Genomic DNA, 116,498 nt, shown 5'->3' with positions numbered 1-116,498 from the left:
GTGTCATTGGCTGCTGAAGACTTGGGTCTAACCATTTGTGTGAGCTTAGAGGGGTGTACCTTTCATAGACTAGGCTACCACCAGTTTACATTCTATAGATCAGCTTATTCAGGTTTTTTGTATAACCTATATGAATAATATATTTAAATAGCAGTTTTATGACAATTAATTTTTTTTATGACAATTAATTTTATGACAATTTAGATAAAAATAAAATTAACTTGTTTTTCTCCACTCATGCCTTTTTGTAAATAAACACATTAGTGGACATTCTAGCTTTAACATCAAAGCATTAACGTGTGTGGGGAAATCAGTTACAGTGGAGGTAACCAATGCAGGTTTATGATCACTGCAGGTTTAAGATACAGACCACTGTAATCAATATCTGTCTTTGGAAAACAACGTGAGCTTTTGTTGTGCTTACATTTACAGCTATAGCAAGCAGGGGGCGCTTTTTCAAACCTTTTTGTTCTGAAATTGGGCACTCAGACAAACTGTAATTAGGTATACAGGTGATATTATCAATTTAAAGGAATTTAATGACTTAAAGTATTTAAATATGTTATTTAAGGCTTTCAGGATTAGAATGGGAGCTTGTGCTCAGGTCAGGACAGGTATAAGAACTTGATTTGGCTTTCCTGACAGCAGAAGTATTTTACTGCTACCAAAATTAAATATCCTCCTATTTCTTTTTTTCTTTTTCGTCGTTTTCTTGTGTAGCCCAAAGAAAATAGATAGATTGCATTTTTATGAACAAATATTTTTACCAAGATTGCCCCCTTTTGCATATTAGTACATTTACATATTATTATTATTATTATAACAGGGACAATGGACAGTGAAGAACTGTCCCAGAATTAGCTACAGAGCTAAATTTCATCTGCAGTCCCTGGCATTTGGCAGATGCTTTTATCCTAAGTGCCTTACATTGCATTTCAATGTACACATTTACGTTCTTATCAGTTCTTGCTTTCCCTGGGAATCGAACCCTTGCATGAATTTTGCAAGCGCTAACATTCTACGGTTTGAGCTACAGGAAAAGTAGGAATTTATCTGTAAAACAAATCAACCCAACTCAAGATTTCTAATATTAAAAGTTAACATTTGATTGTGGAAAAGTTTACAGCTGTGGTTCTTGATCAATGCAATTGTAATGAATATCTGTTAAAACAACATAACCTTGCTTGCAGGGACCAAATTACAGAAACGTCCTATCTTAAAGGTATTGTTCACTCAATTTAAAATTCTGTCTTCATTAACTCACCCTCATGTTGTTTCAAACATGCATGAGCCTCTTTGAATGTTTGGTTACTAATATTTGAAGATTATTGTTAACCAAACATTGCTGGTCCCCATTGACTTCCATAATATTTTTTTCCATAGTATGGAAGTTCCACACAAGAAAGAAACTTTGGAACAACATAAGGGTGTAAATGGGTGAACTATACCTTTAAGCCCCAAGTTATAATCTGACAAGTTCAGTGTTTTAAATTGGTTCCAAAATGAAATCACAGTGGTTACTTAAGACAAGATATTACTCTGACTGAAGTTGTTTCTGCAATACAGCCTCAGGAAACCATTCCAGGTCATAATTTCAAGTCCTCCCTCAGTGTCATATATTATTAACTAATATTCAGGGCAATTTGTACTTACCTCAGACTTGTCAGCAGCTTAATATCCTTTTATCTTAGCTCCATATCCTTTATATCTTTAAACATACAATGCTTTAATAGTACAATAATACAAATGCAATAAATTAAACTGTGCAATACTCAAATCTATATTTTCTACTGTTTAGTTTCATAAGTAGAGTATATGTACAAGTAATCTTAATTTTTAAGATTTCACATACGCTTTTATTTCTTTTCTTAAATGTGAGCAATGGTGACATGACCAAATTTAATCCTGGGATCAATAAATTATATCTATTATGCAATTTATTTTCCACATTCACAGTGTCATTACATGGACATTTATCAACTTTATCATAGAAGGCTTTAATAAAATAAAGCTAACAGACATAGGCGTCGATTTCGGGGATGCGGTGATTTCGTACCACCAGATTTCGTCATGAGTCATTTTGCACCCACCACTTTTAACTCCCGTCCATATTAATTTGACTTTTGGTTCGATTTTTTGGACCGTTTTCAGTGGTTATGAGGAGCAATATGAGAGAGAAATTTGGCAATCATTGTCTGACCCAGCAAAAAAAACAACACTATAATACATTTTTTATTGATTTTTCTGTTCGCATTTATGAGGGAAAAAACAACGTGTCAGTTCTCGTTTACGGACGTGAGCGTTCTGAAAGCGGCACTAAAAGACTTCTTTAAAACTTTCACAGAGACCTCAAACAGAACAGCTGCCTTTCTTTACATTTATTTTCGTTTTATATTAATTATATCTTAATTTTAATCAATGTTTCATGAACCAATTGTCTGGATTTATTTAATAAATAAGAAGTAAATATAGCAGAATCACGACATGGAGGCGCCGGCGAGTGAATTGGAGTTCGTCTCATAAATTAACCGAAACTCGGCGTATAATGCACATTCACATTCACAGCGTATTAGACGCATTTATTATCATTACTTTTACCGGTTCTTTGTGGCAAGCTTTATGCGTGCGGTCGTGCGCTTGAGCACAAATTATGAGCTTTTGGCAATTTTTTTTTTATAATTATTGACAAAATTAGAATATAGTAAAAGGATTTTTTTGTGTGTGTGAAAGTTTTGGGTGGGCCTGTTGAAAAGTGGGGCCGTGCCTGAGCTACAGGACATCGTCTTTGAAAACATAACCTGCCCGAAAGAGAGAAAAAAAATTAATACGTCATTGTACCCAGCACTTCTGAAAATGCACTGAAAATGCACTTCCGAATGCGTCTCTGTCCCCAGCACATTTCAAACCAAACTGACGCCCATGATAACAAAGATAGATTTACAGGTGACACTGCAATGACTACCCTTTTAAATTGCTAATTTAACCCTTTACACTTTTTTTTTTTTTTACATCAGCAGGGTTCACTTGGAATGCTCCGAATGCAATGGGCAAACACGGTCCTCAAGGGTCAATGCCCTCTGCCCTGCAGAGTTCAGCTTCATTTCATTTTTTCTAAATGTAATAAATTTTCAGTGAAATCAATTCTGATTTAAAATAGTAATATGTTAACAAACTAACCCACAGTACCTTTTATCATGCAGATGATTTGTATGAATTTATGATCACAAGCTTGGATGTGTTCTGTCAGCTTGAGGAAGGTAAAGTAAGTGGGGAACTGAAAAAAAAAAAAACGAGTTGGCTTTATAGCAGTCTCATTTCAGTAAACTGCTGGTTAGGTATGAAATATGCCACATGGTGTCCGTAAGAGACTTGGTGAAAATATGTTGGAAATTTGAGAGTAACCTGTTTATTTGTCACCCCAACAACTCAGTTATTAACAAGGATTGAATGGTTGTACTTAGTTGTGGGTGTATTAGTGTGTGGTTTTCTATAGAAACAGAAAATGCAGAGTAAATATTCTAACATTAAATATTAGAGACAACACACTGACAACATACATTATTATACTTCATCTCATTAAACAACAAATTAAACCCCATGTAGCCTACTATTTAAATCGATTGCTGGACGTCGTAATGTTATTGTAGCATAAATCTGATTTAGCATTTTATTAGCAACCCCCACCCCACCTGTTCCACCCACTTTTTAAAACAAAGTTACGTCACTGATTTTTATGTTTATATGTTTACTTAAATGTTATATGGTGTTTTACCAAAGTGTCTAATCATTTTTACAGATAAATTGCTTTAATACCAATTACCAAGGTGACCTGTAAAATACTTCTGCTGTCAGGAAAGCCAAATCAAGTTCTTATACCTGTCCTGACCTGAGCACAAGCTCTCATTCTAATCCTGAAAGCCTTAAATAACATATTTAAATACTTTAAGTCATTAAATTCCTTTAAATTGATAATATCACCTGTATACCTAATTACAGTTTGTCTGAGTGCCCAATTTCAGAACAAAAAGGTTTGAAAAAGCGCCCCCTGCTTGCTATAGCTGTAAATGTAAGCACAACAAAAGCTCACGTTGTTTTCCAAAGACAGATATTGATTACAGTGGTCTGTATCTTAAACCTGCAGTGATCATAAACCTGCATTGGTTACCTCCACTGTAACTGATTTCCCCACACACGTTAATGCTTTGATGTTAAAGCTAGAATGTCCACTAATGTGTTTATTTACAAAAAGGCATGAGTGGAGAAAAACAAGTTAATTTTATTTTTATCTAAATTGTCATAAAATTAATTGTCATAAAAAAAATTAATTGTCATAAAACTGCTATTTAAATATATTATTCATATAGGTTATACAAAAAACCTGAATAAGCTGATCTATAGAATGTAAACTGGTGGTAGCCTAGTCTATGAAAGGTACACCCCTCTAAGCTCACACAAATGGTTAGACCCAAGTCTTCAGCAGCCAATGACACGGACCCGTTCATACTGATTTTTAACGCGTATTTCACGCGTATTTTACGTGTAAAATACACGTGAAATACGCGTATTTTACACGTGAAATACGCGTTGATTATGTCACGCGTATGTCACGCGTATTTTACGTGTATTTTACACGTGAAATACGCGTGAAATACGCGTGACATAATCAACGCGTATTTCACGCGTAAAATACACGTATTTTACGCGTGAAATACGCGTGAAATACGCGTTAAAATTCGCGTGTTTTTGGCCCTAACGGCTTTCCATAGTGGAGACTCGCGCTCGTGCGGACGCGTCGAGTATACACAAGGCTTTAAGGGGGTCGCACACCGGACGAGAAGCGCAGTGCAGCGCCGCGCCACGTCTAGGACAACTCCAGGTATCGCACACCGGACGCGCACATTCTAATCGCGCGAGCACAATTTTGAATCAACTCCTGCTAGAAGAGCAGCACGATGTGTGTTTTATCTTGATTTTTTTTTTTTTTTTTATGTTCATTGAATAATAGCTGATGTTTGAACGTTAATCAAGTAAAAGTGTCTATCACGTTGAGTCTGTTATTTTGTTGTAACGTTATCCGTTGTCTAGGCAACTATATGTCACATAATACAATAGTATTTATTTAGCTAGCGTTTAGCTAACCCGAGTGAAAACAGCACGGGGTGAAGCCATGTACATTAACGACGATTTGAGACAAATAAATGCAAATTTCATATAAAACTATGCAAATGGCGCTCTGTGGCGCGGCAGGGTTTTGAACAAGGTCCTGAGCCGCAGCTGTGCGCCGCGGACAGACGCCGAATGGCGCCGCCGGTGTGTGTACACTCAGAGAATAATGTGTTCGAATTTTAAAGACCTGGCGCGGCGCTGCGCTTCTCGTCCGGTGTGCGACCCCCTTTAGACAACAAATACGTTCTCTTGCGGCTACAAACAAATATTTTGGAAGGAAAAGTCTAAATTTAATGGAATCATAAAATGTATAATAAAGATGAACGAGAAACAGTGAGTGCTCTTTGCCATCGCGGCTATTTAACTGCAGCAAACGGGCAAATACTGGTCTATCTGGGTTCTCGAAACCATTCAGGCACGGAGTCAGTACGGTGAATACCATGGAGATATATCATAAAATATAGGACAGTTTCTGACTGCTAAAACTCGTTCAACTTGCCTCGGTCAGACCATAGACTGGGTCAAACTCAGCACTGAAGAGTGACGCGCTCCACTGACTTCACTCCTATTGGTTATCGCGCTGCATTTGCATAAAGTTAAACAGAACTTTGTCGCGTCGCTGGACACGCCCCACCGGTCGCTGTCGCCCGCTCCCCATTGAGGCATTTCTAGAAATAGTCACAGTAATGATTAGAGAATATAATGATTGTAGGATTTCACTTAGGCTATATGAGAAATGTTATATCACCTCTGTTTGGTGACCAAAGCTGGCGAGCTTGTGATCGTGAGACCCGCGTTAAACAAGCGGCGTGAGGACATCTGAGCGACATAGCTTCCTCATATGAACGGCATAAAAAAAGTCAGATATTGTATAAAACACATTTTATTAATTCCGTTGAGATTAAAGTGCTAAAAACATTAAAGTCCTCTCGGTCAGAAGTCCTGGGACTGGCCTTGTTTGCTGGTGTCCGGGTCTCGGATCTCGGGTCTCAGAAGTCCTGGGACTGGCTCTGTTTGCTGGTGTCCGGGTCTCGGGTCTCAGAAGTCCTGGGACTGGCTCTGTTTGCTGGTGTCCGGTTCTCGGGCTGTTTTGGTCTTCTTGGGCAGTAGTTGGGCCTGGATGTTGGGCAGAACTCCTCCCTCAGAGATCGTGACTCCGCCCAGCAGCGCGTTCAGCTCCTCGTCGTTGCGCACCGCTAGCTGGATGTGACGCGGCGCGATGCGGAGCTTCTTGTTGTCGCGGCACGCGTTGCCCGCGAGCTCCAGCACCTCTGCGCACAGGTACTCGATGACCGCGGTCAGATACACCGACGCGCCGGAGCCGATGCGCGACGCGTAGTTCCCCTTCCGCAGGAGACGCGCGACGCGGCCCACCGGGAACTGGAGCCCCGCGCGGGAGGAGCGCGACACGGGCGTCTTGGGTTTCGCTGCGCTTGCGAGCTTCTTACCACGGCCAGACATGATGAGCAGATCTAGAAGAGACAAACCATCGGTTAATCTGAACTCAACTACTCTTGTCGAGTACCGGAGGATTTACAAGTATGCAAAGGAGTAAAGTCGATTACAAGTTGAATGACAATAAGCAAAGTACCAGTGAAGTGATCAGTTCATCTGAATAACGCTGATCTATAACACTAATCGAGTATCTGAAGGTTTACAAGTAGTCAAATGCAAAGTAGTAAAGTAGGCTAACTTACGTTTATGACAGAAAGAGTCATGATTAGAATTTGACAATAAGCAAGTGACTGATTCATCTGAACAATGCGGATCTAAAACAAAGTTGAGTACCTGAAGAATCACACAGATTTTCTCTAGTCATGTTGCAAATAAATGAAGTTTTCTTAACAAATACAATCTGATTTAACAACAAACACTAGAACAACATAAGCTTACCTGTTCAACACAGACGAGGAACACACAATAAAGCTGTTTAACTCTACATCTGAGAGTTTGTCTTTTATACTGGAACTCAATTGGGATTCATTGATATTCACCTGTGCCAATTAAACACTGCTGGCCAATCAGCTGTTTGAATTCATTATATAGTAAATGATCAATTAGAGGGAGTTTTTCACATTTCAAAACTTTGTAAACTTTAAGTTAAATAAATTGTAGAATGCAGTCATTTTAAAAAGCTATTTTGCTTATTATAAGCTTGTTTGTATTACTAACATTTCAATTGCTTATAACAATATTGATTGACTAAAGTATCTTGAATTTGGTGTATTATAAAGTATGGTAGTAAAAAATCTATTTGTTTTCAAGTCAAGCCAAATTTATTTGTATAGCATTTTTCATGATGTCCTATAATGCCTTTATATTATTTAACATTGTGTAGTTTTAGTGAAGTTTTAAAATATTAATAGGAGGCGAAAGGTTTCATCAGGTCGCAGCAAGAGAGTCATAATGCTTTAATGAGCTTTAATAGTTCAAGTGCGTTCATTAGTGTCTGTTGCAAAGTTCATCAATTATGATACAAAATCAGTTCAGTTCAATAGTGTCAATGTTACAGTTTTATTAATTATGAAACATTCAATTCAGTTTATTAGTGTCAGTGTTGCAGTTTTATCAATTATGAAACATTCCATTCAGTTTATTAGTGTCAATGTTGCAGTTTTATCAATTATGAAACAAATTCAATTCAGTTTATTAGTGTCAATGTTGCAGTTTTATCAATTATGAAACATTCAATTCAGTTTATTAGTGTCAATGTTGCAGTTTTATCAATTATGAAACAAATTCAATTCAGTTTATTTGTGTCAATGTTACAAGTTCATCAATTATAAAAGGAAATCAATTTTGTTCAATAGTGTCAATGATGTATAGTTCATTTATTAAACAAATTTGATTCAGTTCAATAGCGTCAATGTTGCAGTTTTATCAATAGTGTCAATGATGTATAGTTCATTTATTAAACAAATTTGATTCAGTTCAATAGCGTCAATGTTGCAGTTTTATCAATTATGAAACAAATTCAATTCAGTTTATAAGTATAAATGTTGCAAAGTAACAATAATGAAACAAATTCAGCTCATTAGTGTCAATGTTGCAAAGTTCTTCAATTATGAAAGCCATTCAATTCAGTTGAATCGTGTCACTGTCAATGTTTCAAAGTTCATCGATTTTGAAACCAATTCACTTCAATGTTGCAAACTTCAAATATGAGACTCAAACAAAGCAGCTCTCCAGAATACAATAGTGTCATTCTGTGTTGTTTCAATTCAAAGAACTGTTAATGTTGCAAGGCTCAATTAAACAACTTCTGCTGAGCTGCTTTATTTCTTAAACTAAATCTGGTTCATAATTGAACATTGACATTGAGCCTGTTCACAGCAGAATGGAATACAATAGTGCCAGTATTCAGTTAATCATTGAACCAATTTAGCTTATTAGTGCTCAATTATGAACCAAATTCAATTTCATCCATAAGCAGCTCTACAGAAGTGTCGTTCAGCTCAGCTCAGTTCTATCCTCCATTGGGCCGATTTAGACGGGCTTACACTGCACCAGTGACAATCTGTTATGCCTAAAAGTACTTTTCTGACATTGTAGATATCAATGCTTTTAATCTGTATGTTTATAGGTTAGGCATACAGTTGGACAAATTGGAGTTTCTGAATGTATAGTTTCTGAATTCAGTAAAGATTTTATGGATGAGAGTCTGTTGGGTCTCAACAGTATCACCAATATATATATATGTGCTGGTTTGATTTCTTATTATTATCAATGTTGAAAACAGTTGTTCTATATATATATATATATATATAGCACAACTGTTTTCAACATATATTTATATATAGCACAACTGTTTTCAACACTGGTAATAAGAAATCAAATCAGCATATCAAAATAATTTCTGAAGGATCATTAGACTGGAATAAGGATGAAAATTTGGATTTGTAAAGAAATACTCTGTATATAATTTGTAACATTATAATTGTATATTTAATAGTTATTTATATCATTTTTATATTTAATATACTGTACATAATTTTATAAATTGTAATAATTTGTGCTACAGATATTGAAAAATATTCAAAAAATATATATATTTTTTAAATATTCTTTATATTTCTAAGTATGGGTAATGTGCTTTTAATTCCAGAAATATATCTTTGAAAAATGTTCTACAGGTCCCCCCCCCCACCCACCCCTCAAAAAAAAAAAAAAATTGAGAAATATTAGGAAATATTTTAAACATTTCCAGAAATATTCTGCATATTCGTAAATGTGGTTAATTTGTTCTACCATTTTCTAGTCCAAAAAAATATAATCTTTGAAAATATTAAACAGATATTTCAAAAAGGTTCTACATATTTCTAAATGTGATTCATTTGTTGCACAGATTTGTATCAAAAAATATATAATATTTGGTTAATTAGATGCTTCTCTAGAGTCATTAAACAACTGTTAATCCACTTCTGTTACAGTAGCACAGCAAACCCAAAACATGACCCTGTTAATACTTAAACCGCAATAGGTCAACACTAGTGTAATTTAATGTTTGTTGATGTTAATTGAAGTTGATATACAATATTATACAGTGTTTTCATAGAAGGTGGTCCCTAGGATGATAGTCTGGTGGGTCTCAACATTATCACCAATAAAGGTACACATACTCACCCTCAAAAGGCTGCATATTAATGTGCAGCATATCCTTCCAATATCACATCCTAGATCCACTGCCTGCTAAATGGCAAGATGGAGAGATCAAGGAGGAAAAGAGGAGGGGAGGGGGAGTGTGTGATGCGAACAGAGGGACGAGAACTGATTGTTGCAGATGAGGAGATCGCTCTCCCTCTCTCCAGCGCTCCTCTCTCATGCTCATTTTCCCACATAGACACGAACACCGTGATTCTCGCAGACGATGCTGGATCCCTGCTGGTGACTCTGAGAAGCATCAGGTGAGTGCAACTCCGCACTGAGGACTTGTTTTTGTGGGAAAGAGGGAATCGTGTTCCATCTGTTACCAGTGACATCATGATTGAGCTCTTGACTGTATATTTTCATTGCTTTATTCCAGGGTTGTTGATATGACTAATGGTGCAGGGTTGAATATGCATTATTGTAATGTTTCGTATACTTGTGATAATTTAATGCTATTGTAATTTGTCACTTTTGTGAGCCTGGCTTGTGGATATAATGTATTTCAAGCATTAAGGTCAAGACGAGGCCACGATTATGCATTTTTCGTACCCCGAGGTAACGCTGAGAAGAGTTTGTTTTGGTTTCTTGACATGACAGGCACTTTTATTCATAAATAAAGACTATCTTTCAGAAAAGACACTTGCTCCAGGCACTTCCTGCTCTTGTTCGACAGGATGTGGAATTGAGTTGCAGAGTTTTCCTTCAGTTTGAGGAATGCTTCAGGAATGGATGAGTGCATGATCTCATTTTATTTAAACTTCTTTTTCTTGTGACAATAGTCATCTCTTATGAACGTAATAAATGTTCTTGCACAGTATAGGTCTAAATACTTAAATGTGTTTTCTTGTCGCAAAACCATAATAATAACAGGTAATACTGGTTATGTCAGGGCACATGTGGTTTCTAAAACTATAATACTTTTTATGAAAACAGTAGCTGAAACACATTTAGCTGCTGTGTGATTTATCCATACTATATTGCTTATAGTACATATATACATATAGTGCTGATATTATAATTTTGTACTTTATTGTCATGGGTCAACATTGGATATTTAAATGTACGTTCTCATTTTCTCTATTTTTACATTTAGATTACCTTTGCCATTATCTACAATAGCACTCACATTAAAAACATTTTTAACATAATACCACAAATAATTTAATAAAATTAAGTGTAATCTTTAGCAAATCTAAAAATTAATATACATTTTTCCTACTGTACAATGCTTTGATACATACACTACCGTTCAAAAGTTTGGGGTCAGTACGATTTTAAATACTTTAAAAAGAATTCTCTTCTGCTAACCATGGCTGCGCTTATTTGATTAAAAATACAACAAAAATCAGTTATAGTATTAAATATTATTCCAGTGTAAATCAGCTGTTTTCTGTGTGAATATATAGTAAAGTGTAATTTATACCTGTGATCAAAGCTGGATTTTCAGCATCACCAGTGTCAGTGTCTTCAGTGTCAAATGATCCTTCACAAATCAGTATAATATGAGGATTTGATGCTCAAGAAACATTTATTATTATTATCAATGTTGAAACAGTTGTTGGTCTGTCAGTTGTACAGTTATTTTTTTTTAAGATTCTTTGATGAATAGGAAGTTCAAAGAACAGCATTTGTTTGAAATAGAATCTTTTGTAACATTATAAATGTCTTTACTGTCCTTGATAAATAAAAGTATTGATTTCTTTCCTACAAAAAATAAAAATAAAATTCTCACTGACCCCAAACTTTTGAACGGTAGTGTACATTCACATGTAGCATTTAAATTGATCAATACTGTTTTGTTTATCATTTATTTGGAAAAAATAATATCGAATTTTAATATTTATCAGACTTAACATGAAAATAATTATTGTCTTGTCGGTGCATCCTTTCTGTACTTCTCTCTTAATAGATTATTGAGTTGAAGTCTACAATATTTCCACAAAATATCAGCTATTACTACAGATGTTACTACAGTAAAAACATGATAATTTGCATAAGGGATAACCAGATATGGGTCTATATCCCTTATGAAACTGATAAGACAATAATTATTTCCATGTTATGGCCTATAATGATAAATTCCTTATATTAAAATTCTATAATATTTTGTCCAGATAAATGATAAAACACTCACTTGTAACTAGGTTTTTTTATTTTTCACTATATGTTGTTTTCTGGGATAACTCACAAATATCTACATTGGATGTTTAGCTTAAAATGTTAATGATTTCATTTAATTTTTTTAGTTTTTTGGATTTATGTACACTTTATCTTGATTTATGTTGGATTTACTTATGTAAAGTTTGGGGACAGTATAATTTTTATTTTTTAAAGAAATTAATACCTTCATTCAGCAAGGACACATTAAATTGATCAAAAGTTACTGTAAATACATTTATAATGTTACAGATGATTTCTGTTTCAAATAAATGTTATTTTGAACTTTCTATTCATCGTATAATCCTGAAAGAAAATGCATCACAGTATCCAAAAAAAATATTAAGCAGCACCACTGTTTTCAACATTGATAATTATAATAAGAATAAATGTTTCTTGATCATCAAATCAGCATAATAGAATGATTTCTGAAGGATCATGTGCAGGGCTTGACATTAACACCCGCCAACCCGCCAAATGCGGGTGGATTTTGCTCGTGGCGGGTAACACAGTCACTTCAACTAGCCACTTTGGCGGGTTGAATAATTGTAGTCTTTTCAAAAGGCATCTGAAGCGCACTGGCTGCGTGGCGTGCGCGTCTCCGCTGCGTGGTGTGTCCGTTTTTATTTCGGCTCCCATGTTAACAGGTTAGAACTTGCACACTGCCTGCGTGACGCGCGTCTCGAGCCGCGCCGAAAACGCGTGCATGCTAGAAAAAAAACCGACGCCTATTTCTCACGCGACACGCAAGCCTGTTGGAAGCGTTTCCAGGCTAAATAGAATAGGAAAATATGTCATGTTGACACGAACACATATTAATAAATGGCATTTTTATGTTTGAAAGTCCATAGGTTTTGGCAAATGCAGATATAATTTAAAAAAATTCAAATATTGCACCTGTCAATACAGAACGAAATATTCTTATAGCCTATTTTGCCGTCTATGCTGCAACGCCCGAATCCCGAGATAGCCCTCCATGTACGTTACCAGCAGACACGTTTCTGGTGTGCAAAGACACAGAAAACGCAACTTGTAACAAAGAATTTCCCATCGGGGCTCAATAAAGTAATTCTGATTCTGATATTTAAACAGACAGTGTTTCTAATGCTAAAGGTTTTTTGTTTAGTTTTTTATATTTTTTATTAATCTTCTACATCCATGCACCACTTTTATTATGCAATAAGAAGCTATGTCTTCATCTTAATACATGGTTTTATAGGAGCTTTAAAGGAGCTTTACACACAACCTTATCAGAGCTAATGATAATGACCTGTATTGTTATACCTAGTCTTGATTTGCGTGTGTACAGTGGTTTTACATTTAAAAGGGTTGTAAATCTAGTTCAAGTAAATTTTAGCACGCCATAGTCAACTTTAATCAGGTAATTTCACAACAACAAAAATGTGGCTAGTAAAAATGCTGTGTGGCTAGTAACTTTGGAAAACCACTAGCCACATTGGCTAGTGAGCAAAAAAGTTAATGTCAAGCCCTGATCATGTGACACTGAGTGTAATGATGCTGAAAATTCAGCTTTGATATATTATATTAAAGGTGACATATTATGCCCATTTTCACAAGATGTAATATAAATCTTTGGTGTCCCCAGAACGTGTTTGTGATATTTCAGCTCAAAATACCCCCCAGATCATTTATTATAACTTGTCAAAGTTGCCCCTTTTAGGGTTTGAGGAAAAACGTCCCGTTTTTGTCTGTCCCTTTAAATGCAAATGAGCTGCTGCTGCCCGCCTCCAGAAGACGGCCGATCCTTTACACGAGCTTCGGTCAGATACAAACAATAACAAAACAAGCGAATTCAGTCATATTTCAGAAATAAGTAGCGGTGCAGCCTTATGGAGAGACTCAGGAAGAGGTTGCAACTTTTTAGACTGCACCTGGACGTTTCTGAATGGTTAGTGGATACATGTAGTTGTTGTGAAGTTACACTGATTCATCTCATCGACTTCCATGTACCATCATGTTTAACTTTTCGCAAGTTGACACAGTTCCCCGAAGTCTTTATAAGACAGCTATGACATTGCGTGACCTCGTGCAGCCAACCAACGACAGAACAGTTTGCATGCTTTGCTCGAACTTTTGCCATTGCTTTAGGTAAGTTGTCTCTTGCGAAAACCAAATGGCGGCGCTGTGGGTGACACGTGCATATTAAGGAGCCTAATATTAAAATAAGATCCCCCTTCCTACATCAGAAGAGGAGCGAAATCTGATCAGCTTATTTTTTGACATGCTTGCAAAGGTTTACCCAAACAAATTACTGGGTTGTCACTTTTCACATTTTCTGGGTTGGTAGATGCACCGATTATATAACACTAAAACACGGAAATGGTCAGATATTCATGATATGTCCCCTTTAAAAGATAAAAAAAAGTTATTTTAAATTGTAATAACATTTAACAATATTACTGTTTTTAGTGTGTCTTCGATCAAGTCAATGCAGCCTTGTTGAGGATGAAAGACAGTTGCATACTTTAATACTGTTGGGACCCAGTCATGCTTGTACAGTACACAGCATTACATCAAATCAGTGCCAGTCTCTGAGGTCCAGTCTAGCTTTGACTTCAGTATTGACTGGCATGATGTTGCATAGCTATTTGATTATTTGTTGTTGGCAGGTGTGACACATAACCAATTCTTGTTGTTCTGTAATGACTGGTACCAAGCACAGAATCACAAAAACTGTGATATACATGTGAAATGAGAAATAATTCTAGACTATATTACACAAAATATTTGACCTTGAAGGTATATGCTTGAGTTGAGTAACGTATGCAGGGTTCGAAATGAGGGGGGTCTGGGGGGGTCCCGGACCCTCCATAAGTCATTAGGGACCCCCCATAAGAATTTATTTTTGGATTTTGGGGGGTCCCCGACAAATATATTTTAACATTAAAAATGATTGTGAAAATTATAGGTCTTTAGTGACATTTTATATTTATAACAGTAATTAATTTATTTCCTAGCGCGAGGCAGCAATCAGGGCAGCTATTAGCCGAGTGAGTTGTTCTTGTGGTGCTCCCTCTAATGTACGGACTGTAACAAAGTTGCGCTGTTGAGGCTCGAGCAGTTATTTATAACATATTTTATAGTTAAGAAACAATAGGCTACACATGACCAGAGTGCTGTTTTCCTGAATGCCATCACGATTGAAACCGAGATATTGATTTCATAACAGTTCAATAAACAAATAGTTAAAATAGTTAAAATTAAGTTACTTACATTTTTAGACGCAATGACTGTTTTTGTTCTGTTTCAGCAGCGAAAATAGTTCCAAACAACAGAACCACAGCGCATCTCAGAGCAACACTCACCCATGATTTATTACTGAATAATTCAGCGTTTTGAACTAATCGCTCGAGTCAAAGATTCAATTATCCATTATTAACGATTATTAAACCGCCTCATTCTGAATAAATCAGCCGTTTGAACGAATCGTTTAAATGAATGACTCAATGACTCGCTCATTAAGACGGCCGCCTGCTGCCTCCTACTGGCGGTTTAGTTTCAAAGTATCATTTTTTTCAACATTCCTTATTTGTATTAAAAAAATATTTAAAACAATCTCATAATCTCATTTAATACAGTTTTACAATTTTTCAATGTAAATTATTTAATTTGATTGTTAACAGCCACTAGGCTAGGCTGTCTTATTATTTTAAAGGTGCTCTAAGCGATGTCACGCGTTTTTTAGGCCAAAACATTTTTTGTCACATACAGCAAACATCTTCTCACTATCCGCTGGCTGCCTGTCCCCTGAACACACTGTAAAGAAACGCGATCTCTGTAGACAGCCCAGGCTCCACAAACAGCAACAAAAACAAACTGCGGCGACCCGCTCCACGAAACATAACAAACTGTTCCAGCCATACATACAAGAAGGGTTTGGGGGGTTAGTGTGCGGATGAGGAGGAGGGAGGGTCTAGCTAGCCTCCGTTTTGTTGACAATAGTTCGAACGTCAACAAGAAGTGATGTCACCCAGGATCGCTTAGAGAACCTTTAATTGAATGTAGCCTATTAATAAAATGTAAGAATTTGAAATGAAATTTAGAGCATACATTAAATAAAATTAGGGGAAAAGTGCCCTTTATAAAGGTACAAAAAATTATTCAGATAAGAGTGTTTTCAAAAATGAAACATTGACAATTTAAAGGAGAACTCCGGCACAAAATAAACCTTTGGTAATTACACATTGTTACCTAGTCAACCGTTATCTGAGATTTGTTTTCATGATTATCGAATGTAAATAGTTTTATCTCTAAAAACAGTTTAGCCTATAAAGCTAGTATAACGCTAGTATATTGGGCATAGTGTAATGACAAATAAAAATCGCTTGTTAATACCACTAACAAGGCTCAAAATAGCCCCACACTAACACGGTAGCATAATGAGGGTCCCTACCTTCAAACCGAAGCTTTGAGAACTTTGTCAGTGTCCAGACAGTTTAATAAGAAGATATTTTAAACATACAGTCAACTTCGCGTATATAGGCAGAAGCCATCTTTGAAATACAGTCTTTACCAGTCGATCTACGAACGCCGATCCAAGTGCGCTGGTGAGAATGTGAACGAGCTATAAGTTGTGATAAGGTGAGCGCGAACAGCAGGCTTGGATTGGACACATAACACCTGGACACATGTGTCACCTGGACACATAACACATAGCCCCCTAGTGTTATGATTTTCCACCTCTGCCTCATTTTGAGCCAGGAAAAACCCTGACATTGGTCCATATAATTTTGCCTACAGTAGGCTACATAGTGTAGCAAGGTAGTCTTCAGAATTTTTGATCATTTTATAATTACATACATTTTAGGGGACCCCCCAAGAGTCATAAGTCATTTCGAACCCTGAACATATGACATACTGCATAACTGCAATGATCAGTTTTGTAAAATTCACAAGGATGACTGACAGTTTTCTCATTCTCTCCTCAGAGGCTGAGCTGGTGGATCTTATTCTGGAATGTAAACCGAGGCAGAGGAACACTGGGCAGCATGTCTAATGAAGAAACGTTCGTCACTTTGAGCCCGAACGAATTCTCTCTTCTTCAAGACTATGCACACTGTAAGGCCTTTGTTTTGTTATTTTTCAGTTGTTTAGTTTAGACCAAATTTGTCCAATATTTGTTTATCAATGCGTCATTTATAGTTCAATTCAGTTATGTTTACTTAAACTTAAACATTTGTTAAATTTACATTTTTGAGATGGGCGAGTTTTTAAATTATTTAAAAAGTTTTTTAAATGTTTTCATACATTTAAAAAAAAGTTCTTTAAAGCTGCAGTCCGTAACTTTTTTGGGTTAAAAATTATCCAAAATAAATTTGAGCAAGTACATAACCAGCCAGTTTTCAAAACTATCTGCTTGCCTTAACTCGATTCAAAACGGTAAGCTTGTAATAGTGTTTTTAATTCCAGTGGTACCGCGGGAGATTCGAGCATGTCTTTGCGTCATTATGTCACATCTGTACACACACATCTGTACACATAAAGAAGAGTCTCGGCTAGTATAAGCTATATTGCGTGTGAGGATGCTGGAGGTGGAGTTTTATAGCCTTTTCTCACAGCACTTGATATAATTAAACTTTTCAATTTGATGGCGGATCCAGAAAAGTTCAAACGACAATCTGACAACTGGAGATTCACCTGTTGTAAAATGCAAAAGACTCTTTTGAGAGTTTGGAAAAAGAGACTGCAACCGGGCCCATGCGAAAACGAGGATAAATATCGGAAGGGCATTAAATGTAGTCACGCAATGCTGATGTTGTTAACCTTTTTTCAGTTAATTGGTCAGAAGAACAAAAGTGGATGTTACTTGTTCAGAGGACATTTTCCGGTGAAAATTCTTATGTTGGTCATACTTCCAAAAAGTATAATCTGTGATTCTGAATGACAGTATCCACACCAGTGCGGTGACTGACAGCTGCACACTCTCCTCAAACATTGGATTCATCCGCGCTGTGCCGTGCCGAGGCACAATCCACGTAAAGTTGATAATTCCTCAAATAACTGCAATTGCAGATTTCGAACAGAGATGGCGACAAAGAGGAAAAACTACGCACTGCAGCTTTAATCAAGATACATTTACTTGAGAAGACATTTACTCAAGGTATTTATACTTCAAACAATAAATAATTATCAGCCAATAGGGTCTGGAAAATAATTTAGCTTTCTCTTAAAAATTGTTTGTTTTTCTGACTCTAATGGCAGATATTTTTTCTTGTTTTAAGCATAAACTCACTTAATTTTGATTTTTTCTTTTCCTGAAAATAAGACTTAATATCTTAAGTAATTTTTCTTCTCAAGAAAATGTATATTGTTTAAGAATGTTTAGATATTTGTACTGAAAAACAAGACACAAATATTTTTTACAGTGTAGTTTAAATTCAATTCATCATTCACAGTTTATTCTTCAGTATCTCCAAAAAGCCTCTAAATCATCTAAATATCCTTGCAGAGAAACTGACAGGTTGCCAGTTCACAGGAATAAAAATCGAACCATTTAACACCATTTGTGCATGTGTCACTTAAGGAAATGTCATTTCCTGTCTGGAGCTTAAGGTTAAGTCTTCAGACTAATCCAATCGGTACCAGACTATGATGGGAGAGAAAATTCTGACAGACAGTTATTAATTCCACTAAATAAATAATCCATCTATGATGAACATTGATTCCTTTGAGCGCTAATGCTGTGGTGGGAGTCAGTCTGTCTGCCCGAAGTGTCATCTATAATCTCTTTTTGGAGGAAACGGTTAGTAAATGTTTGCTAGTAAAAAACAGTTAGTAAGTGTTTGCTGTCCAAGTTTTTTTCCACCCATTATGTATTATATTTACCATTAAGATAAAGAGACACAACTATTATTAGACCGTTTTAGTAGCAAAAATCTGCTTGACATAACAATAATAAAGGATCTATTGCACACCACATAAACCACCACATAAAGATCAAGATACAGATGTGCGCCATTTAATTACCCCAAAACCTGCATTCATACATAACAAATTCACTGTCAAAGAGAAGATCTTTCATTACGTATGCAGAGAACAGAGATCTTCTGCATTTAATTGAGTAATCTAAATAATTGATGCCCCCAGAGCCCGCTGTTTCCTGTGCCAGGCCTGGGCTTCTCTCATTGTGATTGGCTAGCGTTCAGTACGACAATATGGGCCATTATTGAAGAGGAAGGAGGGATACATCTCTCTGCAGCTGAATGAATGTCTGCTAGGTTTGATAGTTGTGAGCTCTACCATCATCAGACTCAAGGATAGAGATGATCTGATCTCCTCAAAGTTATGCTTTTTTACATTTTCAAATTTCTTTATTGTGTAATGTTGCTGTTTGAACATAAAAAGGGTCTGAAAAGTTACAAAAGGTCCACTACATTTTTCTTTATATCAGTAAACACTGTTTCTGAACTCCCTGAAATGCCTTCTAGGAGCCATAAAGGATTAGTTCACCTCAAAATGAAAATTTCCTGATAAATTTACTCACCCTAATGCCATCCAAGATGTAGGATAAGGCGAGAGTAATGCAGGTAAGGAGACCAGAGGCCATTTATTTTAATGGATGTCAATGGAGGAGAGGCTTCACTAATCTGAATACATTTTTTGGGGAAAACGGCTTATTTATTGAATCGACAGCGCATCGGCTAAACTACGCATGTTTGGCAATACAAATTAGTTTTGGATTGTATTTATTTTCATAGTTTACACTGAAAAAATGCTGTTTTATAAGAGAAGTCACAGACATTTTTGCGACACGTAGGATTCAGTATACTGTTCTTCAAATCAGTATATTAGAATGATTTCTGAAGGATCGTGTGACACTGAAGACTGGAGTAATGATGCTGGAAATACAGCTTTACCATCACAGGAATGAGTTACATTTTAAAATATAAAACAATTATTAATACATTAATATATTTTATATAATAGTTTTACTGTATTTTTTCATCAAATAAATGCAAGGGAAGCATAAAATAAAAACATTAAGAATCTTATTGATCCCAAACTTTTGAATGGTAGTGTAACCTTGCCATATCCAAAAAATGCCGAAAGATCTTCTTCCTTCAAACATCAGACATGTTTATCATAAAAAAGTTTTTTTGGGGCATAATTTAGCAGTACATCAACACATCATTGACCCTTAAATGTCTTGAGCTAAATTTCCTTACGCTGTCTTAACTGTTATCTTCCTCTTATTTTACTCCTTTGTCTTAGACACAACGAAGAAACTAAGAGATGCTCTCCAGGAGTTTCACGGAGATGGGATTCTGGCCAAGTATAATCCTGAAGAGGTATTGCAACTCTTCATGCTCTTGTGAAGCACATTATATCGCAGTGTTCATGCTGAGCTAAGAATGCTGTACTCGACCGAATGTTATGATGATAATCTAATTTCAACAGATTTTAGAACCATTAAACTATATGATGTTTGTATTGGGTAATGAAACCATTGTCTTTCCATAATTGCTTGGCATCCATTTACTGAAGATGCCTCTTGCTTGTCATTTTGTTCTGCGTAGAAGCCAGAAATCTTCAATCAGGACATTTGTCTTTTTATAGTTTTACAGCCTGATAATGCAGTTATTATGTTAGTATGAAGTATTAACCGAGTAACGGGGGAAATCACCTTCAGCAGGAAATTGACTTTTTAAATATCAACTTGGATATTTAAGTAATTTCAACTTAATTACATTAAACCGACTTAAAAAAATTAAAAGAATCTTGTATAACTTATTTTAAAAAATGCTTAACTTATTTTGATAAGTTAAAGCAAATGAAAAAAAGTAGAAAATTGCTTATTTTGATGAGTTAAAGCAGTGTAAAAAATGCATTAAATTGATCAGAAGTGACAGTGAAGACATTTGTACCGTTACAAAAGATTTCTATGTCAAATAAGTGCTGTTCTTTTGAACTTTTCTATTAAGCAGCACAGCTGTTTTCATCATTGATGATAATTGTTTGAGCTGCAAATCATCATATTAGAGTGATTTCTGAAGGATCATGTGACACTGAAGGCTGAAGTAATGCTGAAAATTCAGCTTTGATCACAGGAATAAATTACATAATATTAATTTCCATTTTAATATATTATATAATTTAATGTTATTAGTTTATTCCTTGTGTTCAGTTTTAATTGTACAACTTTGCAATAGAGCTGCAACAATATTCCAGGACAACAGTTAGACCAAAAATGGAGATTCCAGTGATTTCTAGTTTCTGTTCTTGCCAAAACATAGCAAATACACAGTGCGCTTTAAACATACTCAAATTGTGCTTTACAAAGTCTAAAGCTGATAAAGGGAAACTGCACTCCGCCAAAGGTGACAACCAAAGGCGAACCTCTCGGCACAATCCAGCTGAAGGATATGATTTGCTACCTCTCTCTCCTGGAGCCAGGGCGGACGACCAGAAGACAAACTAGAATGTAGGATCACCTACTATAACTATTCCATTCCATGTTTATTTAAACACTCGCAAGTTCTTTGTGATGTGGAACACACTCTTTATATTGTGTTGGGTTTCCATTTGGTTCTGTAATTGGTTGCCAACTGGTTTCCAAAATGGAGAAAACATGAGGCTGTGCTGCCATCTACTGGAAGCTTTTGTAATTGTAATTCTAGGCTGCTAGTTCAGAAACCTATGGAAGTAAAATAATTTCAAATGTTTTTGAAATAAAAAGCCTGTTCAATTGCACTACTTGGAAAAAAAATAGGCATTGCATTAACCATGCTTGCATTTTTATGCATTGTATTTTTAGGGCTTGCATTTTTATGGGCTGAAATTCAACATGGTTGAATATTTAAGCTGTGAATATTTCAATTAAAAACATTTCAAACACATTTTCATTATTAAAAATTCAATAATCCATATTCACCATTCATATTTCATTTCCAAAATATTCAAACTGTTTAAAAATACAACCAATAATATTCAACAGGCAATTTTCGGTCCATTTTATTTCGCTTTGCAAATTCGCTTCCACAAATTCAGTGGTTCAAATTCGACAGTAAATTCAACATTGACGTCCAGGAACTGCAGGAAAAGCAGAAGATTGCCGAGCATAATCTCCATCTGCTGTTAGTCGACCTCACCAGCAGGGGGTGCAAAAGCGCTTGTTGTTGACGAAGACCAGCAAAATTAGAGCAAGTCATTCATTCATAAAACTCATTTACAGCAATGTAAGTTTATTTGTGTGATTATTATGACGGCTGTTTTTGTTAAATTCGGTGCCTTCACGGTTACTTTTCCTGTGTAGCCTACATGCATATTTCTCTACCGTGAACCAGATAATAATTTTATTCCCCGATGCGGATATACAGATCCAATGTTACATTTTTGAGGTTGACATATATTTCTCTTGGTTGTTTAGTTGCCTTAACTTTATATTGTGGCGATGTGCTGCATGCAGGCTATTAGGGTTTCGCTCAATAGTTCAGGATTCCCCTGCTGGACATATACGCTTAACGTAGCTTAATGGACTAGTGATGTAAAAGTCCAAACTCACAGGCAAGCAGAAGGACTCAGAATAACGCGCACAGCTAAGCGTTTCCCAGTGATAGACTGGCATTAAGTTGGCTTGATGTTGGACATTCGCACATTTAGGGACCGTCTCTAAAGTGTATACGACTTTGGTGTACACGTTTCTAACTTCAATAGCATTTGAATAGAACGACTTACAGTCATAAAACCAACTGTAAGTGTTCATGTAGTGTCAGGCATAATGCGCACCCTTTGGTTTTTTGATATTTATTCAAATAAATTTAAGTTTGCGATTGTTAGAAACGTACTTGCCAATGTTGTATGCAACTTTAGAGACGGTCCCTAAATGTGCGAATGTCCAATGTCAAGCCAATTTTACATTTAGTCATTTAGCAGACGCTTTTATCCAAAGCGATTACAGTTAAACTAACAATAGGAGGACAACAATATGCAAGTGCTATGATCCCAGTTTAAGCTAATGCAATACACGTAGGCATTTTAGGACTTTATATATATATATACACTCACCGGCCACTTTATTAGGCACCCCATGCTAGTAACGGGTTGGACCCCCTTTTGCCTTCAGAACTGCCTCAATTCTTCGTGGCATAGATTCAACAAGGTGCTGGAAGCATTCCTCAGGGAGTTTGGTCCATATTGACATGATGGCATCACACAGTTGCCGCAGATTTGTCGGCTGCACATCCATGATGCGAATCTCCCGTTCCACCACATCCCAAAGATGCTCTATTGGGTTGAGATCTGGTGACTGTGGAGGCCATTTTAGTACAGTGAACTCATTGTCATGTTCAAGAAACCAATTTGAAATGATTAGAGCTTTGTGACATGGTGGAAGTAGCCATCAGAGGATGGGTACATGGTGGCCATAAAGGGATGGACATGGTCAGAAACAATGCTCAGGTAGGCCGTGGCATTTAAACGATGCCCAATTGGCACTAAGGGGCCTAAAGTGTGCCAGGAAAACATCCCCCACACCATTACACCACCACCACCAGCCTGCACAGTGGTAACAAGGCATGATGGATCCATGTTCTCATTCTGTTTACGCCAAATTCTGACTCTAACATCTGAATGTCTCAACAGAAATCGAGACTCATCAGACCAGGCAACATTTTTCCAGTCTTCAACTGTTCAATTTTGGTGAGCTCTTGCAAATTGTAGCCTCTTTTTCCTATTTGTAGTGGAGATGAGTGGTACCCGGTGGAGTCTTCTGCTGTTGTAGCCCATCCGCCTCAAGGTTGTGCGTGTTGTGGCTTCACAAATGCTTTGCTGCATACCTCGGTTGTAACGAGTGGTTATTTCAGTCACTGTTGCCCTTCTATCAGCTCGAACCAGTCTGGCCATTCTCCTCTGACCTCTGGCATCAACAAGGCATTTCCGCCCACAGAACTGCCGCTCACTGGATGTTTTTTCTTTTTCGGACCATTCTCTGTAAACCCTAGAGATGGTTGTGCGTGAAAATCCCAGTAGATTAGCAGTTTCTGAAATACTCAGACCAGCCCTTCTGGCACCAACAATCATGCCACGTTCAAAGTCACTCAAATCAACTTTCTTCCCCATACTGATGCTCGGTTTGAACTGCATGAGATTGTCTTGACCATGTCTACATGCCTAAATGCACTGAGTTGCCGCCATGTGATTGGCTGCTTAGAAATTAAGTGTTAACGAGCAGTTGGACAGGTGTACCTAATAAAGTGGCCGGTGAGTGTATATATATATATATATATATATATATATATATATATAGAGAGAGAGAGAGAGAGAGAGAGAGAGAGAGAGAGAGAGAAAGAGAGAGAGAGAGAGAATAGAATAGAAAGTGTTAGTATTAATTGATCAAGTGTTGATTTTATGCCAGTATATCACGAAACGCTCAGCATGAAACTTTGCGCGTAAAGTTTATTATCTGAGTCCATCTTCTTGCCTGTAGCCTATATAGTAGCCTACAGCCTACATCCCCAATAAGGTGCAAGATTGGTCTTTCATATCACTGTATGTGTGTTAAGCGTTTTTTCCCAACGGAAAGGGAATCCTTGAGTATGAGGTATTGAGGGAAACCGATTATAATCCTGTTCATGGTAGAGAAAGCTGATGACTTGTAGAATACACAGGGAAAGTAACAATGAAGTTATTGAATGAAACATAAACACAGCTTTTGTGTGTTTATCATCTTTTCCGCATATACTGTCACAGATAATCATTTCCATTTTATGAATGAATGTCTTCGTCAACAACAAGCGCTTTTGCACCCCCTGCTGGTGATGTCGACTAACAGCAGATGGAGATTATGCTCGGCAATCTTCTGCTTTTCCTGCAGTTCCTGGACGTCATTGTTGAATTTACTGTCGAATTTGAACCACTGAATTTGTGGAAGCGAATTTGCATAGCATAATAAAATGGACCGAAAATTGCCAGTTGAATATTATTGGTTGTATTTCTAAACAGTTTGAATATTTTGGAAATGAAATATGAATGGTGAATATGGATTATTGAATTTTTAATAATGAAAATGTGTTTGAAATATTCACAGCTTAAATATTCAACCATGCTAAATTTCAGCCCATATAAATGCAAGCCCTAAAAATACAATGCATAAAAATGCAAGCATGGTTAATGCAATGCCTATTTTTTTCAAGTAGTGCAATTCAACAGGCTTTTTATTTCAAAAACATTTGACATTATTTTACTTCCATAGAAACCTGTTGCTATGGGCAGACAGACAAGGTTAAACTGCTGAAATGCTCAGATTCTAATAACCTCTGGCTGATAGCACCTCTGAGTCATTATTATGAAAGAAAGAACAATCGGTTTGCATAAAGGATGTCTGTGACGTGCTAGTCTAGTTTAAATTGTGCTAAACCTGATTAAATTGACTTCTTGAGAGATTTTGCTATTGGCTGAGCTGCTGGTTTCCATGGTAACACTCACTTTATGATGCCTCATATAAAAGCTTAGATTGCACTCTGTATTGTGAGGTTCATTTCATAGATATCCTTTTTTTATCCTATTTTGAAGGATATAGAATTAGCTATTTAAACAGTGCTCCTATCAGATGCATAAATTATCCTTGTAAAACTGCAGTGTTTTCTCTTTCAACCTCTCTCAGTCTCTCTTTGTTTCTGTCACAGTTATGTTTCGGCTTTATGACACTGATGGGAACGGGTTTTTAGACAGTAAGCAGTCCCTCCAGTTTATTGCCGTTAAGTCAAGTCAAGCCCTCTTAATACAGCACTTTATACAATACAGATTGTTTCAAAGCAGCTTCACAGTAATAAACAGGAAAATAACAATCAGTGATGCAAACTTCTTTAAATATGAGCTAAATTATAATTCTATAGAAGACAATAGTGTCAGTGTTCAGCTCGAGTCAGTTCAGTGTTGATTCAATTCAGTTACAGTTTGATGTTGCAAAAATTGTCTATTATGAAGCAGTCGATTCAGCTACTCAATTCAGTTCAAGTTTTATTCTCATCCAACAGTATCAGTGCAGTCAGATCAAGAATGCAGTATTATTGAATATTACGTGTCTTTTAAACCCCTGAATACGCCATCTAGTGGTTTAACGCTGAATTGTTTTCATACACTAAATGATGGATGCTCAGTTTTGCTCCTTACCCTAGGCTCTGTAATTTTTGAATGAACTCAAAGACATTGATTACCTGTGTCAGATGTGTTTGATTAAGTTGGAGGTAAAACATTTTTTTTGTAAAAAGGTAGATCTCGTGGTGCAGGATTAAGCGTCCCTACACTGAGGCTGCATCCAAAATCACATACTTTCATGCTATATACTATATTCTATGGAGTCTTTCCACCCTGTTACATGACTTTTTTACGAAGCAGTGTGTAACAAGGTGGACCTTAACAGGTTGGATGGTTTAAGCTAATAAAGCCCATTGCACTATAAAAAGAGTAGCTGCCTTAAAGCTCCAGTCCGTAACTTTTTTAAGTTAAAAATAATCCAAAATAATTATATTAAAAAAAACTTATTCTGCCAGTGGTCAAAACTATCTGCTTGCCATAGCTAGATTCAAAACGGTTAGCTTGTAATAATGATTTTAATTCCAGTGGTACTGGTGGGTTTCCGCGGGAAATTCGAGCATGTCTCTGTGTCATACCGTCACACCCGTACACATAAAGAAGGAGTTTCGGCTAGCCGGCTATACTGCGCGTGACGAGATGTTTAGATGTATAGGCTTTTCTCGCAGCACTTTACATAATTAAACTTATGGCATCCAGAAAGATCTAAACAACAATCATCAGTGTCAACTGGAGATTCAGCAGTTATAAAACCCAAAAGACTTCGTACTTCGGATTTAAGGTGGCTAGAGAAAGAGAAAGAAACCGTCTCATGCGAACACAAGGATTTAAACATCGGCGGGGCTTTTGAAAAGTGCGTGAACTCCGTGTTTTGAAGGGGTTCAAAACGGAAGAAGAGACGGCTTTTTTCTGCTGAACAAGTAAGTTAAGACATTTCAATAGTTCAATCGTGTAACAGTACGTTTTCTTAATTCACACAGTTATGGAGTTTCCTTTGTTGTGCCTTTCTCGTTTTGCTTTTATGGAGAATATGAATTCTGAACTGCAAAGGTAACCATAAAACACATTAAATTTAACATTAGTCACGCAATGCTGATGTGATGTTGTTAACATGAACAATTTGAGAACAAAGTAGGCTATACTTTGCACGGTTGCTGTAAATCGCGTTGATTAAATCTAACGAAGCTTATGTCGAATGCTTTTTCCCCCTTAGTTGGTCAGAACAAAAATGGATTTTACTTACTTGTTCAGAAGACATTTTCTTATGAAAATTCTTATGTTGGTCAAACTTTCAAAAAGTGAATCTGTGATTCTGTATGACAGTATCCACACAGCGCGGTGAGTGACAGCAGCACTCGCCTCAAAGCACTGTGTTCATCAGCGCTGTTTCATGCCGATTTACAACCCACGTAAAGATGATAATTCCGCGAATCACTGCAGTTACAGATTTCGAACAGAGAGATGGCGACAAAGAGGAAAAGATACGGACTGCAGCTTTAAATATTTAAGTACTATCAACTTGGATGGTTGTCATTTCAACCTAAATTACATTAAACTGACTTGAATTTTTTTTTTTAATCATATGCTGTTATAACTTATTGATCATATAATTGTTTTACAGTGTACTAGCTAGGACAGAACAACATGCTAGTAGAAGATTTACTTTTTAACAAATATATAAGATATATTTTTAAAAAGAAACAAACATTTTACTCAACTGAGATGAGTAAATGCTTGTTCACATTTAATCTAGAACTACAATAACCATCATGTTTAGACAGTGCACACAATGCCTCTGCACTTACTCTTGATTTCTCAGTCAATAAATGGGAAAACAAAGTAACTTACGTTACTTATTTGTCGAAGTAACTCAGATATTTGATACTTCAAAAAAGTAATCTGATTACGTAGCTTGCGTTACTTGTAATGCGTTACCTCAACCCCAATTTTTTTATCAGGCACAAAGAAATCATTTAAGTTAATGGGATTTCGAATGCCGGCCTTGATCTTTGTGTAGAGTTGCAGTGATGTAATGCAGAAAGTTTGCTCCTCTTGAACAGGAACTAGAGCACATTATCTCTCAGATGATGCATGTTGCAGAGTATCTGGAGTGACGTAACAGAACTGAAGCCAGTAAGATTAAATAGAATTTGATCTTGTTCAGAATTTGACCATGTTTTCTGATTATTACCTTTCTTTTGGTGTTTGTGGGGTGTAGATTCTGAAGGAATTGATGCAGGAGATTGACACTGGGATGGTTTCTCTTGAAGAGTGGGTCCAGGGGGGCTTGACCACCATTCCTCTGCTAGTGCTGCTGGGACTCGAAAATGTGATTACCAGTTCAGTTTTAAAAATGTATATGTGTTTGTCCAACTACCCACCATCCATCCAGTCCACCTGTCTCTCCATCTATCCATTCATCTAAGCCAGAAGAACAGATTCATCAGTTGGTAAATTGACGTTACACTCTCCTTACCCACTAGATGGAGTCCTCCACTCATTTGAAATGCCTTGACAGCTGCATTAGTGGTCTGGTGTCTGATATATTTGGCATGACCTCCAAATTGTTAACGATGCATATTTGACACTTTTCAAGACCTATCCCAGTAGGATTCCAGAATCGCCTTCATGTGAATGTTGTAATGTTTTTTATTACAGTTGTATTGTCATTGTCAAGTCCTCATTGATGTCTTATTCTCATTCTCTCACTGTCATCTTTGTCTTTCTCATTCTCTCTCTCTCTAGCAGAATGTAAAGGATGACGGGCAGCATGTGTGGAGACTGAAGCACTTCAGTAAACCTGCATATTGTAACCTGTGTCTGAATATGTTGATTGGATTGGGGAAGGAAGGCCTGTGCTGTTCCTGTTAGTTCACAACATTTATTACATTGATCACTAGATGATTCTGTTATTTTTTTATTTTTTGCCTTATTCGATGAGTACAAATTGACAAATACAAGTAAAAAATCATGTGATTACTTTCATTTGGAATATAAATAACTTGGTGTATTAAATATCTCATCTTTAAACAAATGCAATCAAATATTTTAAGATGGTTGTGAGATAATATTTAATTTACTATATATATATATATACTTTAATTTCTATACTTTTAAAAAATAAATATTTTCGTACTTCGGTGAAGTAGATATTATTTAAATAAATAACTATAAAAATATATTTGATATTAAATAAGCAATTATTATTTAATATAAATATTAAAATATAATTAAAATACACATTAAAATATTTCAAATTATAGAAATTGATAGACTAGGAACCAGTAACAAATCATCCAAACATTTCTACATTACTTTGTGAATTAATTTTCTGTCTGTCTGGTTCATAGTCTGTAAGTGCACCGTTCACGAGAGATGTGTGGCTCGAGCCCCCCCGTCCTGCATCAAAACAAACGTCAAATCCAAGAAAAACACAGAGGTGCGTCGAATTGTAGTGTTTAAAAACCAGCACGCTTGGATCACCAATGTTCCACGGAGCTTAGACCAAGGGCTTCTTTTCAGCTAATGAAATTAGAAAGAAATTCTCTCTCTAAGCATTGCTAATTACATGATTAACCTGGTTTAAAAAGAGACCCAAATACACCAATGATGAGTCTTAATCAAAACGCATACTCCTTTGTCTGTATTTTCTTTCTTCCTTTCTTTATGCTGTGTGTATATATATATATATATATATATATATATATATATATAAAACAGAATGTGTTTTTGAATAGATTATGCATCATTTCTGGCTTGAGGGAAACTGTCCAAGCAAGTGTGATAAGTGTCACAAAACCATCAAGTGTTACCAGGGTCTTACGGGTCTTCATTATGTCTGGTGCCAGATTACTGTGAGTTTATCACTTTCTTTCTCATTACAAATAATTATTACAGTTTTTATGTTTGGGGCATGTTTAAAGGCATGTTATCCAATTATTAAAGTTATTTTTGTGAAACTTGCACACAATTTAATAGTAGTAGTAGACATACTTATTTGATAAATTCAACATTTAGGCCTGTTCAGTAACATAAGTCTGTACATAAAATAATATTGTTGAATTGTCTGATGTGTTTTAAAGTTATGTTCTACAGCTACACAACAAGTGTGCTTCACACGTCAAACCCGAATGTGACTGCGGACCACTGAGAGATCACATCCTTCCTCCAAACACTATATGTCCTGTAGTACTGGTAATATCTCATATTTCTTTTCCTGTGTTATTTTTGAAATCGATGGTTATAGAAAGCTCAGCCCTTTTAGACCTTTACATGTGACCTTTAACTGCAGGAGAGACAGTCTACTGTGAGAAAAGACTCCAGCCAATCAAGAGGCCGGGGGGAAATACAAAGGACCAATTCTGTGTCAGTGGATGGACAGGGGCTACAGGTGAATGACACACTTTCACACACACTGTAGAGTTCGATGTTACTAAAAGCAGGATGTCCATTTCCTGCAGATTATATCAAACAAGACTGAAGTTAAACTGTGGTTGTCTGGGAAGTTGACATGTCCTGAGGTAACATCCATCTAAAACATTTTATTTAGCTATTTATTTTATAATTATTATGCATGCATCTTATAAGATCTCATATTAATTAGGGACATTATTGAATATTAAAGTGAAGACAAAAAGGCAATTAAAATTACGTTAACTAAGGATGCGCTTACATTTAAATATTTTATGTATTTTTTTTATGTATTATTAATTATTTTTAATTATTTGATATGGCTGCTATCCTACTGGATAAATTGCTGATATTCAGATAGTTTGCTGTTTTCTCTAAATAAATAAACAGTAAAACAGGTAACAACTAAAAGCATTCGTTTCCAATGAATTTATGCATCAAAACATTATAATACACAATATAAGGTGTTTTCCCATAATGGATATTCATTTTGAGATTGGCTAAGGATTACATGTATTACATATCAAGTACATTTAAAAAAAATAATTTAATAACTGATATGCCACAGATATATGACATATTGTGCATTATTCATCCCTAATGAAACTAAGATATATGTATACAAATAAAAAAGGTCCATTAAAGTAATGTGGACCCAGTTTATATTGGATGTCTTTAAGTATGTACTAACATTTAAATCACTCAGTGCACTTATGTATGTTTTTCATTGTACTTTTATAAAAATAAAATACCTGCAAGAAATCACCTTTACCTGCTTAGCATTTACCTTAGCATTTACTTGCTGTAATTAATTTCTGCAGTTCATCTATAATTACACGGTTGGCTTGTTCCTTACCCTTAAACCTACCCATGCCACCAAACCTGTGCCTAACTATACCCATATCCCACCTCAATAGCAGCAAAAGTGTTTTGCAATACAATATGAACACAATAAGTACATTGTACCTAACAATAATTGTTTTTTTAACATAAATACTCAGTACTGTAGTTGAAGACACTTAAAGGTGCTCTAAGCGATGTCACGCGTTTTTTAGGCCAAAACATTTTTTGTCACATACAGCAAACATCTTCTCACTATCCGCTGGCTGCCTGTCCCCTGAACACACTGTAAAGAAACGCGATCTCTGTAGACAGCCCTGGCTCCACACACAGCAACAAAAACAAACTGCAGCGACCCGCTCCACGAAACATAACAAACTGTTCTAGCCAATCACCGACAAGAAGGGTTTGGGGGTGTGGTTTGGGGGGTTAGTGTGCGGATGAGGAGGAGGGAGGGTCTAGCTAGCCTCCGTTTTGTTTGACAATAGTTCGAACGTCAACAAGAAGTGACGTCACCCAGGATCGCTTAGAGAACCTTTAATATAAAGGGTGACCCATAATGTTAATGATGAACTTCCTAGTGAAGAATCATCAACTATTATAAGTTTCGGCCAAAATGACAATTTATCTCAAAATCCCACTTTGTGCAAGCTAGTTTGCATTCTTAGATCTTAACTTGGTTGAGGCAACAGTTAGGCTGCAGTGACCCACTGTGACTGGGCGTTGTCTGAGCATAGTAATGACAGGACGAAAAAAGACGAATCATGTCCTGGGCCATCCATCTTGGCTGGCGGCGGCTAACCAGTGTAATAATCAGGATTATTATTTATAATTAGAGGAAGTAATGGATCACTCGTCGCCGGACGGGCGGCTCATTAATTCACCTGGGCCTGCTGGGATTGTTTCGATGGGTTCTGTTTTAAGCGCTTCATCTGAGTCACTGTCCACCGGAAGACGACTCACACTCTCTGGATTAGTTTGTGCGTGCATCGTCCGCTCCAAAACCCCACAATCATCATGCAATCCATGCAGAAAAGTGACTCATGGTCAAAGACTGTCATTAATGACTAAATATGGAGCTGATTACTGAGGTTTGCTAGATGCGTCTTATGACGTGGGTTTTCACGGCTGGGACATTTTAAGACTTTTTGTAAAAAAAAGAGTTATTCTGAGCTCAACAACATTTATGTTATACTTTATGTAGTAGGTCTCTTTTTATAATTATGAAAAAAGAGAGAGAGAATTATCAAATTGCTCACTAAAAATTGCAGGTTTAATGCTGAATGAGAGAAATTAGGCAAGATTTGTTAAGCAAACGTTTTGTAGAAAAGACATGTTTATAATTAATGTTGATAATGGTGCACATGGTATTGACAACAGCTGATTTAAAAGCTAAATCCACTTAAAATCTAAATTAGGATATGTAATAATTATTTTCATCACTTTATTCTGTAGATTACGTCATCACAAGGAACTCATCCACTGTTGGTTTTCGTCAACCCTAAAAGTGGAGGCAAACAAGGTGAAAGGTAAGAACTGTGAAAGATTGTGTCACATTTAAGAAATTGACGCCTCAGTATTGTCATATAGCATTTCAACTGTCTAATTCTAATTTACTGTTCTAATTTAGACAATAGAGTCAATCTGTATAATTAATCGGTCACTAGCAGTTAGTTTGACTCCAAATTGGGAGCCTCTGTCAAAATGAGCATGATGGATTTTCTGATTTTGAAAATTCACTGTAAAAATATCCTGTTAAATTTACAGTAAAAAAGTGCCAGCGGTGGTTGCCAGAAATTCACAGTAAAAAATACAGTGAAAATGTTTTTGATATTATAGAATAGCATATTGGTGGATGTATATTTTACAACTTAAAACAGTGCATTTTCAATAAGTTATATAATGTTAATACGGTACCAGTCTAATTAAACTTACCAACATCTGCTTTTTATCTGCACCGTACTGATAACCACCGTACCGTACTAATACAGGTGGTATAATAAAAGCAACATAACGGTTCATGAACTAAATAACTGTACGTGTACTGTATCAAAAACACCCTAATGTACTTTAGTGATAACAAAAATAAGTAGAAACTAAACTATTTTAATAAAATAGTCATATTTGATGTCACAGGGTCTTGTCCTGGGAATGTTTAATTGTTTTTTTTTTGCCGTAAATTATACAGTAATTCATAGTTTTAATTCCAAATACCATAAATTTGTCAAATTAGTTACATATAATGTAATGTTAAACGATTTTTTTTTGCCATAAACTGTACTTCAAGGCAACTTGCAGTTAACCAATTAACAGGTTTTACTGTAGCAATATTACAGTTTTTCTGTAAAAATTACAAGCATTTTTTATAGTGTGGGACCAGTTTATAGAAGATCAACTTCACCAAAATGTTAAAGTCGGGACAAAATGTAAGTTGCGATAGTCTTTTCTTCCCTATTGTGATGTAAATCTGAGTGAAACAGCTTCTCAAACAAGAAAAAATGTAGGGCGGGACATAATTTTGTCCATCGGGAATTGATTGGATGGTTGGATGGTTGTGGTTTGCTATTGGTCTAGTAAACACGTCATCAGAGAAGAGAAGAGATGTCATTTCAAGAGGGAGGGGAGTTATTTTTGATTTAAGATTATGAGGGCACATTAATTAAAAATAATAATAATGATGTGCACAGATAAAACATTTATAATAAATACGGCAATAAAAATAAATAAATAAGAATTGTCCATTTTGATTGCATGGTGACTTTAAAACAAAAGTAATTTTATTGACATTTAATGTAATTTTTCCTAGTCATTGATTTGTTCATGACTTCTGTCCTATCTAGGATCTTCCGAATGTTCCAGTACCTCCTGAACCCCCGTCAAGTCTACAACCTGGCCAAGAACGGCCCCATGCCCGGGTGAGTGGCAATACCTTAGCATTCTAACAGAAGCGTAATGCTCACTCCTGTCTAGCTGTTTTTGCGGCACATTCTCAGTTTATGATCCTACATAAGAGTTACGACAACCAGACGTTAACAGTATATTGTATATGCAGACACTGCTTGATGGTAATGTGCACTAATTCATGCATGACAATCTCTGTCTGTGTCTTAGTTGCAAATGTAGACATTATTAAAGGGTTAGATCCGCCATCACAAACACTGCAGAGAACAAAGCCAGGCTGTGGAAGTGTCCAGTGCTGCCAGTCAGCTGGTCATAATAGATTCATGTTAGTGTTAGTGTGTTGCCGCTCTCAGGGCCTTGTGTGATCACGCATACCATCGGTGGTGTCAATCAAATGCACGCAACCATGAGACTCTGTGATCACTGACTGAATTTGTTATTAGTATGCCAGCGATGTGGTCACTTTTGAGTTAAGTGCACAGCCGTGAGGGCTGTGACAATATTCATTGATACTATATTTTGAAAATGAAATTTTAAAGAGCAATAAAGAAAGTGGAAATGTTATTGTGGGATGTTGCCATGTAAATTAACTAGGGGTGAATATTTCGGTAGACAGAAAATCGATTTCATTCACTGTTCATACTGTAGGTTTTGCGATTAAATTTGTGTGAATTCAGAACAATTCATTATGAGTTACAAATTTTTTTTTTTTTGATTTAATTAGTGATTTGATTCTGTACAGGATTCTTAAAATAATTTTTGGCAGGGAAAAATCATACTACTTATTTGATATTTCTATATTTTATATACTTATTTTATATTTTTATATTGATATTTCTCATATGCAAATAAATAAAGGAAATGGGTCACACTTCAGTTTAGGGTCCAATTCTCACTATTAACTAGATGCTTATTAGAATGCATATTACTAGGATATTGGCTGTTTATTAGTGCTTATAAAGCACATGTTAATGCCTTAATCTGCATAACCATATTCTACATCCCTTAATCGTACCCACTACCTAAACTTAACAACTACCTTACTAACTATTAATAAGCCGTAATTAGGAGTTTGAGGCAGAAGTCTTAGTTAATAGTTAGTTAATAGTGAGAATGGGATTAATCTAAAGTGTGACAAGCAAATTAATATGTTTTGTACAAGAATGCATTAAATTGATTAGTACTGAGAGTAAAGACATTTATAATTTTACAAAAGATTTCTATTTCAAATAAATGCTGTTTCGGTTCATTCAAGAATCCTGCTTTTTTTTAAAAAGCATTGATAATAATAAGAAATTTTTCTTGAGCAGCAAATCATCATATTATAATGATTTCTGAAGGATCATGTGACACTGAAGACTGGAGTAATGATGCTGAAAATACAGCTTTACCATCACAGGAATAAATTACATTTTGAAATATTATAAAATAGAAAAAAAGTCATTTTAAATTGTAATAATTTTTCACAATATTACTGATTTTATTGTATTTTTACTGTAAATGCAGCCCTGGTGAGCATACATTTATTAATACTGTAACAAATGTATTGCTCATTGTTAGTTCATGTTAGTTAATACATTAACTAATGTTAACAAATATTACCTCATTGTAAAATGTTACAGAAACTTCTTTTAAAAACATTAAAAATGTTTGTTAATGTACCAAATCTCAATAAATTTCATCTTATATTAGTGGTACAAATCAAATGATTCACGATTTAAAAAAAAAGGATTTGTTTAAAGGCTGATTTCTGTCCAATTTCTTAGCCTCTGATTCATTTTACCCAGGTTTTTCTGATTTTATAAATGCACCCCACTGAGCAATCCTCTCCAGAAACCATTTAGTGACCTTGTCAGACAATTTGCTTTTGAACTTATTGATTATGGTGTTTGAAGTCCTATTGACTAGGTCAAGTGTAGCCTATGTATTGACGTTTCTCTACTGGTGGAGAAGATAGATTTTGACTTTATGCATTGACAGTCACATCTGTTGAAATAACACATGAACTTGGTGTAGTCATGTGATGAGAATGTGACATTGCTTTGTCAAGGTGACTGTCAGGTGTAACTCCGGGCTGTCCTGTCAATTACAGGCATGGCTAACACAATTAGAGCAAACTGAGTATTTGTTTCTTCATACTCAAACATCCTCAAAGTTGCTTTTTCCATGCGATTGGTCGTCTGTTTTTGCTGTCTAATATGATTTGCCAAGCCTGCATGTCCTAATAAGTAAAGTAATTGAGAGTCTTATATTGCACGCCACTCTACCATGTAAGGTCCCTTCATGCGGTTACAGCTTTATTATTGTGAAGGAACGGAAGACGTTGTAATGAACATTGTCTTGGTAGATCTGATTAGCTTCTGAACAGGCTTTGCTTTCGAAAAGATGGATTTGCATTGCATTTGTTAATAAAGGTCTAATATGGTGGAAAAATTCAATTAGTATATGTATAATATATACTTTAATTTTTTACTTTTTTTATGTTTTACAATAACACAACAGTGTTACCGGTATCTCATAACAGCTCGTACAGCCAAATATTATCTTACAATCTTTGGATATACATGTTCATACATATGCATATGAAATGAAACAAAAATAGAAATAATAGTTAATACAACAGGGCATATCGGAGTAAATATAAAACAGACATTTTATAGACCAAAAAAAAGTTTCTCTAGAGGTAGAAGAGTAGCGGCTTGACTCGTCCACATATTGACTGAGGGTATCTGAGGAGTTGACCATGGTAATAATATACATTTTCTCGCTAAATATAAACACAAATTCATTACATTTTCTTTGTCACCATCAAGACACAGACCAGCTTTACAGTTCAGAAGATATACATTTGGAGACAATCAAACATCTGTCCAGTAATCTTTTGAATAATTTTGTGGATCTCCTTCCAGTAACCTTTAATTTGATCACAGTGCATGACCGTACCAGTGTCTGCCCTGCATTTGAAACATAATTGAGAAGAATTGGGGAACATTTTATAAAGGCAAACTGGAGTTAGAGAAGTCCTGTGAATAAATGTATAATTTTGTTCGTGGGCCGAAATTGAAACACCTTTAGGGAAAACACATGTACAAACAGATAACCACTGCTCGTCACTAAAATTTGAACCTAAGAACAAACATTAGACAGCCATGTATATAACTCCGAGATCATCTTCTTAAGTGTAAATGAAGAGAAAAGCTGCTTTTCCATTTCAGTAAAATCAAATCGTATGTTGCCTTCTTTTAAGTGTGACTCTAAAAAGTGCCGTAATTGAAGAAATTTATAAAAATCATTACTGGGAAGGTTAAATTCCTGCCTTAACGACTGAAATGACCTCAATTGACCATTATCAAGTAAATGACCAAACTCCAACACTCCTCTCAACCTCCGATCCGAAGACCAATGTTCTGTATGGGTGGGGGAAGAGAGCTTATTGAGAGCTTATTTGGAATAGCTAGATATTTCTTAACATCCTTCCACACCAAAAGAGTATTAGTCACAGTGAAAATATTAGTCAGAGATTCCATTTTTATATATACTTTTATTAAATATAAAATGTAATATATATTTTTAGTTTTACTTTTCATTATTGTTAGAAAAAATGTCTATTGACTCATTAACCTTGTTATCTTTCACTAAATTAATTCATATAGAATACTTAACAGTTGTACAAGTATAAAGTTGTGGTTAAATATGTTTTCTTTAAATACTTTAACTCTTTTCAGTTCAGCTTAAATTTCTTTAGAGATGTTCCAGACTTCAGAGTCTTGGCCTGTGGTGGAGATGGTACCGTTGGATGGATTCTTGATGAAATAGGTGAGTTCAGATGATGTGAAAATTGAAACCCAAAACACACTGGCCCTTGGTCATTAGAGCAATTAAACGCTGGATTCATGTGGATCTGGGCTTCCATACTGTTGCCATATTGTAAATTAAATCCAGAAAGTTTTCATTATAGATATAATAAAAACAGCAAGCTAAAGTTAAACTTCTTAACGTAATGACATCTGCTGCAAAAAAAAGGCTTTTCTTGTTGTTTCAGAGGTTCTTTTATACAGAAGTGATTTTGTTATATTTGTCGAAATAGTCAAATACGTATTTTTCACAGAACTAAAGCTATTACATTCGTATCTGTATTTTCGGGGCCAAATAGGATGATTATCTTTCTTCAAGAAATGGCATATTATTTATATCATCTGAAGAATAGTCTCCGCAGGTGATTATAATTTTTTTTTAGATGACCGTTTCCTCATTTAGTCCTTTATTTGTCAAAAATTGCCTCCATTTTTTTATCAATCAAAACAAAGACCGAGTAATACACTGGATGCTTTCAGAGGAGTGTATCAGAAAAGAACCACTGTATTTTGACATTGCCATTTATTCCATTATTCATACATACACATATTTGCATACATATATACTCTAGTTAGTACATATAGTGTACTGTGTGTGTATATATATATATATATATATATATATTAGGGGTGGAACGGTACATGTATTCGTATTGAACCGGAACGGTACGGGCGTCACGGTTCGGTGCACGAATTTGCACGCAGAATACACGGTACAAATAAAAAAAAAAACCTCTTAAATAGCGATAAATTTCGCTCTATTCGCTTTTGGTGTGACTGTTAACGCAGCAATGAACAGGCTGCGATCAAGATTGCAATGCAGGAGTGTGTGTGTCTGTGTGCGCGCGAGAGAGAGAGAGAGAGAGAGAGAGAGAGAGAGAGAGAGAGAGGCGCGATGAACAGTGTGTGTGTGTGTGCGAGAGAGAGAGAGGCGCGATCGAACAGTGTGTGTGTGTGTGCGCGCGCGTGCGAGAGAGAGAGAGGCGCGGGCGCGAATCGCGCGATGAACAGTGTGTGTGTGTGTGTGTGTGTGTGTGTGTGTGTGCGCGCGCGCGAGAGAGAGAGGCGCGGGCGCGAATCGCGCGATGAACAGTGTGTGTGTGTGTGTGTGTGCGCGCGCGTGCGAGAGAGAGAGAGGCGCGGGCGCGAATCGCGCGATGAACAGTGTGTGTGTGTGTGTGTGTGTGTGAGAGAGAGAGGCACGGGCGATCGAACAGTGGAAACGTAAAAACATACTCCGTCATTTTTTTCATACAGGACATCATTAAAACTGCAAATTGTTTACTTATATTTGTGTACACTGGCAATAAAACACAACATTGTGCTTTTGTCACACTCTAAACTCTTGTCAAACTGTAACCTACAACTGTTAACAAAAGTTTTTATGGTAGTATTATTTTATACGGAAATCAATTATTTATAATTCAGATGCGAATAAAGTTAGTTAATTAAAATGAAGGAAAACAAATATCTTGATCTGAAATAGCAAATTAATTTTAAATTCATTCAGGTACAATTACCAAACATATCTCAAGGTCTTTTCGTCTTTTTAATAATTTAATTAATAAACTAATTATATAAAACTACTGTCAGTGCACTACAAATAAACTGGTTCTATGCCTTTATTAATAAAACTTATTTTAAAAAATACAAGGTTTAAGACATTTATAAAAATGCCTTCTGCATTTTTGCTTTGCTTTTCACTCCATTGTACCGAAATCGTACCGAACCGTGATGTCTGAACCGAGGAATGAACCGAACCGTGACTTCTGTGTACCGTTCCACCCCTAATATATATATATATATATATATATATATATATGTTTGTGTGTGTGTATACAGTATATAGTTACTAGCCACTCAGCATTTTAACTGGCCACAATTTTGTTGTTGGAAAGTTACATTTTTTTAGGGGTATGACGATACACAAGACGAGATGATACACGATATTGGGTTCATGAGAACAAGATATGTTAACACGTTTTTTAAAAGAAAACTTCAATGATGAAATATATGACTTGAAATTATTTTTTAAAATGATTTGACTGAAAGTCACAAAATGCAAAACAATGCAGGTGCATTTTGAAATGTTTTAACTAATCTAGGGCTGTCACTAATGTTTATTTTGTAATCGAGAAATCAGTCAATTATTTCGATGATTAATTGAGTAATCGGATAATATTTTTTTGTGGCAATGTAAATAAACCTAAGTGAACAACAATAGCTGTTAAAATTACTTAACATACCAATAATTGGTTCAAATAAAGTATCAAAAGCAAGTTATCATTTGATTTTATTAAACAACACTGTTAAATACATAATGTTATATTTATAATATAAACAATCAACTTAATGCGTACATTACGCATTACAACAATTGCCTGCCGAGGGCACCGACATGGTGATTGTTGTTGTAAAACTTTACAGCATGATCAAATCAATGTTTAATATTGGCCAAACAACATTTTATTCAAATGTCCACTTAATCTTTAATATTTGGCCACTTCTTTACTATATAAATGCTACAGCCACTGTAATTTCTTGTACAAGAACTTGTGGACATCAAAACATGCTAAATCAAAGCGAGGGTATAAACTTATATTTTGAAACCGGTATGAACAATAATTAGCATAAACGTATTCTCCTGTGTTGACGTAGGTTTATGTAAATGTTTTACTTTACAAATCTGGTAAAATTTGTAACCATCGTATTCATTTTTAAATATTGCTGGTTATATATAACTTATATAAAACCAGCAATATTTTAAAATTTATACATACGTGTGTGTATGTATGTGTGTGTATATATATATATATATATGCTGTTCTTTTCCATAGATAAATGCAACTATGAACAGAATCCTCCTGTGTGTGTACTTCCTCTCGGCACAGGAAATGACCTCGCAAGGTGCCTGCTCTGGGGTGGAGGTAATCTAAGTCTGTTCAATATTTTAATTTGCTGCACGAATGAAACTTTGTGGGAATCCTTAAACCTAAATTCTCTCTGTGGATTGATGAGCTCTTGGGAAACCTCTATTATCACTGTAGTATTTTCACAGATGTTTTACTCATTCATGACTAATTAGATCAAAATATTACTATTTTGTCAGTTCCTTGTCTTTAAATAGCTGGTGCTCAATAGAGCCAAACCCTAAATTGTAATGTGACCTTTGGGTTTCAGGCTACGATGGAGAAAGTCTTCTGCAGATTCTCAAGGACATTGAGAACAGCACTGAAGTGATGTTGGACAGGTGGAAGATTGACATCACTCCCCTAGACAAAGACGAAGGAGGAGATCCAGCCCCGTACAGCATCGTGAACAATTACTTCTCTATTGGCATGGTGAGTTAACGAATTAAAGTTGTATTTGAGGATGTGAAGACCCCATGTGACCCCTTAACAATCAGCATACTTGTACTCTTTCCCTCCCAATAAACAGAGAGGGACTCGCTTTATACGCGTCTGACCGGTGTGCTGGTCTAGTCTATTAACCATGATACAGTATGTGATGACTGTGAGTGGAGTTTATGAATGAAGAAGTGAATAAGGCCCCTAAGTAATAAGACTAAATGAGCTAATCAAGAGGGCTGAGTGCTTTTTGAAATGCCAAGAGCATCTATTACATTAACAAAGCCATCTCTCATCACTGCAGTGAGGAGCAAAGCTTGCCAATTGGGAATGAAATATGCCATAGACGCTACACGGTTCTCGTCTTACCGAACGGCGATCAAACACGTCGTGTGTTGATGCATCTCGGGCCGTCTGAAATCTAATGATGCTTATTACGGCGACCGCATGTCAGCCATTATCCAGAAATGTCAAGGGAAATACGGTAATTGACATTTACAGGTTTGACGGCTCTGTTTTAGTTTAGATTTGTACACATCTCAAAAAAAAGAAGAAATTGTAATGAGGGAGACATGCTTGGACAAATGTTAGTCGATGTCATTGATGTCATTGAATGTCATTTCATAAATCAGTATTGATTTATAAAACATTCTGTCCAGTGTTCACATTTACATACAACAAGTCTGTGATAGATAGATAGAGAGACAGACAGACAGACAGACAGATAGATAGATAGATAGATAGATAGATAGATAGATAGATAGATAGATAGACAGACAGACAGACAGACAGACAGACAGACAGACAGACAGACAGATAGATAGATAGATAGATAGATAGATAGATAGATAGATAGATAGATAGATAGATAGAGAGACAGACAGACAGACAGACAGACAGACAGATAGATAGATAGATAGACAGACAGACAGACAGACAGACAGATAGATAGATAGATAGATAGATAGATAGATATAGACAGACAGACATAGAGATGGATAGATAGATAGATAGATAGATAGATAGATATAGACAGACAGACATAGAGATGGATAGATGGATAGATAGATAGATAGATAGATAGATAGATAGATAGATATAGACAGACAGACATAGAGATGGATAGATGGATAGATGGATAGATAGATAGATAGATAGATAGATAGATAGATAGATAGATAGATAGATAGATAGATAGATAGATAGATAGATAGATCAATATAGACAGACAGACATAGAGATAGATAGATAGATATAGACAGACAGACAGACATAGAGATGGATAGATAGATAGATAGATAGATAGATAGATAGATAGATAGATAGATAGATAGATAGATAGATATAGACAGACAGACATAGAGATGGATAGATGGATAGATAGAAAGATAGATAGATAGATATAGACAGACAGACATAGAGATGGATAGATGGATAGATAGATAGATAGATAGATAGATAGATAGATAGATATAGACAGACAGACATAGAGATGGATAGATAGATAGATAGATAGATAGATAGATAGATAGATAGATAGATAGATATAGACAGACAGACATAGAGATGGATAGATGGATAGATAGATATAGACAGACAGACAGATAGATAGATAGATAGATAGATAGATAGATAGATCAATATAAACAGACAGACATAGAGATAGATAGATAGATAGATAGATAGATAGATATAGACAGACATACATAGAGATGGATAGATAGATAGATAGATAGATAGATAGATAGATAGATAGATAGATAGATCAATATAGACAGACAGACATAGAGATAGATAGATGGATATAGACAGACAGACAGACATAGAGATGGATAGATAGATAGATAGATAGATAGATAGATAGATAGATAGATAGATAGATAGATAGATAGATAGATAGATAGATAGATAGATATAGACAGACAGACATAGAGATGGATAGATGGATAGATGGATAGATGGATAGATAGATAGATAGATAGATAGATAGATAGATAGATAGATATAGAGATGGATAGATAGATAGATAGATAGATAGATAGATAGATAGATAGATAGATAGATAGATAGATATAGACAGACAGACATAGAGATGGATAGATGGATAGATAGATATAGACAGACAGACAGATAGATAGATAGATAGATAGATAGATAGATAGATAGATAGATAGATAGATAGATAGATCAATATAAACAGACAGACATAGAGATAGATAGATAGATAGATAGATAGATATAGACAGACATACATAGAGATGGATAGATAGATAGATAGATAGATAGATATAGACAGACAGACATAGAGATGGATAGATGGATAGATAGATAGATAGATAGATAGATAGATAGATAGATAGATAGATATAGACAGACAGACATAGATATGGATAGATAGATAGATAGATAGATAGATAGATAGATATAGACAGACAGACATAGAGATGGATAGATAGATAGATAGATAGATAGATAGATAGATAGATAGATAGATAGATAGATAGATAGATAGATAGATAGATAGATATAGACAGACAGACAGACATAGAGATGGATAGATGGATAGATAGATAGATAGATAGATAGATAGATAGACAGACATAGAGATGGATAGATAGATAGATAGATAGATATAGACAGACAGACATAGAGATGGATAGATAGATAGATAGATAGATAGATATAGACAGACAGACATAGAGATGGATAGATAGATATATAGATAGATAGATAGATATATACAGACAGACATAGAGATAGATAGATAGATAGAGATAGATAGAGAGATAGATAGATAGATAGATAGATAGATAGATAGATAGATAGATAGATAGATAGATAGATAGATAGATAGATAGATCTCTAGGTCTCGGTCTCAGTAATCATTCGGCTACAATATATTCTGCACTGTGATTTATGAATTTAAAATTTCAATGCGTTGACAAATTTAGTTGTTTGTTTGGATTAAAGAGAAGTGCAAATCTCAGTGGGATCAAGTGATATTTTTCCTATCACATTTTACATGAAAACACAAATTCCTTTTGAAAACAACTGTAAACCAATAGAGATTACAGAGCAAGTCGTGCTCATAATTACTTAGCAGATTATGCAAATGAAAAACAATGTCTTCCGTAATTATGTATATGAACTGTAGGAACTAAACAACCAACAAATGCAGCTGTTGCCAGACAAGATAGAGCAAGAACATTTGAGCAGAAAGGGGCAATTCAAGACATTTGCAACAAAACACAAAAGGGTATCACAGCATCTGCACAAGTTCTTTAACTTTTAAGTTGTTTAAGTTTCCAAATTCCGGTAACAATTTAGGGTTCAATTCTCACTATTTACTAGTTGCTTATTAAAATGCATTTTACTAGGATATTTGCTGTTTATTAGTACTTATAAAGCACATGTTAAAGCCTTATTCTGCAAGACCGTATTCTACATCCCTTAATCCTACCCAATACCCAAACTTAACAACTACCTTACTAACTATTAATAAACCGTAATTAGGAGTTTATTGAGGCAAAAGTCTTAGTTAATAGTTAGTTAATAGTGAGACCCTAAATTGGACCCTAAACAAAATGGAAATTGGACATGGACATGTTTTATGCAAGTACATTAAGTTAAAACAAAATAAGCAAGTGTTGATGAATAAAAGAAGTACAAAAAAATACAAACTCTTTTATAAAAAATGTCAAATCCAAAGACTAACAAGGTTGGTATAAGAAATGTCTGTCATCTGCAACGCATCAACAAAAACTCTCTCAAATCAAAGCTGTTCTTCATATTAACGCTCGTCTCGTTGACTGATCACCCTGTCAAGTGATATTTTGGGTAATTAGGTACCATTTAAATACCAAAGTTGAAATATCCCTCTCTGTTAGACAGGGGGTGTTATCATTTCGGTCAGAGCCAGAAGCTAGAGACAGTCCCTAATCACACAGGATCGCCTAAGATAATGTAGTCTGTTTCCTAATGACCCTGCGCTCATGTCAGTCATTACTCTCCCGGTGAAGGCACATCATCTGCCTGGACAAGCCGTAATTGGACTAAATGGTGAACTATGAGAGAACATTACACATGTCCCTTTATTAATTTGGTCACGAGAGTTTTGCAGTGGTAATTATCGGGGAGGGGTGGACAACGGCAGATGAAAGATAGCGAGTGACTGACTGCTGCAAGCCTGCAACTTTAACTTTAGAGTCAATGAAAGGAAATCTGGTGTCTCCTTCATGGACGCCGGATGCGATGACGTCTCTGAAAGCTCCTTGGTTTCAGCGCCGGGCATCAAACCAGAGCCAGGCCGAGGGGAGACCGTGCCTTTGCTCTCATGTTTTCATATATTGTGCAGTTTGTAAGAAAAGAGCAATACAATCTTTTAGATACACCTGTCATTTTACCTTTCTTCTTCTTCTGCGTTGAAGAAAACGGAGCCTGGTGGGACCCCGGGCCTCGCTTTGCTCTGCAACTAACAGCGGGTTTAAAAGATGTCAACAGTAAAGGAATTGATTTTTTTGGCTTCCACTAAAACATTTTTCAGCAGTGAGCTAGCAGGGGGTCTTCTGTGTGGAGGTGGTTTCATTGGAGGGGCTGGATTCACATATGGTCCTATGAGTGTGTTTGGGTCTTGGGGGGGAAAGAGAGGGAGGTATAGGAGAAAGTTTCTGCAAGTTTTTTTTTATCTCTGAGCACACCCAAGTTCACTAATGCTTTTGTATTTTGTACACTGATCTCCCTCCATACATTTTAGCATCATTAGCCACGTTTGCATGGACACTTTTCGGAAATGAATCCGAACACTGATGAAAGTGATCGGGTTGATGTGCACATTTGTCATAAGCTTCACATTGGAATTGATCTTTGGACAAGAGTTTACAGAGTTTCCCGCCGTTGACGTTGGGTGCGTCTCAATCAACTCCCTAGCTTTCTAGGTCGTGAACCAGTATGTCGTGTATACTAATTCAGGCACTGGTAAAGACAGTAAGGACCCTGACTCACTACACATTGGGACACTGATATCTTTCTGACATTATTTTTTTTAATGTTGTTTAAATAAATTATGATAAATACTTTGCTTGTTACATATAGATGCAAAATTTCAGTTGTAAATAAATGATAAATGTTAGCTAGATTATGTTCATTATCTGTTTAATGATGTATGTTTATGCTTAAATATAATTAAATAATGGTTTTTATTTTGAAAAACTATATATTGCGTGTCATTATGTATAGTGAGTTGGCTCACATGATTTATTTTGTGCTTCAGAACTTCCATTAAAGGAACACAGTGAGCATCGATGCTCCCTGGTTTTTACAGTGCATTGTGGGACTTTTGAGGGAGCGAACGTTTCAGTACACTGGAAGGATTTTGCGATTGAGACAGCCCTTAAAATGGCCGACTCCCTGATCAGTGCAGTGACTACTGAACTAGGGAGCTGATTGAGAGGACCCGTATACTAACCATCATCCTGCCATCGCTTCTTTTCTTTGTTTTAAAAAGCAGGCTTACTATTGATCTATTTCGGGTCTGAAGCAAGGACTGTCCTGCACCACTTCACAGACAATGAGTAGAAAGAAATTTTTAGAATGACACTACAGTCATTTATTAAACTATATTCTGGAAATTTAACTCAAATCTTCTAAACAGTGAACCCTTTTATTGAAAACATTTTTTATTCAATAAAAGAAATATCAAATTTTTTAACTATATTCAACAACAATAGCTTGTTATGTGCGTCATACGTCATTACACTATTTCTACGTCATTGCACATGCGCAGAACTTTCCAGTTTCAGTTTTCAATCCAATGGGCTATATGCACGCATAACTTCCGCGTTTGACGCAAGGATGCTCGTGCGTTTCCGGTTGGGGAGATTTAAAGCGGAGGAAAACCGAGGAAAACGGGATTATGGCAGAGTCTTCAAAATTTACTGTCCTCTCGTCTTTGAAACGAAACTTTAATACGTTTAGATGTAATTTTATATATAGTTATGTTTATTTAATATAATAAACACAGAAGCATAAACAAAATGAGGAGTGTGTCTGTTTTGTCTGTTTTTGTGACTAACGTTTCTTTAGTATAGCAATAGAGTATAAAAACCAATATAAATTCTCGGTATAGCATTGGACTCTACGATCGGCAGAAGTAATCCAGCATCCTTAGACCTTCACCGGAAATACCGCCGTGCATAGAGCCCATTAACTGTTTAATTTTGACATATCTTTTTTTTGCTCATTCAGAAAATCATCAGAAAATGTCCCACTGTATTCATCATAGGTCAAACAGTTTTGTGCCGTATTGCTGTTTTCTGTGAATATTCAACATCTCAATAATATGCCAACAAAAATGTAACTTTAAAGGTGCCCTAGAATGTTTTTTTTTATTATTTTATAATGTTTCCTGGGTTACCCTCATAATGTTAGTATGTTTTTTAGATAAAAAATAATCATAATTTAGAAATAAATGGCATTTTTCCTAGCCTGCTTTTAGCCTCTGATTTGAACACTCTGTTTGAAGGGGCGTGTCTGCTGTGGGATTCAGTGTAACCGCGGCCACTGCTGTGATTGGCTGACATGCTTGCATATGAAATAGCAACGCATTACATGTGAAACTCTCTCCCGAATACTTTTACTACTGCTATTATACGTTTTTACTATAACAGCTATCGAGATTAACGAATCGTGAGATGTTTTTAAAGTATTTAGATCTATTCCCATCACATAAAATGTTGCCGTGATGAGCATTGAGCAGATGACAGTGTGTTGATCGCGAGAATGAAGATCTAATCATTGCAAAGCAGTTTCTGCACTCTCTCTGCTTTCACCAATGCAAACACGATGATGTAAATACAGTAAGAGCTTCGTTGTGCAGTAACGTGCGTCATTGATTTCATAACGAGTTTGGCAAGTGTCCAGATAAACTCGCGCTGTGTGGAAAGATTGTTCTTTGATCGCTTTCTGTATATAATTTGTTCACAATTTAAATACGATTATTTTCATCCTACTAAAAGAAACGATGTGAAGCTGATATTTTAGTCACTGGCTTGACTTACTGATGCATAAACAGTATTGAACGATTTTGAGAGAAAGATTACCTGTCTGAACTTGAACAATTACACATCAGAAAGTGTTGCTTGGTAGCTCGATCCGAGGCCAGCTCTGTATTGGCCCAAGTTGAGGAAACAGTCGGTGAAATGTTTGGAAATTTCCAGAGAAAATAAAATTAACCCATTGTTTCTTCAGAGGCTCAGATGAAGGAACTAAAAAATACTTTTGTGTTCATGTGCATCCACACTGAGCAACTGCCATGCTTCGGCTGCGCAGTTCCGCCTGGCATTGAGGGCTGGCATTATGCAAATATTTGGAGGCGTACATATTAATGATCCCGACTATTGCGTCACAGTCGGTATTGTGTGGAGAACCGACCGTTTTTCAGGGGTGTTTTTCATAAACGTGAATTAAATGAGAACGCGAAAACAGTCCAGTTTGAGATTCACTCTATGTCATGTCCATGCACTGAACTCTTGTTATTTGACTATACCAAGGTAAATTCAATTTTGAATTATAGGTCACCTTTAAACAAATTATAAAAATACAGTTTCATGGCCATTCAGAAATATAGTACATTTTCTCAATTCACTTGTCATGTGTGTAGAAGAAAAAAAGTTTATTTACACCCTGTCTATAACGATTAATTATATTCTTAACCCCTTCAGCACCTGCTAAATGAAATCTGCATATCTTCTATAAGGTGTATAAAATGTCAAGTTTGTCTTGCTTCTCCCTTTTGTCCTTACAAATGATCAGGCCTTCGGAATCTACATTTCTCAATCAGGACATATAGTCCGTTTACATTCCAACCACCGTCTCTATACATCACCATAGCAACAAAACATTTACAGTACACAAAGTACATGCAAGGCGCATGGCAAGTGCATCCGAACCTCTAACCCGCAGATGTCAGATTGGAAGAGTATCTGCGACGGGTGCCAGCAGAGCTGCAGCATCCTGTACATGTGTGCGATTAATTAGCCCAACCACGTGTTCAGTCCTCTTGTCAATACTCATCATCGTTGGCTAGAACCCCAGCAAAGAATCGCAAACACCTTATCTGTTAACACGCATACATATGCACAGAGCCCAAACTTGTTTCCAGTCACGTGCAAGGGAGATCAGGCCCGTAATTGGTGCTCTGATGTTGTGTGGGGAAAGGAATTTAGTTTTTTTGTCGGGTTTTAAAATACATTCATCTGGTTTTAAAATAAACACGTCTCTTGTCTGCGACGTCTCTGACGCGGGGCTTTTGTTTATAGCTAATGGCCCATGATAAAACCATCATGAAACCATTCAATGCAATCCTCAATCTGTTGTCTTTTCATCTTCACACAGCTGTTTTGTCAAATTCAAGATTTTGAGACCCAGATGCACATCGGATGATGAGAGAATCTGACACACGAGTTTAATATGTCAAAGGCCCCTAACGAAGCATTGTCAGAAGCTCACGAAACATTGATGGCGGTATAACGGTGTGCATAAAAAAACTGATCTGATTTGCTTTTTTCTCCTTTTGTAGGATGCATCCATCGCTCAACGATTCCACATTATGAGAGAGAAACATCCAGAAAAGTTTAACAGCAGGTACCGCTCTTTATCTATTACTGTGTTAACAGCAAACACTTCACCAACACTGTTTTGTCTGTCATCTCGATCTGTAAGCTCGCCAGCGTGTCTACTGGGTGTATTGCCCTGATAACTCTCCTCCCCCCTCAGGTGTGTCTTTGAGACTCCTGCCATGCTTTTGCTTCCCTAAAATTAGATGAAGATGTGGGATTGTATTGTTATGGATCCTAAAATCTGATCTTGAGCAGAATATCCTTCTTAGAGCCATATTTACTAAACAGGGCAAATTAGCGTGAGAGCGCAATCCCATAAAAGTGCCAATGGGAGTGGAAAGTTCTGCGCATGATCTGCTGATGACGCACACATTAAAGAACAGACGCAGCTGGATCATTTCCATAATAACCAACACAATCTACCAAGAGCAGCGCAATTTAGCGTCTGGAATAAGACATGCTATTTTTGGACGTTAAATTATGGCGCAAATAGCAGTAAATTGACTAGCGTAAGCCTTAGTAAATCACCTTGCATGATTCATTTAAATACACCCATAAATTTTGCGTCTCAAAGGGAAACTCCTACAAAATGCATATACTGTAAGATAAGGTCAGCCACAAAAATAACTGTCCAAGCCTCTTCAGCGCTTACTTCTCACTGGGTGTCTTTAGTAAATCCTGACAGTAGCTTCTTAATGCCAAAAGAGGATTTGCGCTGGCGCAAGTTGTTAGTAAATCTGGCCCTTAGTCTGAAAGAAGAATGTTTTTAATGTGATACTAGAAGTTAATATGTGCTTAAGAGATCGAGAAATATTGTTTAAGGCCACAACTTTCAAGATTATAAGGACTAAATGCACCAGTACTGGATAGGATGTAGTCTGATAAAAAAACCTATTAATTAATTATAGTGATAATATACACTTATTATATATATATATATATATATATATATATATACAGTGCTGGGTACATTACATATGAAATTTAAGTCCATTACTGATTTCAAATTACTTGGCAAAATTTTTTGTTAGTAAAGTAATCTATTACATTACACATTTTAAGGTGCAAACTACTTTTTGAATTCTTTTAGATTACTTTTGACCTAATCACATTGAATTGAAGAGAATAATATTTTACCATATTGATATAAAAATTCTAAGAAAAATTAAAACATATTCAATTTTTTATCATCAACAACATGAAGTGCATTAAACTAGAAGACATTCTGATTGGATATAATCGATATGTTTTTTTTAGAAAGGAACATTTAAAATGTGAAAAAGAAGAATTAGGGAGAATCAATAAGTTCTGAATGATTTACAGCCATTGTGTGAATATGTAATCATGTAACCAATGGCATAGTCTGATTTTAAAACGTAATATAATCTAATTACAAGTACTTAATTTAGGGGATCTGATTATGTAATCAGTTACTACCCAATACCACCCCTACCAGAAAATCGCACAATCTGAATATTAGTATGGATTTTTTTTAAAGGCTTAATATTGAGAGGCAACTATAAATAAATTGATTTCCCTAAAGAGGCTAAACATTGTGGCTCTTTGTGGTGTTTTTAATGCTTTGTCTTGTTTGTTTAAGCCGCCCTGCTCAACCAATGGTGTAAATTTGGGGCGGGATTTTCTGTTTGTCAAGCCAATAGTAGACCAGGAAACGTCTCGGTTGCGTATGAATCCCTGAACGGTGACGTAGTCGACGTCGACTGAATGGGATCACGCCAGGGAGCCAGTCGACTACGTCGAACGTGAACGACTGAAAGGGAACCTGTTTGAAAACATTCATTACTTTTGCATCTGCATTTACTGATGCCAGTGTGGCAGATATTATACACTTCACCTTTATGTTATCATATATATTGCTATTGGAGTAACATATAGTGACACAGGTTTACTCAATGTAAATAGATGTACTATTTCCTAATCTTTTAGCACTAGCAGAGCTTTCAAGCAACAGATGTAGGTGCTCCTTTGTGTTGGAGTGTTTCATTCTTTGCTGAAAGGATCTGAGTGATGTGGAACATCTGTGATTAGCCCACAATGTGTGCACCTTCTAATGATGAGCAAATTTGATATCCATGCTCCCATTAATATTTAATGTCCCAATAAGTCAGTACGAACGCAGGCGAGTAATTGGTTGGGTAATTGAATTTGCTTGGGTAGTTTGACATCATTTTTCCATCACCGTGATGACACAAGACCTTCAGGAGAGTCTTTTAATAATCAAATGATAATTATACTTTCTACGTGCGATACTATTTTTCAAACCTGGCGAGCAGATAACATTTTAATTTGAGGAAATCAGGATTGGCCAGAAGACAGAAGGCATGAATGTTGACTGTTGGTGTTGATTCAGATCTGTGTGGGAATAATCAAACAGCATTCTGATCACACAAGAGTCTGTGTACAGGAACCGTTTTATACCACTGTGTCTTTTGAATAATGATTAAGATATTTTAAGAAAATTATACCATCTGTTATTTGAATTTGATAAATAATTCACATGAGAGAATGGGTTTAGATCTCTCTCTATTACATAGTATCTTTTCTCCCTCAATAATGTATGATCATAGTTAGGAAGGTATTGCAGATTTTTTTGTTGGATTTTTCTAGGAACCTTTTACAAATATGTAACTGTTTTAATATATCATCATATTACTGAAGCAAAGGACATGCATATCTTGCTTACAGTTAAAGGTGCTGGAGGGTTTTTATGGACTTTGATGCATAGTCAATGAAACAGGGGCTATTTCAAATTTGATAGGTGGATTTTAAAGTACATGTATGTACATACGTTTGTGTGTATGGTTAAGAGAACCAGTTACAAAATTTTGTCTTTAAAAAATGTCTGTATCAGTTGGCATCAGACACTAATGCCACCCGTTTTGTAGAATGAGTAGTCAACCCAGTTTTTCGTCCAGTTGATCAATGTTTTTTGCCTGTGCATTACTGGTTACTTCATACAAATGTTTTTAGACCATTAACCATATTGCTTTAGGCTAGCAAGCATAGGTCTAGTATATCCATGTTAGGCCATTGGTACAATTTTGCCAGTCTTCTCTTTCTTAATATAACGTAGCACTGAAATTAGCATCTTTTTCATGACTTTTTGGCTGTTTTCTCCATGCAACTTTTCCAATCTCTAACATGTTTTTCCTGTTAACATTGCCTGTTATTGAATGTCATTGCATTGACCTTAGCGAAGACACAAATATTTGATCGGCTTAATGAGCAACCCAACAATGGCCAATTGGTTTTTAATTATAACACGGCATCGTCTTGTTGATAACGGACGCGGGGTCTTGAGCGAACCCGGCTCCCTAGTTTTATTTGCACCTCGGGTGATTACCAGGAGGAAAGTGAGAAGATTTGACACTTTGCAGATAGATTAATTTACTGCTGGAGTAAGACCAGAGGGTGATAATGAGGTCGAGGATTAAAAGCAGACAATCAGTATGGCAGCGTCGCGTGGACTCGTTAAAGTACACTTTCTCTCTCATCGCTGATCATTCATGCGCTTCCAAGATAATCTCTGTCTTCAAGATGATGAGAAAAAGGAGAAAAGAAAGTGTCTCAGTTGTCTTCGGCTTTGGGAACTTTATTATTACACTACGTGTGCCGTCTTTTTAAATGAGTGGTCTTGTGGTTGTCTTCCTCAGAAATAACCATGTGATTTTTTTTTTAAGTTGGTATTAATCTTCACTGCCATCTAAAAAACAAAAAAACAATGCCGTTTGAAAGCCTATTACAATGTTTGATGCAGATCCCATATTAAATTCAGATTTGACAATACTAACAATAATAGCTATATGGTATCGTGGTGAAAAAAGTCAAACTCAATCTTTCCACATAATTTGCTTTAAAAGAACATTTAAAGCCTTCAAATAACTTTGATTGTTTTTTTTTCCAAATCTTTTTATTTTTATTTTTTTCCATGGATACCAAAAAATGATTTTCCATGCATCTGTTCATACAGTAGATGTATGCTTTTTACTTTCACTTTTCTTTTTTTTTTTTTTTTCTTCTTTTTTTTTTATCAGTATACTGTTCAAAATGTTGGGGTCAGTAAGATTCTTCTGTTTTTAAGAAGGAAATTAATATTTAGATTTTCATATTTAATACTTCTATTTCAAATGCTGTTCTTTTAAAAAGTATATTCCTCAATGAATCCACCAAAAATTTGTTTTCAAAATGATAAGAAGAAATGTCTGAGCAAATTTTAGCTTTGCCATCACTGGAATAAATCACATTTTAAAATATATTGAAATAGAAAACTGTTATTTAAAATTTTTAATAATATCACAGTATTACTATTTTACTGTGTATTTGATCAAAGAAATGTCTTTCAAAAACATAAAAAAAATCTTAAACATTTTATTTTATTTTTTACAAATTTTAAAGACTTGCTCAAGGCTTTTCGTTGTTAATTATTGCATTGTAGCCATTTCCACATTCACGCCAAGTGTTACTAATGTGTGATTTATTTTAGCCGTATGATACTGACCAGGGAGGAGCGCTTGAGCTCTACTGAGCCGTCTTTGAAACAGCCTACCGCTGACCAGAGTGTCTCCTTAAGGGTGACATGCTCAGCCTGAGGCGGTCATCTTTAATTATTCTCTGTTTAACCTTTCCTCAAGTCGGAGGGAGGCTGAACCATAGAGGGCCGTTTAGCGTAATGAGGGTCCTCATCAAAAAGCTAATGCAGGAGCTAAGACTGTTTGACCCACTGCTCTCTCTCTCTCTCTCTCACACTCACACACACACACACACACACGTAAGCCATCACACCAGGGCCCAGGGCACCAGCGCTATGCACACTGCTCCTCATTTCAAATGAAATCGCTGGTCTGACTGGGATGTCATCTATAATTAATGACCACTTCAGAGTGTAATTTATTGAGATCTCACCTGTGGCCCTGTCCCCATCCCTGCTGGACTTTCAAACCCCTCCCAGCTCCACCCACCTCCTCATGTTCACACACTACTTACACACAGAAATAGCAGACAACTCCACCTGATGTTTGGCACTTCACATACCTAACGTTAGAAGATGATCTCACACGTTGCACAACCATGTAGTCAGGTATCAACACTTATCACACCAAAAAAATCATAGAAAGTGATGTATTGTATTTGCACATACAGGATTGTAAATACATATTCAGAATTTGAAGAGACCAAATGTACAAATCTTTAAGAATCAACCATTTCAACACCCATATTCTTCAAACAGAACATTATCCCCCTCAGTATTTATGATGGTTACAGCCTTGTATTCATATATATATATATATATATATATATATATATATATATATATATATATATATATATATATATTATTTTATTTATTTATTTGACCAGTTTCTTCTGTTTGTTTTCTTTATTGGTCTCTGCTGATTTTTGCGACCACAAACCGCAGTTCATTCAAAATATATTCATATGCTCACCATTATGTTGTTCCAATCTTTAATCATTGAAACAAAAAATTTGGTAAATGGCTCAGTGTTTTTTTCTCCATACAATGAACGTCAATGGGGTCCAAGTGTTGTTTTGGACCTCAATTTCATTGTTCGGATTTTTTTTTTAAAGAGTTCATATTGACCTATAAGTCACATGGACCACTTTTATGGTGCTTTTTGTCATTTTGGACTTTGACCGCCATCTTTCAAAATAAAGTACAATACTGTTCAAAAGTATGGGGTTGGTAATTTTTGGTAAGAAGTTTATTATGTTTACCAAGGCTTTGTTGATTTGATCAAAATGCATTAAACCAGTAATTGTGTGAAATATTGTATGTGTATTGTGAAATGTAGCATTATAATTGTCTTTTCTGTCACTTTTGATCAATTTAATATAATTAAAATACATTTCTGACTCCAAACTTTTGAACACAAGTGTATAAAATATAGAAATCACAGCAACCTCCCTTTCATTAGTGGGTTTTTTGGAAGACCCCATTGCGTTTGATTTCAGATTGATGGCCATCCGCCAGATCCTCTATGGTTTAGTCTCATTCATGTTTGTAGACGTGCCAGGGCTTGCTGTCATCTGATTACCTGTGTTGCATCTCTTAGACTCAGTTGGCAGATGCTGGTCTCCATCTGCAGGGCCTGTGAGACATTCCCCATCCTTACTGGAGCAGAATTCCACAGGGAAGCCCTTACTGTACAAGAGAATGAGTGTTATACATGTGCACTGATGACTGTTGTGTATCACAGATCACTTGTACACAACAGAGCTGTAGTTGAGTTTTAGGTGTCGATGTGCACTTGGTCCCTGTGGTATGGCCAGTAGTCAGATAAAGCCCAGCGGTACTAGAAAGGCCTCCTTTCCCTGCTGAGATCTCCGGCAACCTCTTCAGTACCCGCAGCCCCATGTGGAGCCACTGACTCCTGCAGGGCCGCCAGCTGTCAGGGAACCTCTCCTCCTTCACACTCTCCAGCTATTAACCATCACTCGGAGTCGAGAGATCCTACTCTACTCGCATGACAGGCCTCTCTTTACTCTTTTCATTCCAAAAAGCGCACACACCAAACTATTTAAGCTTAGTCTTTTGGTAGGGTTTAAGTACTAAAAATAAGCTACTTGCTAAATGCATTACTCTTTCACTGAACTTGTTGCAATGCATTCTGGGATTGTTTCTCCACAAAGGATACCTGCCTTAGAATTAGTTCAAAGCGAGGTATTTTAAGAGGCAACATAATGGATTTGGATAATCTGGATTACGCAATCAGATTCCTAATATTAAATACTTGTAATTCGATTATATTACACTTTAAAATACTTGTAATCAGATATATGCCATTACTATATATACTATATACAGTTACTGTTTAGTTACATGAATACTTACAGTAATATTCACAAAAAGGCAGTAAATTATTAAAAATATACAGATTCTCCATAATTCTTCTCATTTTTAAGATTCTCCCCAATTTCCTTTCTAAAAAAGCCTATTGCTTGTATATGTTTGGAAATTCTTCCAGTTTTGTGGAATTGCACACATAAGAAATTTGAGAGGCCACACAGCATAAACAAGTAAAATATTTTTAGTAAGTGTTTTATTTTAATTGTTTCATTTTAACATATTTTTACTTATTACCTTTTCATTAATTTCCGAACCCCCTGGCGTTCCTACACAAACCCCAGTTTGAGAAAGTCTGACATGTTTAATGCACTTCACGTTGTTGATAACAAAGAGTGAAATTTGTTTTGTTTTTCTCTGCATTTTTATATGCTAATATGCTACAAGATTTTTCTATTCAAATCAATGTGACAAATGTTTCAAAAGTAATCAAAAAGTAATCAGATTTTATTACCTAAAATGTGCAACGTAATAGATGACGTTACTAACTACAATTTCCATCATGTAATTTGTATTCAGTAATGGATTACAGTCTGTAAATAATCTACCCAGCACGTGTAATGTATATAATACAGTTAAGAAAATGTTAAGAAAAAAAATACATACAAAACTTAATTATATATACTGTATGTGTGTGTGTATATATATATATAATTAAGTTTTGTATGTATTTTTTTTCTTAACATTTTTTATATTTCTAGTATATCACATATCGGTATATAATTTTTTTTTTTTTATAATTAACTTGAATGTTTTATATAAGGCTGCATTTATTTGATAAAAAATATAATAAAAAACTGTGAAATAACGGTTTTCTATTTTAATATATTTATAATTAGGTTTTTTTGGTTGTATTTTAAGCATTCTGTCCATTGGGTTTTAGTGGGTTTTACAGTTTTAAGACAAACCCTAATCAGAATGTTTGAAGAGTATCACAGAATCACCCCAAACTCGTGTCAAGCCTCTCTCTCTCTCTCTCTCTCTCTCTCTCTCTCTCTCTCTCTCTCTCTCTCTCTCTCTCTCTCTCTCTCTCTCTCTCTCTCTCTCTCTCTCTCTCTCTCTCTCTCTCTCTCTCTCTCTCTCTCTTTCTCTCTCTTTGAAGTGTCATGTTCTACAAAACAGTGCATCAGAGCAATCCTGACAGAGGTAGTTATATCAATGTGATATTTATCACCTCAGATAAAGAAGAAATTAGTGTGAGAATGAGGTCGTACATCACTACAGGTTAGATTAGATGTCAAAAGAAAAATCGATGACAAGACCATGTTTGCCTTCCTCAGACGCAGCAGAAAGTGACGAGAGGCAAAGTCGCCTCGGGTCGACAACGCGCAACACACATCACACTTTGCCTCAGGTCCGTATTCAGTACCACCGCAAAGACACAGAGTTGACACAATGTTGATTCGCAACATACATTTTTCGTACTTTGTTTGACTCAGTAACCTCATTTACACCTGCTTCAATGTAAGAATAATCCAAAATTTCATTCCAGCCCTCCTAGTGTGTGCATGGATCTTTCCTACAGTCTTTAGTGCAGATGTGACCCGTCTATCAGCCCTACTTGTGTGCGTCGGTGAAAGGGAACAGAACAGATGGGAATCCGATTGAAGAGATGAGATGCTCCTAATTACCTAATGAGCAAAGGGATCGGCTTGATTTGTCGCTTTAGCACTCTTGTTAGGTTAAGTGGAGGGAATCGACTAAGGAGCCATCTTGGCACAATCTATCCTGATCTTTTGCTCAAATGTTTGCAATACTGGAACTCAGAGGTGAAGTCTAGCGAAAAGACACGTTGTCTAAAATCAACAGTATGTTAGAGATCCTGATAAACTTCTATAATGAAACTATATCTATTTTTAGTCTTTTCTTCATTGTCATCATCTTTGGCTAAACATCTGTGGCTTTTTTTAATTTTTTATTTACTTTGTTCCAAACCTGTTTTTTTCTACCTTTCTCACAAAAGGAGACTTTTGCTCTTTCACTTTTTATACAAGTACAGTTTACCTTGACCACATCTGTTGTCAAAAATATCATAAAGCATCATAAAATTTATATTGGTATGCAAACTATATTTAAGTCGTATAAAAATATGTAATATAAAGCTGTATGAAGTTTCTTACATCATATTTGAAATACATATTTATTTAGAACCAAATTTTCTTTGAGAGAATTTGAAACAAATTATTAGTAAGAGTTCCAGTCAAAATGAGTTCAAATGATGTAACACAGACACTTACCTGTCCTGTACAGTGTCTGTTAACCTTCTCATTCAGATTAAATATGATTTATGCTAACAAACCATCCTTCGACATTCTGTTCTTGATTTTTAATGCAGCTTTTAATTAGACATATAACGAAGCATATGTTAATCCAGGCTATGTCCTGAATGTGTGTGTAACTGTAAGTACACACTGGTTGGAGAGTTTGCAGCCTCCGTCACAATGAAGAAGTGTGTGTCCGTTTAATCTGTGAGGTGTGCATTGCCCATCTCTCCGTGTGCGCCGTGTTTTCCTCATCAGTTCTGCCGTATATTGACCATGTTGCACATTATAAATCAAAGGCAGCGAGGTTCTCCTGCAAGTGGCTAATGAAAGCTCATTTTTAACGTCACTAAATGGTTCTGACAAAAAGTCTAATGAGGAAATCAATAATTCAGCGATTGTTGTCCTGCTTATACTAATAGATCCAGGTTGTTGGGGCTGGGATGCAGTGAAGAGGGGGCCATTTTTTATTGCACAGTTTCTGCACATCAGCGTGTTTTAAAAGGTTTTCTTCCCGCCGCGGACCCCTGATTGATAATCTGTTGTGGATTTGCGACTGATGCGAGGATTTTGGTCGGATTCAGTTTATGGGCATTTAAGAAGTGCTGTTGCCATTAATATAAATTGAATCCATTCTGTGTGAAATTTGGTGAAGAATACCTGTCACCTCCCTTTTAATTATAGAGGCACAGATTGATGTTAGAAAAATAATGCGTCTTATCTGTATTTATCTTTTATTGTACAATACCACAAATGTTTTTTTTTTAATACAAGTTTTCACAGCGATGCCATTGAAGAACCAAATTTGGTTCCCCAAAGAACCTTTTAATGATCAGTTCATAACTTAATTTTTTTGTCTTAATGTGTAGAACATTCAAATTATCTAAAGAAGCATTGCATTATCTTCATGCATTCCATCAATGCCTATAACAAACCTTTATTTTTAAGAGTGTACCATGCTAACAGTCCCCATGGATCTCTGCATGCTTGTTAGTCTCCTCCAAAAACAAAAGCATTTTTATTGCTTTCATGTCACTTACCTATTTTTTCCTATTTTTCCTTCAACTAGATCCCATTTTTATGCTTGGGATTGTGTAATTCTTTAAATCTCTAAATCCTTCGTGTTTTGCTCTTTTCTGTAGAAGGTTCAGGTGTGTGTGTGTGTGTGTGTGTGTGTGTGTGTGTGTGTCTCTCTGCTGGTAATGAAAACAGATGGTGGTTTGTTCTGGTGAGGTCACTGATCATGATCCTGGTCCCAGAGAGACTTTGTGTGGGGTGGGGGACAGGGGTCCAGCTCCACAACCCACTCTTAATTGAAGGGGCAGCTAGATTACCCTCTCTGAACCCTAGCTGGGCTCTGTGATGGTAGGGGTTTGCGCCATGTGCTTCAGTTCTTGAGTCGTCCTGGATCATTTTCATGCCAAGATGGGGACCAGGCAGTCATTGTGAATTACTTTAGGTGATGCATTATTGTAAATTCATTCATTTTGATTTGAACCTACAGTCTTGCAATTACTAGTATACTAGCTCTGATAATAAAATTCTGCCCGATACAGATAAACAGTTAATTATTTAACAGTCCGATAACTGATAAATGACTCATTTGACTGAAACAATTTTTTTAAAGTAAATTTAGTCATCACGTAAGGAATAATTGATGATGGCCGTTGAATTATTAGAAAAAATATGCACACCCGAGGTGGTAACAGTGTTCGGCTGCAGCATCTCTGCTAACAGCGAAACTGTAAGTTGATCTGCTCCAAGAACAGCGCTGTTATTACCTCGTGTGAAATGTCATGTAGCTTTTAAGTTGTTAAACTATTTTACAGATAAAATCATCAGAGCAGCGCTGACAACACGTTTCAGTGCGAGTATGTGTGTGCGTTTCTGCGTTTACAGTTTGAGTGTGTGAGAGAGAGAGTGGGAGAAAGAAAGTACATGCTTTTCCGTATATAATAAAACATAATTGTGTGGCTAAAACATTGAAATAATTTGTCATTTTTATCCTATTGTTTACTATATTTATTTGCTTGGTCAGTGTCGTTTTGGTTTTATTTGCTGTTGTAAGCTGTAAGGACATGTGAAATATTTGTAATAATTTGGCGAAGTGATATGGAACTGTAATGCGGTCAAGACCTGGCTGGAACTACTTTAGCCGTGCGTTTCCCTGAAAATAATTGCACACCTTAGAAAGTTCGCCAACCAATCAGATTCAAGCATTCAACAGCCCTGTAGTATAAAATAGTATAATGTACAGTATGAAAAATGTATATTCATTTGAAGATTTGCTAAAGATACCATTTACAGTATTATTAAATGATTAGGATTTTTAAAGAATAAAGGTATAAAAGTAATCACCTAGATGTTAAAATAGGGGAATTGTGCATGCAAAAAAACATTCAATTTTGGCTGATAACTATTATGGTACCAATATATCATGCATACCTAGTTACCAGCTCAGATATTTAACCACTACACTCGAAAGGGTTTTTTTTTCGCAGCAATGCCATAGTAGAAATATTTTGGGTTCCTCAAAGAACCTTTTGGTGAAAGGTTCTTAAAAGAAATATTTTTTCTTAATGCATTTAAAAAATATTAAAAAGAACCTTTTGTGCAAAGAAAAGGTTCCATGGATGTTAAAGGTTCTTCATGAAACCATAGATGCCAATAAATAACCGTTTCATTTTAAGACGCCACACCACTCACCTAATGATTGGTAATAATCTATAAAAAATACATTATCCATAAAAATCTGATACAACTTGTTGGTTTCAGGATGAAGAATAAGCTTTGGTACTTCGAGTTTGGCACCTCGGAAACCTTCTCAGCAACTTGCAAGAAGCTGCATGATTATCTTGAGGTGGAGGTAATGAGAATAAGTGAGAAACCACATGCCTTATCGCCTTTCTAACACTTAAACACCCCCTGCAAAACCACTGGAAAGAACTGTGGCGTATTGTTTTAATACAAGAAAAATACATTTTGCTAAAATGTTGTTTTTGTATTATAACAAAGAGCAATTTATTTTCAGTGTGCTTGTGCTAATACAACAGAATTAGATTTATTTATTCATTATTGATTGATCGATTCATTCACTGTATAATAATTGTAATTTAAATATATATACTGTACTGTACATAAACACACCTTGCAATTTTTTCCCATTTTTTTTTTGTAGTTTTGTAGTGTGATGGTATCACCCTGAACCTCAGCAACATCTCATTGGAGAGCATCGCCGTCCTGAATATTCCCAGCATGCACGGCGGTTCCAACCTATGGGGAGAGACCAAGAAACGGAGGGGTCACCGTAGAACAGGGAAGAAGTCTCCAGAAAAGAAGACCACAAACAACTAATTTTTGCTGTCCAAGGTATACAAACGCATACTCGCATATCACAAATCGTATTGTAGGCTACTAAGCAGGACAAAATTAATGAGATGTCGGGTTCTGATTCCCATGCAGTTTTTTAATTTTTCAATAATTTGTTTTATTTGTTTTATTTTTATTCGGGTCTAGTCAAAATTAGTTTGTGGTAATAGACATTATGCCAGAAATGCTGTGAATAGAGCTTAACTTAAATTGAACCTGGAACATTTCTTTAAGGGTCACCTTAACATTACTGGTTTGCAAAGTCCTTGTCTTCACACCCGATTAATCAAAGGCAACTTCAGAGAAACTTTTCTTTCATGATGAATATTTCACCAGTGACACATTGAATCATGGCGAGTGGCTTTTGTTTGGGTTGAAGGGGCGCAGTTTTAATGTCAGTGTTTGGGATTGTCAGTGGCTCTGTAATGGCTTGTGCTAGCGTTGGTGGACAGACCTGTCTAATCAAAGCAGAATCAAATATACCATGGTAAAGCCAGGCTGATTGGGGTTTCAATAACTGTACTTTCTAAAGGCTTACTGTCACATACGTCTGCTGTTGCCACTAGCTGTGCTCAAGGGTACTGAAATGACTCCCATTATATTTCATGCTAATTCTTGTTTTTCATACTACAAAGTTTGCATAATTTCAAGCTAGGTTGTGCAACTTTGGTTCTTTGTAGTCTCAGAATTATACGGTATGCCCTTGGACCGCCCACAGATGTTTAAGGCTTATTGTTATTGCACACATAACTAGAAAAGCAAATCTTACAAATCTGGCAAGCTCTAATCTGATTGGCTGGCTTTACATGACTTTCTAGAGTAAGAGTACTGAACACAGTTTGTTTTTGACAGTCCGCCTAAAATAATGAATAAATAAATGCCATAGTCCGCCAGGTTAATGCTATCAGATCTTTGAAAGATATTCAACATTTTGTTTGAGGTAGTAACAATTTAAGTATAAAAAGTTATAACGTGAGATATAAAGTCCCATTTGTGATATTTAAAGTTGCATTGTGAGATAAACACACAATGTGAGATAAAAAATCACATTTTGAGATTTAAAATCATAATGTGGATATAAAGTCATAATGCGAAATATAAAATCACATTTGTGAGATATAAAATCAAATTGTGAGATATAAAGTCATAATGTAAAATTTAAAGGGGTCCTATTTATGATTTTTCACTTCTTCAACTTTAGTTAGTGTGTGATGTTGCTGTTCGAGCGTAAAAAAGATCTGCAAGGTTACAAAGCTCAAAGTCCACTCCAAAGGGAGATATTTTATTTAACAAAATCTACGTTAACAAAAACGTTCTGTGAAATCCGTGCTTGCAAAGTCTGTGCATGAAATCCGTTCTGGACGGTCCTCTTGTTTGTTAACATTCTTAAGTCTGAATCCGGCTTTAATTGGTTTAAAATTGACGCCATCCTTAATATTTACATCTGAGTAGAGCTCGCAGTTATGGTATGAGGCGGGACATTTCCCGAACACAAGCGGTGCCGTGCCAATCACAACACACTGGGCTAGCTAACCAATCACAGCACATTTCGTATTTCAGAAGGAGGGGCTTCATCGAATCGGAACTAAATGGCGCATTCGGGACAGACTGGGGAGAGGTGCTATAATAATGTAAAATATGTGAAAATGAATGTGTTTTTTTAACAATCAAACATGAAAGCATGTTCTAGGCTAGTACACCACGAAAACAAAATCAAGACTTCTTCGTAAAAGGGCATAATAGGACCCCTTTAAAGTCACATTAAACTCCCATTTGTGAGATATAAAGTCAGATTGTTTAGATATAAAGTCACATTGTGAGACATGGTCATAATTTCAGACACAAAATGTGTGAGTGTATATATACAGTAGAGATCAAAATTAAAGAACAACATACAATTTCCTAAATTTCAAAGTTACTGCTTAGTCCTAGTTAGAGTTAACCTAACAGGAGCAGAAGGGCAGTTTTTTTTAGCATATTTCATAAGCTAAATATATTTAACTGCAGTATATAAAACTTAAACGAGACAATTAAAAAATAACTCTGGTTAAAATTAGAGAACTCTTTCAGATACCTCCAAGTTATTGGTGATAATGTGGCACCTGGTGCTAATTTCCTTAATTATCTGGCACACCCTATTTAACTGGCAGCAAACTTTACAATTTTAACTGACTTTGCAAGATGGCAAGGCGCTCTAAGGTGGCTGAAACCCTACGACACCAGGTTGTACAGATGAAGGCCAAAGGGATGACCCTTTCAGCTATTGCAACAGAAATTGTCTGTTCCAAATCTGTGATTTAAGCTTTAAAAAGACAGTCATTCATTCAAGTCCCCCAAAAAGGCTGGTCGTCCACGTAAGACAAATACACGAGAGGACAGGACGATGCGAGGACTTTCAATGGGGAATCGGTTCAGCTCTGAATCCAGTTCAGAGCTGAACACAGTAAGAATCTGTCTTGGCATACAGTGTCTCGTCGTTTAAGAGAATTCGGACTGAAAGCTCACTCTGCAGTGACCAAGCCTCTCATCAGCAGAAAGAATCAAAAGGCTAGACTAACCTTTGCGGAGGACAGATGTCGTGTGGACAGAGGAGAACTGGTCAAAAGTTCACTTTAGTGATGAAAGTAGGTTTAATTTATTTGGGTCAGATGGGAAACATTATGTTCGGCGTCAAACTGGGGAAAGATTGAACCCAAAGTGTGTAAAGAAGTTAGTCCGAGGTGGAGGAGGAAGTGTCATGGTTTGGGGGGTGTTTTCTGCAGCAGGAGTTGGGCCTACTATACAGCTACATGGCAGGGTGAATGCATATGTTTATCAGAACCTCCTTCGCCAACATGCGGTTCCTTCCCTGCAAGCATCTCCCAATCAGCCTGCAATTTTCATGCAAGACAATGCCCCGTCACACTGCAAAACGGGTAAAGCAGTTCCTTGAAGCTCAGAAAATTGAAATAATGAAATGGCCAGCCCAGAGTCCTGATCTAAACCTGATTGAAAATCTTAGGAAAATCCTTGGCGACAAAGTTATGGCTAAGAAACCCACTACAGTTACCGAACTGTGGAAGAGACTGGAAGAAGAGTGGACCAAGATCACACATTCTAGAATAGATGTCCTGTGGCCGCAGATGTGCTCAGGTCATTCAAAGCAAGGGCCTCTACACTTCCTGCTAAATTTTGACTGCTGTAAGCCTCAAATTTTAGTTGTAATGTTTTCTTTTTTGCTGCAATGGTTATTGTTCTCTAATTTTGCTGTGTTTTCCACAAAATAAAGTTTTTTTTTGTTGAAGTACCTTGGTTATTTTGTAAAAAATGCTAGTAGAACAATGGTATACCCACAGCGAATATTCCTTCAAACAATTTCTGAAAATAATCAAGTGTTTCTTAATTGTTCTCTAATTTTGATCTCTACTGTATATGCATATGAGTATAATATTAAAGGGGTCATGAACTGCATTGTTTTATGTGGTGCACTTGTGGTGATTTTTACATTTAAAAAAAATTCATAATTTAGAATAAAAGGTATTTTTCCTACCCTGATTCTAGCCCTCTGATTTGAACACCCTGTTTGAAGGGAAGTGTCTGCTGTGAGACTTCAGTGTAAACGCCCACTGCTGTGATTGGCTAACATTTTTTGTTTATGAAATAGCTAAGTATTACATGTTTAACTCTCTCAAAAACTTTTTGCACGTTTTTACTATTACAGGTCTCAAGGTTAACTGATTGTATAAAGTGTTGATTATAGCATTATATTTAGATTGTGGCATGAAAGTTTGCAGTGATGACCATTGTAGCCGATCATAGACATGTTGAGCACAAACTCGGTTTCTGCACTCTCACAAATGTTTTCATTTGAATTAACACTGTTACTTACATGCTGTTGCATTAACACTGTTACTTACATGCTGTCGCATTAACACTGTTACTTACATGTTGTCGCATTAACACTGTTATTTACATGCTGTCGCATTAACACTGTTATTTACATGTTGTCGCATTAACACTGTTACTTACATGCTGTCGCATTAACACTGTTACTTACAAGTTGTCGCATTAACACTGTTACTTACATGCTGTCGCATTAACACTGTTACTTACATGTTGTCGCATTAACACTGTTACTTACATGTTGTCGCATTAACACTGTTACTTACATGCTGTCGCATTAACACTGTTACTTACATGTTGTCGCATTAACACTGTTACTTACATGTTGTCGCATTAACACTGTTACTTACATGCTGTCGCATTAACACTGTTACTTACATGCTGTCGCATTAACACTGTTACTTACATGTTGTCGCATTAACACTGTTACTTACATGCTGTCGCATTAACACTGTTACTTACATGTTGTCGCATTAACACTGTTACTTACATGCTGTCGCATTAACACTGTTACTTACATGTTGTCGCATTAACACTGTTACTTACATGCTGTCGCATTAACACTGTTACTTACATGCTGTCGCATTAACACTGTTACTTACATGCTGTCGCATTAACACTGTTACTTACATGTTGTCGCATTAACACTGTTATTTACATGCTGTCGCATTAACACTGTTATTTACGTTGTCGCATTAACACTGTTGCTTACATGCTGTCGCATTAACACTGTTGCTTACATGTTGTCGCATTAACACTGTTATTTACATGTTGTCGCATTAACACTGTTACTTACATGTTGTTGCATTAACACTGTTATTTACATGTTGTCGCATTAACACTGTTGCTTACATGCTGTCGCATTAACACTGTTATTTACATGTTGTCGCATTAACACTGTTACTTACATGCTGTCGCATTAACACTGTTACTTACATGTTGTCGCATTAACACTGTTATTTACATGTTGTCGCATTAACACTGTTATTTACATGCTGTCGCATTAACACTGTTATTTACATGTTGTCGCATTAACACTGTTATTTACATGTTGTCGCATTAACACTGTTACTTACATGTTGTCGCATTAACACTGTTATTTACATGCTGTCGCATTAACACTGTTGCTTACATGCTGTCGCATTAACACTGTTATTTACATGTTGTCGCATTAACACTGTTACTTACATGTTGTCGCATTAACACTGTTACTTACATGCTGTCGCATTAACACTGTTACTTACATGTTGTCGCATTAACACTGTTACTTACATGTTGTCGCATTAACACTGTTACTTACATGCTGTCGCATTAACACTGTTACTTACATGCTGTCGCATTAACACTGTTACTTACATGTTGTCGCATTAACACTGTTACTTACATGCTGTCGCATTAACACTGTTACTTACATGTTGTCGCATTAACACTGTTACTTACATGCTGTCGCATTAACACTGTTACTTACATGTTGTCGCATTAACACTGTTACTTACATGTTGCCGCATTAACACTGTTGCTTACATGCTGTCGCATTAACACTGTTATTTACATGTTGTCGCATTAACACTGTTGCTTACATGCTGTCGCATTAACACTGTTACTTACATGTTGTCGCATTAACACTGTTACTTACATGCTGTCGCATTAACACTGTTACTTACATGTTGTCGCATTAACACTGTTACTTACATGCTGTCGCATTAACACTGTTACTTACATGCTGTCGCATTAACACTGTTATTTACATGCTGTCGCATTAACACTGTTACTTACATGCTGTCGCATTAACACTGTTACTTACATGTTGTCGCATTAACACTGTTACTTACATGCTGTCGCATTAACACTGTTACTTACATGCTGTCGCATTAACACTGTTACTTACATGTTGTCACATTAACACTGTTACTTACATGCTGTCGCATTAACACTTACTTACATGTTGTCGCATTAACACTGTTACTTACATGCTGTCGCATTAACACTGTTACTTACATGCTGTCGCATTAACACTGTTACTTACATGTTGTCGCATTAACACTGTTACTTACATGCTGTCGCATTAACACTTACTTACATGTTGTCGCATTAACACTGTTATTTACATGCTGTCGCATTAACACTGTTACTTACATGCTGTTGCATTAACACTGTTACTTACATGTTGTCGCATTAACACTGTTACTTACATGTTGTCGCATTAACACTGTTACTTACATGCTGTCGCATTAACTGTTACTTACATGTTGTCGCATTAACACTGTTACTTACATGTTGTCGCATTAACACTGTTACTTACATGCTGTCGCATTAACTGTTACTTACATGTTGTCGCATTAACACTGTTACTTACATGCTGTCGCATTAACTGTTACTTACATGTTGTCGCATTAACACTGTTACTTACATGCTGTCACATTAACTCACTGTTACTTACATGCTGTCGCATTAACACTTACTTACATGTTGTCGCATTAACACTGTTACTTACATGTTGTCGCATTAACACTGTTACTTACATGCTGTCGCATTAACTCACTGTTACTTACATGCTGTCACATTAACACTTACTTACATGTTGTCGCATTAACACTGTTACTTACATGTTGTCGCATTAACACTGTTACTTACATGTTGTCGCATTACAGTCAAGTCCATATCATAACTGTCTGTTTGCAAAGCCTGCACCGAAATTGCGACTGATTTACCAAAGAATCCACTGCGAAATGTACCGCTTACAAATAAATAATGCTCAACTGAGACATTGTTAAAAATGAATGTTGATTTTCTTCTGCAGAGGCGGTCTTTCACCTATCTATTACTTCATAAATAGACACGTTCCAGAACGAGTCGTTCGCTGGGCTTAGTAACAATAAAAGCTGTTTTTGGACTAACAAGGAAGTTTTCAGTTCTGAAACTTACAGGATATTCTTACAGTATGATGACCTCTTATATATCAAAAGCTCAAGGAAAGTTTGATTTCTCAGTTCATGACCCCTTTAAGTCACAATTACCTTTTTATCTTTTTATTACTCTGCGGCGGAAACGGGCTTCTGTAGTGCGCATACATTGTCGCACATACCCGTAAGTACATATTTAAGTAAATTCTGGTCTATTTTATCGCATAATGAACCCGCCTATACATTTAAAAACAAACCAAACTGTGGTTCATCACTTTACATGCCGGTCAGAGCAATTTACATTTTGGTGAATTGGCCAAATCCCGTCAAAGCACAAAGAACAATAAAGAGTTGTTTTTGAGATAAACACTTAGATGTTCCCTCCACGGAGGATCATCAAGGCAGAACGCTGTTCACTAATCTAGAAATGTGTACGCCGGTTGTCACCACGTTGGGGAAAATCATGTATCATGCCCGCTTTGAGAGCATTGATTGTAGTCTTACAGAATCTCTTTGGGCCGCTATCATGGGAACGTTTCGGATCACAAAGAGCAGAATGAAGGGTGAAACGTCTGAGCCTGTTTGAGTCTTACAATCACAGTATTTGATGTTCCCTGATGAGAAATCACCCATTTGAAAGAGATTGTCAGTTTGACTTTCTTGTTTACAGTGGTTAAAGTGTTTGCTTGCTTGGCCCAGCTGCTTTCTTTTCAGTCAATAGGGGTGAAAATGAAGTATAACCTCTAGTATGAGTATACTTATTCATGTTTTCAGTATATCAATATCTGTACATTTACACGCCTTAACTGCATAGTATCTCATTCGTTAAACTCTTTAATCTGTCCACCTCAGTTAAACCCCAAGTACCAATCCATTATCTCAGTTGTCGTTAGTCTGTGGCCGTCTTTCCAGTTCATCCAGCCCCTTGCACTCTTTAATTTCAGTCAATACGAGTCAGACGCTGATAAATGCACCCAATTTTATCATGCATGTTTGCTCTAATATCCTGCTGCATCCCTGCTGCATCTCTCAGTTGGGGTAAAGCAGTAACCAGAGCGCTTTGCAAATAAAACCGGCTTCCGAAAAAGAGACCAGGGAAGAAAAACCCTTTACACTCCATTCTATTCTATTTACTCTGGGAAAGAAAGATCAATTGATTGGGGAGAAGGCGACCGTGAGCCCAGGTTCGGACCAGAGAAGGCACTTAGCCCGGGCGCCTTGCTGGTGGTTTTGAAAGCCTTTGTAGATACGGCTTCATCTGAAGGAGCTCTGAAGGTGAGAGGCCTGTGCTTGTCAGATTAGTCGAGAGAGCATTAGCTGGATGGTAAACAGGGAGTGCATTAGCCACAGAGGCCCGGCTCTCAGATGGGGTAGAGTCTGACCTTTCGGGAGCAGTTGAGTGGCCCCGCTGGTGACGCTAGGAGACAGGCCTCCTCAGGTGGAAGGGAATGGAGGCGGGCTGAATTATTCAGCATGGACGTGGGCTGCACTGGGGCTACTGATGTCCCCTGACACACTGTGTGAAAGCCCCCCCAACCCCCTCCTGCGTACCTCAGCCCTCCCTGCGCCTGTCGCTCCATGTGCGTCATGAGCAACACTGGCTGTTCAATCACACAGAAGAAAAAAAACAGGTGACAAGAAAACACCATTATCAGGTGCACACGGCTTGTGTACGTGTGTGCATGTGCAAAAGAAAGAGAGGTTTGTGTTGAAACGTGAAGGAGATTTGACATTTTTCAGTGTTAAAATACATTTTCTTATTCCAGCTTAGCATGCAGAGACCTTTAGAAATTGATTTGAAAGTTGATTTTCTCCCTGAAAAGTGTAAACACTGTTCTGTGGCACTTTCAAAAATGTCTCTGTTTGTTTAAGCATCCCCTACAGCCTAGTATAGCAACATTGGCTCAATCAATGGTGTCACGTGTCAGTTTGGGGCGGAGCTATCTGTTTGATTGGCAGTTTGATTGGAGTGTTCAGGAAAACCATCCTTTTTGCAATTCCTTTTGGTAGTTCTAGTAGTCCTGAATTTTATTTGTAGATAAAGGGGTTAAGGTTGGGCCGGTTAACCCCTGCTGGTAGATGCCGTAACTACACCATTATGTGGGCAAAATTCTTCTTCAAAATCTTTCTGGCAGCCATTCAAAAATGCCATGTGAATTTTTATTTTTTAAATGTATTTTTTTAATGAGTATTAATTTTAATTTATTTATAATTTAATTTAATTCAAAGTTTGCATATTTTTTTAATAATGACATTTTTCACATTTTAACTTAATTTGTTATTTGATTAAAAATGTTTGTTTAATTTGAATATTAGTATAGCCTAAAGTTTTGTATGTTCCACCAGCTCTAAACAGCATGAAATTTCTGTTTATTACTACTTCTACTTTCTACTGCCTGGATCTTGAGCGATGCCATTTATGGCTCAGGTGATTGACAAAAAAACACTGTAACTGAGTGCCGATGAAGCAATTATACCAGCATGCAGAAACTTTATGAGCATCATTTCCCAGACGAAAATCACCTGTCATTGAAATGAATGGAAATGCTAACACTTTGTTTTAATATAACTTCTTGTGAAGTGTTTTCATCTGTGTTAATCTGTGTTAATAATCTGTTAAATTCTCATTTGAAATAGATGACAGTTCCCAGAGCATGTGAACGCTCTACCCAGTAGGTAGAGAGTGTTCTCCGCTCCCTCAGGCATTTAGAAATCCCCTCAGCCTGACTCTGACGGTGTCCTCTGTGTGAGCTCTCAGCCTCACGAGTCGGCAAGCCTGACCCTTTTAAAGAGCAGAGCCATAGTGGTCAAAGGACTGTGTACACTCATACAAACACACACACACTCAGTTCTTACTTCTCACACTCTTTCAAATCCCAGCAAGGCCTCGTTCACAGCCGGTCTCCTTGACAACAGCTGAACACAGGGTTGGTACAACAATCCAGGCATTTGTGTTACCCCATTAACCGTGGGGTCTCCCAGACGACTGGAACCAACACTGTTTTTTGTGTTTTGCTTTTGCATATTTAAGAAATATATCCCTGCATTGCCCTTAGGTACATGTAGAATAGGGGTTTGCACACAAGTGACATTTAGCTTAAATGTGTGAATGGACTTGTAGTGTAACTCATATTTATGTTCATAAAACAAATTATTCTGATCTTGTCTTCCGATTGGTCAATAGTGCTCCAGCCATCCCAAAATACATTTTGTTGTAACAGCTATGATGCAAAACACCTGCTCACCATATCACTTCCTTGCACCCATTGGGTATCTATATAGAATTGCATGTAAGATACAGAATTGATGCAATGTACAGAATATAATGAAGATATAAAAAAATCTATGTTAGATATGGAATAAAGGAGATTAGTAATGTATAAAAGGAATAGAATAGAATTAAAATGTAATATACAGAATAGAACAAATGTAAGAATAGATTAAAACATATTAGATAAAGATTTGTAATTTATGAAAGATATACAATTAAAATGTAAAATACAGAATATAATAACAATGTAAGATACAGAATAGCACAAATGTAAGAATAGAGTAGATAAAGATTAGTATTTTATGAAAGATATAGAATACAAAACTACAATTAAAATGTAAGACACAGAATAGAACAAATGTAATAATAGATTAGATTAATAGAGTAGAATAGAGTAGAGGATTAGTAATTTATGAAAGATATAGAATAGAATTAAAATGTAAAATACAGAATAGAATTAAAATGTAAGATACAAAATAGAACAAATGTAAGAATATACAGAATAAGATAAAACAAGCTATGGAATGGAATAGATGTAAGGAAATATAATATAATACTTGTGAGGAATAGAATAAAATAAGATATAAAATGTGTAAGCAATAGAATCAAATACATGTAAGAAAATAGATTAGATTTAAGAAATTGAACATGCTATCAAATATGTAACCATTAGAATTGAATAAATTTAAGAAACGCAATACGATAAGATCTAAAAGATGTAAACTACATAATTGAGTAAATATTAAACACAGAATAAATGTAAGGAGTAGAATTAGATCTAAAGAAAAATAATAGAAACAGAATAGAAATACAATAAATGTAAGGAATAGAATAAAATAAGATATAAAATGTGTAAGCTATAGAATATAATGGAATAAATCAAGGATATAGAATAGAATAGACATAAGATACATGTGCACATTAAGCCATAGTGCTTATGTGAGTAGTGAGAGTTTGAACCTGGCTCACACACATTCCCCCATCTCACTGATACCCTAAAAAGTGTCAAAAAGGTCCAAACTAAAATATAAATATAAAATGAATGATTGTATGCAACAGCCCTGACTGGACCTTGTGCTAGCGGTCAGAGCTTTGCCAGCTCTCAGTTCTGATTGTTTGTGTGTTTGACTGTTGCCTGTCTGTGGACTGAATGACACCGTGTGTGTTTGAGGAGGAGGAGAGGAAGACTCATAGGAGCTGTTACTGAACAGATGGTCCCAGCGCGACACTGGACCTCCGACCGAGGAAAAATCAATGCTCATAACTTCAAAACAAAAAAGAAATTAATAAATATGGAGGAACACTAGATTGCTTTGCATCAGTGTCGCATTCTAATTAATAGGTGTTTTGTTTGTGGGTTGTTGGTGTTTTTTCCCTCCCCTCCTTTTCTCCAACGGTGACAATTTATGCTTTTTTAGAGCGGAAGGCAGACTGTGAAGATTCCAAATCAAGCTTGTCTGCTTTTTTTCTCTCTTCTTCTCACACGCTCCCCCCTTTCTGCCCAAACACACCTCCACTGTCTGCTCCTCGTCTTCTCTTTTGGACTTTCTCCTCATAATCTTTTCCCCCTGACGTCCCCCCATGGGTCAGGCTTGGTAGAAAGCGGATGCTATAACAGACTAACACATTTTGACAAGGATATTGATATTGGTTTTGTGTTTTGGAGGGAGAGGACTGTCTGCATGGGTTCTTCGGTTTTGTGTTATTTCAAAATGATAATGCAGAATAATTCACTTTAGGTATTAGCACATACAGATTTTCGCCTTACATGTGCTATAAATTTACATTTAATCATTTAAAGTCCCCCTGTGGTGAAAATCAAGTTTTTTATGTGCTTTAAGACAAACCATGTGCAAATTCATTAGTCAACACCATTGCTGAGTATTTTCTCCTTAAAACTGCAGTGAAAAAAGACGGTTTCAAATCGCTGGTGTTTCTGACATCACAAACTACCTTGTAACCAATCACGTCAGCATGCCGGTGGGCTTTAGCATATCATTAACAGTGAACTAGCAGTGGAGTCTCAAGAGAAGCCAGATTATCCTGGTATATTTTTTAGTTGATATGAAAAATCTGGTAGATTTAGCAATATAGCGGGTGTATGATGTATATCACGTTGTTATGATCAACTATATACCTTTCTCCACTGACGTTCTGAGTTGTTCAAAGCGTTTCTGATTATTGTTAGAAGAATGCAGCTGCCTGACTCTGAGATGGCGAACGGGAACATGGTTTGTGTAACATTAGCAACACATTATTAACTGTTTGATAACATAGTCAAGCAAAAGGCTAATCATATTAATTACATTGTCCGACGTTGTAAAGAGCGATACCTTTGTGCTGCGTTTACCTCAGTAAGTTGGCAGAGTGAATCTCTGAGCTGGTGTGAGTGAGTGGAGGCGGGGCTAATTAGCATATTTATGATTCCGCATATACTAAATGAAGCAAGGGTGTAGAGTTATATTCAAGCTATTTTAAGCCATGAAAATAAGAATTCACAGAAAAAAAAACATTTAAATATGTCATTTTGACTACAGGGGGGCGTTAAAGGGATAGTTCACTTTGAAATAAATTTTGGTATGTTTAAGCTTACCTCAAGGGCATCCAAGATGTAGGTGTCTTTTTTTTCCGCAGTAGTTTCAATTTTGATATGTTTAGGTCAAACCGTTCTTGTCTGTCACTTCCTGCACAAGCGCCGGAAGTGATCTCTCTGAAAAAATTCAACGTTGTCTGTTGATATATCGAAATCGTCTTCCATTGCGATTTCCTTTTATATCTAAATATGTTTAGATCTTCACAGTGAAAGGTAACACTTCCGAAATCTCTGTGTAAACAATGAGTGACGTACACGCGCGAGAGATCACTTCCGGCGCTTGCGCAGACCGAAGCGCCCGCGCCCAATGATATAAATACTGTTCGTTTTCTCACACAAACCGCTCGATGTTTAATTTGGACTTCTCTGTGCATGCTCTTTGAGGTGGTGACCATAGACCTGCATTATATGACTGACAGACAAGAACGGTTTGACCTAAAAATATCAAAATTGAAACTACTGCGGACACAAAGACACCTACATCTTGGATGCCCTTGAGGTAAGCTAAAACATACCAAAAATTAATTTCAAAGTGAACTATCCCTTTAACAGATGCTTTTATTAAAAACAAGCAATTTATCATATAGGACACAACAATATTCACTATATTAATAAATTATTTAATTGTTTATGGTACATCCTGATACATCCATGATTCAATCCGACCAGCGTTAATCCAACCATTGAGCGGAGCGTTAAAGACGTACAGAAAAGATAATAAAACATGGTACAAGTAGGTTACTGCGGTCCCTAAAAACCCTTTCCCGTCTTCTCATAGCTCTCTCCATAACGTCGTCAGCAAACCACAAATTATAAGCCATTTTCCCTTATCTTTCGGCTGTTTGTAAAGTAGCTGATTGTTACTGCTGGTTGCCAAGGTAACAGAGTCTTAGACCTAAGTTAGCCTGGGGGTAAGGTGTCTAATTTTTTTGTAAAAAAAATAAAGAAATAAAAACGTGTAACATTATACAATTATTAAATAAATGCAGTTTTTTTCCTATTTTCTATACATTTTCTATTCTGGGGTAAAAATGCATCAAGGTTTCCCCAAAAACATTAAGCAGCACAACTGTTTTCAACATTGATAAAACTAAGAAATGTTTCTTGAGCATCAAATCATATTAGAATGATTTCTGAAGGATCATGTGACATTTTAAATTGTAATAATATTAAATTATTACTGTTTTTTATTGTCGTTTTGATCAAATAAATGCAGCCTTGGTTAGCAGAAGAGACTTCTTTGAAATACATTTAAAAATCTTACCGACTCCAAATGGTAGTGAATTATTTCATGAGACCATGTGAGATATTTGTGCGGAAGAAGTAGTGAAGGAAGAAAATATTTAATATGGTGCAAAAAGTTAAGCTAATTTATTGATGTTTACAGATATACTGTATATAAACAAAAATGAACAAAATAAAATGTTATATATCTTCATGTTTCTGTATTATATTACTATCTTCCATTGACAGAACCATTAAACCCCTCCCTATGCAAATAGATGGAGAGCCATGGATGCAAAGCCCATGCACTGTAAGTATTTAATGAAATGATATTTATTATATGCTTAAATGCACCTGATATTAGTCGTGTTCACATATAAATTTTTAATCGTGGGAATATTTTTTTTTGTCTGAGCCTTTTTCTTACATTCTTCCGAAACTGGCTTGAGTTGGTCAGTCTTAGATTTTCCTGATAGTTTGTGTAAAAACCACAGCAGCATCTTACAAGAAAGCTGATAATATGCTCCAGCCCAAAAAAAACAACCTCATTTGCAAGATTCAAAGCTTTGTTTGCCTTTAATTAAAGTTTCCCTTCTCTGAAAGCATCTTGTCTAAAGTGCAGTGTTCATTTACATATACTTCATTTTGTCGATGCCTGGAATCCAAAAAGCATGACAACACAATTAATTGGAAGGAGCACTTGTACCTGTAGATTAAAACTCTGGCTAAAGGTAGACAGCAACATAACTGTTATACTAGCAGGTGATCTCCATGGCAACCTATGGCTTCATTGATGCTTAATTAGTGTCAGTAAACGCAAGGAATGCTTTTGAGACACTACAGTCGATATTCAGGTGTTCCAACTTATCCTCAGCAAAAGTGATTATGCTAATCCATTTTTAGGTGGCGCTGCATTGTATTTGCTTGTGAGGGATTGTCTGTAAACCATTGGCAATCAGTGGGGAAAAAAATGATAATTATATAACACTGAAATTATATAAAGAGTAAAATTATTCTCTATTGCAAAATAAAGCAATACAAAATAAGGTGAAGTAATGTCTTCAGAAAGTAGTTTTTTGAGTATTTATATTTTTATGGAAAAAAATATATATATATATATATATAGATTCTATTTTTATATATTCTCTGTAATAAAATATAAATTATATATATTTTTCCATAAAAATATAAATACTCAAAAAACTACTTTCTGAAAATTTAAAGCGTTTTTTTTTCTTCACCTTATTTTGTATTGCATTATTTTGCAATAGAGAATAATTTTATTCTTTAGAGAATCAAGTATATTATTCATAAAACTTAGCTACAATCCTCACCTAATGGCACCTGATCTTATCTTGTCTTTCTAAATTGTTCCAGAGAGACACTAAAAAGGGCATGGTTCCAATAAATTTGCATTATATATGAACACTCTCGATTTCACCCCATACGTTAAAAAATGTCATGTTGACTCTACCTCTTAATTAAACTTAAATGTTCCAAAGGTTTTCTTATTGAGGTGTTCAGTACCATTTACCTTCTTATTGCCATTACTGTGTCTAAATACTTTCATGAACAAAGCACATGGGTGAACTCAAAGAGAAGAGCTTGATATTTACCATCACCTTTGATGTGGAATTATAATTGACACATAAATGGGGAATTGAGAATTCAGCTCCCAATTAAATGTGACGGGGACAGAGTTAATAAATAAGATTTTAATGACACTCACACACACTTCACATTCTAGTCCATTAGTTCACTGCCTGTTTTCAGAAATCAGTTGTGTCTTGGAGAGTCTTGGGCAAGTTGTGTGCCTATATTTGTGTATTTTGCATTTAACTATGTCATATCTTCCTCATCTGGTTGTCTTTATTAATTTATATCACATAAGCCTAAACATTGTGCATTGTATTTGTTCTCACAGATTAAAATTGTGCATGAGAATCAGGCCCGTATGCTGATGGGCCCTTCACAAAGCTCTGGCTGCTTCTCCGTCTTTCGACGCGACCGCAGAGAGAGCAAAGACTGACAGTCGACAACACCTGTGATCTAGCCTGACTTCGTCATACTCATATTCTAGTCAGAATGTGAGTCTGATACTGCTTCATAGGGCTTTGATTATGAGGCGTGTCTTAACCGAACCAGGAAAAAAAAAACCTCTGCACTCAATTGGATAGACCTACAACCAATGAGAGCAACGCAGTAAGTCAACTACTTTGCATAGCACAGTTGTCAACTACAGAACTCAAATGCACGCACGCTGGAAGAAGTAAAATAACGAGTGTTGCTTCTTTTACTTGGCCCTCTTGAGTGCGACCAAAGGAGAAACCACACAACGACCACAGGGTTTTCATTGCCCATCTTCTTAGTTACCATCGGAGCCAGCTGATAAATTAAACTTTTGCCGAATCCCGTAGGAAGGACGGCAAACACATCTTTCCGATCGACAAATGCCTTGATTGCAGTTCTATGTTCGTCTTTTAAAATGAATGCGCTGTCGATTTCTTTTACAACGGACGCGATAGCGGAATCTCTACATCTCAGTTCTCCAGCTGCAGTCATCTGTGAGGGAAACCAGTTCAACCCAAGCGCTCTTGATAACGTGAGGATTACGTCCCTGCAGATCATCTGTCCATCATCGTATAAAGCCCGCCCTGGCAATTTGATTGGCCCGACGATTTCTGAACCGATCATAATTACTCCTCAATGGAGCGAGTCCAGACCGAACTTCCCGGTCAAAAAATGTTGTGGGCGGGGTTTGGGCTGGCATCCAGGCTACCTGTGATCAACACTGCACCCTACACAAGATCATGTACAGTATATGGTGGGAACGTGCCAAATAAGAAGGTTGTATTTCAGCAGTGTGGAGATCTCTAGATTTCAGCTGATAATTTCAGCCACCAGTCTCAGCTGTTTGACTAAACTGCCATATTACAAGCCATGCACTGGGAAGCAAAGACCAACCCTTGGGCACAAATGTTTAAAGTGCAGTCAAAAGGCACAGGTCGTCGGATCACTGTTCTTCTCACATTACACGACTGTCTGGGGTACCATTTAGTTGCTGTTGTACATGACGGATCGATGACAGGGGGTCACATATTACACAACATTTCAATAGGAAGAATCGCCGACAGCTCTGTCTGGTCTACAAACTATGTTTCACAACCAAACTCACACAAGAAGTGATACATGAAATAATGTAAAATCACAAGTGAGACTGTATTTATTCTTGTTAAAAGAGAGCCAGCAAGAAGCTTGCGATCCAAGTTGTCTGTGCGCTGATTTGCAGCGAAAACGCCATGCTTGCTAATGTTTTGTCTATGACTCCTCCCCCTGAACTTTCCCTTGCCCCGTATCTTATGCTCTCATTGGCTGTAGGTCATCGCCAATGTAATTTCCAGTCAAAACACATTCCACACTGCATGACGGGCATCGGCACTTCTCTCAGATTGCTTCTTTGATAATACACACTATGCGACTGTCACTCACGTGAACAAGCACCTCTGCATCAGATTTCGTGCATTTGTCAGCGATTTCCACAAAACTGTCGGCGAGTAAAAATCGTATACAATCATGCAGTGTGTACCCGGCATTAGGCACTGCAGAAGCAAGTGTGTTAAGTCTTTTGGAGTCTGAGTCTAATGTGTGGAGTCAGACGGACTCATGAGCAGGAGCCATTTTTATTTTAGGTATGTTATTTAGAAAGTGTCAGTAGTTCTGGATTACTTGGTGCTAATGTGATGGCCAAAAGAAAAACAAAATACTGTTTTAACTTAAAACATGTGAGATGTGTTAGTCTAGTTGTAAATTTTCTATATGCTGTCGCATTCGAATCTTGAATCTGATTGGTTGACGAACGTTCTAAAGTGTGCAGTCATTTTCAGGGAAACGCACGGCTAAAGTAGTTCCAAGCAGGTCTTGACCGCATCACAGTTCTATATCATTCCGCCAAATAATTTCAGTCATTTCAAAGGTCCTTACAGCTTACAAATAGCAAATGACCAAGCCAAGCAAATAAATATAGGAGACAATAAAAACCAAATTATTTTCATGTTTTTTGTCACAAAATTACGCTTCATTAAATATGAAAAGCATATACTCTCTTTCTCCAGCTCTCTCTCGCACTCAAACGCACAGAAACTCTCACAGAAATGTGTTGTCAGCGCTGCTCTGACGATTTTATCAGTAAAATATTTACCAACTTAAAAGCTACATGACATTTTTCAATAGTCCGGTAATAACGGCGCTGTTTTTGAAGCAGTTGAACTTACAGTTTCACAAATAGTAGAGGTGCTACTGCCGAACACTGCTGAGAGACGCACAGACTTGGGTAATTTACACACATTTAATCTCTCTCTCTCTCTCTCTCTCTCTCTCTCTCTCTAACTGCATTAGTCTGCTATCAATGGCTCAAGCCTCCATTACTAGCTCTAAAATGACGTTTTGGAATTAGTACCAGAGGCTTGGGATTAGATGCGTAAGAAATTAGTCTTACACACAAGAGCGTTTTAAGGACAACTGTCTTGAAATACATCATATGAACAATGTTTTGAGGTGTGGTAACTGTAGTATAAGAGGAATAATTAACAACAGGCCATTGAATTATTGAAAAATAATGCACAACCTGAGGTGTAATGCCGGCTCCGCTTCGCCTCTATTATATTATATTATATTATATTATATTATATTATATTATATTATATTATATTACAAATCTAGATTAAAGCCTGTGTTTTTTCTATGGAAAAGAATTGGACCAAATTTAAATGTGAATAGGTGATTTCTGCCCCAGCATTTTTTTTAAAACCCTTTTCCTTCAATAATCATGCAACTTAATTATTTTTTTGTTTGTTTTTCAGAGATTGATATCTATTGGTTTAGGAGTTGCATTTAAAATTCACTTCAAAATACTTTTAAAAAATCCGGATGGTTCTGGTTACAAGTTTTCTAAAACACTACTTAAGTACTAAACACATTCAAGTCACTAGAGAAGGAAATCATTTCCAGAAGCATGAACACATGTGGTGTAGATAAACCTTCTTTATAATATGAAAGCACAAATGGTGGCTTTGGGTTTCTGTTAAACAATCCTCATCCGGAGTCAGTAATCGCCAAGCAGTGTTGAAGGCTTTTTTAAATGTGAATACCTGTCTGTGTTTCATTTTAAGCCTAAGCTGTTTGCTTTATGACCAAGAGTCAGATTGGAAGACTGTATTTTGTTTTATTTTGTCTTTACAAGACATGGTTGTCATGGTCACAAGGTGCTTTGCTCATGCATATTCATGTGTTGTGATGCACTGCTGCCAGAGCTAAAGCAAATGTGCGACTGCACCTTTCCTTTTCTTGCAAGATAGCAGCATGCAGTGATGTGAGACACTATTACACATCCTATAACTAAATTCTGAAGTTTCTGCCTGGTTTAGTTGGGGCTGCAGTTCATAATAAGTGCTTTGTGCAATAAACTGCATGTTGGATCGAGATATGATGTATGATAGATGTCATAATTAATAGACTTTATATTTATACTTTGGATATGGTGGATAGAGAGCATGGCCTATTATAACGTGTATACGATGCTAACACTGTAAAATAATCAATAATGTGCAGACAAATGCACATTGTAATGTGGGAAGAACAATGAAACCTTTTTGAACGATTTATATCAATATTGACGGTTAATTTTAATATTGATTATTACAAACAAAATCTGGTAAAATCTACCATTTTTGACATTTTGACCCTTTGAACCCCATTTCTAAAAGTTTGTAAAACCAGTGAAAGCAACATTTTTCATTATTTTTGTCAGTAAAAAATACATTATGCCAGATTGCTGTGGTAATTTGTCCGTTTGTAACTCTAACAAACACCAACTTTCACCCTTTGAACCTGTCAGCTTGCCGCAACCGCTCACCTCTTGACCTGACAACAAATAGATCCCTATGGTTGTAACCTTTTAATGTTAACCTGTCAAATGAACATCTGATTCTGTACCTGTCCTGCATTTCGTCAAGCTCACGGGATAATACATTGCGCCATGAATGACTTAAAATGTCAGTTAATGTTTCCATCAGTTCGCCATAATGGAAGTCCCTCTGTTGGTGTGCCAGTTCACCTGATCCTGCAAAAGTGACATGTTAGGTGTTTCTTAATCATTTGACAAGAACTGTGACACAAGGAACCACTGGACCGACACTTTTATTATGTGTTAAATATGCTGCATGCATGGATATAATGAACTTGATCTCAAAGGTCAGATAAAGTGTGAAAGCACATCTATAACCATAGGTGTTATGGGGGGGGGAAATCTCATCACTTGACCCCTGCATACCCTACATAGTTATCACAAACCACACATTTTCAGAACAGCATTTATCTGACATAGAAAGCTTTTGTAACATTATACACTGCCATTCAAAAGTTTGGGATCAGTACGATTTTTTTATGTTTTTGAAAGAGGTTTCTTATGCTCACCAAGACTGCATTTAATAGATCCAAAGTAAAGTAAAAACAGTAATATTGTGAAATATTACGATTTAAAATAACTGTTTTACATTTGAATATATGTTTGATTAATTTTCATCATTACTCGTCTTCAGTGTTGCATGATATGAATATATCAAATGCTGGCTATAATATCTCTTCCTGCACTTTTTTTATACAAAAAAACTATGATCTTTCTTGCTGTTATGATTATTGAGAATGAACATCGCTCGAGGAAATTTAAAGAAAGCAGGGTTACATTAACTGAACAAATATTAAGTGGGAGTGGAAAAATGGAAATGATAAAAATCAACTTACTACTCAGAAAGAACTGAGTGCATGTCGTGTCCGACTGTATTGTGATCTGTGTCTATATGACTCATTACATAGATCTTTGGAATACATTTATTTTGATTGATCAAGAATTTCTAAATTTGACTCTTTGTCTTGATCCACTCATCGGTTTTGTTTCACCATCATCTCTAAAGATAAGCATCAGGGTCCCGATCACCATGTTAGGGTTTATTTTGTGACAATGTATTTACTTATTTAATATTAATAATATATTTGTTTAATATACATTATATTGCTTATTTTTACTCCTTTTAAAGTTATCTCAGAGTCCCTTTAAAATTGTGCGAAGGCCCTCTAGGGGGCCACGGTCCCCTGGTTGAGAACCACTGCATTATATTATCAAAGAGAGCTTTACGAATAACAAAATGATTTGAATACTGTGGCCAATCTAAGCATATGCGTGTTTATTTCAGTCTTAGAAAGTTTTTTTTTAGCTTGTCAAAACTGTGAGCTCGTTTATAAGCATTGTACACGGGATACAGTGATTGTGTGCACTTTCATGCACATCATTTCCAAAACATCTAGCCACAAGAGAGATTATAATGATGTGATGTGTTTCTCATAAATAAACACCTTATAATTGCAATATCAGTTTTGCATATTTTAATGAAGGAACGGTGAAATAGGCTCTTGATTGACGCGTGTAAATCTGATCCGGCGGAGGACAGTGGCAGCCAATGGGAAGCGGGGCGCCGGCTGTTTCTGAAGGGAGGCCCCTGGAGCAGCGAGCGCGCGTTTACTTCAGCGCGGACGCGGAGGAGAGACACGAGAGCGCGCTTCTTCTCATACAGTCCGGCGACACATCCATCCATGAATGCATGCGGTGCATTTACTGGGGTGAGTGCAAGCTTTAAGTTCTCCATCACCGTCGACGTTTCAGTAAAACGTAACTAGAAACAGAAAAAAAGTGTTTCTTAAAGTCCAGTAGCCTACCTTTCGGAGGATCGGCTCGCCGCATTACGCACGCACAGCACCGCAACATATTTACCTTAGAACACTAGCAACTTTATCTATAAAGTGTCACGGATATGCTGCGTTTAATGTCTGTTTTATAATAGCCAGCATGTAGTCAGTCAAATAAAAGGTATATGGTTATGAATGGAGCTGCTGAATGCAGCAGTTCATGTTTCAACAAATCGCTAAAAAGTCACTCTTCTACTTTAAAGGGTGATCGGACCGCGCGCTGAAGAATGGACGGACTTTACGACCAACAAGTGCCTTTCATAAAGACTCATGTAAGTCTGATGAAGGTAAATTAGTGATCTCCATGATTGTAAATATATATCAGTCATTGAACTGATTGAATGACAAGAATCTGCGTTTGGACATGTCTTTACAGAAATATGACAAATGTGCGTGATTCTTCAGTTTACGGGAACTTTACGTCAGTTTACGTTGTCCTCTAGATCGATTCTGAAGATATTAACAATCACTGATAGTTTAAAACTTAAGATTATAATAGCTGTAAATCTTATATTAGTGTATTAAATTAGTCTCATGGCAGAATTTGTGTATGTTGTTGGGCTTTTAATTTCTCCTAACACATTTAAAATGTGTTAAATTCTGGGGAAATCTATTAGGCACTTTTTTCAGAAAAGCATATTTTCTGTTCATCTGGAATGTATGTAGAGTTTGCATTTAAAAAACAAAACAAAAAACAATGTAATCTACACTGTGAAAAAAGTTTCTGCCTTTAATTTTTAAGTACAATCAACTTGGATGAAGTCATTGCAACTTAAATTACATTACAGTGACTTAAAAAAATAAGTTGAAAGTTGTATTTTTTATAAAAAAGTTAAAAACTTATGAGTTAAAAACATGTTGCCATAACTTATTGATCATATATATTTTTTTACAGTGTACTTTCAGTCACAGCAGGCATTTTACAAAATAATTGAGTTATTCAAAAGGAAAAAATATTTGGTTATGATGTAAGGAAAAGTGACAGAGAAGCAAGTCTCTGCCAGAGTGACAGTGTGAAGATTACAAATGGGTCAGTATCTAACTTGTTGGGTTAGTCCAAGTCCAAGACTTATCCAACTTTTTAACTCAATAAAAACTTAAAATTGTCATTACCATTACAAATCATCCCCATCAAAATCAAAACTACGCTTGAGGTTTGATCGAGGCCATTACTCAAGAACATGATGAAAATGTTTTTTAAAGATTTCAACAGGTCAAAAGTCCCATTAACTGAAGAATCCTTCATATATTAAAAGTACGCCGCATGATGAATGAAGCTGAAGTTGTGTGTTATTTCAAAAGCGAGCTCAACACACTCCATCTTCAAATTGAGACAATTGATCTGTTGCTTTCTGCTTAGAATCCTCGGGGAAAGACGTCCAACACGAGACCAGCGAAGGACAGGAAAAGAAAATTCATTAACTCTGCCCTGGCGTTGGACACCGAGGGTAAGCACTCAGGTGTGGGTGAAAAAGACAATGTTCATTTCACGCCTTCTTAACATCTTGCAAAATGCAATATCGCTCGTTGCCACCTGCACTCAGGGCTTTAAAATCTCAATCAGCAGCGCTCGCCTCGCTCTTCAGAGGGCTTTGAGACTGGAATCGAGTGTCAAAACTCATAATTAAAGCTTTGTACCTGTTGTCTCACCGTCTCAAACTCTGCCGTCTTTGTTTTAGAGCTGTTTCAAGATCTCAGTCAACTTCAGGAGACCTGGCTCGCCGAAGGTAAGCTCTGGTCTATTTACTTCAGTCTCGCTGAAGGTTTCTCAGCTTTTGTTTCGAAGCTGAAGAAGAGGAGTGAGTTTGAGGGGGAGATTTGGGGGAGGGGTGCAAATATGCCTCAAGTTACAGACCTAATCTGCAGTCCAATTAATGCATCTGTAGCGAAGGCACTTGGTGTGTCATGCATACATTAGTGCTTGAGAAGAGCAGGAGTCTAAGGGGGAGACCGAGGAGGTTCTACTTTGAGTGTCATCACAAATTACCAGAAGAACTTGCAGTCTCGCTCACTCTCTTCTCCTCTCGTCCGCTTTTGGCAGGAGCTGAGGGAGACGAGCCACCAACCCTACCGCCTCTCTTTCTCTCCCTCGCTCTCTCTCTCTCTCTCTCCAACACGCGCGCACTCCTTCTCTCCCTCACTCGTTTTCTTTTTCTTATACCTCTCTTTCGCGTCTGATACTTCTCATATAGTGTTTTAAGTTCTGTTTCCTTTGTTTTTTAAACTCTTTTTGTTAAAGAAATGGATTGACGGTAGATCGCTTCCTGCGCTTCTGCTTTTACCGCTTCGGTTTTTTTCGCCCCTAACTTTTTTTTTTGGTTTCTTTTGGCAATTTTTTTTTTTCTCATGGCAAGACATGCTGGTTGTGGTTTAACACAAACGTGATGCTTCAGGAATTAAGCGCGAGTGTCTTCTTCCCATCTTGCTTGCAGCACCGACCTTTAGGTTAGTAAATGGTTCCCTGTTTGGTTGATTGTAGATGTGTTTGGAAATATTTTTATGTGATTAAAAAAAAAATCTAATAATGTTATTTTAAAAAATCTAAATGGCAAACTCGCAATTTTGATGTTAAAGGATTTTCTTGTCTTGAAAATGTCAAGACGGTAACACTTTACAAAAAGTATACATTTTTTAGTTAACTACTTTAGTTAAGATGAACTAACAATGAACAATACTTTGACATCATTGAGTAATCTTAGTTAATGTTATCTCAACATTTACTAATAAATTTTTAAGATTAAAGTTTTGTATTATCATTAGTTAGTGCACTGTGAACTAACATGAACGTGAATTTTTTTTATTAACTAACATTAACAAAGGTCAATAAATGCTGTAAAAATATGTTAATATTGTTAGTTCATGTTAGTCAATGCATTAACTAAAGTTAATAAATGAGACCTTATTGTAAAGTGTTACCGTTAAGACTTTTTTTGTGTGTGTGAAGTTTTACTCTAAACTGTGTGTATTTGTTGCTGCAAAATTTTGCAAATATAATAAAGTATATTTCTTTGGTTCTCTAAGCTTAATCTCAGACTGTAAAAAAGTGAACAATTTTGCTGGATTTTTAAGATTTCTAAAATGTTAAAGACATTTAGGAAAGCTACATTAATGCATGTACAAATTAATGTTGTCTCTAGTTAAAATAACTTTTTTAGTTTTTCTAAAAGAAAAAAATATTCATATTCAACTACACTGTGATAACTTTGTTGAAAATATAGTTGAAGTTGAAAATATAAGTCAAATCATAGTAGACATAACCTTTTGTCTGTTTATTGTAAAAAAAACACTTTGGTTGCAAATTGGGAAGGAAAAACAACAACAAAAGAAGTTGGACAGCTGAATATCATGCAAAGCAGTTTGTAAAACCGATTCCAGCGCTTTGCATTTGTGAAATCACGACTACCTTTCAGCCTATGGAATGCATTTGCGTGCGCTTTGGACAGGAAGATGAGTGTGTGTGTGTGTGTGTGTGGGTCTGTTTTCTGTTAGTGATCGCACTAAGTCTAGCTAGTGTGACTGAATTTGTTTAGCACAACAGGACGTTGTTGTGTCTATTGGTCACATTGAAAAGCCAAACATCTATAATATGAGGAAATGATCTGATCTAAATAGGATTTACCCACCTGCATAAGGAAAGAGAATCTCAATTTTTAATAGAGTGCTTTCTTTAATATATTTAAAAATGCTTGCAGTATAATCGTGGATTTTAAAATTAAAAGTACGCTTTATAACAGATTTTCGGACTTTACCGTCCTTGTCCCTGAGTTTGATTATGCCAAATCCACCCCAGGGCCTCTAAAAGAATAAGACATGACTTAAATATTTTAGTGTATCCGGCAGGGGGAAAAAAAAGTGGTCGCTGCAGTAGATATTACAGTGAGGAGTACAATTCAACCTGTCTTACATCCATCAGCCGCAGCGCCAAAAGATTCAAGATAAATCGCAGATAGATTTAATATATGACTTCCTGTCCATTAGAACCCAAACGAAGACCTAGCGGTTTCATTTCAGAGATTTATTAGCTCAGGTAATTGGAAAGAAGAGGAAGACGTATGAGCGACAGACAGTATTTCCGGCAGCGTAGTCTAAAGAGCTGATGGCTCGTCATTTGACATGCATGTGTCATTTTGGCCAGAGACAGGTGACAGTCACTTATTTCGTCTAAAACTTCAAAAAGACTGACTCAATGTGTCACATACCATTTAGCTTCTTAGTTTTACTAGTAGGTTTTGATCGCGATTTTTCGCGTAAAGTGTAACTTTCATCTTTTGCAGTGAGAAGTGATTATGAGTCTTTGCGTGTGTCTTTATGTGGCCTGGTGCTGCAGTTTGTCTCTTTTCTGCTCTTCACTTCTTCTTTTTTTTTTCTTTAACTGATGGACATGCTCCAACACCTTAGCTAGCCTCAGGAGTGGCGCTGGGATCAGCTGTCCCATTCACAGGTTGACTCATTCACCCTGCTGAGAATACTGGCTGCATCTCAGTCTTTCTCTGTCGCTCACCTTTTCTCTGGCTACTTTTCTGACTCTTAATGCACTCTGTGTTTCTTTCCTGCTCATTCTGATCTAGTAAGGGGATTGTTTAATATCTCTTTGGTTGTGTTTACACCAGTACCAGTGAGGGAGATGGCGGTGATAACTCTTGTTGAGTTTAACCAGTAAAAACGTCTGCTGCGGTTGAACTCGACTCGCTATTCCAAATACCCAAAACACTGGCAAGAACTATAAAGATATATTGGCCCTGATTGAGAAGAACTGTATAGCCTTGGGCATATGTTTTATAGTTTGTGGATTGAGTTATAGAAGAGACCATAAAATTCTGTTTTAACCATTATTGTTTATTGAGATACAGTTTATTGAGAGTTTATTACACTGCACAAAATTATATGATCAATAAGTTGACAACATATGTTTTTACATTGCTTTAACTCATCAAAATAAGTTAAGCAATTAAAAAAATCAATTCATTTTTAAAATCATTTTAATGTAATTTAAGTTGAAATGATTTATATTTTTAAGTACAATCAACTTGGATGGGGGATTTTTTTGGGGGAAAACTTCAAACAATAAAATACACTTGAAACATAAAACAATTCATGAAACAGCAAAAATATCAAATGTAAAAAAAAATTTAAAAAATAGCCTACAAATATTGTAATTAATACATTTTTAATTTATAACATTTAAAACATGTGACAAATTGCCCCTACCTGACATTTATGAAAATAATATTTTGTATTTATCAACTTTCCAGTTAAAATCTACCTTCATTGAGAGTTTAGACTTAAAAATAAGCCTTTTGTCTACTAGCCCCAGTCTCATTTATAACATTCAACACATTCTCATTAGATGTGAATGCATTACATTTTACACAGACATGAGGAAACACTCTAAAAGGTCCACAAAGAAAGCCGAAAAGCCAAGTAGCCGAGCAAGACTTGTTGCCTTACACAAAGCAAATGTTGATTTGCGCATGTTACGACTTGTTACTGTTGTTGTGAAAATGAAAATCCAATTTTAGCGCAGAGGAATAAACGTGCTAATAGCCCCGTGCAGCGAGGTCTCGCACACTCCTCTGCCGCCGTGCGCCTTTGTGTCGAGTTTAACAAGCAATAAACAACAGGTCTTTCTGACGCATCTAATATAAACATGAATGTGCTTAATTGAGATCCATATGAAGGCTTCATTATTTTAGCATTATATGAGAGAGGGGAAAGTAGGGGAACGTGCTCTGTTTGGACGGCAGCCGTCGCGGCAGGTACAGGTGCTTTCACCAGCGGGGATGTGTCCCAATTAGACAGTGTGAACAATAGGTGTTTTCTCACTGCATGGCTATCCTTATGAAGACACTGTGTAGTTGCAAAGCACAAGGCAAGGTGTTTTATTTGGTTGCCTGGTCTGATACACATATATCAGTGAATTCTGCTGCGAACGGCAGAGACAGATTTAGGATGTGTTTCACACACCTGCTTTGTCATTGAAATTAAATTACTGACATAATTAGAGGATATGTTTTCTCTGTTTTCAACCAATAAATGTCTTCATGGGTTGGTCTGAGAATTTCAAATCATTAGTGTTTCAATTACAGAGGATTATTAGAGGAAATTACTCATTTAAGCGATTGTTAGAGGACAGATTGTGTTAGCTCGACCAAATATGATAGTTACGAAGGAAATATCTGTTTATTTACCCTTTTCTCTCTTCTTTTTCCTCCCAGCTCAAGTTCCTGACAATGATGAGCAGTTTGTTCCTGACTTTCAGAGCGAAAACTGTAAGTGTGCATGACCTTTTTTCTTTTGCTATTGCTATTAAATGTATAAAACAATACCCACGTTTATATTATGTCTTGAGGGTTTATCAAAAACTCACACGGTAGAAAGGCCTGACTAAAATACCATTCTCAAATTTGATGATTTAGCGTGCAATTTTATTGTTACGTTAGCTCGTTTTGTCCCTTGTTTACGACATGTTGCCGTTCGCCGCTGTTGTTTCTGTGAATAAACAGAGAGAGATAGAGAGAGCGCGCGAACGGCGTGTGTTCTCTAGGTTGTGTACCTTCTCAGCGAGTGCAGCCAGAAGCAATAGGCCTTTAAATGGGCATAGGAAGTAAAGTTGGCGCGCAGTGGTCGTGGCAGAGCCGGTGCCAGTGTCGGAAGTGGCATGGACTGAATGAGGCACAGTGGGGAGCGAGTCCAGCTTATGTCTTAAAGAGGAGCCAAAACAGACTCTGCTACAGAGGATGTAGGGGAGAAGAAGGGGGGCTTTGTCTTTCTAGAGAACTCAAGCTCATTAGGCAAAGAAAATATACTAGTGTTTGCTGATAATGGGCTATTGTCCTGTATTCCTTCCTCAGTCTGAGCTAGACCTTATTGTGAGCGTAGACCATGACAAAGGTGCAGTTAAATGTCACAAAAGGAAGCCTTTATTGCATGACCTTGTTTTCTATATTTGAAAATAATTATTTATAAAACTATTTTTTTGTTGTATTTTAATAATTAATGTACAGCAACGATTATTCCATTCCAAAATGTATATTTGAGCAAGACTGTGTAAAGCGCAGGGTGTTAGTTGGCGTAGTCGGCAGGGTGGGGAGGAGAGGAGGGACGGGCAGATGGAGGTAGAGCGAGGGCATGGCGGTTGGGCTCGTGAACGGGCATCCTGGCCCTCCCATATGGGTCTGAGTCGGCAATGCCAGTGGATCACTTCCGTTTCATGGGGTCCATTCCCACAAAACACCCAGAAATTGGATATACAGGGATTACACAGGAAGAAAGAATACACCTCTTAAACTGCTGCGCAGTAGACATGTGGCCTGATGAAGTGATTGTTTGTCAAATTATTTGTATGATTTAATTATATATATAGTTTGGGGTCAGTACAATTTTTATTTTATTTTTTAAAAGAAATATTTAGCCAACAAGGATGCATTACATTGATCAAAAGTAACAGTAAACACTTTTTAATCTTACAAAAGATTTCTATTTCGAATAAGTTATTTTGAACTGAAAAAAACAGCACAAACGTTTTTTCAACAGTGATAATAATAAGAAATGTTTCTTGAGCATCACATCAGCATATTAGAATGATTTCTGTATGATCATGTGACACTGAAGACGAGTAATGATGCTGAAAATTCAGCTTTACCATCATAGGAATAAATTACATTTTAAAATATATTCAAATAGAAAACAGTTATATAAAATTCATCAATATTTCACAGTATTGCTGTTTTACTGCATTGTTGATCAAATAAATTAAAAGATTTCTTTTTTTAAAAACATTAAAAAATCAAACTGACCCCAAATTTTGGAATGGTGTTGTGTATATATATTAGAAAATGCATTTCTTTTATTTTAAATCCATCTGGAATTGTAAAGAGAAGGGCTGTTGTTACTGTAAAAAGATCAATTTAGTTTTTTTTTTTTAACTCTAACTATAATAGTGATTTGTGGCTGTGTAAGTGTGATCAAACAGTGATTATATTTGAGTTATTTGCCCTTTTGTAAAGGCCATCGTAATTCAAGCCCAGAGTGTTTAAGAAGAAGGTGTGACTGAATCTATTATCAGCGAGTAACAGTCAGCGAAGAGGTGAGAGTGAGAAAGAGAGAAGGGTGAGAAAACACACGACCATCAGCACAGAAAAAAAGTCAGTATGAAACTTAGAAACACTTGTTTTTTTTGTTTGTTTTTTTACCAAAATGCTCTTTTATGTAACAGGGTGCAGTGAAAATGGTGTTTGGTAGTGTAATGAATGGACTTTTGTGAAGAAAAGACGTTCTCCTAGTGCGTTCTGCTAAATTTAGCATTGAATCAGGCCCATCAGGCTATTCATTTATGAAAGTCAAATCTATTAGAGCGCAGCTTTATGGAAAAAAAAATAACTTTTTGCAGAATGGAACATGAATGTTTAGTTAACGTCATAAATATGGAAATAATTTCGGGATATTTTGCATAAGCTAAGATATGAGAAATGAATTTTTTGCTATACTCACCACGGCATCCTTTTAAGTGCTCTTTATTTGAGTCAAAGCTTTCTTTTCATTTTTTTTGAGGCAGTGTTACCCACTTCAGTTGACATTTGACATACTTAAGGGGTTTTAAATGTATCTCATAAATTGCAAGGATACAAAAAAAATGGCAGTAAATGTCATAAACGACTTCTTGAAAATGCTGTCCATTAACAACAATCAATGCATGTGTAATTGTTGAAATCCTGGAATGGCATCCTGCATGTATGTCGTCCTATGATGCTAACAGATTTTGTATTGATTCGATTACTCGTATTCCTTTGCGTAAAATCAATTATGGCATTTTTTTTCTTCGTCTGTCTACGTGCTTCTTAATATGGTCCGTCAAGAAGTCTTCCCAAGTATAAATTATTCATCTGTAGTGCTATTTTAGAATCCACTATCATGAACAAGGACACATCTTAACAAGGCCATTTAAAATTTCAGAAGACTGCCAAATAAATTAAAACTATGGTTTTTGACTTAAGACATTGATATTTTGGTAACACTTTACAATAAGGTATCATTTGTTAACATTAGTTAATACTGTACATTAACATGTACTAACAAACAATATATTTTTACAGCGTTTATTAACCTTTGATAATATTAGTTAATAAAAACGTTCATGTTAGTTCACACAATGTAAAAAAAAAAATGTGCTTCCTTAAATTTTTAAGTACAATCAACAAATAAGCTCATGCTTCTTCCTACTCCTTTTCGGACATGTATAAGTTAATATTGTTTTCATTGTTTTCTTTTATTGTTTTCCTTTTTAACATTTTTTTTTTTTTGCTTTCTGTTTTGATGAGCATTTGTTGTTATTAGGTTTTTGTTTTTGTCATTAAGTTTTTTTTTTATTTTGTTTCCTATACATGTTTGAAATAAATAAATAAATAAATAAACTTGAATGTTTAAGTAATTTCAACTTAAATTGCATTAAACTGACTTAAAAAATTGGATATAATTGTGATATTAAAAAATATATAATTTATGAAAAAGCTGAAATTTGCTTAACTTATTTGTATGAGTTAAAGCAATGTAAAAACTTGTTGTCATAACTTATTGATAATATAATTGTTTACAGTGCAGTGCCTTAGATACAATTTAGATCTTAAAAATGTATTAGTAAATGCAGATTCAAAGTATTATTTTGATTCAGATTGCCATTAGAAGTAAGCAAAAATGTCAAAATACATTACAATACTCCAAACCAAGTCTTGTCATTCCATTATACTTACTGAAATGTTCCTTTAATGTTATTTTTTTTAATTGAATATGGTTACTGAATTGGAGGCAGATTTGTATTAAAAAAGTATATTTTATTACAAAATTGCCTTGTTCATGGAAGCATTTGTTTTAGGTGTCTAGTGCAAGAAACCTTTGCTGAAAACAACTTTTACGCATGCAAATGCAAACAGAAATTGAATGATTTTTTGTTGTTGTTGTTGATTGTATACAGAAGGTAGATGTATGTTGTAAGGTCACCTCAACTTCATGTGCAGATGCCATGCGTGACTGCAGCACTTCTGCGTCCTCTGAGTAATTCTTATTGGAAATATGTTCACTGGTAATGCTGTGTTTAAACATCTGTGCGTTTCTGTCTTCCTCAGTGGCGTTCCACGGGCTGCAGTTGAGGATAAAGAGAGAGCCCCACAGTCCGTGTACTGATCTGGGCTCAGCCTGCAGTCAGGACAGGCCCTTCAGACTCCACTATGGGGAGAAGTGCCTGTATAACATCAGGTACATCAGTGCACAAATCAAATCTCACACAAAACCCCCCCAAAAACACAACCCACCCCCCCCACACACATCAAAATACTGGCAGTAATAAGACTTGCTAGACTGCAACGTCTAGAAAAATTTGTGAGAAACCATAAGTGTTTTTGCACTAAAGCAGTGAAAGTCAACTCTAAACTTTATACTTCCAGCTGTCGGGATAGACACTAGCATCCCATATTTTAGTTTGCAAATTCAACCTCAGCAGCTGGTGTGAGAGATTTAAGTGATAAATGGGCCTACATACATTTGCAATTCATACGATACCGTTTAACAAACTATTTTTAGCCATTATTTTGTATCAATTTAGGGTGTGCTATTTTCCTAATTACAGATGTTTTGTGAAAAAAAAAAAAAAAACTAATTTCTGAATGCAAATTTCAGACACTAAGGTGTTAAGGTGGGTGTGTATTTCACCTTTTATATGTGACTAAAGACGTTCATTTGACAGAGCATCTCTGAAGCAGATGGGGTCTTGGCATTGACTTTTCAGCCTGAGCCAAGAATAGTCTTAAAGATTTATGGGGAAAAATGCACAATAATGATAGTTTTCCTTTAGTTATTTACTCCGAGGCAACTGTACAGCAGGTGCTGTTCGAAATGACTTGAATGAGATCCACCTGAAATTGGAAAGGGGGAAAAACACACACACACAAAGAAAAACAAGAAATTACGCTACGGTGCATTAAGTGCAATAAATGGCTTTTCCACTTGGACAAGCGTCTACGGCAAACACGGTTGCTTGGTTACAGTCATCTTCCTATTGATTTGATTTTAAATTTATGACATTTCACTTGTATGTTTTATTTCGCTGGAGGAGCCAACCTGCCCTCATATTGCAAATGGCACTCAAGCTGAACCAACAACCTCTGTGATAATGATGTTCTTCAGAGGAGCTTTGGAGATTGTCAAGCCCCACAGAAGGCTGTTCCTTCCTTGCCTTTTAATGTTTCTGAATGGAGCGTAATTGCCTTACGGTTCATCAGATGATTCATCTTTGGTACCGTGTCGATTGTTTGATGTGAGGGTTGGCAGTTGGATGGATCGGAATAGACGTGGATCATTTAATTGTTTGATAATGAAACTTATTTGTACAGAGGTCATTTATACACTACTGTTCAAAATTCTGGGGTCAGAAAGACTTTTTTTTCTTTAAAGAAATTAATATTTTTATTGAGCAAAGACACATTCATTTGATTAAGATTGACAGTAAAGACATTTATAATGTGACAAAAGATTTATGTTTCTAATTAATGCTATTCGTCAAAGAATCCTGAAAGCAAAATGTTTCACGATTTCCTCAAAAAATGTAAGCAGCTCAACCGATTGATAATAATAATAAATGTTTCTTGAGCAGCAAATCAGCATATCAGAATGATTTCTGAAGGATCATGTGGATTAATTTATAGAGATTTTGAAATACCAGTTTAGCATGCATTATACAGTGTGCTGCAGACAAAAAGCTTTAGAGTTTATGTTTTTTTAATTTTTTTAATTTACCAGTAATAAAGTCTGGCGCAGTCTCATGATAATCTCTGTAGTCTGAAAGGCCCTCAGGAAAGACTAACTTAAACTGCTCTTGTTCCCTGGTGTCTCCAGTGCCTACGAGCAGAAGCATCCCTCGGGAATGAAGGCCTCCAGCCCAGTGTCTACCCCCTGCAGCACGCCCGTGTCTCCTGGCCAGCATGTGTCTCCCACTGCCGCCCCTACCCCCAAACCAGACAGGACGTACCCTCACCTCGCACCCCCACAGACCCTCCCTGACAGCGCTTACCCCATGGACCACAGGTACTGCCAGTTACCAAAACACTGCAGATAGATAGAACGTTAGACGGATAGGCAGACAGATAGACAGACAGGCATAGAGATAGATGATAGATAGATAGATAGATAGATAGATGATAGATAGATAGATAGATAGATAGATAGATAGATAGATAGATAGATAGATAGATAGATAGATAGATAGATAGATAGATAGATAGATAGATAGAACGTTAGACGGACGGACAGACAGACAGACAGACAGACATAGAGATAGATGATGGATGGATGGATAGATAGATAGATAGATAGATAGATAGATAGATAGATAGATAGATAGATAGATAGATAGATAGATAGATAGATAGATAGAACGTTAGACGGACGGACAGACAGACAGACAGACAGACATAGAGATAGATGATGGATGGATGGATAGATAGATAGATAGATAGATAGATAGATAGATAGATAGATAGATAGATAGATAGATAGATATAGACAGACAGACATAGAGATAGATGATAGATGGATAGATAGATATAGACAGACAGACAGACATAGAGATAGATAGATAGATAGATAGATAGATAGATAGATAGATAGATAGATAGATATAGACAGACAGACAGACATAGAGATAGATGATAGATAGATAGAGACAGACAGATAGATAGATATAGACAGACAGACAGAGATGGATAGATAGATAGATAGATAGATAGATAGATAGATAGATAGATAGATAGATAGATAGATAGATAGATAGATAGATAGACAGACAGACAGACAGGCATAGAGATAGATGATAGATAGATGATAGATAGATAGATAGATAGATAGATAGATAGATAGATAGATAGATAGATAGATAGATAGATAGATAGATAGATATAGACAGACAGACATAGAGATAGATGATAGATAGATAGATAGATAGATAGATAGATAGATAGATATAGACAGACAGACAGACATAGAGATAGATGATAGATAGATAGAGACAGACAGATAGATAGATAGATAGATAGATAGATAGATAGATAGATAGATATAGACAGACAGACAGAGATGGATAGATAGATAGATAGATAGATAGATAGATAGATAGATAGATAGATATAGACAGACAGACAGAGATAGATAGATAGATAGATAGATAGATAGATAGATAGATAGATAGATAGATAGATAGATAGATAGACAGACAGACAGACAGACAGACATAGAGATAGATGATAGATAGATAGATAGATAGATAGATAGATAGATAGATAGATAGAGACAGACAGACAGACATAGAGATAGATAGATAGAGACAGACAGATAGATAGATAGATAGATAGATAGATAGATAGATAGATAGATAGATAGATAGATAGATAGATAGATAGATAGATAGATAGATAGATATAGACAGACAGACAGAGATGGATAGATAGATAGATAGATAGATAGATAGATAGATAGATAGATAGATAGATAGACAGACAGACAGACAGACAGACAGACAGACAGACATAGAGATAGATGATAGATAGATAGATAGATAGATAGAGACAGATAGATAGATAGAGACAGACAGACTGACAGACAGATAATGTGTGAGACTTATTCTATTCAGTGTTTTGTTCAGATTTCGGCGGCAGTTGTCGGAGCCGTGTCATTCGTTCCCTTCTCCTTCGATGTCGCGGGACGGACGACCCATGTATCACAGACAGATGTCGGAACCCAGCATCCCCTTCCCTCCTCAGGGGTTCAAGCAGGAGTACGCCGACCCCCTCTTCGAGCATCCGGCCATGGTGGGGGCGCCTCTTCCCCAGACGTACCCGCACTCCATGATGATCAAACAAGAGCCCCGCGACTTCACCTACGACTCAGGTGAGTTACGTTTCTATGCATTCACATGTCTAATAACACCGACTGCATCGTCTATAATGTTTCCACAAAACTACTGTTTTCTACATTGATAAGAAATGTTTCTTAAGCGATAAGTGAGAATGTTTTCTGAAGGATCATGTGACACTGAAGACTGGAGTAATGATGCTGGAAATTCAGCTGTGCCATCACTGGAATAAATGACATTTTAACATATATTAAAATAGAAAATAGTTATTTTAAGTTGTAAAAATATTACACAATATTTGAAGAGCAGTGTAAATAATTAAACAGAAAAATAGATTAATAAAATAGAAAAAAGTTTAATGTCGAAAAGAAAACTTTTTTAATGTTTAAAGCATGATTTGTAGGGGATGAAAACGGTATTTACTTCACTAACCTAAGAGGAAATAGTCTGAGGATTTTGTTTCTTTTGTTTTCTTTGGGGCACAGATACAGCCAGATAGCAACTTTATTAGGTATGGGGAGATTGATAGAATTAGCCTATTATTGGGTCTGATCTCATTTCCTGAGGGCCTGGCTGGAAAGGAGAGGGGCCCCTAATCTCTCCCCCAGGGGCCCTCAGGCTGTCGGCCCAGCTCTGCCATGAATGAAGAGGCTTTTGGTTTTCATTCATAAAAAATGGAGTTGGACTGCAGCAGCCTGTCAGGAGAGAAAACAGCGCTGCTTCCTGTGGATTATGTGTATCTTTAGAACGTAACCTGGGGATAATAGCAATAATACTCTGGCCTTTTCTCTTTACTTTGTCAAAGCAACAAATTCGAATTCATTGTTTATTAAAAAAAATTGCATTTACTCTGACAGTTCCTAAATAATTGCTAAATTCCTAAAACATTAAGTATGTTGTATGTTTACATTATCATCTAATATATTATCTAATAATTATCTATAAATTAGACACACTAAAAGCTAACAAATGAAGCGATGAAAGCTTCATGAGTGTGAGTGATTGGTCTGCATTGCTTCTTTACATCAGTGGAGGAGATCATCGACATGTTTTGCATCTCCTCCCAGTCATTTAGAGGAATTTATCCTGCCTCATAAAGGAGCTTGTTTGTTGTGAGCTGTCTGTGTAAGGACTGGACAGTCAGCGGCTAATTTAATCAGCGGTAATTTCCTCGACAGGCCCATTACTTGAATGAAACCCTAAGAGATCTTTATAGGTCCAAATGAACAGGGTTAGATGTTTTATGGAGCATTCACTTAAGCTGTCTTGCTTGGCTTTGATTGAATCGCAGCTCCAGCAAACATCACGACTGACGCGGAGCACGAGGCATCCACTGCGGTTGTCTTGTCAAAATAGGATGTTGTACTTTCTTTTCTTTTTTTTTGCATTGTCTGTGACGGGGAAAATAAATAAATAATGTTTTTTAGGTTTTAGAACCAATGCATAATTTATTATGCATATTTAAAATGCTTTTTTGTTTTGCTTTTCTTTTTCAGAAGTGCCTAGCTGTCACTCTGTATATCTTAGACAAGAGGGATATCTGGCGCACAGTAACAGAACAGAGGGTAACTATCCACACAGAGTAATGTTTTTGATCGTATATTGCTGTCTTGTTCATTAATGTGTCATATTTAAACGTTTTATTAAATGTAAAACGTCTCAAGATTATAACAATTTCTTCTTTTTTGTTCCATAGGCTGCATGTTCGACAAAGTTGCAAGGCACTTCTATGACGACACTTGCGTAGTGCCGGAGAAGGCGGAGGGTATGTTATTTATCTTTTTAAAATATATCTTTCTTTTTAATAAACATAATTATGTGCCGAGTTCAATATTATTTCTTACTAAGTTGAATCTTTACTATACAGTCATTTATGGTCTTGTCTATGAGCCACTAGATACGTAACATAATGACAATCTAAAACGGCACCATTGGTCATTGATGTCTTGCATTGATGTCATATGATGTCATACACCGATTGGTCTGTGCAGCGCCACTTCAAGTCGAACACACCTAATGACTTTTTTATTTTCCGCCCACAGGTGACATAAAGCAGGAGGCGGGGCTGTACCGAGAAGGCCCAACCTATCAGAGACGGGGTTCGCTGCAGCTCTGGCAGTTTCTGGTCGCCCTACTGGATGACCCCTCAAACTCACACTTCATTGCGTGGACGGGCCGGGGCATGGAGTTTAAACTCATTGAGCCTGAGGAGGTACTAACTAGTGTAAACATAGTTTTCAAGATTGTATCTGTATGCGGCTTCTTGAACATTGCAGATAGTTGTGGAGCTTTAAAAGCGGTGTTGTGGTCGCATTCAGCAGGGAAAATAGATTTTATTTTTCTAAAAATGGAAAATAGAGGATAAACAGTTTATTTTAAATCCATTATGACATTAATATTTGAATTTAAAATAATTGAAATAATACATTTTAAATAACCCTGTAAAGCCTGTGATATATTTTTTTAATGCAACTGTTTATTTTGGTTTTAGACAAAATAGTAAAAAGGTTTGCTTGTTTGTTAAGTATCATATTTGATACATCAGGCTTTTATTGATTCTGTAGTATGTAATCTAATCCACTGAGATACTTATAATAGTATAGCAAACTACTAAGATGCATATAAATATCAGTCACTGATATGGGGGCAAAATGGATAATGCAATGCAATACAATGATGACTGAGAGATGTTCCTCAAGCCTGATGTATCATATTTTATACTATTAACATGATTTTTCAAAAAATTATGATTGAATAATCCAGTAAACCCAAGTTGCTTCAGTCCATTAAGTGTTCTTGAAATATTACTAAAAATATGAAAGTATACTTTACAGCAAAAAGACCTTTTTAGAGTTATATTAAAGGGATTTTTTGACATGCTAAAAAAGTAAAACCATCAATCAGACGACAGAAGGCCTTCGAATTTTGCATATAAAATATTATACAGTAGGCTTTATAAGGTTAAAGTAACTTTCCCAGACAGCAACATAGTGTCGGCCCAGATCCGGCCCACATCTGGTACACGTGGATTCCACACGTACCAAATGCTATCCGGATTAGGATATTATATATTGCTTATTTACATCACTATCTGATTATCTTTACTAAAATTAAAGTACTTCCACTTTATATGCAAATTTTGGAATCCTAGGGAGGCTCTTCATTTGTTTGTTCAAAACAGTCTGTCATGTCCATCCAAAAAACAAAATATTTCAACATGTTGACTCTCCAAAAAGTCCAGAGTTTGGAAAGCGTGGACAGAGGTGTGTTTGTGTAAAGTGTCTGCGACAGTGAGACTCGCTAGTCCTGTGTGTGTGTGTGTGCGTACTGGCGTTGGTCCACAGGGCAGCTGTAGGGAACAGGGCAGTCATTCATGCCATCAGGTGACTGGGACCGTTGGGATTGGCTGGGCGGGTGCAAGGCGTGAATGAGCCGCAGTAGAGTGAAAAAGGCCCACAGCGCCGGGCTCTGGGAGAGTGGTGGGAGGGGGATTTGAAAAGGAGGGGGGCACAGGTGGGGGGTCGTGTGGACAGGTGCAGGAACATCTGCCACGCTCTGCTGTTCCTAATGAACACATCTCTGACTAGAGGTATGGTACAAGGCTGTGGCCAATGGAAGATGCAGACCGACCAATGCTTTGTTCTTGAGTGGGTGTGATGTCTTATTGTTGCCTAATGTTTGAGAGAAACCTCTAAGCTCATTTGTAACAACTTACTCTCTTTGCTTCAAAGGTGGCACGACGCTGGGGAATTCAGAAGAATCGACCTGCAATGAACTACGACAAACTGAGCAGATCGTTGCGCTACTATTATGAAAAAGGGATCATGCAAAAGGTAATGCAGGCTAACAAGCTAAGCTGCATCTTCTGACACACTAAAGGTGTAGCTTAGCTACTTTCAAAAAACAAGCCTTTCGGCTTAAGTTGTCTTTTTTCATAATGAGCTACTTTTATATGCTAATGACTGTTGTAAAACTACTTTAATAAGAAAATTGAATGCTCAGCTACAATGCTAAAGTCTTGAAAGTTTGAATACTGTCATTTAAAGGATGCATTAAATTGATCAAAAGTGACAGTAAAGACATTTTATAATGTTAGAAAAGATTTATATTTCAAATAAATGCTGTACTGTTCGTCAAAGAATCCTGAAAAAAACAATAATAATATTTCTTGAGCACCAAATCATATTAGAATGATTTCTGAAGGATCATGTGACACTGAAGACTGGAGTAATGATGCTGAAAATACAGCTTTTTTGAACACATGAATAAATTACATTTTAAAAAGATATTAAAATTGAAAACTGTTATTTTAATTTGTAATCTGTATTTTTGATCAAATAAATGCAGCCTTGAGCGTAAGAAACTTCTTTCAAAGACATCTTTAAAAATCAATGTTTATTACAGTAGTGTAGTTATAACATTAAAGATATTTTAGGCAAATATAGGCATTTCTGGTCAACAATAAAACATAACAAGTTGGACTTTTTTAAAATAATTTTTGAATAATTATTACACATGCAATTTTTATGAGCTTATATTAATGGAAAACTTCAATGAATATTTTTTTTCTTTGAAAAATTATTTTGTCACACTGAAGGAGTATTTAAATGAGTAACTAAAAAGTTCAAATAAATGTACAAAAATATCTCAAATTATACTTTTTATGGATTAAAAGCATGACATTTGTCAACTGAACTTAATGATGATGAAAGTCATCATTAAAAAAGTGCAACCATCTACGTTTTCCTTGCGCCGTTGAGATATACAGTAATATTCTGGTTTCTTGATTCAAAGGTGGCAGGTGAAAGATATGTGTATAAGTTTGTCTGCGACCCCGAGGCTTTGTTCTCCATGGCTTTCCCTGACAATCAGCGTCCGGTGCTGAAGACTGACCTGGAGCGGCAGATCAACGAGGAAGACACCGTGCCGTTGTCACACTTCGACGAGAACATGGCGTACATTCAAGAGGGCGGCTACTGCAACCCGCACCCGTACAACGAGGGCTACGTCTACTGAAAACTGCTACAAGAACAGTCCGGCCGTTTCGACACAAAACAAACTTTCAGACTGTCCCTCATTTCCTTCAGTCATACCCCAGGACAAAAGAGAGCACTTTATGGACAGAGGACGATGGCAGTGTGTAAACCTACAAACTTACTGGTGTAGTTGCGTTAGATGCTCCTTTGGTGTTTTTTTGTTGCTATTGAAGGGGATGGGGTGTTTCAGCATGCCGTTTTCTCACAGCGGAAGACTCTCGAGGGCAAATGGCCTCTCTCCGGACAGATGTTTTGAACTATTTAGACAGGTTAGAGTCTGGAGCACGTGAGTGGAAAAATCCCAAACTCTTTTACCATTGAAACTCTTGGATTGTTTGTGGAGCGCTTTGTTATTTTTGCACATTTTCACGTTTGTTTTGTTTTTCTCTCCCTTGGTGTCAAACTGAGTAAATAATACAGTGTATTACTATGGAAATAAAATCCTTCAAACTCTCCATGTCAAAGTAAAATGAGCACATATCTGAACTGACCCGTATACTTCCTTTCTCGCCCATCCAGGATCCATAAAATAATTGAATACTTGCACAGTTACAACAAATTACAGATTTGTGTTATTTGTGAAGGGATATTATACTAGTATTCAAGTTATACCCATCCATTTATATATATATATTCTCATATGAATATAATGTCTTAGAGGAGGGAAGATGCAGGTAATTTTCTCAATGAACAAGATTTTTTTTCTTAACGAATTAAGACAAAAAAAAAACACGTTAGCATGATTTCATAATACTACAGTGCATGGTGATTCAAATACTGCAGTTTTTTTTAGATATATTTAATTAACCATCTGTATACTTCAGTATTTGACACCATATTTCACTGAATATGACTTTTTGGTCAAAAGCGCCTATAGATATCAAATAGTTATCTTCAGACAGGTCTTGTGCAAGATGCAAGCTTCACACGTGTCTGTGACATCATTCTATTAAAGTTACATTTCTACTATTAGAGTGACAAATAGCTTTTTTATTAGGAAAGAAATTGGATGTTGGTCCATTACTCGCTCCACCATGACATCTTTGAAAATATAAAACATGTATATTCAGGTTAATGCACCTCAATGCTGCTTTTCGTGTAAATTTAGTCACGTATGACCAGACGGCAGCTATGCCCTGCAGTACGTCCATTTTTTTTTCTTCATTCTTTTTTACATTTGAAAGACAAAAAGAAAAAAAAAACATCAGTGTTTATTGAATGTAAAAAATATATATACATAATTGCGAAGGGAATGGCAATAGCTACACTTCTGTAATAAAATAGTGTTGAAATACAATCGGGTTGTTTTTTTTTGTTCCTAAGTATAACATTGTAACTTATGTCAATCCTTGTCTCATATTTCAATGGCACAAACATTCAAGCAAATAAGTAGTGTTGTTCCCTAGTTTATGATTTCATTCAATTTCCAGATCCACAATAAAACTGACAGAAATAGAAGCTCTTACTTGAGATAGTTGTCTAATAACAGTGACTTTTTACTCTGTTGCTTGACAAATGCTTTATGGAAACTTGTTTTCTTTCCACCACAGAATAAAAAATAAAAAAGCTAATTGTGACTTTTTATCTCACAATTCAGTTTTTTCCCCCTCAGAATTGCGTGATATAAACTCACAATTATGAGAAAAAAAGTCAGAATTGTGTGATGTAAACTCGCAATTGCAAGAAAAAGTCAGAATTGTGTCTGATGTAAACTCGCAATTGCGAGGAAAAAAAGTCATAATTGCATGATATAAACTCGCAATTATGAGAAAAAAAGTCAGAATTGTGTGATGTAAACTCGCACTTGCAAGAAAAAGTCAGAATTGTGTGATGTAAACTCGCAATTGCAAGAAAAAGTCAGAATTGTGTCTGATGTAAACTCGCAATTGCGAGAAAAAAAAGTCATAATTGCATGATATAAACTCGCAATTATGAGAAAAAAAGTCAGAATTGTGTGATGTAAACTCGCACTTGCAAGAAAAAGTCAGAATTGTGTGATGTAAACTCGCAATTGCAAGAAAAAGTCAGAATTGTGTCTGATGTAAACTCGCAATTGCGAGGAAAAAAAGTCATAATTGCATGATATAAACTCGCAATTATGAGAAAAAAAGTCAGAATTGTGTGATGTAAACTCGCACTTGCAAGAAAAAGTCAGAATTGTGTGATGTAAACTCGCAATTGCAAGAAAAAGTCAGAATTGTGTCTGATGTAAACTCGCAATTGCGAGGAAAAAAAGTCATAATTGCATGATATAAACTCGCAATTATGAGAAAAAAAGTCAGAATTGTGTGATGTAAACTCGCACTTGCAAGAAAAAGTCAGAATTGTGTGATGTAAACTCGCAATTGCAAGAAAAAGTCAGAATTGTGTGATGTAAACTCGCAATTGCAAGAAAAAGTCAGAATTGTGTGATGTAAACTCGCAATTACAAGGAAAAAGTCATAATTGCATGATATAAACTCGCAATTATAAGAAAAAAAGTCAGAATTGTGTGATGTAAACTCGCAATTGCCAGAAAAAAAGTCAGAATTGTGAGATGAAAAAGTCGCTTTTATCTTTTAAAATTGTTTTATTCTGTGGCAGAAACAAGCTTCCGTACTTTATGCCGAACGTCACATGGACAAACAGGAAAACAGGTCTCATCGCATCCGCTTGTCGGAGGAGGAGTTAACAGCAATAAGAACTGATGGCAATCAATGGTAATCAGCTGGGGCCTCATTTATAATATGCCACTCTTCCAGATGTGAAATCCATAAATCACAAATGATCGTGAAATTTTGTGCAGCTGACAAGTCCATATCCTTTACTTACTTAGAATTGCTTAGATTTCCAAATACCCGCAGAACTCCGACTCTCTGCCTCAAGGAAAAGTGCATACGTCTGCTTAGAACTTGATGTGCCGATATGCAGTTTATTACGTCAAAGACCTTTTTTATAAATATGAACGTTGCCGTGGATTTTTGCATATGCACAATCAAATCTGTGTGTACGCAGATGAGGCCCTGAACCGGTAGCGCTGCGACCTGATTTACAGAATACGGAAGTTTGTCGTGAATAACTCGTACACTGTAAAAAAAACTAAATATATACATATATAGTGGTTTCAACTTAAAAAAGTGTTCGTGCTGCCTTAAAATGTTAAGTTTAGTCAACTCAAATATCCAAGTTGTCACTTTCAAGTTGACTAAACTTAACATTTTAATGCAGCATGATCACGTACTTTAAGTTGAAACAACTATTTTTTGTACAGTGTATTACATATCTATGGGTTGCAATGTAGTAAACATGCCGTCATCCTAGCACATGACCTTCTGTATGGTGGATCCCTTTCAGGGTTCAATTGCCACGTTGAAGGAGGCGCCATCACAGAAGATTTCGTCAAAATGCTGGCTACGGCAAGGTCAGTGTAATTTAGGGAAGCTTTTTCATGACTGTTACCATACTTATTTCATGGTTTTAATTCTGGAAGAATGTATATCAGCAATGACAAAAAAAAAGGTTTATTTATCTACAGTACATGGATAGTTCATTTGGCTACATTTTCTGTGCCTTTGTACTGAAACTTCACAAAAACGTACCATGATATATATTTAAAGTACCTCGGCATTACCAACATTTGTTTCAGTAATTTCAACAGAGTGGTGCAGAAAAACCGTCATCCTTAACACGTCTTTACAACAACACAATGGTAAACAAGCCAACAACTGTGTCCCATAATATCAAGCACACACTGGCCCAAAGCTGTGGTCACATTTGGCTGTTAAAACGACCGTCACGGTTACCAAAAAAGCACAAATGACTGTGGTTTATTCAAACATCTACCATTAAAATCTCATGCAAAACCTCACGGCGCTCGAAGTGTGTGGTGGAATGGTGAGGAAGTGCACTGAAAAGCGAGTTGAAAAGAGGTCAGGGGAAAAAAGGACCCGTGTAAGGTTGGATAATATCCGTGGTAATCTTGTTAAACAAGTCTTTCAATGGGGCTACAGATGTCCTCTTTCTGTTATCTTGAACACTGAATTGTTCTCAGCTCTATTTGAATACTCTACTACGCCTGAAATAGACAGTTTTTATTCATTTCAAAATGGTACCATGTGAGCATGCATGGAAAAACACAGATTATCTTTGCTGGTTTTATTGTTACCGCTTAGTTTGTGATCTGTGCCTCTACACATGTAACACCACAAGCCATTAAACCTCAAATCGTCTTCAACAAACCTTTTTACCACTTAGAAGCAATAAATCAGCCATCTTCTGCAAACAAATACTACTTAGAAGCTACTAGATCCATTAACATAGTAGCTCCAGGAGTTTAGCTTGATTCTGTCTGTTTGCTTAGTGTCCGGCTACCTTGCTTAGCTTTACGGCAGGCTGTGTTTACTTATGGGAAATGGTTTGTGTTGTCTGAGTGGTTGTGACACTCGCATGTTTGACAAGTGAAATGAGACCAAATGTGCTCCATGTAGCTGAAACGTCTTTGAAGCGGCGGCTTTTAATGTGACGTGTTTACCTATGAAAAAAATCCTTTATTGGCCCTCAGCCTTTAGCCATCAAAAGCCGTAGTGGTGAACATAAATCATTCACGAGGTAATTCAGGGGAACAACTGCATTGGAAAGGTGGACTGATAAAACGATGACCATTTAAACTGTTTACAGTCACGTAAAATAAACAGTAATTTGAAAAGTATTAACGCTTGAACAAATATTTAAGATGGCGAATGTATTTTGTGTTTCTGATATCTCATTCGCAACCCATTATAAGTGCAAAACTGAAGAAAAAAAATTGTATTAGGTGTCTTTATTTACTATTTACTTGCGTAAAACAAAACTAATGTATTACAAAACACTTTTGCTGCTATTTAGGTTGTGTACGGGTAAGGTTAGAGACCTTAAATCTGTAAATTAATTACAGATATAATAATATGCAGGTAACACTTCCTTTTACAGTGTCCTTGTTACATATACTTACCAGTAATAATAGTAAATTATGCATACTACATGCAACTAAATAAAGTGTAACTGGTATTTTTAAAAATATAAGTACATGAATGTACATAAAATTACATTTTTTGTAAAAAGTGGTTAAAGGTAATATGAAGTGGGGCCCATTTATAACTGGTGAAATTGTAAAAAAAAAAAAAAGTATTTTTAAATCATTTTGAAATGGTTACAGATTCCAGTTTTAAAAAAAAGACAATATGTTGTGGCACTTTTTCCATTGCACCTATCGCATGTACAGAAACACACTCTGAACATAGAGCAGATTTACACACCTTTGATAATGGTATGTAGCGAGATGATCAAAGATGGGGGTTGTTGCTGCTGACTCTGGAAAGGATCACGGTGTTGGAACAATAATTGATGCTGAGCAGAGGCTGAACTCAGGCATTGCCACCGGTTGACACCCATTACATTGTTCGGCGCTGCTCACTTTGCAGGTTCACGGCAGATAAAAACACAAAAGGGGTCGGGCTTTTGGGAGAGATGTCTGCGAGTACGACAGTGATGAATCGCTCTTGATGTGTGCTCAGAAAGCAGTGAAATTGGGTTGTGGTGCCGTGCTATAGCTTTGGGTCACATGCATGCGTGCTGGTTATAATCAGATGCTGGCAGACGGTGGGAGTCTGAAGTTAATCTGGAACGGGATTCTGTCTTGATCAAAGTTCACGTCAAAAGAAATGTCTAAACTTTTTTTTTTTTTACGTTTCTTTGTTTTTTTTTTATAGTGAAACAATAAATGAAGAATGATTTTTTTTGTGTGTATTATAATTGTACAAGAAGTTATTTTGTAGCATATTGCAAATGATTATAGGGAAGACCTGGGACAATTATAACACACAAAATGTAATCATTAGAAAGGTGGAACTATCTATCTATTTATATCTAACATTCTATCTATCTATCTATATACACTCACCGGCCACTTTATTAGGTACCCCATGCTAGTAACGGGTTGGACCCCCTTTTGCCTTCAGAACTGCCTCAATTCTTCGTGGCATAGATTCAACAAGGTGCTGGAAGCATTCCTCAGGGAGTTTGGTCCATATTGACATGATGGCATCACACAGTTGCCGCAGATTTGTCGGCTGCACATCCATGATGCGAATCTCCCGTTCCACCACATCCCAAAGATGCTCTATTGGGTTGAGATCTGGTGACTGTGGAGGCCATTTTAGTACAGTGAACTCATTGTCATGTTCAAGAAACCAATTTGAAATGATTAGAGCTTTGTGACATGGTGGAAGTAGCCATCAGAGGATGGGTACATGGTGGCCATAAAGGGATGGACATGGTCAGAAACAATGCTCAGGTAGGCCGTGGCATTTAAACGATGCCCAATTGGCACTAAGGGGCCTAAAGTGTGCCAGGAAAACATCCCCCACACCATTACACCACCACCACCAGCCTGCACAGTGGTAACAAGGCATGATGGTTCCATGTTCTCATTCTGTTTACGCCAAATTCTGACTCTAACATCTGAATGTCTCAACAGAAATCGAGACTCATCAGACCAGGCAACATTTTTCCAGTCTTCAACTGTTCAATTTTGGTGAGCTCTTGCAAATTGTAGCCTCTTTTTCCTATTTGTAGTGGAGATGAGTGGTACCCGGTGGAGTCTTCTGCTGTTGTAGCCCATCCGCCTCAAGGTTGTGCGTGTTGTGGCTTCACAAATGCTTTGCTGCATACCTCGGTTGTAACGAGTGGTTATTTCAGTCACTGTTGCCCTTCTATCAGCTCGAACCAGTCTGGCCATTCTCCTCTGACCTCTGGCATCAACAAGGCATTTCCGCCCACAGAACTGCCGCTCACTGGATGTTTTTTCTTTTTCGGACCATTCTCTGTAAACCCTAGAGATGGTTGTGCGTGAAAATCCCAGTAGATTAGCAGTTTCTGAAATACTCAGACCAGCCCTTCTGGCACCAACAATCATGCCACGTTCAAAGTCACTCAAATCAACTTTCTTCCCCATACTGATGCTCGGTTTGAACTGCAGGAGATTGTCTTGACCATGTCTACATGCCTAAATGCACTGAGTTGCCGCCATGTGATTGGCTGCTTAGAAATTAAGTGTTAACGAGCAGTTGGACAGGTGTACCTAATAAAGTGGCCGGTGAGTGTATATATATATATAATGTTCTATCTATCTGTGTCTAACTATCTATCCATCTAACGCTCTATCTATCTAAATACATATCTAAATATAACATTCTATCTATCTATCTATCTATCTATCTATCTATCAATATATATATATATATAATTTTCTATCAATCTATATCTAACAATCTATCTGTCTATCTATATATATAAAACGTTATATCTATTTATTTATCTAACTATATATATATATATATATCTATGTCTAACGTTCCATCCATCCATATATCTATCTTTGTATAGGTTATTAGTTAAAAGTTATATGAATTACAGATGCTAACATCGCTTGCCGGTACCTATCATCCAGGATTTTATCACAGCTACTGTAATACAAGTTATGAAATTAAAATTGTATGACTGCAAAGAATGAACCTTTATAATTTAAAATGAACATTATTTCATTAAAATATCTAGTTGGAGACTGTCCTTGTCTTATTAGCTGATAAATATACTTTAGTTAAAAGGATTTAACCCATTTAGCATAATAATAGAGTAGGTACCACTTAGACTTTTGCTTTAAACACAAATTATTCATGATAGCTAAAAAAAAAAGAAAAAGAAAAAAAAAGTAGAACCATATAAAGGTAATTTCTGTATGCAAATATTGCAATAGTACTATTACTTTTGGAACTTATAAATGTCTCTTATACATATAAATGTCATATCTAAATATGGAACATTGATTACAGTGTAATAGTCTATAAATAAAGGCAAATTTAAAAAGAAATCTTACAATTGTCCCTAGTCTCCCTTAATATTAAGAGATAAGAGATGGTCAAGGCATGATGACGGTGGACAGATGTTGATGCCGACAGTATTTTAGCGGTCACTTCCACTCTGCCAGCATTCAGTGCTATCGTTTTGTATACAAAACAGGTTAGTAAGCAGTTTGACACCCTGGTCAGTCAGGCTGCAACTGGCCTCTTCTGCCACGTGTCACACAGTGAAGCTGGCGAAAGGAAAGGCTCTTCACCTTCCACAATGTCGTTTGATCTCTGCCGTCCTGTCAGGCACAGACAGGTCCACATTACCCTGTCCTCAGAGAGGTGGGCCAACCCATCTGTTACGAGAGAGAGAGAACAGACAGAGACAAAAGGAAGGGGTTAAGCAGGGAGAAATCAATGAGAGGTCCAAAAATATGATTCCCCTAGAGTTTCTTGTGTGCGGTTTTGATGGAGCCTTTTGCAACAGACATGTCTAAAAATGAATGTAGGCATTCTAAATGTTGATAACTATTCAAAAAAGTAAATATTTTGTACATACGTCTATGCATGGAACGCTTAACCCTCAAGGTCCTTTTAATAGCTCAAAAAACAGACAAGATGACGAAGCCCTGTGTCCATAGAAAAATAGAAATGCCTCATTCAACATGTTGATAATTATTCAAAAAAAGTAATAGTATAACATTATATAACATTACCCTTGCCCCTTGTGTGTTTATCTAATAAATATTTTAGCTAATTTGATTATGATTTTAGCTACCAATAAGAATGTACGCACAGCTCTGCTAATATACAGAACGGGGGGAACGCGCATTTTTTTTAAGAAACATACTTTTATTCAGCAAGAACGCATTCAATTCATTAAAAGTGACAGTAAAGCAATGTATAATGTTGCAAGAGATTTAATATTTCAAATAAATGCTGTTCTTTTTCTATTCATCAAAGAACCCTGAAAAAATGTATCATGGTTCCCCCCAAAAAACTGAAGCAGGACAGCTGTTTTCAGCATTGATAATAATAAGAAATGTTTCTTAAGGCGCAAATCAGCATATTAAAATGATTTATGAAGGATCATGTGACACTGAAGACTGGAGTAAATTCAGCTTTGACATCACAGGAATGAAATAGAAAACTGTTATTTTAGATTGTAATAATATTTCACAATATTACTGTCTTTAATGTATTTTTTATTCCAATAAATGCAGCCTTGGTGAGACTTCTTTTAAAAGAAAAACACTCTCAAACTGTACAGAAAAGAGTGTACGGAAGCTTTAGAAAGTCAAATGACTGGTTGTGTTTCAGTTTTCGTGCCTCACGATCGTGACAGCGAAGAACAAAAGAGGGAAAAAAAAGCTTCCCATAATCTCCTGTTCAAAACGAGAACCCGCACAGCAGTCATGTCATCTCGGCAGATGAAGTCTTGTCATCGCACTGCCTGGAAAATATACTAGTAGAGGTGGAGTCAAGACTAATGTTACTGAGGTAAATTTAGGCAGACACATCTATAACTCCTCTTGGCTCCTGAAATAGCCTTTAAAAAAGAAACCTAGAAATAGGCCCTCTGAATAATGACGTCTCTTTCTCTGCTTTGCTTAGTTTTTATACAGAAATTGGATCTCAACGTTAACGTATGGCCCCCGTGTCAAAACTGCTAAATAATGCATTTATTAAAATATACCTCAGCTCTTTAAAGACGATAATGGATGTACCGCCACCATACAGGCTGTAACCGTTATCCTGCAGGACAGAGTCATTGTCCTTAAGTACATACAGCTTTCGGAATTCGAAAACACCTCGAAATAGAGGTAGCGAGAATAAAAGCACCATACATTCAGTCCTCGCCACATCTCGTAATCATATGGCAAAACACCCCGATACGCGACAAACAAATTCACAGTTCACAATGTTTTACTGTCAATGGCCAGCTTGGGGTTCGAAAAATCTGTCTCCGTGCTAAACGTCTTGAACCACGCAAAAAGACAGAGAGTGCATGTGGTCAAGGATGAATAAAAACCTTTGTGAAAACACATTTTCTGTTGTGCATTTATGCATGAGGGATGTGTGTGTGTGTTGGGGTGCATGCATTTATTTATTTCTTTTCTGCCTTTAAAACAGATGGTTCCTTGTGCTGAACGGAAGTTGTGTTAACTCGGTTGGCTCGTGATTGGTGGCTGCCGTCCAACGGCAACACGGGTATCGGGGAGGGGTGTTAGTAGAAGTGCAGTTTGCCTACTTCAGATGTGCTGTGAACAGAACAGAAGGAAGTGGTACGTACTGTTGCGCCGTGCTCCTCGTGTCTTAGCGATGCAGCACGGGCCACCATGGGCAACAACCCTCCAGCGCTATTGTGAGTCCAGACATATGTAACTGTGTAAACACTGCGTTGGAAGAAAAGCTGGTGTTGTCGGCGCCTTGTAGCGAAAGTCAGCCAAAGAGCTCGTCGTTAAGTCCTGCTGGGAAGAACATAGGGTGTTTATTTATTGTGCGCTCCAGACCAGTTGTGCCTCTCTGTGGTTTATTAGGCTAATAATTCAAGATGTGTAACAATGTGGTAATTTTAGAGTCAGATTTTACTACACTGCAAAAAGTGATGAGGAAAAAATGAGGAAACCTGTTGCCTTAAAATTAAGTAAATAAACTTGATGCATAGTTGAAAAAAAAAAGAGTTATGTGGAATTGTCAGGTTTAAGTGTCACCGGCCCACCGGTGGGCCCAAATCCATTACATTTTTAAAACAGTAATATCCTATACTAAACCTAAACTAATCTTGACACACTATATATCATTTGAAAGCTTATAATCTCTAGTTTCCATATTTGGTGATTGATTTTCAAAATGAATTACAGAGGAGCCATAATTTATCAATTTGCAACAAGAATATTTTCATACTCCTAAGGCGTGCTCAGACCTTTATTTTGAAATAGTGATGAACATGAAAAATCATGAAAGAAGGGTAGAAACCTCAGTTTGTTTTCATGCCAAGAGTTCAAAAGATAGCATCCATTCAATTATTTTAGAAAAAAGGTCTGAATTTTTTTTTTAAATATAAAGAAAAAAATTATAGATTCACCATTTGTGATGTGGCAGGAAGCTATAACGCACATACTTGTTCTTTTTGTGTTTCTTAGAGGTTGAAGTCATATCAAAATCTGCCAAACTTCTCATATTACTTCTGAATAGGATGTCTACTTCATAAATTGTGTGGAAATAATGGTTCATATCACTCAAAACACATTTGGAAATGGAGGCGCCCTTATATGGGCAGTAATGGAGTCTGGTTGTCCCCTAGTGAAAAAGTTTGGTACTGCGCCCAAACAAAATCTTACTGAAAGCTCATTTTTTGAGATATCAACCTAAAATTTGAAACACAACTAGTTCAGATTTTTGACTTTGATTTTTTTTTTTGCAGTTTTAGAGTCGCCCAGGTTTTGAAAATATATATTTTCTATAAAATATGAATAATTACATTTTTTACATTGTACATTTTTATAAACTCAAACTTCTATAACTTTTTTTCTGTTCCACTTTCTTAATTTATTTCACTTCTACAAAAATCTGCCAAATGTCTTCTTTAAAACGAGACCAATCTTACGTCTATATTCCAAAGCATTCTTGAATTACAACCATTTAAGTTTGAAATGTGCATTTTTTCATGTATATTCAAAAAAAGGGGGGTGGCACTTAAAGGGTTAATTACGCATGGTTTATTTACTTAAAAAAAGTGAGGAAACGCGTTGCCTTAAAATAATTAGGTTAAGGCAACTGATCACTTTTTACAGTGTAGGGCTTAGTCCTAGTTTTTCTCTTACAGGAAAACAGACAAAAGTATTGCACTCAGGGGCATGTGCAAATTTGTGTCTAATAAAGCGCTCTTGAATAGGAATGTCCTTCCCCCAATACCCTCAAGCAATAACTGCAATAAATGAAGGATATACACACACACAACCTTTCAAAAGTTAAAAAGATGTTTTTGAAAGAAGTCTCTTGCGCTCCATTTATTTGATAAAAAATACAGTAAAACTGTAATATTGTGAAATATTATTATTTAAAACAACTGTTTTCTATTGTAATATATTTTAAAATGTAATTTATTCTTGTGACGTCGAAGATGAAATTTCAGCATCATTACTCCAGTCTTCAGTGTCACATGATCCTTCAGAAATCATTCTAATATGATGATGTGATGCTCAAGAAATCTGACTGACCTTTTGAACAGTAGTGTAGTAGTAGACACGGATACGACCTGTTGCATTTTATGTTTCTTTCCACCACTAGAACAGCAAATAACCTCATGATATCCTCAATATAAAATCACTTATGTTAGATGCTGGGAGGAAACCATAAAAAAAAAAGCATTATTTTTGTCATGATGCAAAATAGCCATACCCTTTGTGCCATCTTCATCTTTTAGACATATGTAAACAATGCTAACAACAGCATTATGTTTTCAATTTTCCGCTGCTCTGCGCACGAGATTTGATATCATTTATCTCGGATTCAAAACAATGGGATCCCTCCATATGGTTTTATTTGTGTGCATCTGGCTCAGCAAGCAGCATACAGTTACCATCCTATATTTCCAGCTTTATTCGCACCTAGCAATGAAAGCCAAATGTGAAAATTGAAGGCAGAAGGATCGTGTGACGGGATTAATTAGACAAGGCCAAGTGAAGTCACACTCTTCATGGCAACACACTTGAACCTTCAATTACGCACTGCACAAAGCAATTAAAAGCCTCCCTTTCTTGCTCTGTCCTATGGAGTCTACCTGTTACTGCTGTTTGCTTTCTCTGTAGGGTCCCCCCGGGGCACCAGGCAGACTCCAGGTCCAATCCGCAGGTCGGTAATTACAATTGATCAATTGTTGTCGGGAGGTGAAATGACTTGGTTGTTTTAGCCAGAGCTCAATTTGAGGTGTCCATTTTTAAGGGGTTATTTATATGGCAGGTGGTTAGGAAAAGAAAAGAGAAGAGGGAGGAGGTAGAGAGATGAAGAGAGGAGTTGGAGGAAGAGATCGGGAGAGAGAAGACTATTTGGCCATTTCTAATGGCTGATAGATCTTGGCTTTTTCCTTTTCATTGTTTCTGGAGTCATTGGGTAGCTGGATGAACTCGGAATGGAATTGGCCAATTTTGCACACTTTCAGCCGAAACTGTTCAATTTCTCTCTCTGAAATGATTTGTATACAATTTGAGTATAACAACTTCTGCACAGTGGTTACACTCTCAGATAAATGGATTTTTGCTGCTTGGTCGTTTTTTTATTAGAGTTAAGGCCACACAATTCTAGAAAAAGTTCTGTCACAAATTAATTTTGTGTAATTTTGCATGCCGTTAAATGAAGTTTGTAAAACAGAAGGTTACCTAATCAGTTTTAGTTGTGTTGACATGAATACATTTTGTTGGCCTGTATTGTTGTTGTGTTTGACTCTTTGCCCTCAGGTTGCCATTGATTCATTTTCTTTCTTTTTAAAGCCACAAGTTTAAAAAAAAAAATTATGCATGAGATAAACATTA

The 116,498-nt window shown here is 36.4% G+C and overlaps 3 protein-coding genes across 9 annotated transcripts; 2 read left to right on the top strand and 1 right to left on the bottom strand.

The window, feature by feature from the left end:
- Positions 1 to 6,204: 6,204 nt before the first annotated feature.
- On the bottom strand, positions 6,205 to 6,655 carry LOC130104326 (late histone H2A.2.2-like). The gene has a single exon (XM_056270786.1). It carries the CDS (start codon positions 6,625 to 6,627, stop codon positions 6,205 to 6,207), a length of 423 nt encoding a protein of 140 aa, XP_056126761.1. The 5' UTR covers positions 6,628 to 6,655.
- A 10,271-nt stretch (positions 6,656 to 16,926) lies between these two features.
- dgkb (diacylglycerol kinase, beta) lies at positions 16,927 to 78,411 on the top strand. The gene is given in 26 exon segments (XM_056270819.1): positions 16,927 to 17,049; positions 20,203 to 20,279; positions 21,309 to 21,383; positions 21,385 to 21,412; positions 25,614 to 25,658; positions 26,106 to 26,110; positions 28,083 to 28,132; positions 28,134 to 28,155; positions 28,241 to 28,351; positions 28,771 to 28,888; positions 29,373 to 29,461; positions 29,760 to 29,876; positions 30,118 to 30,240; positions 30,314 to 30,412; positions 32,728 to 32,801; positions 34,113 to 34,187; positions 37,904 to 37,989; positions 40,865 to 40,954; positions 41,208 to 41,368; positions 49,950 to 50,014; positions 61,909 to 61,999; positions 62,320 to 62,473; positions 62,476 to 62,502; positions 70,432 to 70,562; positions 76,617 to 76,685; positions 78,300 to 78,411. Coding segments are annotated over 26 exon segments (2,157 nt in total). The 5' UTR covers positions 16,927 to 16,979; the 3' UTR covers positions 78,405 to 78,411.
- A 5,480-nt stretch (positions 78,412 to 83,891) lies between these two features.
- Positions 83,892 to 103,557, top strand: etv1 (ETS variant transcription factor 1). 7 transcript variants are annotated; one of them, XM_056270760.1, is made up of 13 exons: positions 83,892 to 84,046; positions 84,376 to 84,444; positions 85,533 to 85,620; positions 85,852 to 85,899; positions 90,388 to 90,441; positions 94,291 to 94,420; positions 96,056 to 96,244; positions 97,857 to 98,101; positions 99,563 to 99,631; positions 99,763 to 99,831; positions 100,109 to 100,278; positions 101,798 to 101,899; positions 102,861 to 103,557. In XM_056270760.1, the coding sequence occupies exons 2-13, from the start codon at positions 84,400 to 84,402 to the stop codon at positions 103,080 to 103,082; spliced, it is 1,431 nt and encodes a 476-aa protein (XP_056126735.1). In that variant the 5' UTR covers positions 83,892 to 84,046; positions 84,376 to 84,399; the 3' UTR covers positions 103,083 to 103,557. The 7 variants fall into 7 exon arrangements, with proteins under 7 accessions (XP_056126735.1, XP_056126734.1, XP_056126733.1 ...); XM_056270759.1 differs by having other exon boundaries at positions 97,845 to 98,101; XM_056270758.1 differs by having other exon boundaries at positions 84,376 to 84,459.
- Positions 103,558 to 116,498: the final 12,941 nt, after the last annotated feature.

Source organism: Rhinichthys klamathensis, unplaced genomic scaffold, assembly GCF_029890125.1.
Source record: "Rhinichthys klamathensis goyatoka isolate OS25496 unplaced genomic scaffold, OSU_Roscu_1.1 h1tg000308l_1, whole genome shotgun sequence".
Lineage (NCBI taxonomy): Eukaryota > Metazoa > Chordata > Actinopteri > Cypriniformes > Leuciscidae > Rhinichthys > Rhinichthys klamathensis.
The sequence above is the reverse complement of the archived record's forward strand: the minus strand, read 5'-3'. Positions and strand labels throughout refer to the sequence as shown.

What these genes read in the sequence shown, in the direction of transcription:
- LOC130104326 (XM_056270786.1), bottom strand. Translation starts at nt 6,627, where the DNA reads ATGTCTGGCCGTGGTAAGAAGCTCGCAAGCGCAGCGAAACCCAAGACG.
- etv1 (XM_056270757.1), top strand. Translation starts at nt 84,400, where the DNA reads ATGGACGGACTTTACGACCAACAAGTGCCTTTCATAAAGACTCATGTA. An exon ending in TGACTTTCAGAGCGAAAACT is followed by an intron (nt 90,442 to 94,290) that starts GTAAGTGTGCAT and finishes TGTCTTCCTCAG; the next exon opens with TGGCGTTCCACGGGCTGCAG. An exon ending in AGTGCCGGAGAAGGCGGAGG is followed by an intron (nt 99,832 to 100,108) that starts GTATGTTATTTA and finishes TTCCGCCCACAG; the next exon opens with GTGACATAAAGCAGGAGGCG.